Source organism: Pseudopipra pipra, chromosome 1 (genome assembly GCF_036250125.1).
Source record: "Pseudopipra pipra isolate bDixPip1 chromosome 1, bDixPip1.hap1, whole genome shotgun sequence".
Classification (NCBI taxonomy): Eukaryota; Metazoa; Chordata; class Aves; order Passeriformes; family Pipridae; genus Pseudopipra; species Pseudopipra pipra.
Window position 1 is genome coordinate 97,166,420 of NC_087549.1, and position 144,179 is coordinate 97,310,598.

Genomic DNA, 144,179 nt, shown 5'->3' on the forward strand with positions numbered 1-144,179 from the left:
TGGTATATCTTCCCATGCAAACACTGCCATTGTGCAACTAATTTCATATGGTGGAAAAGCAAGAGCTGACTCTCTTCTGCTCTTTTATCCTCTCCCATATCTTGAAACATGTAGCTAATTTCTTCAAGAATTTCCAGATCATATGGTGATTCCCACATGAAAAGAAATCTGAATGAATTTTTCTTGCTATGTAGGTCTGATACACTCTGGATAGGCCTAGAAGAAAAAAAATCTATTGTGGAGGAAGGTCTGGGTCTTTTGCTATTCACCTATACATTAGGTGAATATGTGAAGAAGCAAGCAAACCAAAGTGACTACATTTTTGGGAGTAATTAATTTTAAGAGTGCTAACCAATAGACCCTTTTCACTAGTTTTTACTAGGATTCCTAATACCTGTAGCTGTTAGCAGTAATACCAGTTTGCAGGAACAGAATACTGAGTTTGAATAGCCAATGGCCAACAGATCAGGTTACAACAGTTTGTAGTAACCTTTGTACAACAGGGTCAGAAAAGGAGAAAAAAAAAAGTCCGTGACTGAACAGCCAGAATTACTTGGTGCAGAATTTTCAGCTTAAATATCTGTCATGAGAGAATCCAGACTCTCGTCTACATTTTTGTCATACCTAATGAGAAAATAGTAGCAGACTCCAAGTATTCACTGACCCATCTCAGCTGTAAGTCCATTTCATATTACATTCACGTTCAAACATCCTTGAATAAGTAAATAGGTAGCAGTTACACATAAAGAAACTACAGACATCTAGATAATGTGAAGAAATGAATACTTAGGCTTTTCTGCAAATAATAGATCTAGTTCCACATCTTCATTAACAATGTATTTCCTTTCATTTTAATGGACCTTTTACTTCACAATGACTTGTAAAATTGGGCTCACTTTTAATCATGACAAATATGTATTGGCAATCCGGATGGCTATGCAGCCAGATCCCTCAAAAAGGGAATGTTGCACAAGAACAGAGTGTAGCATATATGTTAGCAATCCATGGATAGCATAGTTTCAGATAAACGCTTTGTGAGTAGCTTTATGAGTTTACGTTTCAGTCTGCCTGGCGAACACTTAGAATTTTACTACAGAAGACTACACAGAAAAAGGCAATTAGATCAGATCGCTAAATTAGATTAGATTAGATTAGATTAGATTAGATTAGATTAGATTAGATTAGATTAGATTAGATTAGATTAGATTAGATTAGATTAGAAGAGTTACTGGACCCGGCGCTCACGATGCAGACAAGCTGTTTAAAGTGGTTAAGCTTGGAGGCAGCCTGGGCTGTAGCCCGGGACCGGCCGAGCTGCCGCTGGATCGGAGAGGCGGGATTACCGCCCGAACAGGGCATGCGGACGGACTGGGCTGGGTTCTGCAGGGCAGGGTAGGTCAGGCATGTTCTGGAGCCTGAGCCTCGCCGGGATGCTCCGCACCCCGCGCTCCTCGCTCCAGGACCACTCAGCCGCTTCTCCGGTGCCGTGGGTGTGGGCGGTATCCTCGGGTCCGGCCTCCGGTCACCCAGCGCTGCCACCCGCTTGAGCATCCGCCGCTCTCAGACCTCGCACCGCCCGGCATGGTAAGTCCCGCTGCGTGCTGGGGGTGGTTCCTGACCCAGAGCTCCGCTTGGTCTCCTCCTGCCCGCCCGGCTGCACCTCTCTGGTTTCTGCGAGAAAGGCGCAGAAAGGGTTGGAACGAACAAGTTTTAGGAAAGAATTTTGTTCTAGCTGGCAGGATTTCAGACCTACAAACCTCTGTCAGAAAGAGTGATGGCAGGGCTCAAACTGCTCCCGTGTTCCAGTTTAGCAGTTTCCCTAGACAGTGCTCTCCAGGGGCTTTCCAAATATCATCAGCTGGTTTCAGCTGGGCTCCCCATTGTCCTGTTAGTTATGACAGTTGTGTTCATACCGAATTGTTATGCTTTCTCCTCTATTTCTTTCACTAGCATGAGTATAACCTCACTGATAGCTACAGTTTTACGTGAAATATTTAGGAAGCTGTTTGTACTATGGTACAAAGGCCTTTTATTTAGGAGGGAAAAAGGCATACTTTCCCCCCATGCTCCAAGTGCTTGATGGAGAAATGGACTCAGATTATAATACTCAAATACCACGACATACTATGATTATGATACCACATACACGCACAAACAATGTAACCTCCAATCTTTATGCGGCCAAGACTAGAAAACAAAGTTTTCTTCACGAGCCCCTGAAAGATATACTTTGGGGAATTAGCATCCTGTGTTAGCATCTGCAAAAACCATTGCTCACCAACTGTTAATTAATACCATTTACTTCTAGTCCTCTTAGAATGATAGAATCATTTAGAATGGAAAAGATCATGAGTCCAACCATAAACATAACACTGCCAACTCCCCCACTAAAACATGTCCTGAATCACCATACCAATGGGTCTTTGAAATACCTTCAGGGATAGCAACTCAGCCACTTATTTCCCTGGGCAGCCTGTTACAGTGCTTGACAAACAGTGAAGAAATTTTTCCTAAGATCTGATCTAAACCTCTCCTGGTGCAATTTGAGGCTGTTTCCTCTCACATGCTGTCATTTGTTCTTTGGAAAAAGAGGCCTACATCCACCTTGCTACAGCCTCCTTTCAGGCAGTTATCCGGAGTGACAAGATCTTCCCTGAGCCTCCTTTACTCCAGACTGAACAGCTCCCTTACCTGCTCCTCACCAGAGTTGTTCTCAGGACCTTTAACCAGCTTCATTGCTCTTCTTTGGACACTCTTCCTCAGATTTAACATAGATTCAAGGCTATTAGTTCTCACCTTTAAACTGTGAAAACAAAAAAATCAGAGCATGCCATATCTTGATTTTTCTATATTCCATAACTTGGCTATTTGCATTTTAATCTCTTTTCCCCTTTGGCAGATTACCCAGTCTTTCCATCTCATGCCCACAGGTTTGAGTAGATCAGAGCTACCTCTTTTGCAGCTGCAGACTACACACCTTGAACCAGTATAGATAGATATATTTTTAAGCAGCAGACCAGCATGTTAATAATTTACTAAACTCTCAGTAAAACACTCCTTTTGACACAGAAGACTTTTCTTCACTGCAAGACTCCCTTCTCTGCCTGAAGCTTTTGCATTCCACGGCTCATTCTAAACTCTCCTTGTCTTGATAGCAATGAAGTTTATTGATCATGGCGCTTCATTCTCTATTCTGAAGTGATGCAATCATGAGATAATCACTTTCCCCCTCCTCCTTTGCTCTCTTTCTCATTTGGACTTTTCAGTTTTTATAACCTCTTTCCAGGTAATAAGGGATCGTATGTATATGATTGCTTTCATTCAAATTACCCAGATTTTACAAACCTTTTATTTTTAGTGTCTTCTAATTGCTTGGAAAATGTCTACTTTTAAAAACAATCTAAAGTTTGAACTGTTAAATTGCAGCTGAACTATACCAAAGATTTAGTATATATAGATTAACTCAAAGAACTAATCAAGACATGCCAGAATTTATAGGTTTTTTTTTCAAAACTAGCTAGCACTACTTTCTGCATAGTTTATTGTACCACTGCATAAAAAATCCTCTTCTAAAAAGCCAAGAGAATTCTTACAGAAGTTGGAAAATTGATGAATTATGAGCAGAATCTGTCTTCCCTCAGGTTCTAAAACACAGTCCTAGCCAACCTAAAAGAAAAGAAGACACAAATAAACTCTTCTTCTTTCTATTCTGTAATTTCCTATCACTGACCACAATATCTTTGTTTTGTGGAGTATCTCTAACAGTTACATTTGAGGACAGTAAAAATTAAAGGGAAATTATTAATTTCACTTTGTGTACAGTCTACCCATTTCATTTCAAGGAGGTTAATTATATGGAATTAGAAGGCTTTAGATACTAGTATTCACTGAATCTTCTTAATTACTTCCTTCTTAAAATTAGCACAAGAAAAACAGAATCATGCACAATTGTCAGATTTGTTGTTTTGCTTTCACAGTAAATCTAGTAGATTTAGATTGCACCAACATTGCTATTATTATAAGAAACTTAGCAACAACAAAATTACTGTGATGGAGCTACTCGTTATTGTCTTTATCAGTGTCTATTACTAAAGAAATGTTACATTTATAAAGTGAAATGTCCTTCTTCCTGAGTGTGCTGCTTTGGTGTGCCCATGATGTCCAGTGACTAACAAACAAATGCGTTATGATATGAAAAACCTATATTTACCCTCCCCTTTCTCTATCACTTTACCTTTAACCTTCCCCAGATGGATGGACATCTTTTAGCTCCTGGCGAGGTAGTGAAACAGCTATTGCATGGTTATTGCTATCTCTCTCTTTTTTTTTTTTTTTGTTGTTGTTGTTGTTGTTGTTGTTGTTGTTGTTGTTGTTTGGTTTGGTTTGGTTTTTCGGTTTTGTTTTGGTTTTTTTTTTTTGTAACTGAGAAAGTTACATCAGCACACAACACGAGGTAGGAGAAGAGCATTTTGCAGCATTTGGAAGCAGTTACTCTAACCTGGGGGAGATGTGTGTGATTTGGCAGTGAGGAATGTTTCCTGGGAGCACTTAGTATTTATGAAATTGCATAAAGAAGAGTGGTGTAAGCTGAAGGAAATGTCAAGTGAAATTTAAAGTGACATGGATGTCAGTGCTTTGCATAGTCTTGCCCAAGTGTCATTTATGCAATCTTTTTTTGTATTAAAATTGGAACAGAGGAAGTCTCAACATGAATCACCAAGCCCAAGCTCCAAAGACAAGTGATGATAGCTGTCTAGGTATAAAGGTACATTGAATGCAAGTGCTTTCAGCAAATGTGTGTGGCCATAAAACTTGAGACAACAACAAGTATGTTTATAGATGTTGGTGATAATTTTCTGATTATGATAACTAATCAAGAGGTTCAGGTAGCATTTGGTAAATTCTGCATTTTGCATCTATGTTTTCTTTCTTCCAGGAGAGACAAACAAAACAAATATGATTAAACATTCACATTTTTCAAGAATAACTTGGTCCCTGTGTATAAGTTATGAGGGAAGGGGCAACACAGCATCCTTCCTTCTGCCTTTGGCCGTCAGCTTTAGAACAGAGCACATTCAACAGGCTGTTTCTCATTTTCAAAAAAAAAAGAAAGAGATCCTCACTCTTCAACTATAGCCATTGTTTTTTATTATTAATAGAACTTTGCATTAGGCTTAACAGGTATGACAATGAAGTAGGAAAACACGACTGTTAGCTGCATACAAGTTTTTGAAAAAGGCTTTGATTGGGAGTCATTTCAGTAGATAAAGATTGCTAATTAACATTTTATATGTATATCAAATTTGAAATAAAAGAGCAGGTGCATTTACTGTTATTGGTTGGAGAAAAGCACATGATTCCCCGCCCCAAAAGTTTGTGCATTAAGTGTGCAAGCAAAATAATGCCAGAAAAATGCTTGAAAGGAAAAGAAAGTGCTTCTAGTATCCAAAAACATTGCTATTAAAGAGGAAGTTTTAAAGAACAGACAAATTTGTTGATCTGTCAGGTTGCCTTGTTTTTTTTTTTTTTTTTTTAACTGAGAAAGTTACATCAGCACACTGATGTAACTCTATTGCTATATCCCCATAAATTACAAAATATTTTAAGTGTTCAGTGCTTATATTTTGCTGTCTGATTCAGTGTATATTTTAGCTATACAATACTTGCCATGAAGAAAATTCAAGCTCTTTTTTTATACATTAACTAAAATAGAAAGGATACCTGTAGCGTTTTCCTGTGCGGCTACAGGGAAGCTCAGCAGCTTTGACCTTTGTCTGGTACATAATGAGGAAGATAACATTTAGTAAGTTTAACAAATCTGTCATGCCTGTTGAGAAACATTCTAGGTATAGCAATACTTGGTTCAGTGGTTACACTCTTTGAACCCTCTGTTTAAAATCAGTTCAGCATGGGGGAGAAGTTAAAGTTCAGTAGATAGTTCAAAAGAGAATTGGAACATTTTGAACTTTTTTTTGAGTTCAGCAGTGTCTTGCTATGAAGACTGAACTTACCACCCTGTTTGTCTTTGAGCTTTAATCAGCAGGTGAACCAAGTTTACCTCCTACTACTTTGTCATCTACAGATTTCTTGGGGCAGTAAGTGAATCTTTAAATTGTGCTGTGCATTTGATAGTGTTTTTTCATGCTAGCAGGTAGAAGCAACTAGATATCCTTGTAGAAGGGACACTAAGGAGATCAGAAAAAGTCAGGCAATCAAAATCTAGTTTTCTCTCTCAAAAATTATTTCTATTTTGTGTATTTTCAGAGTTCAAAGTATGTGCTGAAATAGCTGAAAAAGAAGACTTAAAATTTAACTTTAGAAAACAGATCAAACTATTTCTTTTGCCTCAAGGGACCTTGCCTTTGGAAAATATTTTCTCAAGATCAAACCTGGTTTTAATGTTCAAGAATAACTTTGTTGCTACCAAATACACAGAATTGCAATTACCTCTGAGATAAATGCAGGCTCTAAGATGCAGCCGATGAGGAGATGGATCCAAAGGGTCTGAAGTATCTGAAGTACTGTACTTAGAGAAAGGCTAAGTCTATGTAGCAGCACTAACAAATGTTTCCCTGACTAGCATTTGGTGTATGTCTCTAAAGGTTTTTACTGCAATACGAGGCTGGCATAATCTTGTATCAGTAGAATTGTTGTGTGGAAATTTTTGGCATTCATGCCAATGAAAATAAGGGCAATGTGCCAAAAAGAATTGGGAGGTCTGTGACTGTCTCATTTTCTTCCTGCTTCCAGATGAGTGAGCTGGTGGGAAAGTGAGCTAAAACTGTACCTTTTCCTGTCTGCTCTGTGTGAGGCGGGCACCACTCTCAGGATCGGTGTTTGCTCCTCTTCAAGGAACAGAGATTCTGAAACTTAGCAAATGCTTAGAGGTGATTGCTTCTGGAACAGGTTCTCTTCAGGCTCTGGTTGGATATTAGGAAAAGATTCTTCACCGCAAGGGCAACAGGGTACTGAAACAGGTTCCACAGAAAAGTGGTTCCAGCACCAAGCCTGTCTGAGTTCAGGAAGTGTTTGGACAACACTCTCAGGCACATGGTATGATTCCTGGGGTTGTCCTGTGCAGGACTAGGAGCTGGACTTTGATGGTCCTAATAGGTCTCTTCCAACTCAGCATATTCTATGATTATATGATTCTATGAATTTTTGTGTGTGGACATTGAACACCATCGGCTTAAAATGCTGGATATCTTGAAATACCTTTTGTATCACCTATTGCATGTTTCGGAAGACTCCATGTTTTCCTTTTTGAATACTAATTTAAAAAAAAGAAGTTGTCTTCATAAAATGCTTATCTCTATGATATGTGCTTTAGAATGAATTGACAGCTTCAGAAACTGGTTTACATTTCTCCACATTCAGAATGTACTTCAAGATCCATCCTTTATTGGATGGCAGGGGGGAACATTGCTTCCAAGGATGAGGAAAAGGCTGAGGTACATAATGCCTTCTTTGACACAGTCTAACAGTGAGACCAGCTATTCTCAGGGCATATGGCTCCCTGAGCTGGTAGACAGGGACTGGGAGCAGAATAGACCCCTGCAATCCAGGAGGAAGTAGTTAATGACCTGCTGAGCCATTTAGACTCTCATAAGTCTATGGGACCAGGTGAGATTCATCCAAGGGTACTGTGGGAGCTGATGGAAGAGCTTGCCAAGCCATTCTTCATTATTTATCATCAGTCCTGGCTAACCAGAGAGGTTCCAGATTACTGGAGGTTGGCCAGTGTGATGCCCATCCACAAGAAGGGCTGGAAGGAGGATCCAGGGAACTATAGGCCTGTCAGCCTGACCTCAATACCCAGGAAGGTTATGGAACAAATCATCTTGAGTGTGATCACACGACACATACAGGACAACCAGTGGATCAGGCCCAGCCAGTACAGGTTTTGGAAAGGCAGGTCCTGCTTGACCAACCTTATCTCCTTCTATGACCAGGTGACCTGCCTAGTGGATGAGGGGAAGGCTGTGGATGTAGTCTACCTGGAATTCATCAAGGCCTTTGATACTGTCTCCCAGAGCATACTCCTGGAAAAACTGGCAGCCCACAGATTCAACAGGTGCACTCTTGGCTGGGTTAAGAACTGGCTGGATGGCTGGGGTCAGAGAGTGGTGGTGAATGCATCCAGCTGGTGGCTGGTTCCCCAAGGCTCAGGATTAGGCCAGTCCTGTTTAATATCTATATTGATGACCTGGATGAGGGGATTGAGTGTACCCTCAGTGAGTTCACAAACGACATCAAGTTGGGCAGGAGTTGATCTGTTGGAGGGTAGGAGGGCTCTGCAGAGGGGTCTGGACAGGCTAGATCAATGGGCTGAGGCCAACAGTATGAGGTTCAACAAGGCCAGGTACTTGGTCCTACACTTTGGTCACAACAACCCCATGCAGCTCTACAGGCTGGGGAAAGAGTGGCTGGAAAGCTGCCCAGTGGAAAAGGACCTGGGGATGCCTGCTGCTGAATATGAGCCAGCAGTATGCCCAGGTGGCCAAGAATGCCAATGGCATCCTGGCTTGTATCAGAAACAGTGTGACTAGCAGGACAGGGAAGTGATATTCCCTCTGTACTCAGCATTTCAAATCCTGTGAGGCCACACTTCAAATCCTGTGTCCCTTCTGGGCCCCTCAATTCAAGGACATTGAGGTGCCGGAGCATGTCCAAAGAAGGGCAATGGAGCTGGTGAAGGGTCTAGAGGGTAAGTCTGGTGAGGAGTGGCTGAGGGAACCGGGGTTGTTTAGCCTGGAGAAAAGCAGTTTCAGGGGTGACCTTATTGCTCTCTACAACTACCTGAAAAGAGACTGACTGTAGTCAGGTGGGGGATTGGCCTCTTCTCCCAGGCAATTAGTGACGCAGCAAGAGGAAATGGCCTCAGGCTGTACCAGGGGAGTCTCAGGTTGGATATCAGGAGGAAATTCTTCATGGAAAGGTTGTAAAACATTGGAATGGACTACCCGGGGAGGTGGTGGAGTCACCGTCCCTGGAGGTGTCCAAGAAATGACTAGATGTGGCACTTAGTGCTATGGTATTTTCCATCCTAAATAATAGTGTGAGTCTGTGATTCATCTCTCTTACTTCCATGCAAAGAGTGTTAGGACATGCCATAAACGCGTAACATTTCAAACAAACTTGTAAACTATCTTGATAAAGTATTATGTCATTTGAATTTACTTCAGATTAACTTCCCAGTATGATGAAGCAATGAAGTAATTGCAAATAGGTGTTAAAAATTATATGTATCTCAAATGAGAGGAAAAATAATGGATATGTTAATACATAAATGATATCAGGAAAGTTGTCTGCAACTATTCAAAGTGTGTATTGTTTATTATGCAAAACAAAGCCATACCTAGGTGTTTCCTTTAAAAGCAGAATCTGGTTGAAGTGACCTTTTTTAACTTGATATGTCACTGGACCTTTTCTTTTGCTGACAGTGTGAGTAGGAATGCAGCTTTTTTAGTAAGCTGGTGGCAAGAGCCATAAACATTCAAAAATAGCCTGAGCCTAGACCATGTGCACAAGACATAGATCATGGACTACTTTAAAACTTTAGGTTTTTTTCCCTTGCAAATGTTTTCAGTATTTGGTTTTGGACTTGCCATCAGCTCTGAACCTGGGAAACTTGTTAGTCTGCACAACCCATCTGCTCTTTCTCTCTTTGATCCTTGGAACATGAAATGAAACGAGTTTTTCTGGTCAAATTAGTTCAAGGTAGTCAGCCAGTGTATCAGATTATTCAGCGTCTGTCCCGCTGCCTGGATGAGAATACACAGAGGCAGCAAAACTTTGCAATCAGGAAAGAGCTGTAATTCTTGTTCTTTGCTTTACTTTATTCACATTTCCAAGAAAAACTCTTTTAGTCCTTCACTTGTCCTCTGCTGCTCAGTGTCACTGATTTAGTGTTCTTTTGTGTTTAATTCATATATGGTCTAAAAAGAAAATTCATATATGATCCAAAAAAAATCAGGATATGGGAGTGCACATTCTTCATGTAAGCTCAAAGCAGGAAAGACGACAGTAGTCAAGGTAATACATAATTGAGACTCTTGTCCTGAATTCTCTGAAGAGTTACGGACTGCTACGCTCAGTTTCCCTTTGTTGCAGAAGACTGAGCTCTGAAATGTATCAGGAAGATGAGAATAGGATTGTGGAGCACTGGTAACTATAGCTGCTTTGATGATTGGGACAGAAGAAGCACCACAGACCATCTAAGTGACTTGGAAATGGAGACTGGGGAGGTTACTAGCTATATCCACCAAGTGTGGAAAAGTTTGAAAACCACACCTACTCACATATTCTTGCGCCAGCTAAAATACACAGCTGTACCTCAGGAAAGAAGAGCTGTCAGTTCTCTTACTGTAAGGTAGCCATATCCTGTTGTGCAGCTAAGCCAAGACAATCAACTTAAATAAATGTTAAAGAGAAAGATTAGTTAAGTTAACAAATGCAGGGATATAACTGAAGTATGAGTGGTTATTGAAAAAAAAAGAAAAAGAAACAAATCTACTGCAAATATAGATTTTGGCTCTACTTAGTGCATATAAACCATCATTGGAATTAAAATGTTCAGAAATGTGACACATTTGCGAGACCTGACTACATATCTTATTTTTGCACACCTTCTAATTTTTTCAGAGCTGCTGGCTAAGCCTAACCAGCATAAGCAGTATGAGCAAGGCTTCACTAGGAGGTAAGGTCCTGTCCAGACATTCAGTTTTCATTATTTCCTTCTATGGATGGATACAGAATGAAGTAGCATTATTTATTCTCTGGTATTTCAGCTTAAGGCAAAAGTGGTTTTCTTGTATACTATTATCTTTGCCAAGATTTCCATGAAGGATGCAGACATTATCTTTGGCCTGGCTTTCTGCAGGTGCTGTTTTTATAATGTATTTTAGATAGTCTGTCTCTCAGCTAACACAGAATTGCAGAAACATGGCAGGATTCCTCAGCTCTGCTGGGTGTTGTATGTTGTCAGTCTGAATTATTTATTGCCTTACTGTGAGATACTGACTATAAAGCTGCAGACCCACAGGCAGATTTCAGTCTCTTCCTCCTTTGTGAAAACTGGGTTAATGTTGTCTCTCTGTGTTCAGAGATCAAAAAGAGCCTTCTCTTGATGATGGATGTAATTGCTTTTTACAGAACATTCTTCTCACCCTTATTCAATAGCTTATTTCGATTTACAAGTATCTTGGTGTCATCAAAGCCTCTTAGAGTGGCCAGCATTATCCACAATTATGCTACATGTAGCTGCCACCCTCTAGTGCTAGTATGTATTGCAACAGGACCATCAAGATTGATGCAGTATCTAGAAGTACTGAATTAACTTGGTGAGAAAGAAGGCTGCTGGTGCATTTTGAGAAAGATAGATTTTAAAGGGCACAAAGACTTCTGCATATTTCTTCTGGAAGGCTATCGTGGAAGTCAATGATGAGTGACATTGTGAAAATAACCAATAAGATGCCCAGTAGATGGTCAGGCTAAATTAAGAGGCAACACATGGAAAGAAAAAAAATATCAAGCTTCAGGTCAGTAGTATAGGTCTCTTGAACAGTAAACTCCCTGACTCCTGACTTTCTGCTAGTTAATCTGTGGCTGGATCAATGTCAGAGCAACTGAATCTTTCAGAGACTCTTCACTGATTTATACAACGAGTACGTGAGGAGATTTATTTAATCTTAGAATGCTTACAAAATCAGAAACATGTTTGAAATACACAAGTAATTCTTGACATAAATAGCATGAATTAATCAGAGGCCTATTATTATTACACAAAGTGAAGTTCTTGCATTTGCAACTTATTAAGTACTTATTAAGGTATCAGTAACAGTGGTGTTTACAGAAAACTAGTATTAAAAGTAGTATTGATAGTGATAAATAATATGAATCTTGAGAGACATCTGTAGTTCTTAACACAACATCTTTTCTTGATGTCAGTTGGTACTTAAATTCAGCTAAAGATTACATGAAAGCATTGTAATTATTCTTTTTTTTTGCTCAAGTAATAGCTAAAAGAAGCGTGTGATTCTCCTATTAATTATTTTCAGGTGATATGGTAATGTTCAAGTTCTATGTTTTGTCAATTTCTTGTTTATAATTAATTGAGTTGATTAATTCAGTTTGGTGGGATAAAAGTCCTGGTTAAAAAGAATGGATATTCATTACCTCAGTAAGACAATAACTAATATGAAAAATAACATAGAGGTTATCTAGGTGTTTTACTTAGCAGCAGGATGTCAGGCAGTTTGTGCCCCCCTCCTTCCAGGGGCATAAGTGGAAAGCATTCAAAAATTCTTCAATCTTTTTTTTCCTTGAAAGACTGAAACAATAATCAATGTTTGCACATGTGAATGATCTGTAAGGGTAAAGGGAATTACTAGATGAGGTTGTGGTAGATTACGTAAACTGTTAGATGAGCTAAGCAATTCTAAATTAAAGAAGATTGGCCATCTTTAAGAATCCTTGAGATCTGCAGTTAGTTGTCTAGTTTATTGGAACACAAACCTTCCTGCCTTTTTCTGACTTTTCCTTGTTGTTTTTGCAATGAAGGAAATTTTTATGTAGCAGCAGTTTGTTAAAAAGAATAATAAAATGCTAATGTTGTGAGCTAAAGCAACTTCCTTGTTGTGGCAGTAGTTATTAGCTGTGACTGTTGCATCCCCATCTTCCTGATGCTTTAAGCCTTTATTTATATTCCTTTGCGATTGAGAAGCTTCACTTTAGGTTTACCATTAAAACTCTTTTAATCTGGTTTTTGCTTTTATCTATGTTATCTGCCTGTTCTGTCAGCCCACTTCATTTAACTTCTATGGCTGAAAACAAAGCAGACTGAGACAGGTCTATTTTAAGTCTTCTGGACTGCTTTTATTATCTTGCTAGCTGTGGGAATATGGCAAAGTTTATCCACCTGATGCAATTCATTAAGTCCTCTGTCCTAGAGATTAGTTCTGAGAACAGCAATTTACCTGATAGCAGCGGCTGTTGGCAGGTGGAGAGACTGCTGTGAAAAGAGACCAGGAGCATCCCCCATGTCAGACAGAGCTACTTCCAGACAGCTCCAGGATGGACCCACTGCTGGCCAAACCTGAGTCCATCAGCAAAGCTGGTGGCACCTGTGTAATATATATTTAAGAAATGGTAAAATATGCTGCGCTGCAGCTGTGAGAGAGAGGAGTGAGAGTAAGTGAGAGGAAGAGCCCTGCAGATCCCAAGGTCAGGGAAGAAGGAGAAGGGGGAAGGTGCTTCAGGCGCTGGAGCGGAGATTCACCTGCACCCTGCGGAGGACCATGGTGAAGCAGGTATTTCTCTGCAGCCAATGCAGGCCCCACAGTGAAGGAGGCAGATGTACCCTGAAGGAAGCTGCAGCCCATGGAGAGCCCACTCTCCTGGAGCAGGATCCTGGCAGGAGCTGCAGCCTGGGGAGAGGAGACCATGAATACACAGATTTTTAGGCAGGAGCTAAGGTCCATGGGAGTCCCACACTGGAGCAGTTTGTTCCTGAGGGACTGCACCATGGGGAGAGGACACACGCTGGATCAGTTCTTGAAGAATTGCAGGCCATGGAATTGTGGTACGATCCCACACTGGAGCAGAAGAAAATTGTGAAGAGGAAGGAGCGGCAGAGACAAACTGTTATGGACTGACTGCAAACCCCAGTTCCCTGTCCCCCTGCGCTTTAGTTGGGGGAAAGGTAGAAGAGTTGTAATTGAAGGAATGATGCTGAGCCTAAGATATGGGATGGGGGAAGGTGTGCTTAGTTTTGTTATTGTTTCTCACCATCCTACTTGATTTTTAATTGGCAATAAATTAAATTCATTTTCCCCAAGCCAAGTGTGTTTTGCCTTTGGCAGTACTTGGTATGAAATCTCTCAGTACTTGGTACATAATCTCTCTGTCTTTTTGTCAATCCACAAAATTTTCCATCTTATTTTCTTCCCCTTGTCCTGTTGAGGAAGAGGAGTGAGAGAATAGCTTGGTGGGGGTCTAGTTTTTTAATGGTCAGGTATGAAAATGGAAGTAATATGGTGTATTAGCTGAAGCTGACAACACATCAGAGAAGATTAAACTGATGTTAAGATTGCCCTATAATGCAGGAAGGATCAGAGGAGAAGAAAACTTTGTTCATAGGACTCTGAAATTACAGCAGGTGTGATGAACTGGAAGTAAACTTGTTCTGAGGATATGAGTGGGGCAATGTAATTTTACTGTTATAGAAAAACATTTTCAGTTCACTGGTGAATGCATATCCTCAACAGACCTTTTGAGAATACAAAATAGGCAACACATGGACAAATCTTGATGCAAATTCACAAAACTGATCTTCACTGCAGCTGAGCCTACACTGGCTTCATCACGTCCTGTTGAGGCCATGTACTCAATAGCAATGGCCTTATGCCATGTCTTCACACAGAGCACAAGTCAGTCTCACACTTAGGAAGTACTCTATTGTATCCCATAGATTAGGCATATCCATTTGATAAGTCAGGAGCAGTTTCAACACTTAAACATCAAAACGACAGATTTTTAAATGTGCTCAAAATACATTCTCCTAACAGGAGACACTGTTCACCAAAAACCAGTACAAACTAAAATATAGGCTCAACTTCAGAAAAACATCATTTAATCTATAGAATGGTCCAAGATTTTAGTACCTTTAAAATTTTTTTAGTTTTTCAAAAAAGGGATCTTACAGAAATGATGACACATTTTGATGCTATAACAAGTCTTTTGGCTTAAAATTCCATTTTAAAAACATTTAGCAGCAATATAGCTCATAGGCTAGAATCCAACATATTTAAGCTCACAAAACATTTGAAAAATTCAGCATTAGCTTAGAAGGGACGATATTCTAAGGTACTCTGAACTTATCAATATTAATTTTGGTTTAGAATAAACAGATTTATGTAAAACTTAAATTAACTTCCACAAACTAACAGCAATTTTAGCATGAATTATTTTAGCATAATGGAATTTACCTGGAATTTATGGGTTGAGGTGGTGTATTAAAGAGACCAAGATGCTTCATGTGAACCAAGTTGCCTTCTTGATTGTATTCTGAGTAGAAGTTAAGACAGAGAAACTTCTTTCTGTAGTGTCATAAAAACCAGAAGAGAGTATGATATTCATAGTAATGAATTTACTCTAATTTCCCCTCATCATCCCTAACAGAATAAAATTACTCATTCCATTCACAGTGTGCTAATATTGACTGATAAGGAGGGTGCTTTTGGACCTGACTGGGACACAGCAATTCAGGTAAGTCAAAACTGCTCGGAGTTGTCAAAACTTTTATGTAATCTCTGGTTATATTAGACCTTCTCTACTCCAGCGTGATGCAATATTTTTAATCTTAAGAGATTTGTTGTAACGAGTGACTTCTAGTCTAACAGCTCCTCCTAGAACCTGGAACTTGAGAGAGGTCCATAGAGCTACCTGTGGTATTCAAATAGCATTTGTACGTACTAGAGACTATCTTGAACACCAGTACATTCACAGTTACAAAAGAGAGAAAACTGGAATACTGTCTGATGGGGTGTGCACCCAAAAGAGGTAGAGACTGAATATAATTTTGTTACAAAGTGATTCTTAGTTAATTAGGCACAACAAACACTGAAAGTTTAAGGTTAGGTAGAAGTACGGCTAATTATAACAATATATTGTAATGTTGATGCTAACTGGAGGTCAAAGGTTGCATGCTGCTAAACAACTGCTAGTCAGTCAGAGCATTTACCTCTTTAAGATTAATTCCCTTATATATAAGTTCTAAAGTAAGGTGCAGGTGTCTTTAACCTTTGGTAAAAATCCCTGTTGTCTCAAAGGACCACTGTCAGCAAGACTGCCATAGTGTTTGATCCCCTGATGTTTGCAAGATTTTGCAAGGATAAATATGGTATATGATGTAAGGACATTACATGACTTCTGGATCTTACAAGCCCATGAATTTACAATCAAAACTGACATCTGACATCTAACTGCAGTTGGATACAGTTGTGCATTACCAGCACTTCTGTGTACATGTATGGCTAGACAGGGAGAAACAATCCTGGTAAAATCAGTTTTGGAATTTTAGAATAGCTGAGTGCAATGCATTCACTGCATGCATGCATATATTTGTATGTATATGTGTATGTATATGTCACATATACATATATATGTATGTATATGTGACCAGCAGAGGTCTGCAAATTCATTCAAGGAAGTAGATGAAGCAGAAGGAAATATTAGTGTTAATAAAAGTAATAGTATTTTATAAAGGGATAGGAGGAGATATGAAGGCACAGTGCTTAACTATATTCTCTTTGTCAAATATGCAGATAGAATGACAATACTATTCCCAGCTAGTATTTTTTTTTTATTAGGAACATATGTGAATCTGTTTCACATATATGGCAGAAAAAGGACTAGGCTCTTCATTTTGGATTAGACCAAGTTTAAGTTACTGGCCAGCATGGATCCAAAAACAACGCACCTTGAAGCATTTCTCTACACAACCCATACCCAGAGATTGCTTTACTTTATCCTTTTTCGCCCAGTCATCAACATTAACCTGCATTTACCTTACTAGCCAGCCTGCTGGGAAACCAAGGTGGTGTTACAGTATTGTCTGTGTTAGCTCACAGCGATCTGGCAGGTGTGGAGTCGTGTCAGTGCCGAGCTGGGCTTCAACTTTTCTACATAATGATGTTAATGTGTTACTTTCAAATGCTTCTACTTTATGGCTGACATGTTGCTACATCTCTGCTTCTACTTTGTCAAAGCTGCTGTCTTTTGTGAAAATTTTCTCATTAAGAAAATTTCTGTTCTGAGGCATTACTTACAATCTGTGTGTGACACAAGTGCATCAGCACTGAGGTTAAGATGAAAGGTATGCTTAGAAAGGCTTTTTCTAACCACTCCATGAGCAAAGAAAATGTTATATTAATTCCTGTGCCAACCCCCCCCACTCTTGTGAGTTTTTTTAGTGCATTAATGTGCTTACGTCATTCCCACTAATAGTAAGGTTGGTTTTAAAAAGGTTTTCCTTTTCCATCAGAACAAAATCTCTCATGTATTAGATCTCTCAGCAGTAGTTTGACTGACAGATATAAACGAGTAACATTTTTCTCTTAAGTACTAGAACAATGAAAAGGAAAACTCAGCTTGTTGCCATATTTATTTTAAAATAGCCAATTATATTGGGATACGGGTGAATTTCCTAAATCTGTCTTGCATGCTTTAACAATATTAGAAAGCTTTTTGAGCTTGAATCACCTCTGTAGCACTTCTTGTAAGGGTAGTCTGGTGGAAAGCTTGTGTGTACCTCCTTCTTCCAAATTGTTTTCTTATTTCACTTGAATGTTCAGTATTTCTCAGACCACTCTCTCCCTTGCCAACTTCAGTTCCAGCCATGCCTGGGCCTTTTTGACCCTATCTCTACACAACCAGGCAGAATTCCTATTCCTGTATTCAAATAAAATACAACAATAGTGGAGTAGTTTGTCCTGGATCTTTTGGACCACCAGTACAAATATAGTAGGCAAGCAGATAATGAGGTCCAAATGTACTAGCTAAGCATATAAAAAGTTGTGTATATGCCTTAGTGACTAGCCCATTACATTTTTAAAGGCCATAAAACTATTCTTACAAAAGTTTCAAGCAATTTGCACATTTTTCTTGTCATATGGGGATCAGTTATATTGTTGCCATTTTTGGGATTTACAAAATCGCACAAAATATTGTAATACCTACATCATATCATCATCATTTGATATATATGAACTGGAGTCGAAAAACAGAGGAAAATACTTAATACCTTGACAAGATCTATCTATTTCATCTTACTTGTTTTTTGCAACTCATCTATTTGAAGGCAAAATTAAAATGATACAACCAAAAGTCTGCAAAAATAAAAAGCTTCTTCAGCATGACACAGTCTAATAAAGATGTCCCTTCCCTGGTAATTTAAAGCATATTTATGTTTTTTCTTTTCCTTTTGATAAAATATTCCATAATGAGTTTACTTAAAAAGAAAAAAACCGAATCTTTGAAGTGTGGCATGAATTTTTCACAGCAAAACAGGTGTGGAATTATCTGGAAAATCAGGGTCGGCACAGCTTGAAAAAAGGTCTCCATCCCTCTATTTGTCCAGCAAAAGACATGAGAAGATAGTGTAAGGGAGGTATCCCTCGTTGCTTCCCCTGGAAGGAAGTGCCAAGTTGAAAGAAAGAAACATGCTCTCTGCTTTTGCGATAGGTGGGTGACAGAGGTTTTTCTCCTGGCAAAGGGCAAAATGGAGGGACACTGTTGTAGCTCAGTGGCTGTAGTGCCTCAATCCTTCCTTATGGAGAAGCTCTGTGCTAACTCTGGGAAATCTTCCCCATTGAAATCAGCATGTGAATCCCCAGCATAACATCTTTTCTGTAAGAAAGTGGAATACAGATCATGTTATATTTTTAAGTGGAAGTCTGAGTGCTTTTCTCTCATGTATGTGTGCTGCCTTGATTTTACTGTTCCTGTGGTCTCTATTTAGTTGAGTGGTCTCTAAATAGTGGTCTCTATTTAGTTGAGTTAGCTTTGTTATAAACATGAGGGTTTAAGAGCTCTCTGACTAATGATCTCACAATTAGGTACTGCAGTGTCACGATACAGCTCCAAAATAGAAAGAAGAGGAACAGCATGTGACTGTCCACTCTGCCTTTCCAGCAAGGCTTCTGCTAGCAGCAAACAACAGCTGCAGACAAAAATAGAAGGTGATAAGCAACTAGAATCTTTAGTTAAATATAGAAGTCATTCTCCATGACAGTAAGGAGTCCAGAGCAACAATGAAGTCTCTCCGATTCCTTAGCGCCGAAGCATTCGTGTCAAATGAAGAGTTTGCCAGGAAGAGTCTCAGTGCTGTTGCCCATAATCTTTTTCCTCTTCTTTTTAAAGCCAGCTACTTACTGGAGCAAGGGGAAGTGATTCATGACTTGGTAGAGAACTGGCCACTTGTTGACTTTAACATGGGAAAACTTTTGGGAGCTACTGTGGACTACCAGGAAGACTTGAGCCATAGAACATGCTCAGTGTGCTTGGAAAGCTGTCTAACAGGGCTGAGAGACTATGTGCTGAATAATTTTTCTCCCTACAGGAAAAGGTTGAAAGTGGTTGACCTGACAGGTATAAAAGATGTTGAAGTTCAGTTTTGTGAGTGCAAGAAGACAATGGGCAGGTGGGCCAGGACGCAGCTGCTCTCCAAGCTTTGTTTAGAATTGGTGGTTTACCTGCAACAAGCACAGTGCAATCCAGGTACATTTGAAATCAGTATTGATGTGCTAATTGACTTGTTTGTTACAGAGAGGAACTATGAGCTGGTCGTGGAGGCCCTGTTGAAGAAATGCTGTTGTCCACTGAAGATCTGCTGTGTAGCATTCAGATCTGACAACCTGACCTTGCAGAAATTCTTCTACATCATAAAACTCACGGATCCCTCTTTGTTGCGCAAACTGGAAATAGTTCACAATGTTCGCTTGGAAATGGAACACTTGGAAATACTCTTCAACAGTATCCACTTCCCTCTATTGATGTCCTTGACCTTGCCAGCACGAACATTTAATGTGCAGAGGTTCACAGCTACAGATGAACAGATGCTTACTAATATTGGAGAAAAGTTGGGTGAAATGACACACCTCACTGAGCTGTGTATGTCATTTTCTATACTCACAGGAAGAATACAGAAACTGCTCAGGTAATTTAGTCATCCTGCTTTCAGTCAGACTGTAAAGAACAGCACTTTGTGCCACCAGCAAGCTGAGAATAAGGGAAGTGAGTGTATCTTGGAGGGTGCGTGGGAAGGGGCAGCAGGAAGCAGGAAAGGTTATTTGTTGGGGAGAATTGGCAGCCAATATATACCTAATGCACTTCGAAGAACAGACTGTTTTTATTAGTCTTCCAGAACCTATCTGGTGAGAATATGCTTTTGGCTACCACATAAAAGAGTGGTACTCAGACAATTTTTATATTAGCTTATGTATTAAGCAGCTTGTATTGGCTTTGGTGCAAGACCTGAGTCATATACCAAATATTTTTTAGAGTCTCTAGTGAATTTTTGTCCTCTAGAAAAGACGCAGTAAATATACTAGGATTCCACAGATATTGTATTTTTAGGTGGGCAGGGGAATAGTAGACTTTGATTTGAGACTTTGATTTCAGTTGTTTGTCGTGTCTCTTGATGTCAAGGCAAGAGAGATCTGATGCTTTTCTGTACTGCAAATTAAGCTGATACATAAATATTCATTATGAATTCCTGCGAAAAACTGGCAATTCTCAAAAAGATAACAAACTGCCAGTGAGCAGTGTTCATACTGGAACAGAAAATACAGTTAACTGCATGCTTTTCAGAGCATCTAAAAAAAAGGCAGACAAAAGTTTCATCCAGACAAATCACCTTAGTCTAAAATTTCTCCCATACAAGGAGTAATTTTATTTAAAATTTATGAGTGGCATACTGCTTATATCAATAGAAATAAATTGCAAGTTTCTAACTATGATCCAGCTGAGCTCTGTAACAGAAGTCTCACTAAGATTTAGTATGTATGAAAGGGATCTCTTGATTTTCATTTATCAAAACTATTTTATATTCAACTAAAATATCTGAGAATAGTCTCACTTATACTTCTTCCAACCTTCTTTATCAGAATATCTCTTTGCAAGTGCAGAATGCTACAAAGTGTAAACCTTTCAGGCATTTAAAAACAGCAAACCCTGCCCCCCCCCAGAAACAAACGCAGATGTTTTGTTACAATACTGACTGGCTTTCATCTTGGGATTAATCCTTCCTTCATGGAAATTATCTAAATCTCTGGAATTATGACAGTTTTCTACAAGAAGCAGCCACCAATCCCTTTATGGTAGTAACGATCTGCTATTAATTCAGCAAGTCATAGACACTTGACAACATAAAACTGGTTACAGAATAGATACATAGAAAGTTTAATCCCCATTAAAATAGCACAACAGAGTCACATAAAGAAGCAGCTAATTCATGGAACTGATTCCAGAAGGAAAATATATTTGTTATTTTTGGCACATGCTTCTGTTTCTCAAGAGAGGTAAGAAAAAATAATGAATGTGGTAGATGGCTACACTCATAATATGTATAGTTGCACGTAATTTTGTAAATGTAGCTTTTCAATGTTTTATGCAATAAAACTGTTTTCCCTTTAATTCTGCAGCCCACTAAAAACTCCACTGAAGATGCTGGATGTTTCTAACTGCTCACTGAACCATGCTGATATGGCCTATTTAGCCAATAGCTTCCATGCTAATCACTTAGAAGCCCTGGACCTGAGTGGTCATGATATACCTGAACTTTACCCATCAACATTCTTTAAGTTGCTCAGCCATTCCTCTTCAGTGCTCAGGAGTCTTACCCTGGAGGACTGTAACATCCAAGATACTCATGTCAACATGTTGATTTTAGGTTTAAGCCCTTGCCAGAAATTACATGAGTTTAAGTTTGTGGGAAACCCACTGTCATCCCAAGCACTTAAACACCTTTTCACATTTCTCTGTGAATTGCCAATGCTGAAAAATGTAGAGTTCCCAGTTCCAAGGGACTGCTACCCTATTGGCATCACCTACCCCATTGATGATGCCAGTGTTTGCAGATTTGATCACCAAAAATATGAAAGTATAGCAGAGGATCTTAACCTCATTTTACTCCAAGCAAATAGAGAGGATGTGAAGGCTTCAACACCACTCTTTGGAAGTTATGATGCAGCTGTTCAGGAGACAAACAACGAACTGGGAGCTTACTTGATCAAGTCCTTCAAAGAGACTTTAGAAAAGTTCACTACTTCTTTTAACAAAATGAGTTAAAGTTGTAACATAGTGGTGATGATAATGCTCTGTCAAATCAGAAGTTAATTTAATTTTTCCTGGAACTGCACCTTCAATCATCAGTCATGTATTTTCTTTAATTTTTCAGCTGAATTTATTATTGTTTGAATAGCCTCTGATCACCTGAGGTATTGTAACTTATGATATATTTATTGCATGCACCTCACAAAGCACTACATGCTCACAAGAGGGGAGGACACTTAATAGCTTATTATTTTATACAAAAGAGCTTTGTTTCTCAGTATAGCAATAAGTATTTAAGCTTGGCTGATTTCTTATGCAGGTTCCTCTGGATTTGGCAATGAGGCTTGCAGCCCTGCAAAAAAGACAGGAAAGTCCTTTCTCAAGTCCAGCAGGATGTCCCAAAGGTTGTGCACATATCCTTATCTGTGGCTCCTGAAATTAATTTTTTTTTGCCCTGGGCCTTCTGAATTCACCAATCTGTGTTTTATCCAGTACACTCCCAATAGTGGGGGACATGCAACAGCCTCCACGTCCCTGTGCCTCTCTTTCTTGTGCAGAGGCAGGAACAATAAACACAATTTGTCTAATATATTGTGCTGGTGAGGAGTAAAATTCCATACCAAGGAGGTAGCAAACCAAGCGGTTGGCTGACAGGAGAGGATCCCACTCCACCTACCCCAGAAATATAAAGCAGCCTCTGAGGAGTCTCCTGGTGCTCTTGCAATGTGTATTTTAGAATGGTAGACCAGGACAGCGCTGCACAGCCATGCTTGTCATGTTAGCTGGTAAGTGCCTCAAGCCACTCCCTTCATGGAATCAGCTTCTTGGGTGGTAGAATGTACCCCGCTGCTTTCAGGTGCTTTAAAGAAAGCCTAGGACAGCGGTAATGCTGAAAAAAGAAGAGTGTTGAAAACATACGTAAAAAAAAGAATCTAATGTCAGTTTAAAAAACGTGGAAAAGGGACAAGGCTGGTTGCTCAATAACTAGAAGTTCATCTGTGTACAACACTGCCTTCTTCTGTCAGGACTATGTGTTCTGCTACAGACTTGCAACCAGTGTCAGGAAGAATCACATTTATTTGTCAAGCTCCAGTGTGAGAAAAGTATTAGAGTGACAGAGTAAACAGAATCCCAGACTTCACATATGCTGTGTTGGAGCACAGGTGAAGGGGTTAACAGGATGTCAGGATACAGAAGTAGGGCCACAAAACACACATCTGAAGAGTACTATAATGGGGGATGAATGGTAAAGAACTGTCATAGTCTACTTAGCTTCTCACCTGTAAAACTAGAGACCTGGTTAGCTTCTAGGTAATCAACAAAAAAGAAAAAAAAAAAGAAGCTCAGGTTAATACCCACTACTCTGCCACTAAATGCAATTTACCAGTTCACGAAAACTTGATCAAACAGCACTGAAAGTGAATGTTGCAGCAGCAGTTGAGGTGTCATTGCAGTATTAAAGATCATTATTAAGATAACAAGGACAATTTATTTGAAATAATACTGGACTTCATCATCTGAGGGTAAGGAAAATTTCTTCATTTAGACAGTGCTGGTTTGTCAAGCTTTCTGCTTATCCACAATAAGAATATGCAAGCAACTGCTAACCTAATTTACAGAAAAAGAAACCCAAAACAAAACAAAAAATTAATGGGCTGAGTACCAAGCAAAGCTTGCAGGTTCCAGAGTGCATTTAAATGATTTTTTTGTTGTTTTCTTATGTTCATCCTTTTAACGTGTTTTATTGATTAAACATATGATGGTAAAATTGAAAGTGAATGGACATGACCTGTTTATGTTTACAGATCACTAAAAAAAAAAAAAATAGTAATCTAAGTTGTCAAGCATCTGTGATTCAGAAAATGCCAGAGTTGGGTTCCACATGGCCTTGCATATATTTGGACAGAATTCCACATGCTCCTTTGTTCTTGCCTCTACTCTACCTTTTCCTCCCTCTGACCTTGCCATTCTTTTCATCCTAGAGTTAACCCATGACTTCTCAGCCAGACCTAAGTAATTTGAATTTTGCTATGCAAATTATCTACTCCTTTGGGATGAGTAGCGGCACTTCCTCTTGCTGGGAGAGGACACTCTTTGTACTGTAGCTGCAAATGTGTAGTGATTCCTCCACCTCCATCCTAACAGGTTGTACCTGGAGGTGAAGGTTGGCCATTTTGGAACATACTGTGTTACAACAGCCAGTCCCTGCCTTTTTCAGTACACACAAAACAGACAGCTCTTATTTCAGAATATTTAGATACCTTACAACGTCTGCTGTCTATGCAGCTCTCTCTGCTTTCTCCTTGCTTAAGGCCAGTCATGGTCCACTCTTTTATTTCCTCCTTTTTCTGCACCCCACAAACTCTTGCCCATCTTCCATTTTCAGTCTCCCATCTATATGCAGGGTCCTGGGCCAGGAGAAGTATGTAGAGACCATAGCTTTTGTTTTAGTGCCAAGTTAGAGGATCACCACTATATCTATTTCAAATATTCCCTTTGAGCCTGCAGTATGGAGTGCATTGCATTACAGAAGTGGTGTCCATGCAGCACTTCATGCAGCGTAGCAGTGAATGACTAACAAACAGTTGGAGCACATGAATACACGTGCAGAAAGGTTTTGGATCCTCTTCCTGGGAAACCAGCTGTTCTGCAGAAACACGCACACATGTTTAAAGTTTTGTGATCTTCTAAAATGCATTTTGCTGGAATTGAAGCAGAAGTCTTATTGTCTACATTTGCATGTTAAAATTTTATTGCAAGAAATATAGTATATAGAATGCATAACCTATGTATCAGTACTTTGAATACTGTAGAATCCGAAAGGCCAAACTGCTAATACATGAGAACTATTTTGTTGACACCAAGCTCTATTTCCCTTAGAAATTCTCAAGATAAATGCCACATTTTGGGCAAGGAGGGATTTGTACACTTTTGGAATGGAATCAGATATTCTTTAAGTCAAACAGTTGCCAACTCTAGAGCCAACTTTAGTGCTTTAGCTCTTAGATATCCCATCTTTGTCTCTTTGGTTTCTTTCTTAATTATGGTTGTTACTGTTGGTTTTAAATGCAGGTCAAACTAGCATTTTGGTGTTGGCCTGACTTCCAGCAACAAGGATTTGTCCCATCTCTCAGAAGAGTTCCTGTATCTCTTTTGCCCCAGCAGTTCTGATTATGGTTTGGGCCTACTCTTTCTTCCTTTTTCCAATGTGTAGAACTGTGGGACTTGGAATTCTGCTATTAGAGAAAAAGGACTAATGCTACAATGACCTAAACATATAAAGTTACCTTCTACTTTGCAAATGCAGACAGATACTGACTGAATCCTGCCTTGTGTCCCCTGTCTTCCTGTACGTGACTACTATCAGCTTCACTGGGTTCAGAACTGAGTGGATTCAAGTCCATTTGTCCTGTCTATCCAGAAAACTGTCTAAAGCCTTAACAACATACCACCTTGGGGTAGAGACAGTCTTCTAGGCTCCAGTTAAGTCCGCCCAGCAGGACAGGAGTTGCCACAACACCAAAACCACACAGATGTCAATGGAGTGGAGATGTCTGTGTTGTGAACAAAGGTGTATTCAATACCCTGCTACAACATCTGGTCATGGTGTTCCTTTAAATGTCTGAAGATGAACACTTGAACTCCCTTGAGGTTTATTTGCAAAAGACTCAGAAGAGATGCATGTAGAAAAAATACATTGAAAAAAATCAGGATAAAACCAAGACCATTCTCACCATATTCAAGCAAATGTTCTAAACACAAAACACAATAGTGGGTATCATAAAGAAGCTAAAGGCTGACTTTTTGTTTGAATAAAAAGAAAAAACTGCTAAATTTGTATTTATTCACCATACTTAATTTGATCCACATTTTATTCACCAAATAGTTTTTTTTATTTATTAGCATGGTTTCATTTCCTTAATTGAGACATACATTATTCAGCAACAGTTGCTTCTAAATCTTTCTCTGTGGCAGGGTGAGAATTGCCAGAAGAGCTTTCTGCTGTTGCAATTGCTAAGCTCCCCTATTCAGTAACTGTGCATAGACCAACTTCAGTTAAATACTTAGTACATAGCGTATAATGATTCCACTTTGACAAACTTTATGAAATTGAAGAACAGGTAAGAAATCTCTATATACTGCACCAGTTATTTTTCTGATTTGGTCTACCAATTTGTGACCACAGAATTTGAAATTGAAGGACAGACCTTTGCTACTTCTGATCTCTTCATAACTCGTCATGTTATGTTTTGGCCACACAAAGAGCAGTTGAAAGAAGTAGCGGGAAAAAAAGACGACAGTCAGACTTTTACTGTGGAAGAAGCAGCACAGCAGCTATGTGCTTGGAGATTGCTACCTGAACAACATAGAAGCCTATTAATAGAAAAAGGCAAATAAACACAACTGTTGCAAGAAAGTTGTCATAAATGAAACTGAAACAAGCTTCTTGATATAATCCTACACCTTCAAATTAATATTCTTTTGATCAAAAGTTGAGAGCTACAAGTCAATTCTTCTGAAAAAGTATGAGCTTTGCTTACAAAACTCTTCTCTCTCTCTCCTTAAAACATGCATCAGTCAACAATGGAGCAGGACTGTACGAACTACTCTTGCAAAGAAACAAGGGAAGGAGCTGCTGCTTCTCTCCATACTGCTTTCTAGTAAAAATACACTGTGAAAATTGTTGTGTGTACGATAATAATTTATGATTGAAATTTAAATCCTCTTTCAATGAATGCGTGGCCAAATGTCCATATCTGCCTCTGTTTAATCCCAAAAGCTACAATTGTAAGCATTATTTTCTAATTCTTTTTTTTAAATAGTCTTATACCTAGACAAAGCAGCTTTAGTTTTGAAGAAAACAAACACTTCCTATTGAATTAGTCCAGAAAATTTTGCAAAGTGATTATATAGAGTTTTTAATGGATAAAGGTCTAGTTACAAAGGCCTTGGCAGTTGTAACTTTTGCCTTTCTGCAGTAAAGGAACATAATCAGAGTTACGGAAATATTTTCCACCCCTGGAGATGGACTTATTAACCTTGAGCAGCTTAACTTTGAACTAACAAAACTTCTGTCAATTTTTATGAGCTACACATGTGCTATGCCTGAGCTTAGTAGCTTACTTCTAATATATACTCAATTACACACAGGAAATGGGTCTGAACCTGTAGTATCTCCCTCGAGAAAGCTGTTAGTGGCTGCCACTTTTAATGTAAAATTATAAAGAAAAATAATATTGACTTTTTTTTCAAGTTTTTCAACAATTTCACAGCATTCATTTCAGAAAAAGCCAAGAAATTGTTGCACGAAATGAGCAATAAAAAGCTCAATGCAGGTGGATGCATCATTCCATGCAGATCCATGATGTTACTGACAAAACCACACCAAATGTTTTGACTCTTTATGGTAACAAAAACAACTTTCAAACATGCTCTAAATGTGAACTCAAGTATTTTTTTAATCTTTTGCTGGCTTCCTGTCAGCCATGGGAGTCCTGGTTTGCAGCTTGCAATGCAAACAACAAAAACTGGGTCAATTTGCTGCTGGAGAAGGTGAGGAGCAAGGGCTGGGGCAGGGGAAAAAGGGGAATAAGAGCTCAAAGGAAAGACATTAAGGAGTTCACAGCAGGAAAAAGCCAGCCCAACAACGTGTCTCACATCATTTTGTGTTTATCTGCAGCCAGCAACATACTGTGACTAAACTTGGGATTTTTATCCTGCACAGGGAACAGTAAACAGATCTTTCATGCCAAAAACCTCTGTGGGAAACAGGTAGCCCAGTTTTGCAAGAATTTGTCCAGCTGCAGCTGGACAGGGAGGAAAAAAGGCCCCCACAAGGGTTCTGCTCACACAGACACACCTGCAGGAACGTTGTGGCTTTGAGGATTTTGGAATATTTCAGCTATGAAACAGCAATACTGAAGATAAATCCATACTGTAACAGAGACCCAAACTGCATCCCAACTCCATGCTACATCCCAAACCCAACAAATTCTGAGTTGTGGTCTCTGCTTCTTTGCTAAAAACATAAAACTGGATAGATATGTAAATCCATGACAAGCTGGGTGTCATCAGCTACTGCTTGCATCATGGTTCTCTCTTCCCATAAAAAGCCTAAAAAGCTAAACCCATAAAAATGTTACATCTTCCTTGTAGGAATGGGGAATATGGAGTAAATTAGAGCCAAGGTGATTCTGAGCCCAATCAGACCTAACCTGTGTCTGGCAGATGATATCAAGAAAATACAATGAAATAACCTTCAATAATAATAATAATAATAATAATAATAATAATAATAATAATAATAATAATAATAATAATAATAATAAACAACATGATACAATGCAGACAGCCTGCAGATGCTTAGTGAACCAGGGCATTTACCTTGACACTGCAGGGGTGTCTTCAAAAAGGGGCTTTTGCATGTGACTCAGTCACTTTGGGCCACAAACAGAAGAAGGGAAAATTTGCTTTAGTTAGTTACCAAATGGGTAAAGATGTCATCTCACCTGCAGAAAACTGAGGAAAATGGTCCTTGGGCTCTATCAGAATGGAAGTGTTAATTCCCTGATTACTCAGGGAAATTAACTTTCTGCAAAAGCAAAGAGGAACAGGGGAGGAGCCATGTTTGAGGGCTGCTCATGCTGGGACAGGTGAGCAGCACTGGTCTGACAACTCTGGACAACACAGACCTCCAGTTTTTACCAGTCAGGTACAGAGTGGCCAAAACCATCAAAATTCTTCCCTGTTTGGCTTCTCTGACAGGCCAGGGCCAGGAGGATCATCTCAAGAGATGAACAACGGCTCAGTCTCCATAGCAATTACTCACTCTACCAACAGCACCACCAAGATCACCGATGTGCAGCAACAGGGATGGCTCCAGAGATTGTTGGGCATGTGACATTATTTTGCTCATGAATTTTGGCAGAAAATGTCAAAAACCTCCCCTCTCCTCAAAATCCAAACCCATTTCTAATCCTGCTGAGGATCAACATGGTGTTTCCTCTTCACTTTTGCTAAATTTAGCTTTTAATTAATCAACAAGTCATAATAAACTCAGTGAAGGCAACATAATTAGCTAGCCATAGTCTGGCAGCTCATTTCCCTGAAGTTCCTAATTCACCTTCTGCAGGTCCCAGGGAATTCAGAGACAAGTTTTAGTACCTCCATGATGGAAAATGCAAGTGAAATGGGACTGAGGTTAAACACTAAGCCACTCACAATATTTAAAGCTCTGTGTTTTGATATTAATATATCAATTTCTGATGGGAGAGTGGGAAAAGGAGGCTAAAAGGTAAAAAATAAAAAGCTGATGCTCAAAGTTCAGTGGTTTGTTGGGAAATATGGAGCTCCATACCAAGATAGCTATAAAAAGTTAAGAGTGTGGTAACACTCTTGCTTGTGCTGCCTATCTGCCCAGTTTTTGAAGTAAAACATTCCACTGTACTACTAGATGAAATTCCACTGTACTACTAGAAATAGCTACTTCTGGTAAAAAAATCCTCATCCGGAGGGTGTATTTTGAGTATTTCTCCTTCTTATAGAGAATTAATTTAGCTTTAAGCCTCTCACATTGTGAAAAACCAAGCATAAAGAAATGCTGAGTCACAAACTGTTTCCTCCAGGCTCTCACTCACACTACACTGGACTTGATTTCTAGCCTTCAGACTCTTACTCAAGAGATACACAGGTGTAAGTTCTAGCTTCCATGCTGTTACTCAGGACATACCACACAGTCTGTGCACTTGTGCACGGTCAGGAAGAGATCAGACAAGCACATTGCTTAAAATGTCACATATTAAGGCTCTGAAATAAGGAACACTTGACTTTGAGATGGGATAGGATAAGAATTTGTATCCAAATAAAATCAGGAGGCTGCTGTGTGTTAACACCAATTCACTGCTCTTCCTTCTCACTTCCCTCTAATGCTTTTATAAAAAAGGGAAAAAAAGCAATTACTTAGAGACACCAATTCCGTGCTCTTCCAGTAGCAATGTCGGTCTGTATTCTAATCAGAAGACTGCAGGAGCTCAAAGATGGATTGTGGTGGATGCTGGGATTTGGATGACAGTAAACTAAAAATCAACTGATTATTTACTTAATGTCTTAAAAATTACTTAAAAGTTGACTACTGTGAAATACTATCTGCCTGGGTATTGAGAAGCATCATTCACTTGTTATTCTGAAGTTAAGCAGCAAATGGTGTTGGATAACCATCAGGGTAGAAGTATCCTGTCACCTTATCTCTCACTCCAGGACTAATGAGCAGAATAGAAGGTGGAATAATAAACAGTAGTAGCAATAATAGATCAAAAAATCAGCACTATTAGTTTAAATGCAAAGAATTCACAGCTAAAAAGCGAAATAGATGTAAACAAAGAGTCACCACAGATGTCAGGGGATGAGGAAACAGCCCCAAAATTCCACGATTACAGCAGTCACCCTGAGCACAACAGAACTAGTGAGGTGCTCCTCAGCACGGCACGTGAGCATGGCACAGGCAGCTCCCATGTGTGCCACAGCAACCCTGTTTAAGAGCACGACTTCTGTCACACAGGATGAGTCCACATGGATATTGAGTCCTGTTGCACTGAACCGGGGTGGGGGGGTGGGGGGGTGGGAAGAATCAAACTCCAGAGGCTCCTGCACCTTAGTTTCCTTTTGGGTCAAATTAACCTTTAACCAGTTCAACTACTGCTCTTCAACAAAATAAAGTTTATGGCAACAAAAAGCACATTCAGACATTTAGATACTGAAATGACACCAAGGTAGATGGGATAAATAGGATTACCACAGCCAATGGAGGGAAAACCACGTCAAAAGGAGAGCTTGTTCACTGGGTTTGAATTACGAAATAACTCCAGAGTCCACAAATACCAAATCCACAGAAACCAAATCCAATGCCCTAAGTCATCAGTGCAAAAAGGCAAAGCCAAAACACGATGTAATTACTAAATACATGTGAAATTGAGCTGCGAGTGGCAAATGAAAACTAGAAAAGAACTGGAAGAGCAACAAGCTGTGGTTTATTCACCTGATGTATTTTTAATGGACCGAGGAAGCACTCGGTGCCGTCACACATCAAACGGTGGCCATTTGGTACCAAAACCCACCTCAGTTAATTTTACCAGCAGCCGATCCTTCCCCCCCCGCCCCCCCGCAAGGTTCTCAGCCCTCGACAAATGGGTGCCGACGGGGTGAACTCGCTGTAACAGGCCGGACCGCACGTTTGTGGTTTCACAGAAAGGCGAGCCGGGGAGGATAAGGTGCTGCCTGAATGGCTGGGCTGCGGGATGGCTCGCGACCAGGCAGCAAGGGCGGCCGGAATGCTGCCCAGGGGTGGCACCGGGACGGCCCTCACGGAATGCCACAACCCCGCCCCACTTCTTTACAGACACTACGGCCCCTCCGGGCCCCGGCACTGGGGCCGGCCCGCTCCTTTACAAAGCCCCCGCACCTCATTTACACACCTCCTCTCAAACCTGGCCTAAACCACCTGTTTCTGTCTCAAATAAAGAAAGATTTGAGGGTGAAGGGGGGAGGGGGAGGGGACTCTTGAGGCTGGCAGGGTGACATTGAACCCCTCCAGTCAGAGGTGTCCAACCAGGAAGGCACCTTGGTGTCTGGGGCGGGTCTCACCCTCTCATTAGAGCAATGCCGTATAGGGTTTTCTAGCAACTAGAAGCTGTGTCAAATAGGCAATTAAATGCAATTTTCAGTGATTTTATGTGGAACATCATGATCAAGGCTACAGAAATCCCAATTTCCACTTTTTAAGAGTGATTTTAAAAACAGGTTTTTAAATAAGAACTCTCAGTGCTTTCTGGTGGACAGGAAGGACCAGGCTGTATGAAACTCCGAATCCATGTGCTGAGCGATGACCTCCGATCCTTGGCAGTCTTCTGCAATGCTGTGAGCACTGTTTCCCTGAAACAGAGCCACATTACAAAAAAGCCCCAGGCAGCAATTTCCACCTCCAAAATTTCCCACATCTCCCAACACAGCCCTGGGGCAACCCTCAGATTATTACAGGGTGGGCGAAAACACTTCAACCCTGTTTCTTAGCTTGATTCTTTTGCCTAACAACAAGTCTCCATTCCACGTGCAGCCTACTTCCCCAAGACAGCCTCGTTCCCCTGTGCTGCCTCAGTCATGTCCATCTCTGAAGCTTCCTTCTGGGGAAAAGCCTTTGTCCATCTTTGGAGGTTCCTTCCTGTAAGCGACCGCCATTCCCTGTGGGAGCCTCCTTCGCCTTGCAAGCCTCCTTGTGCTGTGGTGCCTGAGTCCCTGTGTGAAGCGTCCGTCATCTGTGATGCCAGTGTTCCTCAGTGTTGGCAGGGTCGCTGTGTGGAGAATCCTTTGTCTGTGATGTGCGAGTCCATCTGTGAAGGTTTCTTCATGTGTTTTGGGTAAGTCTGAAGCCTCTCTGCAGTGATGAGCCTCTTTTCCTATAGAACCTATTTCTCCTGTGATACCAGAATCACTTGGCAGTGATTTTCTGGCAGAGGTTCACTCTTCCTGTGAAGCCTGCTTGTCTAGTGAAGCATTCTTCCCTTGTGGAAATTCATTCCCTTTTGAAGCCTCTTTCCTCAGTGACACTTGAGTTCTCTTAGTTGCAGAGTCCCTCTGTGAGGCCTCCTTCCCTTCTGAAATTATAATTACTCTTTAGTTGTTTGTTTACCCTTGGTTGATACCAGGGACTCACAACAGCCGATCTCTCACTACCCTCTGCAACTGGACAGAGGAAAGAAATAAAAAAAAATGCAGGATGCATGAGTCGAGATAAGAGCTGGGAGAGATCACTTAATGATCACCATCACGGGTAAAAGAAATTAAAAGTGGGGATATTAATTGAATTTATTACCAACAGGGGCAGGACTAAGGAGTGAGAAGTAAATAATCTGAAAAACTCCTTCCTCCAACCTCTCTTTCCTTCCACTTTCTCCCTGCTCCCCCCCAGCATTGCAGGGTGATGGGGAATGGAGATTATGGTCAGTTGTTCTTTCTGACGCTGCTCAGGGAGAGGAGTCCTTCCCTGCTCCTGTGGAGTCCCTCCCACAGGAGACAGTCCTTGACGCACCTGTCCGGCATGAGTCCACCTGTCTCAGTTTAATGAGACTGAAGTGTTTTGCTAAGGAAGATGAGTTATGAGGAAGACCAAATTCCTCCCGCTAAGCAATTGTAAATCAGAAATTAAGAGGCTCCAACTGAGGAAGTATGGAAAAAAGGAAAAAAATTACAGCCCTTTATTAAAGGATATATGTGTATTGGCTGAACAACAAAAGAACACAAAAACAACTAAACAATAATCCTGTACCCAAAAGTCCCCTTCAAAAAGGCAGTACTTTCTGCCTTTTGGTGCAATTCCAACCAGGGCCAGCAGGGGGCGCTGTTGGATCACTGGAGGAGCAGAGCCTGCAGTTGCTCGGTGCTGGCCGGCAGGGGGCGCTGTTGGGCTCTGGCAGTCGCTGTGTGGGGCCCTGGTGTGCGGGAGAAGCCAAAATGGAGATCTCCCCCCACACTGAGAAGGGGAAGGGGAAAAGGGGAAAGAAGGCGGGTTCTTCCCACAAAACTCACGCTGGCTGTGGCTGGGATTTCCTCCCCTTTGTCAATGAGCACAAACTGCTGCCAAACACGGGAGTGGGGCAGGGAAAAGGCTGACCTCCTCCCCAAAAAGTTCCTCTGCAGATGGGTCAAACCCCTCCAATGAAGTCCGAGTAGGTCTGGGCTGGGGGCAGAACAGGGCGCAGACAAGCTGGGGCCAGAAAACAGTCAGATGACCAGGCTGAAAACAAAACAACCTTAGAGCCTTCCAACACACACCTTGCCTGAATTAAGGCAGAAGTGGAGTGCCTTGCCGTTTTCCTGAGGAGATAGAAAAAAACTCCACAGGTCCCCCCCCAGTCTTCTGAGGGCTATCAACCTGGAATGTGGGCTGTCAGCCAGTTCTTTTGAATCACCCTAGGCAAACCATCCTCCCCCATTCAACATCTTTCTTTTACAGTGGGGCAGGGGAAAGAAAAATTCTTGCTTGGTTTTTTAGAACAAGTAAACCTATGACACCACCCCAACAACAGTTCTTCCCAAACTGCTGTCCCATGGGTCACTTCTCCATGGGATACAGTCCTTCACAAATGAGCTGCTTCACCATAGGTCCCCCACAGGGGCCAGAAGTCCTGCCTGGGAAAAATCTGCTCCACTGTGGGCTCTTCTCTCCACAGGCTTCAGGTCCTTGGCAGGACCCTGCTCCATCTTGGGCCTCCCACAGGGTCACAGCCTCCTTTGGATATCCACCTGCTCCAGCATGGGCTTCTCCATGGGCTGCAGGTGGGTCTCTGCACCCTGATGGTCCTCCATGGGCTGCAGGAGCACAGCTGCTCCACCATGGTCTGCACCAAGGGCTGCAGGGGCCACAGCTACGGTGCCTGGAGCACCTCCTGCCCCTCCCTCTGCACTGATCTTGGTGTCTGCCTTGCTGGTCTTATGTTCTCACTTTGCTCTTCCCTGGCTAGAATTCTCACTGCACAGTAGCTTTCTGTTCTTAAATATGTTATCCCAGAGGCATTACTATCACTCTTGATTGGCTTGTCCTTGGCCAGAGGCAGGAAGCCCATCCTGGAGCCAGCTGGCATTGGCTCCACCAGACAGGGGAAGCTTCTAACAGCTTCTAACAGAAGCACCGCCCCGCTACTAAAACCTAGCACAGAAACCCACTACATCTGTGGAGCCTACTTACCCTCTTGAACGTCTTCCTCCACATGTGAAGCCTTATTCCGCAGTCATCCCAGAGTACCCCTGAAAAGACTCTGTGATTCAGAGTCTCTTTGTGATGCTAGAGTCCATCTCTGAAGCCTCCTTCTGGGGAAAAGCCTTTGTCCACCTTTGGAGGTTCCTTCCTGTAAGCAGCCTCCATTCCCTGTGGGAGCCTCCTTCCCCTTTCAAGCCTCCTTGTGCTCTGGTGCCTGAGTCCCTGTTTGAAGCATCTGTGATTGTCTGTGATGCCAGAGTCCTTCTATGTTGGCAGAGTGCACATGTGAAGCCTCCTTCCCATGTTTTGGGTGGGAAAGCCTCCCTGTAAAGCCTCTCTCCTGCGATGAGCCTCCTCTCCTGTAGAACCTTGTTACCCTCTGATGCTAGAGTCACTTGTTGAAGCCTGCTTGTCCAGTGAAGGCTCCTTCCCTTGTGAAGATTCCTTCCCTTGTTTTTCCTTAGCCAGCATGACCTTCTCTGTCATTCTTCCAGGTTCTGAGGTTAAAGATAGTTCGCTGTGCTGATATTGATCAATTTTACCCAAGAAATTTTTACAAAGAAATCCTAAACATAATTTTAATCTTGAGGTAGAATGTGGAAACTTTATGGAATATCACAAGATTGTAAGTGGAACACCACTGTCTGTAGGAGGTGTGTCCAGGGTGCAGAGGATTGTGATATATAAATAATTGTGATTCGTGGAACAAATGGGTGATTACATCAAAATAAAACAAACGGATTGTAAAACTTAATTACACCCCCATAAAGAAATAAAACAGACCCTCACAAGGTCAAGAGGCCTAAAACCTCCTTACTATCCTAAGGATAAAATATAGTAGAACTTTAAATCTTTAGGCGCCTGTTCGTCCAAGAATGCATGAATTATGACTGGTTGTAGAGATAACCCTTTTAGCTTTAGCTGTAAGAAAACCCATATATTAAATACTTAGCAAAAACCTGTAGAATGTATATGTATATGATATAATTAATATGCATGAAGTAGCTAAGATAAATACTAAATGTACCCTGTAGTAGGGGTGTGCAGATTTGGGAAACTGGTCTCATTTCTGTCACCCAGCCGGCTGCTTGCTTTTACCATATAATAAACTATTATTCGAAACTTATAGAAACTCGAGACTTTGTTTATCACAGGATGCACCGAGGGCGGGGAAGCCCAAGGGACATGCGCCGAAGTAGATAACCCCATTGGTCACAAAGTCACATGGTTTTAGGGGATAAGAAGGAGCGCTGAGTTTGAATAAACCTCTTTGATTGCCATCTCATCAAGGAGCTGAGTCCATTTATTTATTATATAAAGACTCCACGCTACAACTGTCTGTCCAGAGCAAAGGTGGATTATTTTTCTCTCTGTGAAAGATAAGTAAATCTGCACCTTTTTCCCAACTTGAAAGTATTTTAATTTCCAGAACTGAGAATATTTTTTCGCACATCTAAAAACATATGTCAGCTCTTGGAATTAATAATGAAAGAAGATGGTAGTTTTCTTTTTTTCTTCCTTTTCAATCTTCCAGTCAGAAGTAGTTTTTTTTTCTCCTAATACTTCTGCTGTGAACTGTGGGAAATCATGCACTAAGCCTCTGTCTTTTCTGTTTCCACCCCCTTCTTCACTGGGCTAAAGGTTTCTCTTGAGCCTGATATCCACCATACAGCATTGGTTTTAATTCTTATAGCTTGTTCATTGTAGGAGTTTTTACAGACTGAAAGACAACCTTGGTTATGCTTCTCATTATTTTCATTTTTATTTTGAGTACTAGCTAACCTGCTCCTAATGAAGGAGAACTATAAGCTTCATTGATGCTTAATAAAAGTTCTATTTTTTTGTTTGTTTGTTTCTTTTTGTTTTCTGCAGTGGTTTGATATTTTGTAGCTCTCTCTTTGTCTGTCTTGCCCACTGCAAGCTTGGAATGGGAGTGAACTCTGCTTTTCCCTTGGCTCCATTTCCCCAGGGAGTCTTGCTTGTGCAAAAGAGCCTGTGCTTGGAAGGGCTCCAGACTTGCTGCACCATTCAGAGCTTCTGCTTCCCGGCTCTCCCTTAAGGCGACGCAAGCTCTGGGCAGGCACTTGAGCACTTTTGATGCCTCCTTGGCCCACATACACAGTGGTAGAGTATGTTTTGGAAGGAAAAAGGTGTGCTCGTTGTCAATATGTGTCCTGCTTTGGAAAACATCCCGTGATATCACACACCTCATTCTTCTTTTGTATGTGGTCACTATCGATCCTCACTCTTAAAGTTCTCACTTTCATTCATCAACCAACATAAAGTATTGTTTCCATTTGGAACATTTTGTGTCTTTGAAAGTGTTTTTAGAGCTGTTTTCTGCAATGGTTTGATATTTTGGTGTGATGTAAATAAAGGCAGCTATTCACCAGTGCAACGTATATTGAAGCACATTGATGTGGCCCCAACAGAGTGGGAATGCTGCATGAAGTTCTTTCAGTATTTATGTCCAGTGCGTCTGACTGAGTTTTAAAAGCAATATGCAGTGAGGCATGGCTACTTCCTCTACTGTGATGTTGTTCTCTAGGGTCATTCAAGATCATGTTCACAAGGCCTGATTCCTGGATATCAATACAGAACAAGCTCAAAACCTAGCTGCTAAACACAAAGGGAAATAAGAAATTAACTTTTAAGTATTTCCTTACATTATTTTTGTGCTAAATCTATTTACTCCTACTTTGTTTTAATTATCAAAACACTAATTTTTTTTTAACGTTTGCACAGTAGAGGGAGCTGGAAGTTTAAAATATGTATTCAGTGTTTAACTGTTGCCTGTAAAGATGAGAAATGTCAGTGGAATAACAAATGAGGTTTTAGCATTGCAGGAAGATGATGGACATTTATTCCAAGCCATTAAGTTCAATGAGTCAGAGGATTTTAAGTCAGTGGTGTTAATGGTCTTACCTGGGAGCACTACCATGAGACAGCAGAGGCTGCTCAGCCATATGCTTTGCAGCTGATTTTATTAAACTACAGCTGGCATTGGCTCCTTGATGCTGTTTGTGTTCAGAAATACTCTTTTAATGGAAAAATTTAAATATATATATTTCAGTTACCTTTTAACTAAATAATCTTTCCAGATTCTGTAAGTGTTGAGGTTTTTTTCTCCATCTTTGTATTTTAGTTGCTGTCAAACTCATTTCAGTTGAGCCTGAGATTCAGTCCATTGGAGCTGCCAGTATAAAGGCACATGTACTTGCCCTTGAGCCTATTTCTATGAACACAATCTTCTCCCATCTCCATTAGACTAAACTATTTACGGAAAACCCATTTTGATAAAACCAGGCAAGGGAGAGGGTGCATGTTTAGCTGGTCTGTTAGAGTTGAAAGAAAGTGTTATCTCTTGCCGTCCCAGAGCTCCAGGCACCATGCACATCCTAATGAAAAGTCCCTCAGTCAGTGTTTATTTCCAATGCACATGAGAATCATTAAGAAACCCTCTAAAAAAAAGCCCTGTTTTCCTCACTGTCCTTTGACTGCGTTAGAAAAATTACCTACCTGGCAGCAACTCTACCTGATCCTGCCATTTCAGAGGCATCTCTGACCACATGCAGAGAAATATAGAGCAGCACCTCTACTCTGGTGAGGGTAGAACTTCTTTTAAGCAATTCACCTGGGGCTCAGCTGCTTTCTTAACTGCAGAGAGGGTCCAGCTTCACTTGGTGCCATTTGGGGCACATCTGCTGCATGGCCTCTGCTGCAGCATGGCCTCTCTGCATGGGAGCAGCAGAGTATAGCAGAGGAGGTGAGGAGACCTCAACACACAGCTTGGGCACATCATTATACCACATCTGACCAAAGCTGCAATGACGTCTGGGGGTGTGAGTTCTTGTGGCTCTTACAGTTGGGGAAGAGTAATTTTTCCTTCATATCCCTTGTTTGGGAATTAGAGAGATCTAGTGGTAATGTAAGTGTACAAAGGTGTCTACAAAAGGCAGATGAGGAACAGCTTTGAAGGATCTTTTAAGTGAAGACAAGAAATTTGAAAAAACAAATTTAAAGCAGTAGGACTTTCTTATTGTGGTGAGCTGGTGGGAGTGCCTGACACTGATGGCAAAAGTGTTTATTGTGAATTGAGTTAATACAGGATGTGACAGAACGAGAGCTCTAGCTGCATGGACAGTCACATCTCAGGCAAGGGGAGAGAAAGGCACAGAAAAGATCAACAGTTTGATTTGTGAGCTTAAAGATGAGCTTAAATTTGTAAGTGGCACTTTGGAAACAGAATATGGCACTTTTATATCAGATCTGTGCTGTTGTTACCTGTATGATTCAAAGAGATGGCTTTATAAGCAATTATTTAATCACAATATATCATATACTCTGCTGTTTCTTTGCAGGTGACTGCAGGAATGACAGTTTAGGCTGTTACCACAGGGTGTCTCTCCTTGGTAGAGTCTGGCATTCTATCTGCTGTGACCCATATAGTTTTCCCCGCTGATAATTACTTTCTCTTATCTGGTCAAGAAAATTCCCTTCAAAGGATTTCTTTGATTGAGGAAATTCATTAATATGATCTTGAGATAATATTAATGCTTCTTTGCTTGAGTCTTCTCAGTTACTCTTTGAACAGCACATTTTTCCATAGTTTATTAAGGAAGATTAGCATCTTTTGAAGTTTACTTTAATGGAAGACCTTCTATCAATTAATTAATATTTTCTAGGTTCCAGAAAAAAAAAGTAGTTGAGAAAAGTAAATCTGTGTATTATTATTGCAGGAAACATCTGTGCCCACCTCTTAACACAGATTTATGTAAACCCTTGGAACTGTTCACCCAAGGAATGATCTCATGCTCAGGCTTCCTGAACCCATCTCACAAACTGTCATACTCATAATCAGCAAAACAGGCAAATGAAAGAAATGTTCAAGAAATTAAGGTTCTTTTGGCTCTACGAGGAGCAGTTAAAAGGTGTGATTGTTAATAGTTCCCACGAGATGGCTCCCGAGGTACAGAAGTGATGCAGTGCCCAGCATGGATTAGGTTCATGACCAGCAACTCTATCATGTCGTAAAACACTACTGCAGAGAACAACAAAACCATAACTTTAGCCCAGACTCCACCGAGGATAAACATTACCACAGGGAGCACATACACCGAGAGCGGTGTTATATAACATGCCTGTGAGCACGTATGCAAATGAAATAACATGGTGACCAGCAACTACTAAACCAATAAAATTGTTGCTTATAATTAATTTGTTTTAACATGCTCTGATCAGGTCTGTTTTTATCTCAATCCTCCGGGCCCTATGTTGGGCACCAAAAATGTCTGTCATTGTTTAACTGCAGCCCTAACTAAGCACCACACAGCTGCTACCTCACTACCCTTGCCCCAGTGGAGAGGAGAATTGGAAAGAATAGGTAAGCCTTATGTGTTAAGATAAGTACAGCTGAATAATCAAAACAAAATAAAATATACTATTACTACAACTAATGATAATGACAACTGTAATGGAAAAAAGAGACAGAGAGCAATAAACCCCAAAAGAAACAACTGATGCATAGTACCGTTGCTCACCGCCTGAAGCCCAGCCCTTCCCCCAGGAGCGATCAGCCCCTCCTAGCCAACTCCCCCCAGTTCATATACTGGGCATGATGCTCTATTGTATGGGATATCCCTTTGGCCAGCAGGTCAGCTGTCCTGGACATGCTCCCTCCCAGCTTCCTGTTCACCTGCTAACTGATGGAGCATGGGAAATTGAAAAGTCCTTGGTTCAGGGTAAGCCCTGCTGAGCAACAGTTAAACCATCAGTTTCTTACCAACATGAGTCTCACACTGAATCCAAAACACAGCACTGCACCAGCTATGAAGAAGAAAATTAACTCTATCCTAGCCAAAACCAGGCCGGATCTTTTTATTTATTTCTTCCAGAAAGGAAGAAATATTACAAGAAATCTGTTAAAGGAAATTTATTAATTTAAGAGATGGAATTTCTGTCTCAACAGATGAATGCAGTTTTTCTCACAAGCTCAGTCATACGCCTTTACTTTATTCAGAATTGGAATAGCAATGTTCTGAAGAGTAGAAAAAAAAATGAACAGAGTTGGTTCCAACAGAGGAAGAGCTAAGACATATGTGCAGAAGACAGAACAAGTTTAAACTATTTGGAGGTAATACAATCTTTTAAAAGTAGTTGCCTAATTTACGGTGTGAACAGGTTTCTGGTTTTTGATTAAATATTTATGGTTTTTTTTCTCCCAACATGTGCTTTAAGCACTTTTGGGTAATTATAATTATGTTTTTATTTTGAGCTGTTCTGTTTGGAGTTGTTTTTGAAACTCATATTTATTTGAAGCTTTAAGTCTTGGTTTTGCTTTTGGGCTGGAGGAGATTTCATATTTTCTGATAGCTCTCACTTCCTCCACTGTACTATGAAGCACTGTACTATGCTTGCTAGAATCAAGCAGTAAATTCCACCTGAAATCATTGAGCTGCAACTAATTAATCAGCCAGCTGATACAGTAGTTGGAAACACCAAGTATGCACGTGTGCCAGTGGTACACCACCTGCTCTGCCTGTCATCCACTTACTCACATCCTTCCTCTGATTTAGAAATCTCTGGAGGCAAAGGTAAAGATAGCTCACCTTTGGAATATTTTATGTCTGTATCTACCAACAAAATAATTGCCTATCTCAGTTAATCTAGATTATTTAAAGCAGTTTTGCTCATCTATATTAGTTGTTCACTTCCCTTCCATGGAAAAATTTAGTATCCGGTAAATTTGACTTGTTATGGTAACTATTGTTATCTCATTTTGTTGTTTCTGATCTTTTCTAAATTTAAAACAAAAGGAATTGATGGTAAGAAATCCTGAGTAGGATTTCACTGGTAATTCCATGAGATGCAGAAGACTTTACTATTAGAGTCAAAAACAGTGAGATATTTTTACAGCACTTTGGTTAAATATGAAGGGCTAGATATTCTGTTAAAGGTAAATTTATGAAGAATAAAACCTTTCATAAAAGTTAAACATTTTAAAAGATAATATTTCCTTCTATCTGTATTTTATACTTTCATTTGAGGGTAGGTATTATTCCGTGTTAACTAATGCATAAACACACAGTTTACTTTTCTTAGTAATAGCAAGAATTTCCTTAAAATTTAGGTTAATTCTCAGTGAATCACAAATTGAGCACACCCATCTCAGCTGCATACACTGCTGTTTGATATAGGGCAAAGAGAGTGAGTGCTACCAAGATAAATCTTCAACCCACTGTTCCCATCCATGTCCTGTTCTTATTTTTGTGCTGCTCCAGATGTTTGAGACACATCATTTTCTCAAATGAGAGTTGTGGTCACTTGGCACACTGAGATATTCTCTGTCATTTGAGGTTAGTAGAACCCAAGCAGATGCTGTCATTTCTGTAAGTGCAATAAACTCAATTAAACCTTCAATTGATCCACTCAAATGAAAATATTAGTTTAATTCCTATGTGGGGGAAATAACTGGTCTCCTTTACTGAAGTTATTTGGAAGGAATCCCAAGACTTATGAAAGTATTTGATCAAAGGGTGAAAAAACCCTTATGAACATTTGAGATCCCTGGACAGATCTATGACAGAGACGGAAAACACAAGCAAAGGTGTTTTCTGACACATCACCTTTCTTTCCTTCCTTCCCCTTTTTCAATGGCAGTGACAATCAGTGATGTGCTTTAAGCACACTGCCAATGAATTTTCTGCAATGTCTCATATTTACTGTGCATTTTGTTTCAGTCAGGGGAAAGGGAGGTAGTACTAGTAAAGTGAATGCATGACACTGGGGAGAGCTCTCTAGGTCTTCTCCTCGAGTAATGGAAGCTGGGGCTCTGTGCCATGGCACTCCAAGGGAAATTGGCCAAGTAAAACACTGCAAGGCAATATTTGTGCCTGCTTTCACAATTTACATGATTTGTAGCACATGCTGTGAAATGTGTCTGTGAAAGAGGTGTAAGTGGTCTGTGCATGAACTGGGGTTGCCTTGGGGCTGTAAAGATGACAAGATTAAAATAGAATGATTTATTATGGTAGAAATCTAACTGTGTGAATGCAACAGTGAGTTGAACTCAGCCTTAATTAAAATGTTGTGGGTTTGTTTTTTTTTATTTATTATTTTCTATTTTACTTTAGAAGGACAACTATACTAGAAATTAGGACTGGATAATTAGAAATGTTATGTATTGCACTCATTTTGTGCCACCAAATAACATTTTATTTACTATGGTAATATTTTCCATCTTATATAGTGCTGCATTTTTCCACGGAATGGAAATTTATGGGATTTCTCATTTAAGAAGTGTCCTAGGACCTGTCTTGCTCAGCCCTAAAGCCAGTCTTTCATGCATCTGGGAAGGACCATTATTCTGTTTTCATGGTAAGGAGATGCTGGTTCATAACTGAACTGATCAGAACCTACATGTGGATTCAGAAGTCCTGGGCTCAGACTGAATTCAAATAGGCTTTGCTGCTTTCTGTTGTAGGTGGGTTTATGTTGCTGTCTCACCAATCTCTGTGGAGTCAGCTGAATTCCAATGGTTATAAAATGATCCTTCAGGTGGCTGTAAGACTACTGGTAACACAATCCTATAATATCTCAGACTTAACTCTGTAAGATTTTGTATGAAAATAACTTAAACAGTGTTATTATTTCTACAAGGAAACAAATAAAGATGTGCGTTTCCATCTCTCTTTTTGTACCTTTCTCCCTGACTTTCAAAGCTGAGTTATTTCTTAGAGACACAACTATGTATGGGAGACAGTCTGTATATTCCTTGCTGGCATTTTCCAAACTGCTCAGCCAGCCTGTCATGAAAAACTAAATTCATTTTGGAATAAAAAGTCAAGGCCTCTAGAACATAACTGACGGTGAAGTGTTTAAAAACTCATAAATTAGTTTTGGCTTTATTTAGAAGGAATAGAGCATTGTGTGCATTTTGCTAATGTTTACATTTAAAATGAAGGCGTGATTTGTTTCCAATCCCTGGGCCAAATTACAAAGGTTCTCTGTTACACCAAAGCTTTGGCTGGTGTGGAAAAAGGATAGCTGTGCACAACAGGAAGAGAAGATTATGACGTGCATGACATATAGTCACCAATGGCCTTGGGATACTCTTTTGGTATGAGAACAACAGATAGGAATCAGCAAGACATCCCAGTTCCTACAGATTCTTGCTTGGGTCCTTTAATGAGAGCTTTTTGCACTGCTGGCTCTAAAACAAGGGGCAGGCACCTTGGTGGAGGACCCTTGACTGGGGTGCTTCCCTCAAGAGAGAGGGAAGATGGTGTTTGCCATCATCCCATAAAATCTGTCTGGTTTCCCTTGATGTGCTTCGTGACACTTGTGGAAAAATTTTTATTAGTTGTAGGTATTGGTGTTGATGGTGCAGGATATAGAACTACCTTGATTTTTTTTTTTTTTTAATGAAGACAATTTGCCGTACTAGAAACCAGTATGGAAACAAAGTAATTGAATATTCTGCTTGCTTCAAACAAAGCCCACATGCTGTGCTCCTGGGAAGGCTGTCATGTCATGGCTAGGTATGTAAAATAAAATGGTCTCAGAGGTGATAAATACTTACAGCTTGGCACCTCTGAAATAGAGTGCACTTTGGCACATGTGCACACTGCTTAGATGCTTTGCTTTGAACATGGAAACCCTGCTGAAATCACAGAGCACAATCACATATGGCTTAAAAAATTAAATTTTAGAAGGCTGGCAAGATATTCGTGAGCTTCCCTGTCTGCTCTTATGTAAAAAAGCCCAAGGTCTTTACATACAAAAATGTCCTTTTTTCTCTGCCTTCAATTCAGGTAATGCAGGCATAAAGGGTTTCAGCTCATCAAATTTGACTGATTTTACATCAATTTGGCTGTTATGTGCAGTCAATATACCACACTGTGGCTTTTGAATCACAGGAAGAAGCTATTTTTTAACTATGGTTTTGAGGTTTTTTAGCGTGTTTTTACACTTCTTATATTGAAGGTAAAAAGACAGGAATTATTTTAATAACCTGCAGATCTCCTCCCCCCCCCCACCCCCCCTTTTTTTTTTTCTGGAGCAGGAAAGACATACTCCTAGGAGCATTGAATGGGAAAGATGACCTACTTTAGCTTAAAACCGCAGATGAACTGAACCTACTTTTTCAAACCTAAGTCCAGCAAGCAATCCCATTAAAACATCGTCTTAAAACCTTAATGTACCTTTTCTACAAAATTGCTATACTAGGAAGAGATGAAGAAAACTTTCCATCCAACACTGGGCAGTCTCTCCATGCAGGCAAGCAGCTGCTCTCTTTGGGCCAACACTTGAGGTGACAAGGAAAGGCAATGTCATCTTTGTTTTTTCCTAATTTATTTTATTATTTTTTTATTTTTTAGTTTCTGTTGGATCAGTTAAACCTCTGGAGCAGGAAACTTAATCGTCTTATCTTGCACCACCCTGAACACCGTAACACTTGCACTAATACCTTTCCTGGATGGCTTGACTTCCATCTCTTCTCACCTCACACTCCTCATGAACCTTCCCATACTGAAACAACTACAAACATGTCTATTGCTATATTTTCTTTTAGTCAGTGGCTAATTAGCAGATTTAAGCATTTCAGAACAATTTCTGAAGCAATGTGATTGCAGCAGTGTCTTCAGGGTACCTGAAAAGGAGTTAGTGTGATCTCTGGAGGTCGTATGTCCAGAAATTACAGCAGACCATGGTTTTGAGGTCACTGTTAGCGTGTGTTGTTTAGGGATGGGATTCAGAGTTTTGTACAGCAAATGGCATTTACAACATCACTTATTTGAAAGTGAATTGGATTTCTACTTCTGGTGTAGCTCCATGATGTTACCAAGGCAGATTTGCAGAACAAAAAGGTTCATGATCGTTCTGAAGTGCATCTATTTGAATTACTTCAATGGTAGGGGTGAGTAGGGAGGAGTGGGCACCAACTCCTGTTGAGTTTTGAACCACGTTGCTGACAGTTCTAATGCTGTGAGAGTTTTGTTCAAATACACCTGTGAATCAGACTGCTCACTGTAGACCACTTTGCTGAAGATATCATCTAGCATAGTTGGCTTGTCATCCAATGCAACATGCTGAATTAGGCCACTTACCTATAAATTTATAGGTAAGTTTATAGATAAAATTTATGGTTAAGTGGACTAATTTAAAAAGCACCTTCAAACTACGTGCTGCAAGCACAAAATGGGAAGTGCTTGTGGAATCTTGAGCTGGAAAAAGTAACATTCCCTTTTAAAATTTGCCAGTTTCTCATTGAAACAGGTGAAGAAAATGAATATGAAAGATGTAGAAGAAAACTGTCAACATCATCTCCATGTGTGTTACAAAAAAATATTGCCTGTATGCTGCATAATATACCGTAAATATTTTAATGTATAATAATGTGTATAAAGCACAATACATGCTAACCCTCCTGAAGATCAGTCTAAATTATTGAAAATACTAATTGTAACTTTAGATTTGCCAGTAACAGAATTTATGACAGAAAGGAAAATCTTACTGTTAGGAAGGATGCTATAGATGGTATAACAAGACTATGGTGTATGTACCTTCATGCTTGTCACTTTCCTGGAGTTCCTTCTGGCAGGGGCAGCTTGCAAACACTCCTTACAAAGCAGAAATGGCAATCCCTTCGCTGAAGGATGATCTCCCTGAGCTATGGTTTATTTATGGTATTTTACAAGATTTGCTTCCAGCTAAGCGGAAAAAGTAGCACACAGATGATAGGAGGTTCTAACTAACACACTTGTAGTTTCCAAAGTTTTCCATTTCCTTCAGCCTAGATAACATCATAAATCAGACAAAGGTTGTGTATTGAAAAGTTTGTTTATGAAGGCACATGCAATGCATAATTCTGACCTGGGTGTTTGGAAACACTGTGCTATTCAAGCATACAAAGTCAATGGGAACAACCTGACTGATACATAAAAATACCCTCTGTTCTTGTGTATGGCTTGAAAATCTCTTTTGAAATTTGAAGTTTTATGGTACATTTGACCTTTAATAATGGCAGTGACTTAATGTTCTACTGAAAGGTAGTTACTGGTGGAGCGTCCATGTACCTAGAAAAACACTCTGGCTCTTTATTACTGAGCAGTACAATTATTTTTAGCTAAGAAAAGCCTTCTTTAGCAGCCTCTCAGTCTGGTGTTTCTTGATGGAGATGCTAATTGCCTATAGAGAGAGCTTCAGGAACACAGACTTTAAATATTGATGAAAATCAGGAGCTAAACCATTCTCTGAAAAGAGCCACGCAAAGATGAAATGGCAATAAAAAACCACATTAAGCATCTTCTTAGAGCTCCAAGCTGCTCTGAGTCTGTGTGGAGTCAGGCCATCTCGCTGCCCACGTTCAGCTGTAAATATTGAGCATGCTAACATGTCAGTGCCGTGCAAGCCAAACTGAAAGGGCTGCAGGTGGACTAACACAGGTGTCCTTTCAGCCCCTCATGCCTTCACCCCCACCGCCAGGCTGTTGTAACAGGAGGGGAGAGGCTGCTGTGGCTCCCACGGCAGGAAGTGAGGAGTCACTGAGCCCCTTGGACACTTAGGACCAGAACCTCTCCCGTGCGGGGTAGGTGCCTACCCCCCGAACACCCATCCCGACCGGTGGATTGGGAGCGGCATCCTTGCCGTGGCTTTTGGAGGAGCTGGAGGCACGGCCCTCCCAGTGTGCATGCATACGCAAACACAACACTCACACGTGCACACTCTCCAGCCTCCCGCGCCCCGCCCGGCCGCCAGGTCCGCCCCCCCGGCGCTGGGAGCACCCGGAGGCGGGGGAGCTGCTCCCCTCCGCCCCCGCTCCCGCCCGAGGCTGGACGCCGAGGCATGAAGAGGAGCCTCCTCGGTGAAGGAGCTGAGGTGGGCTTGGTCCCTGCGCGGCTGCGGACCGGCCGCCCCATGCGGGCTCTGTCCCTCGCGGCCCCTCGCCGGGATGGAGGCGCAGGGCAGCTGCCGGCGGCAGCTTCCCATCCTGCTGCTGTGGGGTGAGTGGCTGGGGCGACTGGACGAGGGGAGCTCGCCGCTACCGCGCCGGGACACCGGTGGCTGCCGCCCCGGGACCGGCCGAGCATCGTCGAGTGTGCGCGGCCCCGGCGGGCGGTGGTTTCTGCCGGGGCGCGGGGCTGAAGTTCGGGAGAGGTGTGAGCGCCCCCACTATTGCTAGAGCATCCCTTTGGGAGGGAGGTTTTCTCCGGGAGTCCCTTGCCCGTGGGTCAGGAGGCTGCGAGTACTGCTTTCCCTCCGGGTCTCTCCAACCATCCCGAGCAGAGCGGCGGCTTCGCGGCGGGAGCGTTTCGGCAGCGCCGGGCCGGCGGCGGGGCCGGTGAGCGGCGTCAGGGCCCCCGGTCCCCTCCAGCATCGCACTGACGGCAGCCTCCCATCGCCGAGAGGAGCCCCCAAACACGACACAGGGCGCTCAGGCCCCAAGAAAAATGGTCTCACAAACTTCTAGCGTTAGACGGGTTTTCAGATCCCACATGGGTTTTGGGGAGGTGCGTTTGGCCTTTGAGGAACGTTTTCTGCTGCAGACGGAGGGGCTGATTCCTGTTAGAGTAATTGAGTTACAAGCAGGCAGTTATTAAGCAGAGATCTTTCACTTAGGGTAGCTCTGCTGCTAGAAGAACTCTCTTATTGTTCCTTGACATAAAGCTTGTTTTGGGGTTCTCAGATTTAATGTGTTGCAGTCAGGTCAAAAGTTGCAGGGAGAAGTAAGTTCTGATCTTCTTCACTCAACAGAATACCCAGAGATGTAGTTAATTCTCTGTGAGTCACACTTAAGGGAGAAGAAAGTCAGGTTTCGTAGCTTTAGAAGGACTTTTTGACTTTGTTTGCTGCTTTATGCCACTTCCAAAGTACACAGGTGGTAAACACTGGACATCTTTCTATGAAAAGATGTCCAAATAAATGGATAATTGTATCAACAGTATTCAGTAGCATCATCTTTACCTGATCTGTCAAAAGGATCACATGTCAAATACATGATTCTCTGTGGCTTAAGGATTGCCTAAATCTTACCTTAGTTGCTCATAGTTTGTTATTTCCCAGCTGTAAAGGAATAAAAAGGTGGCCAACATCTGTCTTGACACGGGAAAGATTTATGTGATCTTGAATTTAGGGAACCAGGCAGTTTTTGTATGGGGACACATCTTGATGTTACTGTGACTTTTGGAAAACAAAATTGCTCACTGGAGGTTTATTTTCAGAGATTGAGTGGAATGAGGGGCAGTGTCCCTGTGTCTCAGGGCATTTTTCACCAGAGAGATAAAGGTAAATCAATTATGTTAGGCATTTTTGACTGTGCTAGTTCCTTTCACAAAAAAAAAAAAAAAAGATTTTAAGGATATCTGTTAACTGATAATGCATTGCTTTTGCCTGAAATTGGAAAGGGTAGATATAATCAAGAATTAATGAAATGAGACTGGTTTCCTAGTAGGAAAAGCCCTCTAAGTTCTATGATGTGAAATTGAGTTTTTTAATAAGGAAAGCCTTAAGTGGTAGAAGACTAAATTTCTCCCTTGAGTAATACAAACACACTTTTAATATCAGTTATTTTGGAAGAATTTTTACTTTAATTGAATGGCCATTCCTAATGGCTTCTTTTGACTAGCAAGAGACCCGTGACCTCTCTCATTAAGGTAAAAATCTTGCCAGGATTCCTCAGTGTTAGCTCACTGACTGCAGTGGGAAGTCCATCTGGGTGGGGACCAGGACTGTACTTCTGTAGCCTCAGACCACTGCTTTCTCTATCTTTCTGCCTAGGACTCTTGACACATTATCACTATGTAGAACCATCTGTTGTGTTGTCCTTCCTTAGCAAGGATGACAAAAAAGGCAATGTGTTCACTCGGTGATTGTAAGAGAAGTTGGATTTGCTGTGTGTGGTGAGTATCCGTGTGGAGGGTAAAGAATGCGTGAACTGAGGCACCTGGTACACAGGCATGTGGTCGGTTCTGTTTTCCATATGAAGTGCTGATAACATCCCGAATTGGGGCAAGGTGCAGAGCTGGTAAATGCCAGCTGTCAGGTGAAATCCTCTACTTTGCTTAGCAGATTTGTAGTTCGAAGACACTTACTAACTGTGGAATCTAAGCACCTCAGAAATAGTGATGTATTTACCATCATACCAGAGTCTCTTATTCTACTTCTGTGTATGGGAACTGAGGCAAGGAGCAACTTAAGGGCTTGACCAAGACTTAACAGATGAAGTGGCTTTTTTACACAAGTCATTGTTTTGGCATCTCTGTCTAAATGTTTACTCCTTCATTCTTTATGCAACACCTGCATTTCAGTAGTACTATTTGTATTTGAATTGAAAGATGCTACTAGAGTAAAACTGGGTGTTTTTTAAAATTCCAGATTAATCTTTCTCAGTATATGTATATAAACCCATGTGATTCTTATCTGGAGCAGTTTTCCAATGCAGATTTCAAAGACTGTCTGTAGATTTTTGCATTTTATAATCCTGTTTTCACAGTGTTAAACAGGTCAGGGGTGAGCAACTGGACAGTTGGAAACCTGGAAACAGAGCCTGGTCCCAGTTACGTTTTTGCTTTTTATTTTAAAGACTATACCTCACCTTGCAAACAGTAATGAAAAAGCTGTGTGTTAAAGTCCAGATTCTGAGCTGCCCTCATGTGCAACATAGCATCTGTAACTCCTGGAGAGTTTGGATTCCAACGAGGGAAAAAATCAAACAGGAAACAATTTTAGTGGGTTAAAGTTTGAAAACCAAATCAAGGGTTTTTTTTTTCATTATTTTCTTATGAATATATCATGCTGTTCTGCAGCTGCAAAGGGTGGAACAAAGAAAGGGAATACTGTCATAGGAGTTCTGAATTTAATAGACCCAGGCGAGTGTGCATGTAGAACAAATAAACCTTTGCAAAGAAGTACATCTGATTCTGAGACAGACCACAGAGTTCTAACAAAAACACTTCTCTAAAATATAATGCCTCATTTTCTAAAAACATGATTTTCAACACTAGGCAAGCAGGAAGACAGGCAGCAGACCACACCAGCATCCATCCTGAAAGCAAAGCATCTAGTGTAAATGCAACCTCTGTTACAACTTGCTGTTGGATCCAGACATTTTTCCCACCATCCTGCACCCTGTTTATGTCTCCTGATTCTTTTATTTGGCAAGGTGTTGCCATTTTCCTGAGGTCTGCACTTACAACAGGAGATAGGTTCATACCACCTGCTCTTGACAGGGTGAACAGCAGGATTTCCTGATTTCAGTTGTCTCTGTGATGGTAAGTGAACTACAAGTGGTAGCACAGAGGATCAAATGCCATCTCCAGATGTCTTGGTCTGAGCCCCCAGGAGGAATGACACTCCATGTTTGAAGGTAATTCCAGGTTGAAAGTGTGGAGGAAGAAGAGAGACTTTTTGAATCTGATTTACACCAACGAGATCTAATTCTTGCTCTTAACTTAGTAGAGATCTCCCTACTTACATAGTAGTTAAGGTTTTAAATAGCTTTGGTGTCAGGGCTTTGCTTTTAGGTTTATTTTGGTCAAATCGGTGATGCAAATCATCAGAGGCCGTTAAGATAGAAGTCTACAAGGTAGACAGGTACTGCTATAGGGGCACATACTACATGATTTTAAGGAAATAGTTTTGAGCATGATTTGGTTCCCTCAAGGAGAACTATGGCAGATTTTGTCAACTGAATTGTATTTAAACACTGCAGCACCAGCAGTTTTTGTATGGTTTGTGGTTCAATTTCCCCCACCTCTGTACTGATAACAGAGATGATTCATGGCTTGAATTGGAGACAAATAAGTCAAATTTCAGTTTTCCTTACCAAGGAAAAAAGTGCAGCGAGCGGTCTCTTACAAAACACTACTTGCTACCATCTGTTTTGGCTATTGAAATTAGTGCTTGAGAAACACATATGAAGAAATCAAACTGTGGTCTCCTAGGGCTCGCGGAGAGATTAATTTTCACAAACATAATGAAACGTGCTTTAATTCACACCTTTTTAGTTTAGTGAAAGCTGTTGCATGAACCATTCTATTTCAGAATAAAATTGTAGAAGTGTATTATTGTGTTTTATGAAAACAGCCTGTGCTTTTTTCTAAAATAAGAGTCTCTTCACAGCCAGTCTTGCATTGAGATAAACTGAAAACCATAAACAGAAAAAAAGACATTTTTTTAATGTGACTGTGTATTTAGAACAATCTAAAAGCTGCTTGAAGAACCCTTGAGTCATTTGTGGGAATGATACGTGGGTATGAGGAAAGAAAGGAGTAGCAAAGTGGAATAGGAGAAAGCTGCCTATTCAGAAGTTTTTAGGCTTAATTTCCCTTCATATGTTGGCTTTCCTGAAACCAGTCTGAAACGAGGAGACGGCTTTGTTCCTCGCTAAAAACCTTAAAAGAAAATGCAATTGCACTGTTAGATGGTTTGAAGGTTAGAGACAATCCCAGCCTTTGTCTTTGGAGCAGCTTGACATGATCTACCATACTGTCTTGAGCAAGCGGCATATCTGCATAACAGCTGGTGGCCTCAGTTTATCTCCAGGAATACAGAACTTTGCCTGTATGTAGCCAGATTGATGGCCTTCTATAGGTGGGGTGTTCCACCTATGCTCTGAGCCAGGGAGACTCTCATCTGAAGAGGACAATGTGATAGACATTGCTGGGGCCCTAGCCCAGCTCCAGGTTGCAAAAGCATGTCTTGATTGTGTTTAACTAGATTAAGCTGAGTAAGCAAAGGATTATGCAGAAGCATCAGGCCTGCAATAAAGCATGTGTCTTACTTTCACACCCTAATAAATGTGACTAATTTGCCCTTATTTTGTAGAGCATTATCTGGAAAAAAATTTTCTGTGTGCAGTGTGAGAATAAATACTATAATTCATGTTGGCCAGTAATGACTGTCACTTCTTGCAGGAATTTACTTTTGTTTCCAAATGTCACAAGTGACAGATTTCTTTTGCATCCCTTTGTGTGCAGAGAGATTGATCCTAGAGAGTCTAATCGTTATCAAATATTATTGCATTGATGTTGTCTCAAAATACACAGTTTAAGATTTGACAGGGTGTGAAGCCTTTGATCTGTGTGGCCTTCCTGCCTTTAGCAGAAGGGAAAAGAGGTTTCATACCCATAGGGTATTGGGAAGAGATGGGGGGATACTGGGACAGTAAATGGCACCTTATAGAAGTTCAAGTGCTCATCAAAAGGACACAAAGCTTCTGAGTCTTAAGCACTTGAACTTTAGCTTTGGTCTGTACTCTTCTCTTTTGCTCACCTTCTATGCGCTGGAGACTGTCGTCAGGGCTGTGAGGAAGATGTCCTCTTGATGTGGAGGTGTGAAGGCCACGCAGGTGTTTGCAGTTGGTCTCATCACCTGAAGAGACTTGGCTGTCTCTGTGATACCCAGACACATATTCTGTAGCTTTGGAGTGGAGGTGGCCCTTTGCTATGTCAGCCTTTGCATCAGGGCTTTACTGTCTGGTAGTCACATGGGGCTGTGGAACAGATTTCTTCTTCATGTTTGTTTTTGACAAGTGGCTACAAATGTAATGTGTCCTTTATCATCTCTTTGAGTTCTTGAGCTGTTCCAGTTTTACTCCTCAAGGGTCTCCCTGTACCAAGAACATGTACAATTTAATAGTAAAAGAGGTTTCTTTAAATTTACTTAGCAATGGGTGTTGTAATCTTTCAATGATAGAGCATTAAGCTTATGTGTCCAGGTGAAACGGGAAAAATAAATTTGTTCTGGCTTTCAATGAGATGCTCCAAGCATGTATTTCTGCAGAGTCATCAATTGTCATTCAGTATGTGGGGAATCTCCTCTATTTTAACAGATAAATATGTAGTTTTTTACAAGCTAAATACTTCAGGCTAACTCAAAATCAGAACTTACTGTATGATATTAAAAAATATTGTAAATCTCTTATTTTTGACCCATGGAGCTAGACTAGATTTGCATTCAAGGAAACTAACTTTGCCATTAGTAAATGTGGATGCTGAACATATTTCCAGAAGTATGTTCAGGGTTGAATTTCCTGCCATGGAACACTTAGTGATGCACAATGAAGTAATGTTAGTGTTGCTGGAATAACCATCGGTCCAGTTTCTGTTTAACTGGCTCCAGTGCAGACTAGAAGCAGCAAAAAAAGACAAATGCAAAGGAAAGGTCAAGGAAAATTAAGCTCCTCAAAATATTTGTGTTTTCTTTCTGCATTTTAAGGTTTTTGGAAAGAAATGTTAGTGCTCTTTTCTGGGATTTAATTATTTTAAAAAATGGGGAGGGGAATCTCTGTCTGTGTGGTAATGTGACATTTTATACCTGCTATTTACTGTGAGTTTTAGTTAAAGTAGTTTCTAACTCCTCTTTGTCTTATCTTTCTGGTGGAGCAGTACAGAACAGGTGGAATGTGCATTGCAACACCATAAGGATGCTTGATCCTATACTGCTCATGCTATTGCATGCTGATTATGCCTGAGCAGTATTTAGGTTTTTTCCTCCCAGCTACTTCATATTTTATCATGCAATTAACTATATATATAAAAAAACTTGTCAAAGAAATAAAAAGTGTTGGTAGGAACAATCTCACATAAACGCGCCCTATAGGAAATGGGGGATTCTTCATCCCTTGCATTCCCAAAATCTGCACTGGAAATGTTTATGAAGAATATCTGTCTTTTGAGTAGACATTATTGGCTTGGTACAGAAATTATTGAAAGACCTTTACCTTATGCTACAAAAGATCTGGATGATGTGAGGGATTCCTTCTGGCCTCAGAGTATACCACTCCACAGCTGTATAAATAAATTAAGCTGTTTATAAGTTCACGAGTAAAAGAATTGTTGACACATTTGCAAAAATACAGGGAGGGAAATACTCATTCTTATCTACTACTCCCCTTTCTACTTATTTCTTGCATGACTCCAGAATCCTGAGCAGGATTTTACTCAGGCTTTAGGAGAAAAAGTTCGCCCCAATATGAGAGCAAAGTCATGGAAAATTTCAGCCCAAGAATGTTTCTGAAACTGTGAAAGCAGAGAGATTTAGGTAAACTGTTTTGCAATTTCACTGATAGTGTTAGAGCTAAACAAACCCCAATGTTCTATAGATCAATAGAGAGTAACCAATATTGTTCAGTCGAACCCCACACTGACCAAGTCCAAGCCTGTCAGTGATGGTGGTAGCATCTCTGGGATTGCACAGTTAAAAAGGGGGAAAACTTGCTGCACAACAGCAGGTGTAAGAGAGGAGGAACATGTGAGAGAAACAACTCTGGTTAGTGAAGAAGGAGGGAAACGTGGTGCTTCAGGTGCTGGAGCTGAGATTCCTGTTCAGCCCATGGTGAAGACCATGGTGAGGCAGCTGTGACCCTGAAGCCCATAGAGGGTCCCACACCAAAACATATGGATGCCCAAAGGAGGTTGTGACCCCATGGGAAGTTCACACTGAAACAGGCTCCTGGCAGGACTTAAAACCTTGTGGAAAGACACACATTGGAGCAGTTTGTGAAGAACTGCAGCCCATGGGAAGGACTCACATTGGAGAAGTTTGTGGAGAACTCTCTCATGGGAGGGACTCCATGCTGGAGCTGGGGCAGAGTGTGAGAAGTCCTCCCTCTGAGGAGAAAGGAGTGACAGAGCCAATGTGATGAACTGACTGCAGCCCCCATTCCCCATCCTCCTGCACTGCTTGGGGAGGAGGGAGATAGAAAAATTGGGAGTGAAGCTGAGTGTGGGAAGAAGCGAGAGATAGGGGAAAGGTGTTCCAAGATTCGGTTTTATTCTTCATTACCATACTCTGATTTTAATGGGCAGTAAATTAAATTAATTTTGCCAAGTTGAGTCTGTTTTGCTCATGGTGGTAGTTATTAAGTGATTTCTCCCTGTCCTTATCATGCCCCATGAGCCTTTTGCCATATTCTCTCTCCCCCTGCCAGCTGAGGAGGGGAGTGATAGAGCTTCTTGATGGGCACCTTGATGGTCAGCCATCCCAGAGCTCAAAAATGTGCAGATCTGAAGATCTTAGGAGCCTACTCTTCAGGGTTGATCATCTTCACTGTTTCAGCCTGGTGGCACAAATAGTGATAAATGATTTCTTCACACCCTAGCAATTCCCTTAGCTTAGGAAGAAATAAAGAGTAGCATTTTTCTGTACAATGTTAGCCGTTTCTGGTTTTCCATACTCGTTAGCTGGCATATTCCTAGCGCATCTTAAGTTTTGCATGTATGTGTAAGCAGTACTCAACTGCTGTTGCTGAAATGTCTTTTGGTCTTGGACTGGTTAAAAAAACATCTTACTTTTAAAATTTTTCTTAGTATAATACTGAAATGAAAGAAAAACAGGATAGAAATTAGTAATGATTATAAAGAAACCTTGGAATTTAAAAGTTTTACTGCCTTGTTACAGTAACAATGATATACATAAAGTAAGTTTTTTATGGAGTCATTGCTACTAATACTTTGTTTCCATTACACAGGAGTAGTTGCAATCAACTTTCAGTACGGTGTTAACACATGAAGGTAGTAGATGGGGGAGAGAAGAAAGAAGTTTAAATCTTTCACTCTCATAACACCTCTCTCCTTTAGTGACACATGCCGTTTGAAAAACAAATCAAAAGAAATCTGTTAAAAAACATGAAATGAAAGTAAATACAAAAAGTGCAAACTGAGGAGCACTGGGTTCTGCATGAGCAGCCAGATGTGCCCTGCCTTGTTGGCTGGGCGGTGTGCCTTGGAGGCAGATACCTGGGAATTTGTGCTTCTCTGATGTTCAGTTCTGGTCCTCAGATCCACTGAGAGGAATGATTTACTGCAGTAGCTTGACCTAAGTAATTTCCTGTACCAGAATCTGCTGCTTTGTAGTTTCCTATGTGGATATACATCCAGAAGAAATTGTGGTGTGCAGGGATCGTGGTGCCATGCTGTGCTGGCAAGGATCTGTTTCAGTGTTTATTCATTGGAGGAAGGATGCTATTGTGAAGAGCCGCTCACATCTGCTCTGACCAGGCACATACATAGAAGTATAGGTAGACATGCAAAGCTCTGAAGTTTTGTCAGTGTTTTATTGCTCTTGTTCTTCATGGCAACATGTCATTTAAAATAATCTGTGATCATGTAGGTGAGTATCCAGAGCTCTGGAGCCCTGATAGTCATGCTGGGCTACTGAAGAAAAACAACCCAGATATGAATGGTCAAGACAACTTTTTACTTCATGGTAGGCATAGAATTCACAGAAAACATCACTTCACTGCAATTATGTTGATGTGATGCTTTTACATAATATTGTTACAGCATTAGGAGTCTGCGAGAGCACTACATGCATCAGCAAGAGAAGATGGATGTTCAGGGTGGGGATTTTTGTTGTCTGGTCAGAAAAAGAAAAAAAAAAATATTTTCCCAGGCCTTCTATAATGGTAATGTCTTGATTTAAATGTTCTGCTTGTCAAGGGAAGAAGGAACTTTTAATGTCTTCAAGTATCCCATGGTTTTAAAGACTTCCTCAGGAGGGAGTGTGCAGTGACCCTTGTCTGTGAAACATTTATGGGTCATTTCCCCTTCTCAAGGTTATTAAAAAAAAAGAATTGCTTGACTTCGTTTTCAGACTACTCCACAGAAGCAAACTGGAGTCCTTACTGACCTTGAGAGACTAGTGTTTTACACGCTTTCACAGGTGGTTAGGTATGGAGTAAAGTCAGTATTGTGCTGACCTTATGTTTCCTTATTATAGGAAAACCTTATGTCACATCACTTTTTTTTTTTTGTGTGTGTCTCTTCCTGCCTTTTCGACTAATGACAGGCAGTTGAGTTACAATAACGAGCAGCCATTAGATCAAATATGTGCTTCCAGGTGATCAGTGGTACAGTGTCAGACTGAGGTCCTGGATGCAGGTGGCCAGCTTCAAGGGCTGACACACTTCTGATGTGGTCTGGGGTGTGTGTGTCTCTCAACAGTAATTGCAAGCTATCTCACCTTTGGGGGGAATGAATCTGAACTATGCTGCCTCATTAGTTGATGTACCTTTCCCATAAATTGCACAGCTGACACAATTCCCAATTATCTTCTGGGCAGAGAGATCATGTTCTTCACTTGCTTTGGTAACGTTTTCTGAGAGAAAGAGGTAGTGGTGAAACAGAGGTCATGGCACCAGACTGCTGCTGGCTCACACTGTAGATAAGAGTGATACTGGTTCCTGCTTGTGACCTTAGACAGATTTCCTACTAGTTCTGTCATTGTTTCCGTAGTTCATGTAAAATGGAGACCTCAGTAGTGATACCTCACAAGGCTATAATAAATCTGAAGAGGTACAGATGTTTCAGGAGTGAAAAAAAGGAACTTTCAGTTGCTAGGTGTGTTTATCTGTAATCATAAGTTATGAAGAGCTGTGATCTGGTTGTTTTAGACATTATACGTTTATGTGGCAACTACAGTACACCAAGACTCAGAAGATCATGTCTTGCAGGCAGAAGTTAGATGAAAACAAGGAGTACAAAGCCTTTGGAAGGCCTGTACATTGTAAATAACAGTCTTTGCCTTATGTTCTGGGTAACAAACACACAAGTGAATTCAGTGAATTTGAGTTTGTTAGGAAAGCTGTTGTGCTTTGTTTCTGCTGACTGTAGGCATCTTCCAACGCATGTAGTCCTCTGGAACTCTCTTTCAGACACCTTAAATCATAGAATTGTAGACTATCCTGAGTTGGAAGGCATCCACAAGGATCTTCGAAGTCCAGCTCCTGACTCTGCACAGGACATCCCCAAGAATCACACCGTGTGGCTGAGGGTGTTGTCCAATTGCTTCTTGAATTCAGACAGACTTGGTGCAGTGACTGCTTCCCTGGGGAACCTGTTCCAGTGCCCAGCCACCCTGTAGGTAAAGAACCTTTTTCTAATATCGAACCTAAACCTCCCCTGACACAGCTTCATGCCATTCCCTCAGGTCCTGTCACTGGCCACCAGAGAATAGAGATTGGTTCCTGCCCCTACATTTCCCCACATGAAGAAGTTGTAGACCATAATGTGGTCTCCCCTCAGTCTTCTCCAGGCTGAACAAGCCAAGTGGTCTCAGCAGCTCATCATATGGCTCTCCCTCTACACCCTACACTGTCAGCAAAACCTTTGACACCATTTCCCATGGCATTCTCCTGGAAAAGCTGGCAGCCCACAGCTTGGATGGATGCACTCTTTGCTGGGTTAAGAACTTGCTGGATGGCTGGGCCCAGAGAGTGGTGATGAATGGTACTGCATCCAGTTGGTGTCTGGTCACTAGTGGTGTCCCCCAGGGATTAGTATTGGGTCCAGTCCTATTCAATATCTTTATTAACGATCTGGATGAGGGGATTGAGTCTGGACTCAGTAAATTTGCAGATGACACCAAGTTGGGTGCAAGTGTCAGTCTGGGGTAGGGCAAGAGGGCTCTGCAGAAGGACCTGGACAGACTGGTCTGGTGGGCCAAGTCCAATGGTTTGAGGTTCAACAAGGCCAAGTGATGGATCCTGCACTTTGGCCACAACAACCCCATGCAGCACTTCAGGCTTGGGACAGAGTGGTTGGAAAGTGGCCCAGCAGAGAAGGACCTGTGGGTGCTAGTTGACAGCTGCTGAAGATGATCCAGCAGTGTGCCCAGGTGGCCAAGAAGGCCAATGGCATTCTGGTTTGAATTAGAAATAGTGTGACCAGCAGGACCAGGGATACGATTCTCCCCCTGTACTCGGCACTGGTTAGGCTGCACCTCAAGTACTGTGTCCAGTTCTGGGCCCCTCACTTCAAGAAAGACATTGAGGTGCTGGAGCAGGTCCAGAGAAGGACAATGTTGCTGGTGAAGGGTTTAGAGAGTAAGGCATATGAGGAGTGGCTGAGGGAGCTGAGGCTGTTTAGCCTGGAGAAGAGGAGGCTCAGGGATGACCTTATCACTACTTGAAATAAGGTTGTAACCAGGTGAGGATCTGCCTCTTTTCTCTGGCAAGTAGGGACAGGATGAGTGGATATAGTCTTAAGCTGTGCCAGAGGAGGTTCAGGATGGACATTAGGAAGAGTTTCTTCACAGAAAGGGTGGTTAGACATTGAAATGAACTGCTCAGGGAGATGGTGGAGTCACCGTCCCTGGAGGTGTTTAAGGAAAGACTGGATGTGGCACTTAGTGTGGTGTTGTGTGTTTAGTAGACAAGGTGATGTTTGGTCGTAGGTTTGACTCGATGTTCTCAGAGGTCTTTTCTTCTAATCTAATTCATTCTGTGATTTTTGTAGCCCTCCTATGGATGCTCTCTAAGAGCTTTGTTTTTCTTATGTTGTGGCGCTCAAAACTGCACACAGTTGTGAGGTGAGGCCACACCAGCACAGAGCAGAGAAGGACAATCACCTTCTTCGACTGGCTGGTGATGCTGTGCTTGTGGCTGAATGTCATCTTTAAACAGTTTCTAATGCAGTGGCTTTCTTTCTAGTCTAGGCACAAAGGTACTCCTCTTACTCCTCTTCAGTTTTACTCCCTGGAAGGATGAATCTCTAGTCTAGGATCACATTTGTGTATACCACTTTTGTAAAAGTGTGAAGAGAGTTTACTTAAAGCTGTTAATTCTGCTGTTGTCTAAAAGTCAGTGGCTGTATTTTATATTTCAGCTACACAGTGCTTCATCAAAAACATAGCAGGACAGAAAAGAGTTGAAAACATTGTTACATTTCAGTCTGAGTCACACAACTTCTAGTACAATACAGATCTTAGTGTACAGCTAAGTAATCCCCTCCACAAGTCTGTTGTTGAACTGGTATAGTTAATTTTATTATTTATTTAATAAATTAATATCTCTTAATAGATAAATTAAAATATTTATCTATTAATAAATATTATTTAAAACACTTGTCATATGTTTATTTAAATAAGACATACTTGTTTCAAACAAAGTAGCAGAAAACCTATCCAACGCTTCTTGAAGTAGACGTAGACTGTTCAGAAATTGTGGAGCAATATTAATATGCTGCCAGCAGTTATTTAAGAACTTCAGAAAGCAATATAATGGACAGTAATTTGTATTACTGCTCTGAAAAATTCGCTGTTGAAGCATAAATTCAGAGTAATGGTCACATTTCTTTGCAGTCACTGGAAACCTGGGGAACTCTGAACTAACATGGGTCTGAACAGTTGATGCCCTCAGTAATTCCCTGTTGATTTGCACCAATGGAATGAAAAAGGTTAAGCTGCTTTCTTTCATGCTTTTCTTGCTCTGCAGGAAGAAGACTAGTGTCCAAAATGGTTAACTGTTTGAAATTACCTTAACAATTCAAAAGCAATAATGTCGTGCCTCAAACTGCAATAAAATACAGCATTGAACTGCACTTTTAGTTTTGGATGTTACATTTCTGTGGCTATATATGCATGTTCTGTGCAGTTGACACAAGGGGATTAAAAATAATATTAAAAAGGATTCAGCATCAAAGAAGGAGGTAATGCAAAGCCGAGTTCTGTGTTATGCTAGCTCTCTAGCTAACTTCTTGGATGTACGAACAGATCAATGCACCCTGCCAGCAGGATTACCTTGCTTCTGCCACTCCATGTGGTGAGGCATGTTTTTTCCTGGGTGAATTTTGAACACAAGTGTAACACTTCTCTCAAGTACTGTATTTATTGCAAGCTTCTGTTTATTCCCAGCATCCTTCCTTTGTGTTGAGTTCCTGTCATTGCCTGTCTCTGTGAACTTCGGTTGCCTCATTTCCTTGGCTGCTTTCACACTGTGATGATTTTCTTCCATTCTGTCCCTGTCCCACTCCTCTTATGAAGTGTCAAAAGGACAGGCAATAGCTGAGAACAAAAGGTGACCTTCTGAGCCATACTTATTGTAGAGAGAGTTATTTAAAGGCTGGCAGGTGGGACTTTAGTTTTTGTACCAATAGCATTATTTTTCCTTTCTGTACTTTTATAGTAGCCTCTAAACAGGGACCTTTCTGGCCTCAAGTTTCAGGATTTCTTAGCCTATTCAGAGTCTGTAGTGTCTGGCCACATACATTTGACTTGACCCCAACAGAGGACTTTTAGAGAAGGCTTTGAAAGGCAACCATGCAATGCTTGTGTTAGCTCATCTTTTCCTTCTGTATTCAGACAGACTCTACCGAAATGAGGCTCTTGACCTTATATATGCTCAGGAAACAGATAATAAAGAAACCCTACCACAATTGTAACCAGTGTTTTTTTGATGCAGTAGGATGCCTCTTGACACTGTGTGAGAGCATAGGAGAAGTGATTTCCGTGGGAATTCCTTGTGCATTAGATGCCCTGAAGTGTCTATGCATTCCTGCCAGAACACCTGTAATGGCATAACTTCAGGTTTACATAAAAGATTGATGAGTTTAACATGATCTTTAATAGCACCTCTGCAACAGGTAACTTTATTTAACATTTAAATATCTGGAGAAGCATTACGCTTCTGTAAAATTGACTTGCTCAGTATTTAAAATCAGGTATATAAAAAAAAAAAGCTATTGATCAGTATGAGAAAAATGATATCAATAGAGTATTAATCTCTCACCTATTTTTCCAACATATAGGTGCATGATGGCAGAGCAGCAGTTGCCTTTTCAAACTGTGGTTTTAGTTGCTTTCATGAACTGTATGTCATGACAGTTCTTGCATAGCTATGTGCTGCTATCATTGAAACTTCAGGTTCTGCAGACAGACAGCTGTTTGTTTAGTACATAACTTCCAATAGAGATCTGATGTCCTGATGTAGTTAAAGATTAGATGATGGTAACTGGCAGGATTGTCTTTAAAAAGAGGTATAGAAGTAGCTTCTTGACATGAGGTTTAACTTCAGGTCATTACATGTTCTTTTTTTCTTATGAAAATTATAATTGAAAGAAAAGAGGTTTTGAATCAGACTTCTCAAATTTCAAAAAATATACGTAAGATTAAACAGCTGTAATTGTTGTTGCAAAACTGTGTACAGGAGTTTTGTCTGGTAAAATGAGAATTATTCTGAGAAAGTATAAGAACCACTCAAAAATCTTACGATCCTGTCAGTAATAGCAGCATCTTGAAGAAACATTCAGGCAAGGGAAAATTATAACATTTCCCTCTTATATACTTACACAAGATTTTCAGAATTATTCTTAAAATGTGCTTAGAGAAATGTGCAGTAGGAAGAACACACAGCAATTCCTATGCTGCTCCAGATTTATAAAGTGGTTGTACGGCAGACATTCAGTGCTACTTTTAAGCCTCTGGGAAAAATACCCGTGAATAATAACAGTATAGGAGAAAAATAAACATTGAGAAATATTTTTCCATTTCACAAAAGTTTATATAGTTGAGAAAATTACAGGGCAGTTACCCTGTCATGTATCTCAATAGTGAATTAACATATTTCTGTGAATCTCATTCTTAACTCCCTTTTTAGTGTCAGAAGAAGGTCTTTTTGCAAAAGGAGAGTAAAGAGTAGATAATAGGAGGCTGTAGTGAAGGTCTAGGAACGGATTTTCTATTTTTTCATATACAAGATTTTGAAGCAGGTTGTTAATAGAAAACTGGTGGATTTTTTTCTGTTTTCTTATTTTCTATTACTCTCTCCTCTTTTGATTATCTTTTGTTTTTCTTTCCAAAAGCTCTTCAAACCTATTTTTTCTCGTCTTTTATTTGATGATAGTTTCCTTCATCTCTTGGTCTGGCTCCAACCTGGTTGGTCTCTTTGCCTCTGATTTGGCTAATACTAGGGGTGATCATACATGCCACTGTAGTGTATGGAGAAAAAAAAAATGTTAAAGGCCATTGCTGTGGTCCCTTATTGACATGATTTAGCCTGCAGGCAGCTTGTACAGTTAGACTGAACCTACTTTTCTTTCCCTAAATGTGGGTTCAAGTAGGAGTGCATGGCAACTGTTTATTTTGGGATCATGGCAACACCTTCCAATACTGTGACCCATTTTGCTTCCTCTGTGTATCTTCTAATGAGATGTGGTGGCATCAGTCTTTCAAGAAGTAAGAGCTGCTGCAAAGGTCATACTTTTTGTGTAAACTACCATGGCATGCTACGGTCTCCTGATTAAATCTTTGTTATGAGTTGAATATCTCAGAACAAAAAAAATAGAGGGGTGGCACATGGTGGTCTGAATTGTTTTTTTACCCTTCTCTGAAGGTATCTGGAGTCTTCTGATTGAGCATGGGTGCAAAACACTCTGTGTGACCTTTGTTATGGTCAAAAAATGCAAAAAGCACATCTACCTGTAAGCGGGAGGATTTGTGAGCGCTAACCTGTGAGCCTTTATTCAGTATTACATTTGTCACAGGTTCCCTTGCTGACACCTGGGGAAGTCTGGTTCTTTCTAGTTGTAAACCCTGTTTTAGTTGTCTTGCTGTGGTCTTGTGAAGATTACTGCAGCAATAATTATGAAAAATCTAGAGCACAGTGATAGGAATTGATACAATAAGAATTGGAGGTGCAGTCTGTGCTCTTTAAAGGGAGTAACTAGGGTAACTGTATACGCCTAGACGGTTTCCTGAGAATGAATGGGCTAGGCTTCATCACAGAGTGTGTGCTTTTAATTTGATCTTCAGTCTTCTGCAGTTAAGGCACATTTTCAAGGGAGGATTCAAGAAAAACCTACCCAGAGAATCAAGTATATTTATAAAAGCTAATAGCATGGGAAAAAAAAAGTACTCTATTTGTGAAGGAGATACTGCTGTCAGAGTGTATAATGGAGTTTCATCTCTACGTGTTTGGATGCATTGCAATTTTCCGATGTGTGGATTCCTGCTCTTCACAGTAATTTCTGGCTCATTAGTAACTAAGACAGAGATTAATGCTTCTCTGGATTAAAAATATGCTCCTTAGAAGGATCTAAATTCTTCTTCCATGCATGTACCCAATAATTTGCAGTTAACACAGCTGACAGCCTGGCACATCCCAGTGGGGTCCCTCACGATCTCAGTCAGTGTGATTGGTACTGATATTCTACTACATATATCCTGCTTCATTTTACTGGGGTGACATGTGTTGTATAAACAAGGAGCAGGAGGCACCCATCTATGTGAAATCAGTCATTTAATTTCTGATGCAAGGCTAACACTATAAAATTTGTCAGCAATTTTTTTTTTCAGTGAGACATCAAAAAGAATTGAAGCCACATCCCTCTTAGCTATATTTACAAAATCCTAAGTGTGGCTGGAGCTGTGCAAACACAGTTGGCTTCTGTTGATTTAATCCATCTGGATATACTGCAAATAGCTAATCAGAAGCCTTCTCCTATTGGCATAGTCTGTGTTTCCATTTGGATGCTCTTCTGACATACCTATGCTAGTGTGACATCTGCATGAGAAGCTTAGAGGTTTTGAATGTAATGTTTGTCAAAATGTGTGACTGTGCAAAAGGTGGAGACTGTGAAACAGAGCATTACATTTCTAAATGAAGAGATTTTTTTTTTCCTCTACACATTAGAATGTGTTTACCTATGTTTTGAGCAAGTGTGTTACCTTCTCCAACTTTTTCACCCTCAAGAAGCTTAAAGTGCAATTTCCCTATCATTAATGTTGGAAACTACGGGAAGGAGTGGTGTGGACAGACCCATCACAAGTCTGAGTGACTCAGCCATTTAAAGAATAGATTAAAAAGAATTTAAAAACATAATGTTCTCTAAATGTTCATTATTCTGTTCAGACACACTCTTTAATACAACTGAAACTAATGTTCGAATGACCATTTTGAATATTACTTTGAAATCTAAATTATGCTCAAGTTTGCTTGTATCTGCAATAATTCTTTTATATAATAGTATGGAGGTATCTAATTAATCTCTCTTTTTTTTCTTTTTTTTTTTCCCTCCTTAGTTAATGGTCTAATGACGCTTGGATTCGCAGGTGAGCTTTACTTTAAAAATTCAACTTCTGTTTCTGTTTTGTTAATGGCCACCACTGGAGAAGTGCTTCCATCCTATCTCATCTCAATTAGTCAACTGTCATGCATTTTTTGCAACTGGTCTTGCCCATTTGCTATATGAAGAGAGAGTGTTGTAGTGTTTTGTGAAGGTCATTCTCAATAGTGATGGTTAAACTGTAGATTAATTCATGGTTTTGAACCCTATTGGTCAGGGATTTAGACAGAAACTCTTATGACATCAGATTGCTGTCAAATGACTCAGAGTTTTTTTCTATAACCTTGCAAAATACTGAAGATTTATTAAAGAGAGACAACCTAAAATACCAAAGCCATGGCAAATGCATTTAAACACTCTGCTGGGAAGGGATTGGAGCAAATTGTCAGCACACATGACGTAGAGGAGAAGAAACTCGTATTCTGTTGGATTTATAGGGTTATAAATCAAATGATTTAGAATACTCTGGCTGTTTAGAATACTCTGCCAGAAAAGGCAGCTTTGCTTAACTTTTGTCAAAGCTCAGTGCAGGATTTAAGTTGCCAGCTGTGCAATTTTTGTATCTGGTTTCGAATTTTGCACAGCTTTAGTGCTCATCTGCAGATCTAACTGTGGAAAGTATAACTTGTAACTGGTGCAGCTGCCAGATGAATTGACGGGAATGCTTAAATAGGCAGGATCCATGCTATCATGTTAACTTCCTAAGGACAAAATTATGCAGCGTGTTTGGTAATTTTCACAATTTCTATCACTGGTGATTAATTATAGTTCTGACTTTTGCTGGCATGGGTCAAAACTTCACGTTAGCTTTAAAGAGCACTGACAATCAGACATGATGTCAGTGGAGGTAAGATTAGGTCTAGTGAGTTAGCCGTACACCTGGAGGGATTTGTGTAGACTAAGGGTCTCAGGTGCAGCACAGGCTGTCCTGTTGTGGGCCTGCTGCTCTTGGAAAGTATGTGAAAGCATCACAGAGACAGTGACTGCTCCAGGTAAGGAGTTAGCTGCGATAGCTGGACTTAAATTGCGTGGTGCTCCTGCCCAGACTCAAAAGGAGCAGTCTCCTTCATGGGTGAAACGATGTGCACTCAAGCCTATTTTACAATCACCTGCACCATTTTGAATGAAGATGTTCAAAGTTTCTGATTGATGTCTGGGTTATGATGTGAAACCTGAAACATCATCTTGCCTTGGATTTATTTTTTTTTCTAAATAGAAAGGAATGGTGCCATGAGGACTGCTCCTTCCTTCTCATCAAGCAAAAGTCTTGCACGGTTTTGATCACAGTTCATCTGGCAGCGTGTTTGGCTGTTACCACACAAAATTAGAACCACTAGCTCTTTTCAGCAATTATGGGATCCTGCTTTCAGAGTAACTAATACAAGGAAAAGAAATACTTCTTCTCCCTGGTGTAAATAGTTCTCAGTGAAAACATAGGTTCAGAAGAAAAAGGTGCAAGACCTGATTCCACCTAGACTTCTTTTTTCTTAGGATTAAGTGATCTGTTCTCCTTGGCTTTATTCTTGAAAAAAAGCCATTCCTCTGGAGTTCTCAGGAGGATTGCTGTATATACAGGTTTTGTTAGGGTTGCAGTTTTGTTCAGGTAAATCCATTTCTCAGATTTATGCTGCTGTGAAAAGAAGAAATTACACTGGTTTTTTTCATGGCTAATTTAATTTAGACATTTGTATTAAATATGTTTATATATATATTTAGTTAATTTTTAATGTTCTACAAAATATATGCGTTTTTTATACAGAACAGTCAAAGTAGTAACATCTGTAAAAATAAAGCAAGACATACTTAATGATTTAATCAAAACAAAATGTTTCAGCCTTATCAAAATCAAATACATTGATCTGAATAATTTTTTTTCGGAATTTCAATTTTATAAGAAATATAAAAATACTGTTTTTGTATTCCAATGCAGTCATGTGCTGGGTGAGAACAACCTTTGACCTTGACTCTAAATGTTGTGGAGTTGCCATTACTGGTTGAAAAAGTTACAGGCTTGCTCAAGTCAACGTTGACTCTTTCTTTGCAAGTAGCTGTATGCTGTAATTTCAACTGATAATTGTTGGTAATTCATAGAGTCACAGAATCTATGATCATTGAGTCCAACTGTTAACTTAACACTGCCAAATTCACCACTAAAGCATGTCCCTTAGTGCTGCATCTACATGTCTTTGAAATACTTCCAGGGATTGTGACTCAACCACCTCCCTGGGTAGCCTGTTCCTGTCCTTTTGGTGAAGAAATTTTTCCTAATATCCAGTCTAAACTCCACGTGACACTTGATGCTCTTTCCTCTTTTCTGCCACTTGTTACATGAGAGAAGAGATCAACACCCACTTGTCTACAACCTCATTTCAGGTAGTTGTAAAAGAGTGATGAGGTCTCCCCTGAGCCTCCTTTTCTCCGGGCTAAACAAGCCCAGCTCCCTCAACCGCTCATCATAAGACTTGATCTCTAGACAATTCTTTTAGTGATACACTAAAGAAAAAGTTGCAATTGTGAAAATTCAAGCCCTTTAGCTGGTAAGATACACAAAAGTTTCTGATGTTAGAATAATTTCACAGTAATATAGTTAGTTGAATGGGATGCATTTGCGTAAGCTTGAGAAGTGCTTTCTATACTGAAGTGTGTGATCAGGAGATCCAGTTACTTTTTAAGTGAAAATGCAAATGGGCAGTAGTAAATTAGTATGAGTAGAAGCTGAGTAAGATTAGAAAAGTGACTAGATAGGTTCCTCTATGCTAGGTCTAAAAAGCAATACTATATGTGGTAACCCTTCGTATTTTATACTAAGTCATATTTTCAGTAAGTTTATGTAAAGATATACTTTTTCTGTTTTCTAAAATTGCTCAGAATATTGAATACTAAGTTTATGACAATGTAAGTGGCAAGCAGAACTGTGTGAGGAGTTTGAGTGAAGTGTTCTTGCTTCTATTTCAGTGTTTTTGGTTTAAGGTGCTTCTGGTTTTACCTAGGTGCACGTCAATGGACTGATCTCTGCAATGAATCTCTCATGTTAGAGAAGTTGCCTGCCTGTGGAAAATCCTTTGAAGAGATGATGAAGAAAGTGGACTCTAAAAAGTGGTGCAACCTGACAGAATTTATCATGTAAGAGTTAGTTTTGATTTCAATAGTTCTCACCTTATAATGGTGTTTGTCCTTTAAAAAAAGAATAACTTCAAATACCAGAACACTGTAATACCAACATCCTAATATATCCATAATATGTGTAAAATGTTTGTGTTCCAGATAGATTGAAAACCTCCAGTATTTGGTTGCCAGTTGCACAGGGCTGAGCTGCAGCTCTTAAGTCCCTGCGCTGTGGCCTCATGCACGCAGAGACACCCAGCTCTTAACTCCGAGAGTGCACAAAATAGACCACTTTATTGGAAACTAACCAATGGAATAATCAATACTACCTGCTGTTGTTTTTACCTCAAACAGTTGTGTTTACATTTAATCTATATTTCTGTGCATTTTAGGCAATTGTTACCCAAGTAAATTTTTTTTTTCTGTGAAACCACTAAAGCAATAATGCTTTTAGAATCATGCTGTTCTCTTTTCTCTGGCAGCAATACAGTTCCTTCCTCTGATTTCCTTTTTTTCAGTAAGACAACATTGTTTCAGAAATCCACCTTGTGTGAAATTGCCCTATTCAAATGTAAAGTGATTTGTCTTATTGAACTTGCTGTAGTTTGTTTCCTTACCTGACAGATAGCATGGAGAGAGTGAGCATTACCTAGTCTGTTTGGATGTTTAAAATACTCCAAGACTGACAGTAGTGAGGGTGGCATTATTATTTTCTATCTCTATTCCTGTTATCTGTTATCTCTATTCCTGTAGTTGGCTGGAGGTATTTAAATATCTCTCTATAAAGCTGCACACTTCAAACTCTGCTCTGGAGGAAACTCAGAGGGTTTGTGTAATTGGTGGCATTTTTGGCTTTGTAGAGCATCTGCTTCTTAAGACCATGTTTGCTTATGCATAATGCTTGGTTTTTGGAAGCACTGAGTACTCTCTACACCAGCTGAAATCAGGGGAAATTGCAGGTGTTCAGCACTTCAGAAAATGAGACTCAAGTGAACTAGAGCTGCTGTGGCACAAGCCAGCCTGAAGCAGAGCATCTTCCTGGATGTGAAACTGTGCTAGTGGTGTTTTTGGAGGCTGCTCTGAGGTAGCTACAAGCCATCTGTCGCCACACCTTTTACATTTAACCCTAGGTATATTCTTGTCTTGTATGATCATTGGTCTTGTCTCCTATTTAGTATCACATCGTGTGATGCAAGATTTTAATTAGCTGATGACCAACAGACATGATAGATAATGGAATGTTGAACTGCAGTGCTATGTTGCAGCAGTTCCCCAGGACTCTCTTATCACTGACACCTGTGTTGAAATGGTCTCATCTGCCGATAATGTTTCATAATCTGACAGCATATTAACAATTTAGATGCTATTCTTTCTTAGCACATTTATTTGCACATTTATTTACAACCTTGAAATCTTTTAAAGGATACATTTTTAAAACTCACGGCACTGGAGTAAAAGATGCAGTCATGCAGCTCTCTCCAGTGAGGGGAAGGGCAGGAGGAGGCAAATCATCTTGCAGAAATTGCATTCAGATCTGGCAGAGAAATATACATATACAAAGAAAAAGAAATCCTTGCAGTGCTGGTACTGATAAATTTCTTTAATAAATAACTGTATGTTATGGAGCAATAATTTCAATTTTGCAACTCACCTAGGTACAAGATGTTTTATTTATTTTGATGGAAGCACTGTAATTTTGCTCCATTTTATGTTCTTTACAGTTGTATTATAGTCACAGAATGAGTTCTTTGCTGATATCTTGTTCATATTGATGTGTCCTTAACTAATGGGACTACTTGCGGCAGTGAAAAGTGCCTGTAGGAGTCAAAATATTAGATTGTGCCTTTGTTAATGCAGGTAAATAAACAGACAGCTTTTTTTCAAGACTTGTGCTAAAATTTCTTCAATAATTTGGTGCAATTTTGGTGCAAGAATTTTTCAAGGTTTGGAGGTGACTGAAGTTTGAGTTCTCCTGACTTTCAGCTAAAATTAAGAATCCAACTAGTTTTTATCCTTTCCAATTCCACTTGCCCTTTGGTGTTGTTTTTATTCCCTGTACAAGAAAATTCCTGCCTTCCTATGGAAATGGTTTTTCTGAAGTTGGTCAGTCTGAGGCTTTGAACATTTTTCCTCAAAAGCAACACCAGAAGAATTCAAGCCTCTTACAGAAGAAAAACCTTTTACATTTTTACATAGTATTCATTTTTTGAAAACTTTCTTTCTATCTCCTATATTTCAAGTTCTACTTTAGAAGACAGTAGCAGGAAGAATTTGTTTAGATTAATCAGGCATCACAAGTCTGATTACGATTTATAATAAGAGTTCATTGCACTGAAGAAACAGCAGATGTGCATCTACCTTTACGAATTTTACTCTTCTGAGAATAAACATTGTTATTTGATGTCATGTTTATATAAGAAGCATATAGAATCATAGAATGGCCTGGGTTGGAAGGGACCATAAAGATCATCTAGTTCCAATCCCCCCACCCTGGGCAGAGACGTATGTAGGCTAATTTATTCCAGATCATTGGAGGAGCCCTGACAGATGAGGCAGAAACAATTCTGTCTATGGAGTAATCTGCCAAATTAATGAAAAACTGGTTTATCTAGCCATGGGCACTTAAAAGTCACATCTTGAAACCTGGTGGTATTAGTTTACACTGATTTTACATATAGCCTCCAGCAGTAACAATTAATCAACCTGGATCAAATAGAGGGTTAAAACTGTGGGGTTTGTATAAAAAACCCTGTTTCTTCATACAGTTATTTCTGCATGGCACTTTTCATTTAGAAAGATTTTTCAAAATCTTTGTATCTTATATCAAAATGTAACAGTTAATGGAAATCTGCTTCTTTTCTAAATTCTTGTTTCACGGAGGAGTTTTAGCTCTTCAGTGTAAATGGCTGTCCTCGATTATGAGACTGTAAATAGCAATTATCTGCAGTGCTTCACTGTTTGGCCAAACATTTGTGAGAGATATTACAGTGACTTCAATTTGTCATAACTTAATTATACTGTAAGATTTTCTGACAGCTCTGACATTCATAAAAAACTTGTGTTCTTTAAAAAGCAGCATCTTGACTGATTTTAAACAGATGAGGCTCCTATGTGGCAGCTGGTACTGCAGACCAATATGAGTTTTAGCATCCACAGCTGATATTGATCTTGCTGGGAAAGTATAATGACTGCATATAAACAGTAAAGTCTGAGGTAAAGCTTTACAGAAGCACTGTCAAAAGAAAGTTTTCCTATTGTTTTTGCATTTTTCTATAGGATTCACAGAGAAGTTAGGATACAGGTACTCTAGGTCAGATGGTCCAAAGGTACTTGAAAGCTTAAATATGATGAGGGATCAAAGTAGGATTTTAAAATATTTTAAGTAATTTAGATGTGATGTATTTCAGTGGTTCTTGCTTGGACATTGGAATATGAAGGCCAACCACAAACACCTTACAAGAAAGGTAAAACACAGCTGGAGATATTCATTGACAGAGAAGAGGGGTTTGCCTAGTCACAGTTTTGGTGATGCCTTTGAGTTATTCATAGGGAGCTCTGAAGATGAAAATAGAACTCAGTTTAACAGACAGGAAATTATGGTACATGGCAAGTGAACTGAAGTGTGGGTGAAAGCTATATGGGGAATTAACAAAAGAAAATATACTTCTCATTTGCCAGAAGATTGGAAATTACAGAAAGGTTTTATTTTTAATGTTTAATATTTCTGAAATTTTATATCTATTTATAATAACATGCATGTTATAAGTTCTGCATTACATATAATAACAGAAGTATTATATTTCTGTATTACCATCTTAATATTTAGCAACTACATCTGAATATATAAAATCTGCTACCATCCACAAACCAAAGTCCATTATTAACCGTCAGATTTTTTTCACTGTGCTATGTTAAATCCTGGTGTGGTTACAATGGAACTACAGTTGAGAGGCCAGGTATGACTAATTACTGAAGCAAGTGGCCAGATGACGATGGGAGCACCCAGAGCTGTCTTACATGAACCTGAAAAAATGCTGCTTATTGTAATGGCTTAGATTACTTTCTATTCTTAGCTCATGAAAGGGTTTTCCAAATACTTCTAACTGGATCCTGGAAACAATTTAGCTAGAACAAGCAGTTTCTAAACAAAATTCTGTGTGTATCTTAGGCCTAACCCCTGTGGAAATGTGGGATCACAATGTGCTAATACTGATTATCAGTGGCTTGTTAAGCTTTTGGTCTGCTCCCAGGCACTAGTCTTCTCCTCTCTTCTACATCCCCATTTTCCGAATCTTTATGAGTGTAGTTACTAGCATTTCAGTAATTTTGAGGCCAGAAAGATGGCCATCTGGTCTGCACTGTTGAATAATACAGGCCTTGCAGTCTGCCCAGTAGTCACTATTTAAAACCTTGTAAGAATAAGTGTATATTATGGGAATGCATAAACTCTTTATTTAAAAGATTAGTATTGATTCATTACATCTCTATATATAGATTGTTCCAAAGGGTTTGCTGTTCACAGCCAGAGGAAGATGTGTCTTATTTCTCATCAGTTTGACTCCAGTTCCCAGCGTTTGCACCTTATTACATATTTCACAGATACAGTAAAATTCCTTCTTTTGTCAGAAATCCATTTTTCACAACTAAATACAAACAAGCCACTTTTAGGTCACCTTTCAATCACTTTTCTTTTATCAAATTAATATCAAAGTTTTACAGTGTGTCATAATAATGCAGATATTTCAGACTTCTTGAACTCTTGCAAGTTTTCACAAGTCTTCTTTTGGAATTTCAGTAGCTTCAGGTCTAGAACTGAATATTTTACCTAGCAGTAGTTTGTATAGTGTTAGGTACTTACTCCCTGTTTTTTCATCTAGTCCTGCTGTGTATTCAGCACTTTTCTTCTGCCAAAATATTTAGATATTGCATTAATCCTCCTAGCTACCTAATAATTCTAGGAGGACATGGTTTACAAGCTGTAAATGATTTAAAGTCCTTCTCAGAGTGACTTGCAAGTGTGACATACATTATTTCTGGATCTATAATCTTGCATTCACTAGTGTTAAAATGCATATTGCTTACATAAATCTGTATTTTTAAGTCATCCAAATCAGTCCTTGTAACTGCACCTACATTTTCTACTCCTTCACCATTTAACATGTTATTTGCATACTTAAACATGTTATTTGCATACTTAAACAAAAAGTATGTGTTTGCCTTACTAGGTTGATTAAGATATTGGGCCAAAACTTTTGCAGCTGCACTCTGTTAATGACAATTACTTTTTTATAGTTAGTTTTCAGGTTCCATATATTTTTAATTCAAAAGCTACCTTTGATTTTTAATGTTTTGGGGGATTTTCCCCATGTTTTAAACAAAGTTTGGTAAAAAGTGATTATAAGGAAGTATGTGGTATCTGCTCACAAAATTTCCAAAAGATTAATTTGAAAAATCTGTAAGATTGTGTTTTAGACTCTGTATATGTATTTCTAGTTGATTGACTGCTCTGAGAGCAAACACTACATAGGTAAGAAATACAGATCTTTATGGTATGTCAATGCAAAAAGCTTTAGTAACAATGTATAGCAAAAGAGAGACATACACTTTCATTAGAAAGTTTTACGTATTTAATCTAACAAGATAATTTATATTTTAATCTTCACTATTGGGTATTCTTTTGTTACATTCCCTAGAGACAGAGTTATACTAGTTTTTTTTTCACACAGTCGTCCAGTAATTCCATACAAAGATGTCACTTAAAGAAAGCGTGTCCAACTGCACTGTAGCACATGCCAGTCAGCATTCCTGATTTTATTGCATGTATATATGTACGTATATATATGTATATATGTAGAATTAAAGTATTTTCAGTGGTAGCAATAGAGCTAAAGGCATTGCTCTCTGATAGTCACATACTTTTTTGGTTGACATACTGCCAAACACCTCTTCTGTTTAGAAGCATGTGGACCTTGTTATCACTGATTTAGGCTTCCAGCTTTTCTGCAATAAAAATTATTAGGCTGTAAGAATACAGAGGAATAATTAAAGGGTCACTACTGGAATAGCAAAGATGACAATTACAGATATTTGGTCATAGACTTCCTCCTTTCTTCAACTGAAATGTTAAGAGTTGATGCTTGATTTACCTATCTGTCAGAAGGAACCTGTTTTGGCCAGATGCACATTGTGCATCTGGGGCCCTGGGCAGCAGACACCAATAATAAACATGAACCTATTGCCATGCCTCAGGAAAGCGTATCAAAAGGAAATCAAAATGAGGGCAGGATGCTGCATCATTCATTACAGAGAGAGAAATAGTAAGGACAGTATCTTTCTGGCTTAGAGTTGATTAGTCTCTCTCTGATGTTATTACGGATAGTGATGGCAAAGGAGGCCGGAAAGTGATCTTCCTTTCACTTTCCTTTCAGAGAAATGGATGCCTACATATTTTATACTTGTTTCTTGTTGCACACTTAACTCAGTTATAACGCTATGCATCTTGTCACTCCAACAGTCCTCTCTTAAACTGAGTCTCCACATAGGACTGCCAGCTTGGAGTTGTCTAAGTGTGTTACCAAACTAATTTCTCACAGATCCAAAGCAAACTGTGGAGTGCTTTTCTTTATCTGAATCAATAAATGAAGTAACAGTTGTTAACTTAATATCCATATGATAGTGCTTTTATGTAATTTTCAGTCTATCTAGTCCTCTAGACACTTCCTGAGGGGACACATCAGCCTCAGTAGCTGTTTGCTATTGGTCTGAAATGTAGGGTTGGATTGTTCTTGTTGATCTACATAAGTGTTGTCTATTAGACTGGAGACATTATGTTATTTCAAGCCAACACTGTTGTTGCAGCAGTCAGCTCAAGTGTGTAAGGTTGCATATCTGCTAACCCTGAGTGCTCACAGTCATTCATTCTGTGTTTTCTGGCCAAGGAGTAGCTGTGGATTTAGAGTCCAAGGGTTAAATAGCAATTTGTGTTTTGGAAGAGAGTTCTAGTAAAGTAGTGCATGTAACACATGTTAGATCTGGCTTTTCTGTTTCAGAAAGAGAATTGGTAGTAACAAACTTTTTCCTGCTGTCCCTACATTTCTTTTTACTTCATCAAGCCTGTTTTCTCAGATCTAAGAGTCCCTATTTTGTTGTGAGACAGTGGCTGTGTGGCATAGCTTTATGGCACATGTAAGATGTTAAAATTTTTTCCAAAGTTTTAAATTTCAGTTCTTAGCAGAATAGGGAATGGCAAAATTTTTCTTTAATTATATATCTGAAGCAGGTTCATTGAAAGTATCTGTGTGCCTGATAGAATTCCCTGCTTTGCTGTGATCATGGTCCAAGGTCTGTGCTAACAGAACTGCTAACTGAACAATTATTTTTTTTTCTATACAGCTCAGCGTAGTTTCCCCACAAAGCTTTACATGAAAGATGAATTCTGTAGAGACAATAGTTTTCAATCCCATTGAAGATGACAAAGGAGTCCACCCATGTTCTGTACAGATGTCAAAGATTTGAAAAAGGAATTAAGGAAAAAAATCTGTATGACTAAAGCCAAATTTCATGTAATGCTCTGGAAAAGTAATCCTAAAGCTGTTGCTCAATTTTAAAGTCAATGGGAGTTTTGCCTGTTACAATGTGGCCCAATGAAACTAATCATAAAAGTGCCTAGTTCTCAAAGAAACTTAGTAAAATGTTACATAAAAGAAAGCCAGATGCCATTAAGATCGATGGGAAAGCAAACTCTGGAAGAATCATATGCAGTCTAAGATGAAATTATATACCCCCACTTCTTAAAGCTTGGAACTAATAACCTCTGCTGGCTGAGTGTGTATGTAAGAACCCTCCAAACTGTCATTTTCTTGGGCAGTTATCTTAAGTTTTTTCATCTTCCCCATTGACTGCTGCAGGAAGCCTGATCTAGATGCTGATTGCATCCAACTGCTAATGTCAAAACTTCTACAGAAGAAGAATGTACTGGGAAAACCACAGAATCACAGGATGATTTGGGTTGGAAGGGACCTTAAAGATCATTTGTTTCCAAGCCGTAGGCAGGGACACCTTCCACTAGACCAGGTTGCTCAAAGCCTCATCCCACCTGGTCTTGAACACTTCCAGGTATGGGGCATCCACAGCTTCTCTGGGCAACCTATTCCAGATAGTAAAGAATTTATTTGTTATATCTGATCTAAACCTACCCTCTTTCAGTTTCAAGCCGTACCCTGTTGTCCTTTCACTAGGTGCCCTTGTAAATGATCCCTCTCCAGCCCTCTTGTAGGTGCCCTTTAGGTACTGGAAGGCTGCTATAGGGTCTTCCCAAAGCCTTCTCCTCTCTAGGCTGAACAACTCGCCACTGGTCTCCACTTGAGCATTGAACCACTGACTGCACCTCTTTGAGGGTGACCATCCACCAAGTGGTCCATCTGTCAAAACAATGTCTCTCCAGTTTAGAGATAAAGCTGTTGTGTGGGTCAGTGTCAAATGCTTTGCACAAGTGCAGGTACATGATGTCAGTTTTTCTCTTATCCACCAATGCTGTAACCTCTTTGTAGAGAAGGCCACCAAATTTTCCAGCTACAATTTGCCCTTAGTGAAGCCATGTTGGCTGTCACCAATCACCTTCTTTTTTCCATGTGACTTAGCATAGTTTCCAGGAGGATTAGGTCCATGATCTTGCTGGACACCAGGGTGAGACTGACTGGCCTGTAGTTCCTTGGGTCTTTGTTATTTCCTTTCTTAAAAATGGGGGCTATATTTCCTCTTTTTCAGACAGTGGGAACTTCACTAAACTGCTGTGGCTTCTCCAATGTGACATATAGTGGCCAGGCCGCTTCCTCTGCCAGTTCTTTCAGGACCTGTGGATGCATCTCATCAGGTCCTGTGGACCTTCAGGTGCCTTAAATGGTTTTGAACCTGATCTTCTACTATGGGTACTTCTTTGTTCTCCAAGTCCCTTTGCCTTCTGTGAGTTGAGCAGTGTGACTGGGGAATTTGCCAGTGAAGGCCAAGTAAAAAAAATAATTTAGTACCTCAGCCTTCTCATTTCCCAGGTAATCACCTCTTTTGTTTCCTTCCAGATAGGGTCCAGATATTCCTTAGTATTAAATCTCAGTAAAAATCACTGGTAAAAAATCTCAGACAAACCACTGGGCCTGTTTTGCGGCTAAGGTGAGACTCTGATTCGTGTGAGCTAATATGTTCCCACAGTAATGGTCTCATAATTAGAAAGCAGACACCTTTTATTCATTCTTTTCAACGTTATCAGAAAAGTATCAATTTTGGATTTTTGTGTGTGATTTTCTCCCATGAAAGACAACCTGGGGCTGCCTGAAACTGGACCTTTGAGTGACCACCGCATGTGATCTTAGGTCTAGAAGAATACTGATTAAAGGACGTCCCACTCTTCCTCAGTTCTGTCATGTAGGAGGGACATGTCTGTATTTGTGTTAGGGTTTGTATCCCTGTAGACAGACTAGTACATTGGTTATGCTTTACCTTGGACCAAGTCAGGATAAAAATGCTGCAAATCACAAATATGCTTGCATGACAGAAGGTCGTTGTATTGTTGCCTGATCTGCTGCTTATTTTCTGCAATGTTTTTGCCTAAGTTCTGTATGTGTCTGAAGAGTAATTCTTTTTTTTCCCCTGAAGATTTGCTGAGAATGGGAACCAAAATTCCTTATTTAGCTTGCTGTAAGCCTTTGCAGTTTTGTCAGTTCAGATTTTGTAGAAGAAAGTATTCTTTGTCAGCTTAGTGTCTCTGTGAAGGAAGGTTGAACAAACCTGCACTTTGTGTGGCCTCATGTCAGTGTAGCTTATTTACCATTAAGTGTTGTGGAATGTAGAAAAAGGACTGGTGTGGTAGATGCTAGCATTTGGTCTTCTTTGGTAGGATCGTCTTTCTTTGAGCTTCTTATAGATACAGTTGTTGCATTTTTTTAAGCTCTCAGCAAAATGCAGCTAATACTGATATTTAATCCTTTCTAACTGCCTTTCTTTCACCTTTCTACATATAAAAACATACAGTAATTTTGTATTAAAAAGCCTTCTAAAATCTCCTAGTGGTAATGGCAGCAGTGGCAAAATCAGGCTGGTTACCCCCGAGAACCTATTATTTTCCTTCTGTGACTCATGCTTTTCTTTTCAAAAGCAAAGTAAAGCATCTTATAAATCAGTTAAGTGTGAACAAGTAAAACAATGGAAAAGAATGCCGTATTTGAGCGGTTGTGTTGCCATCATTCTGGTAGCTGACAATAGCAATTTTTCATTGCAGAAATGGTAATGTGTACCATCTATTATTTGAAAAATTGGGAATGAAAGAACACTAAAGTTCATAAAGTCTCACCAAATTGCCTGGTACAGAGCTATGCTGAGAATGTGTACATTCACGTGCTGTTTGGGATCAGCTGTTCTAGACACAAGTTGCTGTGAAGTTAATGCAAAGTCACAGCTTGCCCTTGAATGGGGCTATAGTAGAATATCTTTAAGAGGAACTGTATTTCAGGTCAATCTCCATTACTTTCATATGAATATATGAGCTTTGGTTTACATTATGTAGATAAGAATATGTCCTGATGCATATGAATAAAGTGGTTGCTTTGAATTCAGACACCAGGGTTCAACATGAGGCAAGAATACTTCATTCCCCTATAACTGCTTTCCTCTTGATAGATGAAGAGGCTGAAATATGGTTTCTTAGTGCAGTTACAGTCTTTGCCTTTACTACTAGGAGAGGCAAATTTTATACAATCCATGGCTGTGAAAATAAAATGTATATTTGATAACTCCAGGTGAGGCACTGAATAAGTTTATGGCTTTGGATACTCATTTCTAGTACTTTTTCTCTCTGTAGTGCAGTTATAGCAATGCATTCCTAAGTCTGTGTCTGCTGTGGCCAGGTTACATGATGCAGAAGAGTGGTGAAAAAACATTCCTAGATGTTGAATTTTTAATGAATCATTCTGACTTCTGAATTTTAATGCTGTATTAAGAACACTGCCATTTATGAATTCTGTGCCGACTTGCAGACCACTTTGCTTACAAATGCAAAGTAATGACTTTGTTCTGCAGCATATTGTAGACATAGCTATGCTACAAACTAGCAAAGCCTTATCAACTTTTCAGCTGATGAGATTTCTTGGGTTTTCATTTTAGACACCGAAAAATCTTGCTTTTTTCAAATTAAACCTTGCTTTGAAGAACTCTCTTGAAACCAGTATATGGGTTTAATGTAGAGGATAAGGAGAAAACTGACAATCTTTGGGGAGGCTGCTGAATTAAATACACAAACTACCAAGAGCTCAGATTTGGTGAACTAAAGCTATGCATTTGTTATTTATACTACAATATGTGTTGTAATTGCAGTCTACAAAAGCCACAGTTCAGGAATACCAGCGCTGAGGAATGGGGAGAAGAGAAAACAATTGGCATTTGTTCTTCATCAAAGATAATTGTTTCTTTCTTGTTAAACAACAGGAGATATTGGGTCTTCCATTGAAAAAACAATGATGACCATATCATTCCAGAATAGTGTGCTTTTTCAGCCCATTCTCCATCTCTTCAAGGTTTTTAAGAACTCAAACCTTTCTGTTCTTAAGTTTACAAAGTATTTTGCAAATCTTTATGAAGTTTTATCAGTGTGAAAAAAGAGGAGGATCTTCTGAGCCTGCTGCTATGTAGGAAAAAACTACCTTTTCATTACCAATAGCTGAAAACTTTTTAGTTTTTAATATCAGATTTCAGTTGTTCAAGTGCTTTTTTCAGCAAGTTTTAACGTGTTATATTTATTTCTCATGAGTCTTTGTTTCAAAAAGAGAGTGAAATCTGGCATTTGCCAGGAGGTCACTGATGTAAACATCAATATTTTCTTCTTGAAGTTCTAAAAGAGTTTTCAACATTGATGAAGTTAAGGCCCCCAAAAGACACCAGTTACAATATTTTAGCAAGGGTGCTGTAAACCAAATTGATGTGTACTGCAGTAGATCCTCAGACTAATGGCTGATAGCTTGCACTCACAAGGTGGCATCAGTATGTCAGTGCTTACATTACTGAGTCAATTAACAAATAGTTAGAGATATGAGAATATAATAATCCTAATGAGTAAAGTCTCTTGCAAAAAATAATGTAAGCAATTTAGAGGTGATGTTAGAAAGCACTCTGCTGTTAAATCTCAGGACTGTCAGCTAATATGGTCTTTCAACACCTTTCCTAACCTTTTTGAAATTTACTATGATAAGATCAGTAATAGAAAACAGTCTTCATGGAGCTTATTATTAAAGGCTTTATTTCAAAATAAGCAGTGCATAAGATTTCTGTCTAAAGTTGCTTAGTGGTAAAATAATATGGCATAACTTGATAGGCTGGTATGAATTATGCAATGCATATATAACGGACAGTATATTTTTAGATGCAATGAAAACAGAAAGATAAATGTGTTATGAAAATGAAAACTTAATACAAACTTTTCTGTTTCTTCTGTTCTGGTTTGCAAAACAGTTTCTACATTCTTGTTTTCTAAATGGATCAACCATGAACATAAAGTAACAGATTAGCTCAACAGAGAGAAAAAATAGATTTTCTTGCTCCAGACTACCTGTGGTATTAGTCATGTGGTTGACTGTTGGACCCAATAAGAAGTTGAATAAACTCAGCAGATTCAGGAGCTGAGAACCAGCTACCTCTCCCAGGTGACAGTCTCAAGATGCTGGGCCCCTCTTCTCCTGATCTGCAGACAGTCTTACTGAACATCATCCAAAATCTCCTGACATAATATTTTTTGCACTTACTTAGAAGGCTCCTGACTTGCCCTTAAGCAACTCCAAGGAGTATTGCAATGCTCAAATATTTAATAAACAGTTGTGGATAAGGAGTAGGGCCCTTTGGGTCCACCATTGGCTTCTGTTGTGTGTGTGACACGTTGGAACAGTCTCAGGAAGCCACAAAGCACAAGACGAAGTTAGTAAGGAGAGGGCATATGTCTTTAGTATCACAAGTAAGAGGGGAAGACATAAGAAAGGAAAAAAATTCAATGGTGTACGTGCTGTTCTGTCAAGGTCATGTTAAAACATAATCATGTACTTCAATAGTAGTTAAGCAGAACTTTTCTATATTAGGCTCTTCCTCTGTGCTATACCATAAATTAATTTTTAATGTTGTTACTTTTCCTCTGATTCTATGGTTAATTTTTCATCGGTTTTGGTCTTGTTTGTGAACTGTCCATGCATAGATTGCAATTTTAAAGAATACGTTTACTAGGCAAAACTACAAAAATAATTTATTCTTTAACTGAAGCTTAAGATCTGTAACTAATGGCCTGATTTTTGTTTCCCATTATTTGTGCTCCACTTGGAAAAGAACACTCTCCTCCCAGAGCAAGTGGCTTTTGTAATTGCAGGAATTTTATTAGTGTATATAAACCCATTTTCCATAAGTAATCAGAAAAAATGAACATTCTTTACATGATCATAAAAATTATGTAATCATAAACCAGGGATATGGAAATTATGATGAAAAGTTCAACTTTAGAAGTAAATTAATTGTTTGGGTTTGTGGTTTTTTTTTCTCCTTTTCAATCTGTGGAGATGCTGCAGTGGGTGTTTCTAAAGTGTAGACATAATTGAGCCTTGATTTCTATTTCACAGCTGGATATCACCAGATAATTCTCTCTTCTCTTTCCACTTTAAGTTCTGTGGTGTTATAAAAGGCTTGTGCTACTTTGGACTAAGTGAAATCTAATAACAGCTTCCACTCAGTAGATGACACTTGCATATCCTCTTAGAAATAGAAAAAAGCAGTTATTTGTAGATGTAAGCTGCAATGAGGGAGAAGGGATCTTCTGTTATTTCTTTTCCTGTGAGTTTTTGTCTGTTGGTCAGAAAAATTACTGTCTTCACAGGTGTTTGTTTTGAATGGCTCTCCGGAGGCACAGCTGTGTAGCACTGATCTGGATTAGAGCCACATTTTCCCTGTTTACCTGTCAGCTTGGTTCATCTAGATGGAAAGGAAAGCTGCATTTTAGGGTTTTCAGTTAGATTTATTCAATGATTTTTCATTTTCCAGACAGTTGTTGAAGCTAAGGGTGGAGATCTGTAATTATTTCAAAGGGCACCAGAATGTATTTATTATTTTCAACCCAAGCGAGTAAGTTTGTCATGATGTCCATTATTTAGTGGCATAAGAGTAAACTATACTTTATAATGTTGTCATTAAACTATTTTTTTGCCTTTCCCCCATACACACATTAATTTTTTTCCTTATGTTTTGTAGTGCATTATTTTCTTCAGGCTGAACTCTATATTGGAGCTGCACAAAAGTAGATCTGATCTGATTAGGGAAGTAAAAATATGTCTGTGAGAATACTCATCTTGGCAGAAGATATGTGATTAAAGCAATGGTGAGATACAGCCACAAATCTGTTTGGAGAGATGTTGAATGCGAAAAACTCGTAAATATTCCACTATATTTGTAGGCTCTCATAGCTGATTATAAAACTAAAGCTTTCCTTTTAATATGATGATGAAACCTCAGAAGATAATTATCTTATGGTTTGGATCCTTATTTGAACTTCATCCACACTGTTACACCCTGAAATTCTATACGATCTTGATGTGTCTCATGCAAGAGTAGGCTTCTTATTTTTCTGAGGTTGTTTGGTACTTCCTGCCTCCACAAATGCTGTAAGAAACACCTTCCTCATCATATGATATTTGTTTTTATTATTGCAGCATTTCTTATTCCAGACTGGGCAGAGGTTATGAAGATGATAATTCAATTTAATATATGACTATGTATAAAGAAATTTTTGGTTGAACCATCTGGGGGAAAACAAATAGTTTTGAAACATCTTTAACATCTTTATTAAAATACACCACATGACTTGTAGTGTACTGGAAGAGTGCCTCTAGATTTCTGTCCAGGATGTAGAGTAACAGCAGTGAGTGTCCCTGATGTATCTATTATCTGATTTGCATCAAGACTCATTTATGCTAGAGAGAATTTTCCCTGTATTCTCTGAATACTTAGTGGACTCTAAATAACAAAAATTACTCATAATGCATTATATATCCTGCAATACCCTTCCATATTTATATCATTAATACTGAAGTTGATTTATGTAAAGTGGAAAAGTGGAAGTGTGGTAGTTGTTTTGCTTTTAAATTCTTGACCTACATCATTAAGCAATGACAAAACATCCCTGGCTGTGTGTGTGCTGAGAGTCTCTGGGGTGGTCTGTCCACAAGTGCTGGAGAGGTGGAAAAAGTCTTCTGTTGGAACTGACAGTGAGTCTACTGGCTGCAGCCAGAAAATGCCTTCAAAGGTCTGTCTTAAGTAGCATATATATGGTATTCGGCTTTTTGATAATTGTTTGGGGATTTTTGCAAAAACAATTTTGCTTTGGAAAATGCTTATTTGTTGAAACTTAATTAAGCAATCTATTTGTTTTCTTGGTCTCATGAAAATTTGGAGGAGGGAGTTTTATTTTTTGTGTTTTTGGAAACCGATCATCTCTGCAATTTTCCTGCACAGGTATGTTGAGGAAGAAGGAGCAAGAATTTACCACATTCCTCCCTGGTGATGTGGGAAACTACAGATGAGATTCAAGCCCCCACTTAGACTGAGAAGTGCCCTAGGTGGTAGGCTTATGTACCCTGAGACAGATAAGATATAATACATCCAGCTGTCTATTTAAATAGTTTGAGTGGACACTCTGTGAAAGGCTGTCCAATTAAGACAAATGTGTGCACTAGCATTCCTCATAATAACTGCCTCTTGCCCGGGTTCCTGGCTATAGGTAAACATATAAAACTGTGCTTTCTCATGGGTAAAATACTCACAAAATAAAATTTTCCACAGTTTTTATGAAAAAACCTAACCACACAGTTGTTATTATCTGTTTTACTGGAAACATAAAGTACAGCAGAAAAGTGTTTGTGCTCTGAAAATGAAGTATTTTTCTAGAATATTGAAAATTGTCTTTCATGACAAATGTCTTACACATCTGAGATTGCTCCAAAAGGAATTATATTTCATGTTCTCTGAAAGTGGATATTTTCAGTAATGTGCAGAGTTGGTTCTCCAATAAGAACTACAGTTGTCCTGAGCGTATCAGGGGAAAGCACATCTTTATATGAATTTTGCTGCTCAGAATATGCTTAGTTTCTTTTTTCTGGTTTTGAACTACTTAGCTCAGTTGAAACATAATAATTTTTCAGCCTATTCACCACAAAGCTTGTGACCTGGTTCACAGTGTAATACCTTTTCTGAGTACTAACTAGAGTCCTTGTAGCTAGCCTGAAAGAGAGGAAAATGTGACTCAGCACAAAGAATAACAACCTTCCCACATCACCTTATAATCTGAGAGGCGAAGGAGCTTGAGCTCCAGTGTGCTCTCCAACTACTGGTTCTGGGAATAAGTAAAAACTGTAATTTCTTGTTCTTTCCTTTCACAAATTGTGTAACTTAGGGGTTTCTGTTGAAATAATTCAAAAGCCAGGGTGTTTTTTGTGATAGCCTTTTTTATTATACAGAATGAAAAGGTTTGCAACTTCAACCTTTACCATTCAAATAAAGAGAATTACATAAGGCATAAAAGAATTAAGCATAGGAGAATCAAATTGGAATTAAATATCCATTAATCCCCACCTCCCTCTTAAAAAAGCCCATTAACTTGCAAACCAGTTGATCAGCTACAAAACACCCATGTTGGAGTGATGAGGATGCAGTTGCTCCCTTTTGAGGCAGCTCTTCCACAGTACCATGCAGTACCACAGTACCATATATATTTTTTACATGAAGTATCTCTTGCAGTGCATAAACTCTAAGTTATTAAATTACATAAATATTTAAGTGAATTCAGCTTTACTGGCAGACATGCAGTTCTCAAATATATGACATTTTCTTTTATCTACATTCTCACAATTGTGTGAACAAGCAGTTACAGAGCAGGTAGCTTTTTTTTTGCCCCCATATTTTTTTTTTTTAACAGATGGGAATTTAAGGCAAAATGGTAAGGAATTCAAACTACAAGATAACATTTTTATTCTACTTTGGCTCTTGGGGATTAAGTCTTTCAAATACAATATATTCCCCAAGTTATTTTTTATCTGCCTTTTTCAACATTTAACCAGGTTTTTCTAGCTATGTTGTACTTGAAATGAAAAATCAGTGGGAAATATTTTTGTTTACACCATCTAACATTTATGAAAAAACTCTACAGAATTCTTGAAGAATAGTGAATTTTCTGTAGGATTTTACACACAGAGGAAAAATAGTAACAAAAGAAAAAATTTATATCATTGAATCTTTCAGTTTAGAGTACTTTTGTGCTCAGATCACCAGGATTTATTGTTGTTTTTTTATTGAGGTGGCTGTGGCAGTGGCGAACTGAAGCAGCCACTGTCGTCTTAAGTATGCCCTTGAGATCATGGCCCAGAGCAGGGCTGGACAGAGTTCAGCACTCCCTGGATCCTGCGCTAGACGGAACACTGACCTGTCTGGGCAACTGGATGCTCCTTCATCTCTGCATTGTAGTCTGTTGAACCTTGTAACCTTGCCTTTAGATGTATTATTCTTCAGGTCCTCTGGGACTGTCTCTCCCACATTCCACTAGACATCTTCAGTTTCTAATTTAGTCCAAGGACATAAGGAATGGATGCTACCAGGTCACATAGAGGAATGACACTATTAAAATAGCAAACAGCTAATATTTGTATTTTATTTTTAGCTTATTTCCTGATGTTTTCCAGTGGCTGCTGATGTCACAAAAGCTTCCTTTCTAGTTGTTTTTCTTAAAATATACATACATCATACATATGTGCATCTTTAAGCCAGAGTCTGGGCTCGTTAGATCATCCAGTGTATTTGCTTATGAATGAAGTGGCATGAGCTCAAACTCCCTGAGAATGACAACTGCAAGGAGCTTGCAGAAGGGCCTTTCTGTGAGGCTTTTTCTTCTTCTGTGAACACAGCCCTGAGAATTTAGATGCTTGACAGCCTGTATTCTCAACCTATGTGTTTGTAGCACAGGCAGGCAGACATTTCACCTGACATACAGGCAGTAGGCAGTAGACAGTAGACTTCAGTCTTACCCAGACACTGAATGTCTCCCCTCCACTACTTTACAGCAAAGGATTGAGTCAACATTAATCCCCTGTAGGACTTAATGTCAGAATGAGTCATTCGTCAGGGGTTACCATACTTATATGTACTGTAAGGGAGGGTAGGGTCTTTAGATAATAGTACAGGATGCTGTCCCTTGAGATGTCATGTGGTTTCTTGCCCTCTCTATTTTTAATTTCCCTTTGAAGTGAGTTTATGGAATCACGCAGGACTGAAAGAAATGCAACAGACAATAATTCAGCTTCCTTATTTCTTTCCCTATTCATGTGCTGACCAGACAGTCTTAGTTTTCTTTGTTTTCTGATCCCCTCCCCCATATCCATTCACTTCTTGAATTTCTTTTACTTATAATAACACCACAAAACCCATGTGATTACTCATTTAGGCTTATTGTTTCCTATTTTTTTCCTGATGGGTAGCCAATTCTCATAAATATGTTATTACAGGACAGGTAAATTTCAGCACATGCTGTGTTGAAATCAAGTGTTAGGTCACAGTCTTTCATTAGCAGTACAAACATATAATTAGAAATTATTTATTTATTTTTTTTCCCTGCTGGACATTTGCCGCAGTTGGGAATAAGAGAAAGTTTGTGAAAAGCTAACTTTCTGTGTGTTTATTTTCCCATTATCTTCTTACTGCCTCAGGGTGAAACAGAACCAAAATTTTTACACAAAGTGAATGTTGTAGCTTGGTCCTAGTGTCACATCACAACTTTCAGCACAGTATCATGTCCAAGAGCAGTTGAGGCTTGAATTATGCATAGTTTGTTCAAAATGTCCTGTTCTTGGCACATTTGTGTGTATATTTTTTAAAGAATCTGTAGATGTCTCTAGTGAAGGAGTTCTGCTTCTACCTAAGTGGCATCAGGAGGCCCTGGCTGTAGTAACAGCACAGAGAAGAAAAGGTTTTGACCGTTGTCCATCGAGGATCTCAGAATTTCACGTTTTATTAGCACATGTGAGTCAGTTCTTCTGTCTCACTGTATAGTATTTGGTACCTACAGCTTCCACTGAAGGTCTTTCAGTAGAGTATCTACATGACAGACGCGTTCTTAGAGATTTTGTATGGCACACTTTCTCTAAGTGTAATATACATATACATGCTATTTAAACTTTTCTTAATTTTCTTCTTCTTCCAGGTATTATGACAACTTTACCCAGTGCACAGAACGTGAAGCCAACAATGCAAGTTGCTTTTGGCCAAACCCCCTTGCAGAAGGCTTTATCACTGGGATTCATAAACAATTCTTTTCAAACTGTACATCAGAAAAGGTTCACTGGGAAGATCCACCAGATGAAATTCTCATAACTCTGATCTTGATCCCAGTCATGTTGACATGTGCCATGATAACGCTGGTAGTATGGTGCAGCAAGAGAAGTGATATCCTGGTATAAGTTCTTCTTCTGGGCTTTCTTTTTCCCCATTTACTTCTTCCAAATACACTAAGAAAGGAGGAAAAAGAAAGACACTCAAAGATTTCAGATCTGCTAAATTTGAACCTGTGAGATACTGAGTCAGAGATGATGGTCCTGTGAACAAAGAACTGCCTGCTGCTGCTGAAGTTCACTGCTTCTAGCTTGGCCATGGGTGTTGCTGGTGCAAAATTCTACTTCCATTGGGCCTCATCATCATGGAATTCACAGGCAGCTCCCAGAAACAGAAGAGTCCCCAGGCAAATAGACTCCTTATCTGCAAAAAGGGTAATTTCCTATGGGTAAAGCTGTCTGGTAAACTAATTTTTGCAAAACTGTAATTGTATGTACTCACAGTGTAATATTGATTGCGGAGGAGATGATATCTCTCGAGGTTTTGTGCAGAACACTCAAGATTTTCATCTATGAACCCTGTGACTTGGATAGATCATTGGCAAAGGAACTGAACGTGGATGTAACCAAGTGGTAGCTTTTCCTGAAAGCTGGTCAAAATCATCCTTATCAAGAACTAGAAGTGTTGTCCTGGCAAAGAAACAACTTTTGTGTCCAGTGACCATCTACACAGGGAAATTATCATGCCACAGTATAAAATAGTTTATAAAATTCCTTTAAACATGGCTACTTGGAATTGTATGTCTTACAAACAAACTCTGGGAAGATAAACAGGTCTTGTTTTACAGAGCTGAAAAATGTGAGAGGAAATTGGTTTATTATAAATATACTAAGAAATAATGAAGAAACTTTCATATGCCAGACTCTATTTTTCCTCTTTTATAATTATTATTCTTGATGACTTGTGTTCACTGTATACTCCCCGCTCTCACTTCAATTTGTGCAAGTGATATCCTACAAATATGTATAAAGGTGTCATGTCGAGGTGCCTTTCAGCGTATTGTACATAAATATTTCTATGTCCTGTGTAGAGTGTGGGAACTAAAGTATGAACATCAAAGCTTGGAACAGACATAGGAGGAAAGAAAAAATTCAACTCAGAAATCTTTTTCTATGAAGTTATTCCTATGTAACAGTTTAAATAAAGATCATATGCTCAAAAATAAAACAACTTCTATGTTTGTATTGCAAACCTTTCTCTTCTGTCCATTCTGTCCCTTCACAAAATGCGATTCAGTTGAATGCTGTTTTAAGTGGGCAGTATCTGTTACAAGTGACTCTACATTTTTCTATACCTTATGCACACAACTCAATGCCAGAGTAGGAAAGAATTTTGAAGCCTGGAAAGGAATATTAGGCAAGCATAGTGTTGGAAACTGCAACGATAATGGTCGACTTCTGCTAGAATTCTGTGCGGAGCAACAGCTCACCATCACTAATACTATCTTTCAGCAGAAAAATAGTCTGAAGACAACCTGGATGCACCCCAGATCTAAGCATTGGCACCTCATTGATTATGTCTTGGTGCGACGGAGAGATGTCCGCGATGTCCATCATACCCGCGTGATGCCCAGCTCAGAATGCCAAACAGACCATTGGCTTGTACGCTGCAAACTCAACTTCAATCTCAAATTCAAACCTAAAAGGGGCAGTATCCCAAGGAGAAGACTCCAAATTAACAATCTCCAATCAGCCACAGTAAGAGATAGATTCCAGGCAAACCTTCAAACTAGGCTCAAAAACCATTCCACAGATTCTGCATATTCCTCTCCTGAAACAATCTGGCACCATATTAAAAACAGCATCCTGCAATCCTCTGAAGAATCCTTAGAGTTCTCCCTCAAGAAGAACAAGGACTGGTTTGATGAAAACAATCAAGAGATCCAGGAATTGTTGAGGAAGAAGAGAACCGCTCACCAAGCACACCTTGCACTGCCATCCTGTCACGCAAGAAAAACGGCCTTTGGTCTTGCATGCAACAAGCTCCAACAGAAACTCTGTGACATCCAGAACAAGTGGTGGATCGATCTAGCTGAAAAAACTCAATTATGTGCAGATACAGGTGATCACAAAGGATTCTATGAGGCCCTGAAAACAGCATACGGGCCTACATACCAGGTCCAAAGCCCTCTACTCGGCGCTGATGATCAAACGCTTCTAACAGATAAAACCTCCATTCTGAATCGATGGTCTGAACACTTTCAGACTCTTTTGAGTACCAACCATGGAGTCCAAGACTCAGCAATTCAGTACATTACACAACAACCGGTGAAGTATGAATTGGATACTGCCCCCACTTTAGGAGAAACCCTCAAGGCCATACAGCAGGTGAAAATTGGCAAGGCAGCTGGGGTTGATGGAATTCCTCTTGAAGTCTGGAAACACGGGGGCCTTGCACTCCATGCTAAATTTGATGAGTTTGTGGTGCGCTGTTGGGAACTAGGCGAACTACCATCAGACCTTTGTGATGCAGTCATCATCACCTTGTATAAGAAGAAAGGAATTAAATCAGACTTCTCAAATTACCATGGTATTACTCTGCTCTCCATTGCTGATAAAATCCTGGCAAGAGTACTCTTGAACAGAACCCGCTATAGCAGAAGGAATTCTACCTGAAGGTCAGTGTGGTTTCAGAGCCAACAGGAGCACACAGACATGGTATTTGTTCTCAGACAACTGCAAGAGAAGTGTAGGGAACAGAACAAAGGTCTCTATGTAACCTTTGTCGACCTCACCAAGGCTTTTGATACTGTGAGCAGAAAAGGTCTATGGCAGATTTTGGAACGTTTAGGTTGTCCCCCCAAGTTCCTTAAAATGATCATCTCACTCCATGAGGATCAGCACGGCCAAATCAGATATGGCAATGCACTTTCTGAGCCCTTTCGAATAACTAATGGTGTGAAACAAGTCTCCGTTCTCTCACCAACCCTATTCACAATCTTTTTCAGCATGATGCTCCAAAGGGCCACGGCAGACCTCGATGATCAGGACGGTATCTATATTCGATACCGTACTGATGGAAGCCTTTTCAACCTAAGGCAACTGAAGGCCCACACTAAGACCTTAAATCATCTTGTCTGGGAGCTGCTTTATGCTGATGACGCTGCCCTTGTCGCCCACACAGAAGCAGCTCTGCAGCATTTAACATCCTGCTTTGCAGATGCTGCTGAGCTCTTTGGGCTGGAAGTCAGCTTAAAGAAGACAGAAGTTCTCCATCAACCAGCACCTCAGGAAGTCTTCCATCATCCCTGTATCTCCATTGGTGAATCAGAGCTCAAATCAGTTCATCAGTTTAATTACCTAGGTGGCCTCATCCTCGGATGGTAAGATTGACGGAGACATAGACAACAGGTTAGCAAAGGCATATAGTGCTTTCAGAAAGCTTCATAGAAGAGTTTGGCGAAATAAACACCTGAAGAAAAGAACAAAGATCAGTGTTTACAGAGCCATAGTGCTGTCTACTCTCTTATATGGATCTAAATCATGGGTCATCTACCGCCACCACCTGCGTCTCCTAGAATGCTTCCATCAACGCTGTCTCTGCACAATCCTAAACATCCACTGATCAGATTATGTGACCAATACATCTGTTCTAGAACAAGCAGCAGTCACAAGTATTGAGGCCATGTTGCTGAGAACACAGCTGCATTGGGCAGGACACGTCTCCAGGATGAAGGACCACTGCCTCCCTAAGGTCTTGCTTTATGGTGAACTTGCCACCGGCTGCCACAAGAGAGGAGCCCCAAAGAGAAGATACAAGGACTCCCTGAAACAACAGCTCAGCCTTGACCATATTGACCAACATAACTGGTCTACTCTGGCCTCCAACTGGGAGGCCTGGAGACACACCATCTATAACGCTGCTGATGCTTTTGAGAAAGCACACAGGATCACTCTTGAGGAGAAAAGACAACACAGAAAGAGTCGTGCCTTGCAGAATATACCACCTAAAGAGTCTTTCTGCTGTGCCTTTTGCAATTGGACATGCCTGTCTCGTATTGGCCTTTTTAGCCACCAACGCGCTTGCAGCAAATGTGGGTAGAGCCCTTCCCAAATCTTCGTTCGCAAAGCCTAGCCATGATGATGATGCACACAAATAAAGTACTGTTGATTGGCCAAGTAACAGTGTTCCATATCTCTTCTAGTTAGATTTTCTCCTTTAAGATTCTGATTTAGTGTTTGAGACTTAGGCCTGTGTGTATGAAAAGCATTTCCAGGCTTGAATTGAATTTGAGGTGCTCCCTTTACTAGAATTGTTTGTATGTAGATAGGTAAGTAAACTGGTTTGTTTTCACATCCTTTCAAAAGGTTTCAAAAAGGTTGAGTAATTTTTCAAAGACTCTCATTGTCTAGATGGTAGCAGAAATTGTTCTTTGTAAAAAAGAAAAGTGACATAACTTACTTTAGTTTTTCTGCATTAAAATGCTTTGACCACCAAAATGAGTGTCCAAGTAAAAATCCCAACCCATTCATTTTACGTAAAAGATTGTTTGGTTAAGCATTTTGTGGGGCCAAACCTAAATAATTTTATATTCTGCATGGAGTTTCATTTTAATCCTCATTTTACTTTAAATTTCAACAAGCTTCAAAGCAAGTTTCAAAACTTTAGTTTGGAAACCACATAGCAAAAATGTTGACTTTTTAAAAGACATGTTCATTTTAATCTAATTGCCATGTTTGATGGAAATTCTTGACCAGTTCTGGCTCATTTGAAACTGTGTTCACCTGATCAACAGGTCACCTGAGAGACACCAGTCATCTTAATTCAATTTAAAACAGATATGCCTGGGTACTAAGTGAAGAAGAAACCTTGTTGACTTCATACAACTAAATGTGTATTGTGGTCTTTAAAAGAATTCCAGGTTTAAATGGTTGAAAAGAATGACTGTTTAATTTGAAAATAAAATCTAGCATCAACTTTTCAAAGAGTCTTAAAAAATGTAAGATCCAAAGAAGAAAAAATAGTAGATTTTACTTCCAGTGCCATGGAGTAGGAGGAAAGATTCTGTCACTGCTCTGTACTTTGGAGGTGAAAATTTAAACTTTTCTGTTTGTCTTCCCTATACAAGGTGTCATCTTCCATTATTTTTTATATACTTGAAGAAGGGCAGAGAAATTGAAACAGTGCATGGAAAATCACACTAGTTATTTAATGTAGTCTCCCTGGTTAAATCTGAGAAATATTTATAGTGTTTTAAGGGAAAAAGCAACCAGAGACTTCAGATTTTAAAATTTGTGTACATTAATAGGGACCCAGAATGGTAACTGTTGGATCTTTTGACATAGCTTGTACTATGTATTAGTGAGAGTTAATGGTTATTTTCTGCCTCATGGACCTTGCTACTTCTCCCCCAAAATCTGTTTCCATTGCCAAGGAAATCACATCTGGTACCAGGAAGCTGGCTCATTTTGTAATTGCAAATTAATTCTATGTTACAACAGTGTCTCAGGAAAATAGAGGCATTCAAACAGAAAGAAAATAACTGGCTCAAAATCCTTCCTAGAAATGAAACAGTGATTGATCCCAACCAGTGTGTAGGCCAGAAGAAAACTGACAGCTAGATGACATTTCTAATTGCTGTGAGTTGTGGGATTTTTTTGCATTCAGGAACAACTGGGGAAATATGTATTTCCATGGGGTGTAAGAGCTTCTGGAGCAGAGTTGACTGAAGAAGATGATGACTAGCAGAATAAGACAAAGGTAGAAAGGGTGCCATCTCTTTCAAGAAAGGTTTCAGGGGTGGAGGCCAAAGGAGGAAAAGAGCTCCTGAAGGGCAAGGAAGAAGATGGTCAAGAACACAAAAGAATTCAGGACTTCTGTCCAAGTGGATGATCTCACTATAAGCAGGTTAAAATGTCCCTTGGTGCATTGGTTGGGAATGCTGAGGAAATTCTGCACACTCTCTGCCTCTGTCCTAAGTTCGTGCTGGGGGAATCAAACTCCCCTTTCATTTCTGGCACCTCTGCAAGTAGATGAATGTATATGGTGTAAACACCCTTCCACACAATCTGGGCATCCAGATGAATTTACAGGAATGCCTAGCAGATGTGCCCCTATTTTGGCTGGTGTAGGTGGTGTCTTCCTGTCTAAATGTCATGTGTGAATACTGGCATCAGGTGTCTGCCTACTCCAGTACATTGTTTGGATCTTTTGGAACCTGATGCAAAGTATGAATTTTGTGAGGCAACAAGATAATGTAAGTGTAGGTAATGCTGCAATTCTGGACATTATTTTGCTTAAGCTTCAATCATCAAAGGCCTGAGGGTACTTCATTCCTAGAAATGAAAATGAAAGGCCTTTACCTGTACTTGCAAAGTCAAACTTTCAAAGAAAAAAAGCAAAACATTGCTTTTTTACCTCATGGGTGTCTTGGGAGGATAAGGACAATTAGTGACTGTTGTTGTCTCTGAATACAAGAAGAATCAAGCCTTGTATGTGGTTTGACAGAAATACCTAAAAGCACGCAGTGGTATCTTAATACTGAGAAGTACTTCAGGGTGTAGCAGATGCTATTTAATTTCATTTAAAGAATCTATGTTTCTGCTACTCTAACAGAACTTAGAAATAATGAGCTGAGACCCCCAATTTTGAATTCGATAAGAAAAGTAATTTTTCTGCTTTGAGGCTACTACTTATCTTTAGCTAAGCTCTCAGCAGAACATTTCAAAAGGAGACAGATATTAACGGTGCATGATGGGCATAATCCGTCAACATCAACTTGCCAAGACTGTCAGGGAATGGAGGCAGAACCAGATGGTCACAGGCATTATATAGGCACCAATCTGCTTAGAGCTCGCTGTGAAAGCTGCCTCTGCTCATAAGTGTCTGGAGACACATTAATGTGGTACTGTACTTGGCTTTGAGAGTTGTGCCTTATGCTGAGAACATCACTGATGCAATGGCCTGACTGCTGGGCTGGAGACAGCTTGAAACATGGGGTCATAAAATATGTGCCTTTCTAGAGGTTCTTGAGAGTATGCATATACAGACAAGACTACCAGGCACATTACTGGCTTTTTCTTTGGAACCTGAGGGGCTGGCAGCAGCATAGCTGAAATTAGTCCTTAAGATTTATCATTCAGAGATACTTGAATTCTGTCTAAATCCTTCAGGGTGGGATTTTTTTTCTTTGTAAGTTTTTATATCTAGGGTGTTGGTCTCTACATGAGAATAGGCTCTTATCTCAGTTTCATCACATTCTAAGGGAGACACTTGATTTTGGTCAGATTAATGGTCAGAAATGCTCTCTAGGAACCATCAAATAGATCCTAGTGACAGTTTCACTGTAGCCTCAGCTACAAAGTAGACATCTAAATTATATAGTATGGCAATCATACTATATAGCACCTTAGTCTTCTATTCTTCAGTGCCCTATCTGAATAGGGAATAATCTCAGAGGGGTGCTATGAGGATAAGAAGGTGAATGATCACAAGTAACTTAAAGAATATTTAGTTGTAGAACATATTTACAACAATCTAATGATTCAAAACAACAGAAATTAAAAAATCAATGGGAATTCTATGCAGGGAGAATTTTCATGATTCAGTCCATTTGGCTAATTGTTTTTCTTTGCTATTATTTTTTTTTATTTGCAGTTATTCTTTTTCAAAAATTAATGCACTAGAAGGGAGAAATAAAGGGCCTATTCCTGTTAAAGTGCAGCCCTCTATATTTGAAAAATGCCATTGTATTAACATAATTAACATTAGCATGGGTCTTTTTTCATCTTCATTCTCCTGCTGCTCAGAATATCAGGAGAATGCAATTTTCACCTGACAGTTTCAGTACCATTAAAGATGCAGAATGACAACAGTGGAAGCTTTTAGCGCACAACTGCTTGAAAGTGAAATATGTTGAGTGACTTGGAAACCAATTGAACTATTCCATGAGAGTGCACCAAGGAACAGCATATGTGTATATACAGATAGTGACTGGAAACACACAGATAATTCCACTGGCACAGCTTCACTGTAAGTCCTAGGAGGTTGTGATACATTTAATTGCTCACCTCAGAAAAACAACCTCAGCTAATAATTACTAATTAAAAAACAACTGAAGAAAACCTAACTGTCTCCATCTTGTATTTAAGAGACTACCTTATTTCTCCCTTCTCTTTAATAGGACTGTAACATAAGTGCAAGGGGATGTCCTGCTATTTTCCAGGTGGACTAACAGTGTGCATATGATTCTGTGTGAATGGTGTATTTGCTCAACATTTGATGCATAAATACATTCTGTAAAAAAAAAAAAAAAAAGAGGAAATTCCTCTAGTTTATCTGCATGACAAGCCACTGGAGGCATGTGTGCCATTTGCTGGTTAGTCTTTTGGGACATATCTCAATGAAAATATTGGAGACAGTTGTGTCAGGGTCACAGTCTGATCCAGAAGAACTGATGAAACACCTGGGTCATATTTTAAAGGAAACCTTATTAGTCCTAGTGGGGCATTTGTAGTAGGAGTACTGACTGGGCTGCCTGGAGTCAGTCTGGAGACTTAAAAGCCATAATTGGTGTAGTGGGTTAACCTTGGCCAGATGCCAGGTACCCACTAAAGCCGCTCTCTTACTCTCCCTCTGCAACTGGACAGAGGAGAGAGAAAATAAAACAGCTAAGGATTCAGCTAACAGCTGGGAGAGGTCAGTGACCTTCCTGGGCAAAACAGACTCAAAGCGAGGATAGTATTTAAATTTATTACTAACAGGATAAGAGCCAAAGAGTGAGAAATAAAACAATCTTAAAAACACCTTCCCCCTGCCTCCTTCCATTTTCTTCCCCCTCCCCCCCAGCAGTGCAAGGGAATGGGGAATGGGGGTTACGGTCAGTTGTTTCTGCTGCTGCTCAGGGAGAGGAGTCCTTCCCCTGCTCCTGTGGGGTCCCTCCCACAGGAGACAGTCTTTGATGGACCTCTCCGGCGTAAGTCCATCCCTTGGGTAGCAGCTCTTCCCAAAGTGCTGTCCTGTGGGTCGCTCCTCCATGGGGTGCAGTCCTTCGAATGAGCTGTACCGACATGGGTCCCCCACAGGGGCCACAAGTCCTACCTGGGAAAAACGTGGGCTTCCCTCTCCACAGGCTGCAGGTCTCTGGCAGGACCCTGCTCTATCTTGGGCCTCCCACGGGGTCATAGCCTCCTTCATGCATCCACCTGCTCCAGCATGGGCTCCTCCACGGGCTGCAGGTGGGTCTCTGCACCCCGATGGTCCTCCATGGGCTGCAGGGGCACAGCTGCTCCACCATGGTCTGCACCATGAGCTGCAGGGGCCTCCGCTCCAGCATCTGGAGCACCTCCTCCCCCTCCTTTTGCACTGACCTTGGTGTCTATGTTGTTGTTCCCATGTTCTCACTCTGCTCTTCCCTGGCTGGAATTCTTCTGTGCAACAACCTTCTGTTCTTAAATATGTTATCATAGAAGCATTACTATTGCTCCTAATTGGCTTGGCCTTGGCCAGCCAGGCAGAAAGTCTGTCCTGGAGCCAGCTGGCCTTGGCTTCATGGGAAGGGGAAGCTTCTAGCAGCTTCTAACAGAAGCCACCCCTGTAGCACACACGCCTCCCATCCCCCTGCTGCTACCAAAACCCAGCCACAGAAACCCACTGCAATTGGGTAGACTTGAGCTTGCTGCATTTTGACAAAGAGAATCACTTTTAAGGATACCTACTAATAATTGAGGTTGCAATTTATAGAAATTTTATAGGATCAGCATCTTAGAGACCTATGTACTGGGATCACTATGCTGGGATTTTGAATAAGTGCATTCCCAAGAGCTTGAGTCTCTAAGGAGAGATATTTGCTCAGAGTATAACATTTATGAGGTGGTTGCAATGAAATTTCCTGTCAGCAGTGAGTGAATCCCAGCTCTTTTGGACGGCCTAATTTGCCTCAGTTTATTTTAAAGTGAAGAGCTCTGCGAGCAAATTTTACCCTTTTTCGGAATTAATCTGGGCATTAAAACTACTTCTTAAAATGTTTGGAGAAACACCAGTATTTGACAATCATGTTGTCAGAATATCTGCAGACTCAATTTTTTCCTGTCTTTTAACAATTTGATTTTGGTAGCAAAAATAAGATATTTTAGGAGGACTTTCTTGAGCAGAGGAGCAGAACTGGTAGTCCTTTCTAATAACTAAAGCTTTAATACTTTACTCAAAATACTCTGATAAATCTTCCACATACACTTTCCTTTCCTGAAAAGAGTATAAGAAAGTCAAACCAATAAGCATAATTTCAGTACTTCAACTGTGGTGATTGATCACTGGATCCTCTCCATCCGCATGCCGTTAAATTAAAGTTCCTGTTAAATTTTCCCCAATGAATGTGATGGAGCTGAGACAGCCACAAATTTTCAAAAATGGAAGATCTTTTGTAGTAGTAAACCATATATTAGGCCAGCAGCAGTAACTGAGGCATGCTGCAAGCCACACATTTCCTGATACTGATGATCAAGACCAAAAGTTAATGACTGCTACCAATGTTACCAATGCATGTTGTTCATCAGGGGCCCACCAGAGACTGTTCATATCAGAGCAGTCATTTCAGTCTCTCCCAGGGTCATATGATCAGCTCCCTCAGTCTTATTTCAACTTTCCTGGGTGAAAAAAGTTCCTGAGAAAAGAAGAAAATAGAAATATTTATAGCTTTGTGTTATGTGTTTCTCTCTTAAGAAACTAGCAGGGTTCCTGGCTGCTGCAGTGGATCAGAAGGATGCAGTAACTGCTCTCTATTTATAGTCCTCCTTTGAGACTAGGATTAGATTGTCAAAGAGTCACTTGAGCAGTTGACAAGGACAATGCAATTCATAAGAAACCTACTTGATGGTGTAGCAGTCACAAGTATTGAGGCTATGTTGCTGAGAACACAGCTGCGCTGGGCAGGACACGTCTCCAGGATGCAGGACCACCGCCTCCCTAAGATCTTGCTTTATGGTGAACTTACCACCGGCTGCCGCAAGAGAGGAGCCCCAAAGAAAAGATAAAAGGACTCCCTGAAACAACATCTCAGCCTCGGCCACATTGATCATCATAACCGGTCTACTCTGGCCTCAAATCGGGAGGCCTGGAGACACACCATCTACAACACTGCCATTTCCTTTGAGAACACACACAGGATCACTCTCAAGGAGAAAAGACAACGCAGAAAGAATCGTATCCTGCTGAATACACTACCTAAGGAGTCCTTCTGCTGTGCCTTTTGCAATTGGATATGTCTATCTCGTATTTGCCTCACAAGTCAGCAGCGTGCCTGTAACAAACGTGGATAGAGCCTTCCTAAATCTTTGTTCGCAAAGCCTAGCCATGATGATACTTGATGGTGTAGGGTCACTTTTACTGCAGCTGGCTTATAATGTAGTTCATAAGAAAGTTAGGTCACTTTTATTCCAACTGGCTTGTGTTTTCGGAGGATCCAAAGAAGCAGAAGAATTCCAGGAGAGTTCACTCTGACCATACCATACATAAATCACTCCATTGATGCTTAATGTGCATATGTTCAGTCTGTACCCTGGTTTGGGTTCTGCATTGAAGTGCACGCCAGGCATTCCGCACGTTTCCTAGGCACCAGTTTGTCCATATGTCTGGAACGGAGGGTTGGCCTCGTGGATATGTTTGCCCTTTTAATCACTGTGGTGCCTGAAAAATACTTTGCTTTAAGATGTGTAATATAATTATTGAGATAAAGGCTGTGAGTGGATCCTCTCTCAAAAAGGTGCCATGTTTTGTATGTCTGCCAAAACAGTCACTATTGAGGGCAGTAAGTGTGACACCCATGGCAAATAATCTGAATAGAGGAGCCTACCACTTTTTATTGACTTTACAGGTCTGGAGAGTGAGAGTCATTCATCTGTGCACATGTTATTAGAAGCATACAAATTCTCTTAGATGCTCTGTGAAGAAAACTGTTTATATCCCTGGCTATATACATTTCCAAAATTATTCCAAAAAAAAGTGGCCACAGAACATTGATCATGCTTGCCTGCTTTCACATCATTCATGTAAACTGGTATGGCTACTGGTGTGCTGTATGTGTGTGTGTGTGTGTGCGCACAACAAACTCACAGTTATGAATACTGGAGAATTTTGAGGTGTTTTTGAACCAAGATGTGGAGATAGGTACAATTTCAGAACACTTTGTGATGGAAAGCTAGAACTCAATTTCACTTAGGAAGACTGTAAAATGCCTTCTCAAATGGGATTGATGCTTTTTTCCCTTCCTTCTGCATTTCAAAGAAAGTTGCAGGAAAAAACTGTGAGCAAGATATCTCTCTCCCTGGTATGCACAGAGATAACACGTTTGCAGATATGTACAAGGCCTCCTTGGGCCAGAGAAGGTGGGGGAGGAGAGAGAAAAGATACAAAAAACCTGGGAGAAGGCGAGGCATTGCCTTTTTTCTCTGGGAGCCTGGTACGTGCAGCGTTATTAAAAAGTGGTCCTTGCATTCTGAAAAAAACCTTTTTTTAATCCTTCCACTGCCTTGGCATTCTTGAGAAGAATACTTGTGTATGTTTTACCTTATAAAGATAATGCATTAATGAAACACAACTATAAGGGGATGGAAACTTGCACGAAGAAAAGTAAAATAAGCAATTAATTATTTGTGTGCTTATTATTATTAAAGTAAAAGTCTGCAGAAGCAAGGTAAGACTTTTGCCACTTACCAAGTACAGAAGATACAGTACCAGAGTTGCACAGTACAACAGCACTGAAAAAAATTTCATTTTTCTGGGGAATGTTTATTAATGATTGAAAGATGAGAATTGTGCATGACAGTCTTTGGGTATTGGTCTTTATGAGTTATGAGGTTGTCATAAATCAGTAATCTTCGCTGAATGGAAACAGAGTAGATTTGGCAGGAATTAGTCATAATTTGCTTTATTTTGTTCAAAACAAAGTTCTTTTCAATTACAGGGAAGCGTATTCACATTGTTTCTAGGATGATTTCCATCCGTATTTCTGCTCAAGTTTTTTTTAATCACTGATGAAAGAGTGGTGCCAAAGAATACATCATGGATTTTGTATGAAATGCAGTAGATGCCTTGGGTTTTCCAATTAGATTTTTTATTAACTACATTTTTCCTGGTGGATCTGGAAATATTAGGTAGATTTAATAGGTACAAAATTCTAATCTAGTGAACTTCTTCACATAAAATATGGTTAAATTGTGGAACTTACTGCCCCAAAAATATGTTGAGATCATAGCAAAGCAAAAAAAAAAACAACTTTCTGTATAGACATTAATGTTACCAAAGCACGTAGGAGTCATTGTTAGTATTGGAGACCATACAGGTTTCTGCCTCGAAATCTAAATTAAAAATTGTATATTGCAGAGAGTGGCTTTGGAGGAGCAGCAGATAATTGTGTGAATGCTTCCTGTACTTTATGTATAACTTTCAACTTTCGTTTGGTTTCTTTAATCCACATATTGACTGCTTGAGGTTGAGAAGGCATTTTAGAAGGAAAAATACTAGCTTTCCTGAGTATGATCTTGGAGAAGAAAACAATAAGCTGTCATTTATCCCAAAGACAATTTGACCTGAAACTGAAGTGAAATTTTCCCTAAAGGAGCTGCTTTGGCTCATTGGCCACAGTTGATTTCTGTGGAAGGAAGGATTAGAGAAGGGGAAAAGTTCTGTTCTTAGTAAGTACAGCCTCCATCATTGGAAGTTTTCGATGTCTAGTTGGACAAGGTTTTGAGCAACTGGATCTAGTGTGGGATATCCCTTCACACAGCAGGGGAAAGGGACTAGATTGTCTTTCATCACCCAAATCATTCTGTGATTCTATGTTTCTATGACTCTTCTGGCTTAGTTTTTTTCAATTAAAAATACATGTTTATGAGGATCAAAGGTTTTGATGATTTCATATTTACATTCCTGGACTGTGTTGGTTTAAAGAGACTCCCAGATTCCCCAAGATATTTATGCTGATATTCTGTTTTGTGAAATAATGTTTAGAAAATTAAAATACTTAAGACTTCACAGAAATGCAAACCCTGCATGACTGTGGATCAGATATTGGCGTTCCTTTTAAGCTTTTTTTCCACCATTTTCCAAACTCTTCAATAAGACAACTGTTTTGGGGATTTTTTGGTCATGAATTGTGAGAATCAGTTCTTATTGCCTAGTCACAGGCTTACTTACATAACCTAATCTACATAATTCTCATTTCCCATTAGATTTATACCTGCCTAAATTTTCTTGTGATTTTTCTTCTTAATCATGGTGTAAATTGTAGGGAAACCAAGATCAAAAAATTGATCGCTACAGTGATTTTGTAAGCAGCTGCCATTTCACTGGCCACAAATAACCTGAAATTTTCAGAGACTGCGAGTTCAATTCATCTTCACATTACTCCAATTTTATTCTACTGTAATTCTACTGATTTGACTGAGCAACCCTGAAGTAAAGATTAGTGGTGATGAATTGCTATTTTTATTTCTTCCTGAATATAAAAGTTATATAGTAAATAATGTTGGAGGGGAAGCATGCTTTTCCTGAATATAAAAGATGCAAACTTGGCAGCAGTTAAAAGAAAAATAGTAGAGTGTAGAGGGCTGGATTGGATAGCTCAGTGAATTATTTGCTTTGCAGTACTGCTGTTAACGTTCTTGCTTCTCTCAGGACCCCTTTGGAAATAAGTAAATATATCTCTTGGGAAAGAGGCACAGAAAAGAGTGCTAGAAGGGATTATAGTTTACTAAATTCAGAAGTGTATCTTGGGTATATTTTGTTCCCATAAGCAAAGAGGGAACTTCCAGAATCAACTGATGTGATTTGTGATTTCCTATTACCTTAAATTGGCCAGCTTCTCAGTTTGGATACTCAGTGCTCCCTAAAGCCAGGGTCTTTTAAGGCTAATGGTAGAATCAAGCCCTCTGAGCTTAGCTCTGATGCCCTATTCCCAGGACCATTTTCCCCTGGGTATTCATTGTATATTCCAATTAATTTTTCAACTTTGCAAATTTTTACCATATTCTACTACTTCCAATGTCTTTATTCCCTCTTGAATACAGACATGTTCTTTATGTTCTAATTCAGCTTTCTCTTGTTAATTAGTTTTTAATTCTTCAAATAAACTTCAGACAATTGTCTCTTGCTGACTTTATGTTTCTAATAACTGACATACCCATTTGGCTTCTGCTCTGCTTACCCAAAGAGCACACTGTGATTTTATAGGCCTGTCTACTGAGGTGGTCCACCAAGTGAGGACAGTTTATCTTACTACTTAGCTGTATGGATTCACTTACACAAGGAACATAAAAATTCCATTGGACTGTTCACAAACAGGGCTACATTACTAAAAAAAAAAATAAAATATTTAAATGAGACTGAATGACAGATAGTTTTAATGAAACATTCTCTTCTTTGCAATGTGTGAGAAAGAACCCTATGATATGTCTTACTTCACCAATGTAATCTTTTGGGAGTCAGTAAAGGTATGACAACTCAAGTCAACCTAATAGTGCCAGATAATGAATGATAAGTGTTATGTACGGATAACAACAGTTACAATGACTTGGATGAACATTTTAATGGATATTTTTCATTGCTATAGACGGAACTCCTAATATGCACTGTTGCAAACTGTATAGTGGAAAAATAGTAGTCACTTGTGTCAAAAATAAAAATAGAAATCTTACAGGGCATACATCTCATTTTTCTATTAGGCTTTAGGCTAACATATGCCCCCTTCTGTTGCATGCTGAAGATTTTTATATGTTCGTTCATGTGCCAGTTCTTTATAGCATGTTGAGAAATGTATCTTCGGCATTTTATACCTGTGTGTGGTCACGAATCCTGATATTCGCAGTTCGCAATCTGTGGCTGAACTGAATTATATCTTTTCCCTGGGAGGAAGGGTTTTGAATTGCAGGCCTTTTCTTGGCAAGTACAAAAAGACTGTGTTAGCTTCTACATCATGATAGACAAATAATCTAAAACGTATTTGAACACTGGAAAAATCTATTTTGGTTGATGCAAACTGTGGCTTTTTCCTGCATCAGACAAATCTCAGGTAGGGGGCTGTGAATATAGTATGTTGTTTACAGATGGTTTTCTCCATGTTATAGTCTTCCATGGGCTCATTTCATCTTGCATCAAAGCAAGGCAATAATTTTTCTGTAATAAGGATGTGTCAGCTCTAACATAGCTTATGAGGTGAATTCTTGATCTATATCTGCCTTATCTACTTTTTTTTTCTTTGGAAAGGTCATGAATGTGTCTTTATTTCATACATAGAATGGTGCCTGATTTATAACCTTGACCACCTTCATTGAAAAACATGTACTTGCTCTATGCCCCCCAAAGTAAACATGCAATCGATACTCTCCTGTGCATATTTAGTCTAAGAAATTGCTGTAATAGTCAAAAGAAGAAATGACAGGGCAGTAATATATAAATCTGTTGAAATGTTGATTTAACAGGGAAATCCAGAACAATCCATACCTCATCTGAAGAAAAATTGTAAGTAACCTTGGATTAGCCACTTAAGTTTGTTAGATCTAACTTGCTACATATCACAATAGCCTTATGGCTTGAATCCATTATCGTTACTCAGAAGAAAAAAAAAGAATGAAGAAGCATACAAATTTATAGAAAGCAGTTTCATCAAAGCTTGTTTAAATACTCTGTTCTGGTGCAAAACCTCGCAGTGTCACCAAGACAGTGATTGCTGGAATCTAGGAGGACCTTATAGTAGAACTATGTACTACACTTACCTTGTTTCTTTTGCTTTCTTTGGGACTTTGTGGGTTCTGTGAGGGATCAGGAGATGGACCTGTGGCCTAATCAACAGTATTTGTCTTATGTAATCCTCATGTTTAGTTACTAACTTCAGGAGAAACATCCCATCCCCTAAAGGGATGGGTTTTCCTATGCTTATGGTAGGGAGATCAATATATGGCATTGGTGGCCTTTGTAATGGGTTGATATTCAACTGTTTTGAAATGCTGTATGTGATAGGAGAGTGGAGACAGTAGATGTGGACATAGGATTGGATGTAATACAACAATTGACTATTAAAGCTGAGCTTCCGGTTTGAGAAATTAGAAAGTTGAAGAATGTAGTTGAGGAAAGTGAATCTGTTGATGCCATTCTCACCATTGGTGATACCAAACTGAAGTAAGTTTGGGTATTAATGAACAAAAGCATTTAAAAGACTCTGAGTAAAGTAGATCTTTGCAGGGATCTGAGGTCTTTCACTTACAACAATCTTGAGGTATTTTTGATGCAAGTGTTTGACAACTTCTTGATTGAAATTCTAGCACATGACTTGGCTGACTACTGTGACTGGGTGTGCACAGTTACTTCTACGACAAAAGATGATTTCTCTGAATCTGTGAAGGCAGCAGTAGAGTACGTCTTCGAATGTGTGTGAGGGAGAAACACAGGAATGAATGAAAAAATCAATAAAATATTTGTTATTTTTTTTACTTGCTCTTTTCATAAAAAACTCTCTCTGGATCACTTAGATACATCTCATTGAGACATTTACTTTCCATCTGCAAACTATAATTTCCTATGGGATTTGTAATGGAAAAGCTGGATCCAAATGTTATTTAGCTATATTTCACTGTTCTCAAGGAATTTATCGTAACTTTGCTTTGAAACCCATTCTCTTTTGGAAAATGGTACAGAACAGCTCTCTTATTTTTTCAGTTCATAGTTGGGCAGAAGTAGCTGTAAAACTAAACTTTAAATTCTGTACTGAGACTGCTGTGTGGGGATAGCAAAACTGCAGTATAGAACAACTTTAATTTTGTCACACAGTCTGCAAGGAACAACATGTCTTTAAGTATTATGTTCTGGAAAGCTTTTCAGTGACTTGCAAGTATATGAATCCAAGCACAATGTATGCCTTTGCATTCTGTTAATTTTATGTGAAACTGAGGAGACCGAGTATACTCATAGTTAGAAATCACATGGGGAATGGAAACATTGCATTTTTTGTTTATGAATCACATTCTGAGTTTCCAGAAACAGGAAAAAAATTTTTTTGATTCACAGTCAAAGGCTGAATACAAGAATCATAGTATAAGTTTAGGGTAAGATTTATCTTAAAAATCTGTTCTCTAACTGATGAGTCATCTCAGTTTCACCTGGGTTTAGGTGAACATTTTATTACCTAACATCTGTTAAAACACACTCAGCATTTTACAGTGTGAAGCTTGGAAAAAGATCTAAAGCATTCAAGCAATTGCAGGATTAAAATGTATCTAACTGTATCAGTCAATAGAAATCATAGGGGTTTTTTTTGGTTTAGTGATACTCATGTGTTACAGAATAATGTCTTTTTGTTCTGTTTTTCTCCCTGTATTACTATACCACTATCTAATCTACAGGTCAGTCTACAGAATTGATTACCTCTGTGGTTCCCTGAGAATATGAGAGGGATAAATATTAAGTCAGAATAAGTGAAGAGGCCACAGACATATGTATCCTTATCATAAATTGCTGTCTCTCTTCTTCAGAATAAAGTTTGCTGGGGAAAGGATTCAGCAAGCTAAAAGGAATGGGAATGTTTGATTGAATTGCAAGTGTAGAGGTATAAGCGATGTCATTATTATAGTAAATACGCATAAGAAGAACATTGTCAGATTAGAAGAGCAATGGGAAGAGTCCAAGTTAAAAACAGTTAAAAACACCTGTAGAAATTAAAATCAAACCCGTTAGATTATAGAAATAATGAAGAATGTGGTACATACCATCTCATTATGGAGTATAAGACCATATGGCAGCAATGTAAAAGCAATGGAGAAATATATTAAAGATGAAAGGGGAAATATTACAATTTATAGAAGCTTACAACGTAAATGAAGTTACAGATTGGCTCAGTATGTTGCACAAAGCCTATACAAAAGTCTCGCAATAAATGTATGATCCCGAATGCAATAGTTTCTGCTTTAGATTTCCCTTGTGACAAAAGTATTTAAAAAATACTGAAGAACTTGACTGTAAGAAAATACTTTATGTTTATTGCAAGGTAAAGATGTTGTTCTGGTTATGCAGATAAAAAGTGGTTATGTCTGATCCCTCCGAACTTGAGTCTACTTGAGTTGTTTAGTTTTGTTCCAAAAAGGAGACATGTTCATATACATGTCCACTGTCAACCTTCCAGACTTTCTGAATGCACTTAATTCCAGCACATGCACAGACAGTATCCCATAGTTATTTAGCCACTTTAAGGAATGTCGGGGTTGTACAACAAATGTTTATAGCTGACCTAATAATCTCAGAGGTTCAGAACAAAAACATTGCCTCAATAAAATTTCCAGTGGGTTTCATTAAAATGGAAAGGACAGCTTTGTGGTTGCAAGGAAACATGTCAAAAAGAAAAGAAAATCAATAGTCCAGGGGATAATCACAAACTTAGGTGTTTCCTTTCAGCACAAATTTAGAAAATAAATAAGGCCTGTATCTCAGTATGAAAACTAACTCTAAAAGGATTAAAACTCCAGAAAAATTTAATTGTTCCAGTGACTTAACTTTAGTTTTCCTACAGATAAGGAGAGCAACATCCCATTTGATTTAATCTCTGTTTGAAATACTCAGTTCTTCTGTGTGTGTGATAGTGTGGTCTCCTCAAAAAGCCAGACTTGCAGCTGGCACTGGAGCCTATGCTAGTTTACTGCTAGGGGGAAGTTTATGTCTTAATTGAGTTAGCAGGGAAGTAAGAAAACAAAAGAACCATTATTTCAATATATTATCTCCATCAGACTTAAACAACTACTTTCTTTTTTATTTTTATTGCTCTCTGCAGTATAACCAAGTTAGATAGATAGTGCATTAGCTCCAAGACCATTGTTCTCTTAAACAAATGCTGCAAAGATAAACATTTGCCATGCTGTTGTTCTGTTTCAACAAACATGTGAACAAGAACAAAGTCTTCTGAACTAAATCCATGTCTAAGTCATAGACTGGGTGAAATAATTCTTAATCAGGCATCACTGTATATGGAATAATGAAACATTCCTGTGGAATGTGTGACAGTGAATTAAAATTATTGTTTTTATTGCTGGAAGAAAAGCAATGCAATACAAATATGTCTTCTGTGTCTCTCTTTTTCTTTAAATACAAACCAAATCTCCTTGCAAAACAGAAGGTGAAATGTGATGGGAGAACTAGTGAAAGAAAAGACTAACTGAAGGCAAAAAGCTGTTCCCTTTGTATCGAGTTTATTTTAAAGGAGATGATAGCAAAGAAGACTGCAAAAAACCCAATTGCTTTCTGATAATTTGGCCCAGACCCTCAGAACAAGCTGACTTATTCCAGGTTAGGTGAAGAGAAGATTATATAAGAAAATGTTCAATTCACTGTCTTACCATACAAAAATGTATACTTCCAGCTACATCTCTGAAGGTTTCCATTCTGTTTCTTCCTAAGTAGCATGATTTTATATGACTGTACTTGCAGTCCTTTTTCACTTTTCCTTCATCCAGTAGAACTGTGACTGCTGTAGGTGAGGACTGACTTTACTGTAAATGTGGATTTTCCAGGATATTGTTAGCGTCTGTAGTGGCTCCAACCTGATATAGCTTTTGTGCTGTGGTAAAATTTGATTAACCTCCTTTGAGCAGTATATGAAGTCAGCTGTCTGTATCAAAAGATATAACACATTCCAAGCAAGACTATTTTGAGGCCCTCTTCTTTAGAATCTACATAAGTTGTTCACTAAATAGAATGGAAGATTGTCTGTATATCCTCATCTTAGATGATCATTATTACTTAAGATTAATAAATTGGAATAGAAGGAATCCTCTTTTTCTGAGTAGCAAGTGTATGTCCTGTCTTAATTACACAGCTTCTCCTATTCAAAGATTTTTCCAGATTTGCTGCACGTATTGTTTATTGCTCCACATTTCCAGTCTTTAAAATTGGAAGCACTGTCTTCCTGCTCTTCCAAAGCTGTATTAAACAGCTGCTGTAACTAATCCTTTCTCTTTCAATAGTGTGTGGAGAGTACTTATAGGCAGCTCTGTTCACAATTACAGAACTCCTGTTATTGCCATAGCATGGGTATACATGCTACAAAATACATGCTACAAAATATAACACAGTCTCTCTTTTTTTATATAGAAAATGTGTTTGAATGTGATCTCATTAAATAACAGCAACACCTTATGGATTAATAAATTCATTTAACCTTTGGATTCTGTGGTGAGAATTACTTGGTAGTTTAACTATCCGCAAATATATAGTTGCAAGTATAGAAATATGACTATGAAAATAAATACAAATTATCTCCTGCTCGCAGCTTGAAACTTGCCTCATGAGCCACAAAATCGTGGCCACATTAGAAGCTGATTTTAGTATGGAAACCTAACTTTAAAAAAACAAGGAATCTTGACTAGTTACTTTTTTCTTTCCAATTAGTAGTTCTCAATCATTCATCAGATGTATTCGGTTTAAGAATTGTAGCGACTATTAAAAGTAAAGCAAATTCCTATTTTCGGTATCCATGTTTTCATTTCAGAATTTTACTTTTTAGAAAAGCTCATGCTTTTCGGCTGTAAATTCTGGTCTGTTGTCAACCATAACTTTCAAGTAAGTTAAATTGTTATCTAACAATCTGTTTAGGTACTCAGTCCTCAGTAACCTGCTGTAACTGATCTATTTTTGGAACCAAACAGTATCCAGAGGTACCCTTCCAGCCATGGTAATTCCGTGATTCTACTCATTTCAGCTGTAAACTTTCACTTAAATTCACAGATATATGCAAATAGTATAGGTACCACAAAATTAGATTTTTTTAAAGAAAACTCTTGGATGAAATTAATTGGTTGATTTTATTTACCTTTTTGCTGGCTTGGTTTATGGAGCTATAAAAAAGAGAAATCTTCAACAATGTAGGAAGGAAGGGTTGTTTAGAAAAAGAAAACAAATTTAAGAAATTTGTATTGACATTCTATACCAAATGAAACTATTTCAGATGTAGTTTGAACACATTATTCCTTTATCTACCTCTGAATTAACTATGTTGCATGTCTCAGAATTTTCTTAGTTGCTTGACTCTTTTTCTTTTTTTTTTCTAAAAACTATCTCCTTTTTTCTGGCACGAGGACTTTTCATTTAATACCTGCCTTCTGGGCCACATCTATGTGTGTTACTCAAGGCACAATTCAATAAAATTCAGAATTTCTATCCTTTTCTGTGAGCAGAAATGACTGGATTAGTCTAGAAAGTATTAGAAATAGCTTGTACATAATTCAGAGCTCCATGAATTGAGTAAATGGATACATAAAAAATTACACTAAGCTAATAAATTGTGTCACATTACAGTATCAGTGCTGAGCTGTTAATAAATTAATAACCTAGTGTATGTGTGCTGCCTATTTGTTACATATATGGGAACCCTCCTTTTTTCTCGGTAATGTAGCCTCAGGGAGGTTACTTTCTTCTCAGTAATGTAAGGAAGCAATGTTTACAAGGAGTAATTCTGCCAGTGATTAGCTCTCAGCGGGTCTCTAGTGTTGGAGACACTTGGACCACTCAAGTGTTATACTTTTCCTTTTTCATCTGTTTTCAATTTGTTGGCTGCTTGGGATATGAAGGGTTCACTTTGTTCAGCTGGCTGTTGTTTACATCATACTGAATCAAAGTTATGCACATAGTAAACTGACTTTGAAATACAAAAAGAGGGAAATTAGCTGTCTTTCTGTCCCTTTTCCACTAAACAGAATTTGAAAAAATAGATCATTCACATAAGTGGTCCTTTAAAATGTGCCAAAACTCCTATAAGCAAAATGCATTGTGCTTGTTGCAGTTTTATGACCATTTTCTCAAAGAGTAATCTTCTGTTCTTTTGGGCCTTCCTGGAGTTTCAGTTTAGTCAAGCATGTACAGCAACTGGCAAGAACTGTATATGTACCTTGTGTCCTTTCTTTGTTACCATCAATCTTCTCTCATCTATTTACACATACAACCATTTGTTGGTGATATACTGGTCTGGACAATTTGTGTTTTGGAACTTCAATATTCCATATAATTCTCCTACTTCTTTAACTCTTTACTGCCTTCAGATATGCAGCTTTTCTATCTGGTTTCCTTTTTTACTGTAGGGGGAGAATTGGCATTTGACAAGACAAAGTCTTTAATACATTCACTTTTGTATTTAATTTATTATTTTTTTTTCCTTAATGTAAATAGGCAAAGACTTCTGCAACTTGGGCTAGCTGGTAACCATGGTTAGGTATTATTTGCTAATTGAAGTTCAGCGTGGGATTAGCTTATCTTAAAATTCAGTAGTTTACAAAAGCTGATAACTACTTTTTTTTCATTAACTGCTAATGGTAAAATTATTACAGGATTAATGAATAAATTAAGACTTAAAAAATCCTGAAAAATTACAGTTGTACCACATGCTAGCTGATGATTACAGAAGAGTTTGCATGTGTTTTTTTGCAGGCAAGAGTAGAGGATGACCTTACTGCTGATGTATTTCTCAGTGCCAAGATATAATGGATTTTTTTTGTATGGTTGAGCAGTTTTATATCAGTTATTCTGTTCCACAATTTTTCCTTCATAGAAAATCTGAGATTTATGATGGTATAGTTCATTGTTTTCTTTATCTCCTACTTACTTCCTACACTAATGGATTCTGTGCAGCCCTCCATACAAATTTCAGCAAGGACATTGAAGATGTTACACATTCTCCTTCATATTTTTCTTCTGAATGTCTTTTAAAATCGCAGAGGATTACAGTGGAAGTATCAGTGGTTCAGTATGGAACTGATGTTGTCTTAGTTGACATGAGAGGTCTAGTTTTTGGTATATGGAAAATTTTAAATAGAGCTCCATGTTCACCAGGTACATTCATTAACCATGGTGTTTTCCCTATTTAGGATATCAGATACCTAGTTTACTGAATTACTTGCTCTCAAATGACAAATACTGACTGTCAATTTGCTAACTTTTGGTTTTTTAGTCCGTATTCTCAACTGAAAATAAGTTAGTGATATGGTCTTGATGTTACATCCACAGACCTTGCCTGAATTTGAAGTGTGAATGTTGAAAATTAGCGCCCATCCCCCAATAAGTAAACATGTAACATTCAAAAAGAACCACATTATCATGAAAAGGCATATTCAAAGCTGACATGGGAACAAATTGAAATCACAAGATTAACACTGCAGCAATTAACACCTAGCATTTTCAAAAATAGGTAGTATCACCGAGTACTGCATTTGTTTGGTGGATCCTGTTTAAGGCCTTTTAAAAATATTTCATATTCTGTGGCTCAGTGCCAGGCAATTTTGAAGAAACTTACAATTGGAAATCTCAGCTTTACAAGTTACCTAAGTGGCACAACTAATCATATAATTTGCTACATAAAATATCTTTATTATTTTGCATCTATATTCTTTATATATATAAACATATATTTATATGTCTCAGAATGACAGAAACAAAAAGGTCTGCCAAATTCTTTTTTGCTCCTCTAGTAATAGGTTGGTCAAAACTACCTAAAATATAAGAAAAAGGAGTCCAATTCCTACTTCTGGCATGAAGATTCAAACACTGTAAAATCTATCACATCTCCTGGATAAAAGCACATCATGGATGCAAGGTATGACACATCTTACAAGAGGAACTTTTGAAATATCAAAGACTGGTAATTAGTTGCTTTGGGAAGCTTGGAACAAGCTGTGCTAAAAACAGGTGCAAACCTGTGTTCAGCTCTTTGAAACTACTTAAATACAGGACAGCTAGAAAAATACTATAATTTTGTTTCTGATTGAGCAAAGACAGAGACTTAGAACTAGGAAACAAATCCAAAGTTAATGCTAGATAAGTTTCAGGTATGAACAATTTCATTGGGGTTAGTTAAAACTTAGCATATCTCCCCAAATAACCACAGAAAGCCATATGAAACTGGGCTGTAAAACAAGACTTCCTAAATATCACTAAGATTTGTCTGTGATTGTATAGTCAATTACTAAAATTTACTTGAAAATGGATTGGAATGAAAACTGAATGCACCTTTGAATAAATATTTTTTTAAGCAGTTTATCCAGTTTGGATCCCAGGAACTTGAAAATGCCTTCCTGTGTATAGAGATCAGAAGTGAGTGATGTTAACACAGTCAGACATCAGCTGAAGGGAAGCATGCAGTGTTGGAAACAATCAGCACAGAGGAAGTTAGCTTAATTTCTGACTTTGAAGATAAAGGTTTATTGTCTTTTTAATAAAGCTAAATACAAATGCTGACATCATCTACCTGACTAAAACTTACCTGAATGTTCATCTCTTTTTATAGCCCTTCCCCAAATCTAGATATGCTGATATCTCAAGGCAATAAATTTCATAATTCACATAATTAACATGCAGAGTGCAATATATTTTTCCTACATGTTGCCTTCTACTCTATGTGTCTTGGCTCTGAACTGTGTAAGGCAGCATGGTTCTCAGTGAATAATTTACCGTTCCAATACCAGCTGTTATATCTGCTATGTCTGTTCGTATTTATCTCATCCTAAATCTCAATCTCTGTGCCTTCAGTCTCTCCTCATATGAAGTCATTCTAGCCCTCTAACCATTTTCCTTATACATATCTGACTTCTCTCTACTGTAAAATTAAGTATAATTGCAAGGCTTTTACAACCAGATACCAACTTACAGAATTCATCTACATGTGAAATCTAGTGTTTATTTATAAGATTAGCTATTCTCTTCATCTAGCTATGTTGTACCAGATACAAACTCCAGTCTTCATAGTTTAATGAGAACTAGAGAGTGCTAGGAAACAATAGGAACCTGGGACTATAATCTGACATGTATGTTCTCCCTCCAGTGGCTAAGACATAGGAGCAACATCACAGTGTGTCCTCTGTGCTGGGTTTTGTGTGTCTTCTCATCTCCTCTGTTTCTGTAAATAGATCCATGTGAAGACAAGAAAACCAGTGGCCTAGCAGCTCCCTGCCAGCCTTTCTGAGGACTTAGTCCTGAGATTAGCTTTAACTGCAGACTGTAAAATCGAGATAGAATTACTCTATCCAGAGAGTCTTTATAGGCTCTGATCATGTAAGATGTGGTCTTAGTGCAGAATGATGCACTAAGAATTGCATGCTATTACCTCAGCTGAGGTAGCTTGATTTGTTTTCAGTAAATTGAACACCAGTTTGTGTTGGCCAGACCTCTGCCGTTAACTTTTTTATCAGTATATTTTGAAGATCTCGTACGTGCAAAAGTGTCTAACCCTTTAAGTGCCAGGAAAGAAATCCTAGCACCACCAATACTAATGGGAGCCTTCCCAAAGACAAAAGCTGGGACTGGTAATTCAAGGAGATGTTCAAGAGCTATTACCTTAAGTTTGTGAAGGTAGTACCACCATTTCTGCCTAGGAGTTGCATTAGCCAGCCCTCACGTTCTTTAGTTTGTTGCTTCTTATTCTGCATCTATGAAGCTAAGAAATACTGCCTAGCTGTAGTATTTCTCAGGAAAATTAATGCTCACATTAAGAGATGCACTGCATACAATTTTGTAGCTGTTCTGATCTAGGAAGAAGCCAGTATAAATTATTAGTAAAAAAGTGATATTGCCTATAGCACAAGGGAATCTCATACGGTAATAGAGAGAAGGAAGGTTAAATTATAAACTTTAGGCATTTTTTCAAAATCAGCCCTCAAATTCATTTAATGGATTGGGAGCAGGGACTTGCAAAGGTCATGCACTCCAAAGGAGTCCAGCTGATATAAAGTAACAAGGCTTTTCACAACTGTGAAAATGCTTCCTAATAAAATATTTCCTAATAAAAGAGACAAACATATAAATTGATTGACAATCAGTATGCCTTGTTCTTCACATGTCCCTGCTCATCTTATAGCTAGAGAAATCTCATGGAGGCTGCATTCCCTTGTTGCTGTCATCAGTATGGGTGTTTTCCTTGGTTTCAATACGTGTAGCAGTACAGTCCATCACATTTTCCACAGTTCCTGCTTTTGTTACTCGATTTCCTTTCCTACACTTAAGCACTTGCCTTGCTTAGAGCTGAATAGTTTACTTTAGACAAAAAAAAAAAGTCTAGTTATACTTCATTTTAGTTGATAAAAATTGTTCTAAATTACTTTTTATAAACACAACCTTATTTTAAAATAAAATTGGAAATGAGAAAGAAAATAAAAAGCAAAACTCAAAGAACAATCTTGTTCCAAAGATGAGAATTATAACTTTCTTTGTTATTGACTTCTACAAGCTTCTAAGAGAGCATGAGAGCTTTTTGGTCTTTTTTTTCTCTTGGTACTTTTTTTAATTCTTCACTAGAAGCGTGGAAGAAAATATTCTTGGTCTGTTGCAGGCTGGGAAAGCCTTCTTATTGTTCCTCACCTAAAAGCATTGAAATGGTTAATTCAGGTAACGTACTTTGAATCACTCCTTTGACACTAGTATGGCTTTAATGAAAATAATTGAATAAAACTAGAGCTCCTCGTGTAAAGCTGATACTCCAGTGTTGCCATGTAAAGGTATTAGTTAAAGTACCTCCTTATTTTTGAGTTGTTACTTCCCTACCCTTCCAGTTAGGATATGTTGCGCATACCAGATTGTTACTGAAACGAAATATTTAAAGTAGTTGCTTTTCATACATTTTTTAGCATATAATGAAATTATTTGATCACATGGTTTGTAGTCCGCACTCTGAATATTTGAATTTGTAATGAAGACTCTGCCATGTCCAAAAGTTTGTTGCAAAGCAGTTTGTGTTTTAAAAACACAATAGTTTCTATTTTGCAGAAACCGCCTTTTTTTCCGAAGCTGACACGCATAGATGTTACCAAGGCTATTGCACTGCAGTCAAATAATAGTCTGTTTTTCAGGTGAGAAGTAAAAAGCAGTTATGTGACACTCCATCTGAGAGAGAGAATTCCAACATAGTGCCAGGAAAATCACATTTCATCCTGACTGGTGTACCTGGAAGTTTACTTGTGAGCAGAGGGTCTACATAAAGTGTAAGGCACTGCATGAGAGCTTTCTAGGGGAGAGAAGCATCTCATTGTCCTAGATGAGTAAATTGTTCATAATTCCTATACCTGTTTCAATGATGCCCTGAGTGCACTAAGCATATGGACAGAAAGTGGAGTTCCTCATCAAGGACTTAAATTTTACCTTATCCACAGAAGTCTTGATGTGTTGGGGAATTTTCAGAGAACTAGAATTAAGGTCATCTCAGCATCTACACAGAACTGCCCAGAAATAAAAGACAAGTAAAGATGTTGTGTTTGACTAGATGTGGTAATGCTGATAGAAAATATCCAGCATTCTCTAAAGGCAGGTGGCCCAGCAGTAGCAAGCATAACTAAACAGCTACTATTTGAGATGATGATGTCAGTCTGACACTCAGGTAGTGAGGTACTCAGTTGCCTCACATGTAACTAAGACTGTACCTATATGAAGAAAAAGTTGCAGGAGCGGGGTGAGGAAAGGGAGAAATCCACACCCATTTTTATAAGGGAGCTGCGGTCTGAGGGCTTTGAATTGCACTAGTTTTATGTTGCTACCCCTCTGCTGGCTTGAATAGAGCTATTTCAAAACATATAAAAATCGTCTCAGTGTATGTGCTTATTGGGAACAGTAAACTTGCTGAGTTTTTACATAGAAAATATTTGGCTAATCATGTGAGTGATCCAGTTTAGAAAATCATCATTCTCGGGCTGAGAAATAGTTTTCTAAAACATTAAATGATTAGTTCAATTACCTGAAAATTAAAAATTTAGCATGAACGTTAATAATGAGATTTTTTTTCTCTCTTTCTAAATGTTGAAGAATTTGGGGAAGGGAACTAATATAAGTGGTCTATTGCTATTGCCAATTAGTGATATAATTTGACTGTTTTTTCTACAGATTTATGACCTTCTCAGGTCCTTAATAATGAAACTCAATCTAAAAGTGAGGCCAAGTCACTTACAAACTTTATGATATGCAAGTGAGCAAAGTGTAGTTCAGTTTCTGCCAAGTGACCACTGCATGAACCCCTTAAAATTGCATGCAGGTTTCATCACTAAACAAACACCGTCTGAGTCATCAAGCCTAAAGCAAAGACTACAAACAATAAGCCAGCTCTTTAAGCCTCTCCTAGGATTTGAAAACTCAAGTTGAATGTTGCCACCATGTGTGAACTGGCCACAATGGGAAACAAATTCACTGCAAAATTTGTTGTTTCAATGTCAGCCTTATAAGTTACATGTTTGGTTTCTGTGGATGCAGGAATAAAAAGACCAAGGCTACAAGTTTAAGAACACTGATTTACCTTTTGAGGTAGTAAAAGACTGTGTCTTATCAGCCACTCATCATAGGGGAGGTTACTTAACAGTGACAGAAGAGGCTTCACCATTCTTCCTGCAACACTAAAGGGAAAGATGCTAAAAAATTAGGAAATATCCTTTCCAGCAGTTACCATAGTATAGGCAGGCTTGTGAAAGAAGTGAGAAAAAAAGCTGAGATTTCTGCTGCTATTCCAGGTTCTCCTGCTACAGGAGAATTCACTCCCTTGGGATTTACACTCCAGCAAGAATAATAACACACAACAATGGCAATGTCATGCCCTCACTGTGTTTTGGGAACTAGAAGCTGTGGGGGTTCCCATGAAATTAGGGAAACAAAGCCTCTTTTTCCTCCAATAGTTTTTGCTTTTTTATGGGGGAGGTGTGTGTTTGTGTCACAAACTGAACTATGTAAAATAAAACACTGGGACATATTGACCTGAACAAAGAGATCTAAAACTGGTGTAAGGCTGTTATAAACTGATTTATGGTTCCTGAATTCTGTAGGAAACTTAGTTCCCTGACTAATAGTAGGGCAAGTTTTGTCAATAAGCCACAAAGCCTCAATAATAATGCAGTTTGAATGGAAGCAGCAATAGCCTACTATATATGAGTGACCTCTCAGATGAGATGTATGCACCTTTACACCTGAGTGGGAATGGCTGAACAGCACTATGTAGCGGGACAGATGGTAGAACTGTCTGGCCTTTTTTCCTCTAAAAAGGTAGAAAGGTGAACATATCCAAATGGAAAACTAATTGCTTAACTCTCCATCTCAGCCTATTTTAGAAGTATTCTGAAATAAAAGCAAAAAGAGATGTAAGCAAGTGCCGGGTCCTGCACTTTGGCCACAACAACCCCCTGCAGCGCTACAGGCTGGGGACAGAGTGGCTGGAGAGCAGCCAGGCAGAAAGGGACTTGGGGGTCCTGATCGACAGGAGGCTGAACATGAGCCAGCAGTGTGCCCAGGTGGCCAAGAAGGCCAATGGATCCTGGCCTGCATCAGGAACAGTGTGGCCAACAGGACCAGGGAAGTGATCCTTCCCCTGTACTCAGCATTGGTGAGGCCACACCTGGAGTATTGTGTTCAGCTCTGGGCCCCTCAGTTCAGGAAGGATATTGAGGTGCTGGAGCGGGTCCAGAGAAGAGCAACGAGGCTGGTGAAGGGACTTGAGCACAAGTCCTATGAGGAGAGGCTGAGGGAGCTGGGGTTGTTTAGTCTGGAGAAGAGAAGGCTTAGAGGCGACCTCATCACTCTTTTCAACTACCCGAAGGGAGGTTATAGTCAGGCGGGGGTTGGTCTGTTCTCCCAGGCAACCAACAATAGGACAAGGGGACATGGGCTCAAGCTCTGCCAGGGGAGGTTTAGGTTAGATGTTAGGAAGAAATTCTTTACAGAGAGGGTTATCAGGCATTGGAACGGCCTACCCAGAGAGGTGGTGGATTCACCATCCCTGGAGGTTTTTAAAAAGAGATGGGACGTGGCCCTTAGTGCCATGATATAGTAATTGGAGTTGGATCAGGGGTTGGACTTGATGATCTTGGAGGTCTTTTCCAACCCAATCCATTCTATGATTCTATGATTCTATTGAAATTTATCCATGAAAAAGACATTTTCTAACTAGCTCTATCAGGAATGTCAATATGTGCTTCACCTAACAAGCACATTTATATTTAAGGGTTTACTTTGTCAAAGGATATTGGTCACTGTCTGGAAAAAATACTTTCTTCTTTGAAGAAGTTAAAGGGAATTTAGGGGAAGTTGATAGAAGAACAGAACTAACACTGAGTAAGACAAAATTGAAAGTTTGCTTGTTAAGTGGGGTAACTATTCCAGGCAAATAGCAATTTCTGTGCTGTAACACTCGGTTGCAGAAATCAAACCTCAGCCCCTCTGATCCAGTTCAGACTGGCAGCTTTGATTTTGGGGGACAGAAAACTTCATATAACCATTTCATGTGACAAAGTTCTGGCTGGCAGGTTGGCCCCTGTACATAGCAATTCCACTTTAGACTCAGCCTTTCACGTGATGTCAGGTCTGTGTACATGTGTTTCTCCCCTTCTTCCTACCTCTCCCCACGGAGTTACTGTCTCCATTATTTATTACTTTGTATACTGTACTGTTGACACAAACTGCAAATTGCCTCACTAGCTACACAGTTCCAGGACAATATATTTGATTTTCTCCCTATACAAGGCCAATCAGAAGCGTCACTTGAGGTTTCTATCACTGTCTGGTCTCCCACTTCAAATGTATCAGGAAATTGTTATGTAGGTATTGCTGACTTTGCAAGTTCATGTATTTCTTCTGTTTTCTAGCTGCTACTAGATTCTTCTAGTTACAACTGGGCAGGTGCAATCAGTCTCTTTTACCTAAGAGGTTCTTTAATGCTGGCTTCAACCCAGGACAAAAATAAATTAAAGAAATATTTCCCTATCACACCTAACCTCTGGTATGTGTAGCCAAAAGCTTTCCTAATTAGACATCTCTTTTACATACACCTCTAAACAACTCACCCAAACAACTGCTATCTTAGTGCCCTGCAGTGCTGGCTGGATACCCTTGGCAGACCTGTCTGTAGGCATGAAGGAGTTGCTGTCTCCTTTGAACATTTCTATTTCTCATCCAGATGCAGTGTGCTATACCACATTTTTCACCAGCAAAGTCTGAATATATTAAAAAGTTCGATGTTATAGTAATAAAATATGTGATCTTGTTGCCAGATGAGATGATTTGTAAAAATAATTTTGTTTTGTCACAACAGTGCAGGTGATAGAGGGAAAAACCAGTGGGGGCCCATTAGTAATGATGTTTTTCTGGCAGATCTAAATATTGTTTCCAATATTCAAACACATATAGGCTGTTGTGGGTAGTTGTACATAGAGAAGCCTGTTTAAGGTTTCAGCTGAAATTTATTATGCCCTCTGGATCCACAACAAAAACTCACTGCAGGAATAATAGTGCTCAAAACTAGAGTTTGAGGCCAGGAAACTTACCATAGTGAAAGCAACTAAGGATTTTTATTTTTGTAAAATTTTAGACAAAAGCCACACTAAGCAGCTGAGTAGGTATTCAGCAAACTGGAAAATCAGATCAGGTAAGTCCCCTGATTTTATCAAGAAAAGATTTTAAATTACATTAATACCTGTGTAGAGGGAATAGTGTCCTGTGTATGGATGAAGTACATACAGGTGAGATGATAGATGACATGCATAGATGAAGTGACCAAATACTTGATGGTTTTGGAAAAAGTATGGGTTCAAATCAGGCATTGCTTCTGAATCATTCCAAACCTATACCTATTTTGCATTTCTTGGTTTTGTTCTCAAATGAAAAACTCTCATGGGAAAACCATCATTACCAGGCCATTTCTGGGGGCGGAGGTTTGCAATCTGATTTTGGGCTTTCAACAAAGTGTGGAACCTCTCAGCCTCTCACACTTCTGAAACTCACTTGAGGTCTAATTGAATTTAGGCTGAACTTTTTAAAAGAATGTCAAGTCAAGAATAGGATTTGAGCTGACAAATCCCTTGGGTTTACAGAAAATCCTAAACTCAGGCTATATTGTCTTCTAAACAATTAAATAAATAATTAGATCAATTTGAATTATTGCCTTGAAAATCTGCATTTCCATGTCAAATTAAGAAGGCACAATACATATCTGAAAGTTCAGAGTGTAATTCACTAAGATCTTTTGCAGTGCATGTGAACATTTTTTTGTAAATAATAAATATTTGAACATTTTTTTCATTGAATAATTTTTTTTCCTGTAGGCTTTCATCCTTATTATACTGCCACGTTGTGCTAGTTTAAAAGTAAACCGGGGAGAGAAGCGAACCCAACTCAAGTGAGATTACAAGTCAGAGTTACAATTAACTAAAAAGATTACAATAAATACAATGATACAGAGAACACTGGTTTTAGCTCCCAAAACCAGATGTATAATCCAGCACCCTGAGACAAGAACAGAATAATGTTTGTTAGCCCCTGTGGTGAGCACCACGTGGTCCCCCTGGGGGCAAAGTAAATGGAAAGGAAAATCTGTTGGTCTGGATGATGGTCACAGTTGAAGTGATGATCATAGTCTTGTCTAAAGTGGCAGTCACAGTCCTGTTGAAGTTCTGGTCCTCTCTGGATCCAATGAGAGGTACCAGAAGTCCCAAAACCCCCAGATTATATATGCTCAGGTTCAGGTGGGAATGCCCAGTACCTCCCCCAGTGCAGAGAGTTTCACAAGGGGTGATTTAAGTCTGTGAGTCATGAGATATTTTTTGAATCTTTGATGGTTTAGGTCATTGCAGCTGCCTGTTATACCAGTCCAGTATGGCCCATTAGCAGAGATGACCCCTCAGGCTGGGTGTGAAGGTGCTAATGCCTCCTTGGAGGGGAGTTATCACAGCTGAGTCATTTGTGTGAAGACAAAAAAACAATCTCCTGCCCAGCTTGTAGCCTGAAATGTCAGGTGTCACCTGGGTAGCTGCTGCAAATGATCTTTTATTAACAGTTCATCAGAAACAACACAAAAGACGCAGAACACACAGTTTTGGTTATACCCACATAGTAATAAACTGGTCCCAGTAATTAGGACACATGTTATGGGCACTTTTATGGTATTCAATTATTTTGCTTCCTGTTTTTTTAAACTGAGAAAGTACCTCAGTTCTGTGCAGTTTCTCTACGGAGAAGTGTAGTGCTTTTCTGCTCATTGCCAGTTTTTAATTGTTACTGAAAGTATGCGTAGTTCTATGCTGTGTTCCAAAAGAGCCAGACAATACAGTACCCAACTCATCATTCCCACAGACTTTGACAAGGGGTGAGCTTGTTTGGTGGTGCTCTTCAGCAATCGAAATATTTCTGATGGACTGTTTTTCTGCTCAGAATTATTCTACTGTTCCTCTGAAATGTTTTCCATATCAACATGACAACATTATATTTAGGAAAAAAAACATCTTTCAGCTGTATCAAAAGAAGTTGTGTTTTTTTTTTACTTAACTAATTTTCATATCACTCTTTTATAACAAATTACAACTTCATGCAAAATAAGAAAAAATGAGAATGGATTGATCTGAGTATTTCAAGCCATATGAAGAATATTTTTCTGCAAACTTTTCTTGACATATTTCCTTTGCTCCAGAATGAAAATGAACTCATAACCAGAATTTTTTGTATGAAATTAGCTCATGTGTTTGATGATATAATGGATTATTATGTCATGCTAGAATTTCAAAAAGGTATACAACACTTAAGGACATTCAGGACAATATAGTAGTATTTTAGGACTTACCCTTTCTAGAAGTTCATTTTAGCACATTTAAGGTACCATTTTTTTATAACTGTGTAGAAAGAGTTGTCTGAAAACAACAGGTTCTGATGTTCCTTCGTGAAATGAAGGGCAGACAAGGAGAAAGGAGTGGAAAGGTATTGGGAATCAGCTTGAAAAGAAACATGTAAATTTTAAGAAGGCTCTAAGATTGCCTTGATGAGAACTAGAGGAAAAATGAAGCCTATAACACTGCAGTCTTGAAGGTGGGAGGGGATTCCTTGTGCGTGGAAGCTGACTAAAATATCTAAAATAATGTTTTCCCCGGTATGATGAAAGCCACCTCTTGGTTTATTGCGTTCCTCACATGAAAGAAGAGAGAGGAAAAACATGCACATAACAGGAAAGGGTAGAGTTCCTAGTTTTTGTTATTTTTTGAATACCTAAATTAGAGATCTACTGACCTTATATGAATGTATGAGAACCTAATAGTACCTAGAAATTAGGCATTATTGTTGCTGTTGTTCCAAAGAAAAAAAACTTCTCTGGTCTTACTCTAGCCTATGAACACAGACTCAGGCAAATGAGAGTGAGACTACAGAATGACAGGTTAACTTTATTTTTAAATCACATCCTCTAAGGCTTGCATGTGGTAGGTTAAAACTTGAGGTCTGCAGTACTGCAAATGCTTTCATAAAGCGCAGAATGGTCTGTTGTCACACACAAATCTTTCTTTAAAAAAAAGGCTCTTTTTAAGGCTGGTGAAACCCTTTTGGGTGAGATGCTTTCAAGAGAAAGCCTTTTTAATACAGAAGTGAGAAGGTACATCGTATTTTAGTGGATGAACAAGCAGGCAGTCAGATTTTGAATACAATGCACATGTTTTATGGAGGTGACAGAAGGTTCAGTGGAAAAGGAGACAGAGTAACTCTTGCAAGATTTAAGGAACACATTTAATTTAACACATTTAATGTTGAGACTTGTCTGTCTTATTTCTGTGTTATGAAGACCTTAAACCTGGACATGAGCGCCCAAGGTCCCAAAGCCACTGGCTCCCTCCCAGTAGCATCAATATGCTGGGAACAGCCTCACTGAGGTTTACATAGAAGTAAGATCTGACTGACATTTATGTCTGTAAGTGTCTTGCTTTTCAACTAGCAGGTAAAAAAAGGCAACACTGGCAGCAGAAACACATCCAGGAGTTAAAGGTCTTAAGGTATTTTTTTGTGTTAATTTGATAAGAAAAATTCTCTGAAGGAAGGAAGAAAGGACCTGGAAAAATAGAAACAGAGAGTTATGAAATGCCAAGAACGTTAAGAAATCTCAAGTGACCTGTGGGAATGACTTGGGAGAGCCAAGGCAGAAAAGCAGCTTGTCACTGTATAAGGCTCTGTCATATTTCTGCCCCAGCTAGGAACTAAGTACTATTCAGCAGCTTGCTCACTCCCCTGCTGTAGTGTGAAGGAAAATTGAAAGGAAAAAGAGTAAACCTCATGGGTTGAGATAAGAACAGTTTAACAATTGAAACAAAATAAAATATAATAATACCACTAATAATACTGATGGTAATAGCAACAGTAATGGAAAGGAGAGACAAAGAAGGATAAAACCCAAGCAAAACAAGTGATGCATGATACAGCTGCTCACTACCCACTGACTGTCCCCCAGCAGTGATAAGCCCCACTTAGCCAAGTTTATATACTGGGCATGATGGCCAGTTCAGGTCAGCTGTCCCAGCCACGCTCCCTTCTGGCTTCTTGTGCACCCGCTTAATCACAGAGCATGGGAAACTGATAATCTCTTGGCTCAGAGCGAGCACTACTGAGCAACAACTAAATCATCAGTGTGTTACCAACATTAGTCTCACACTGAATCCAAAACACAGCACTGCACTAGTTACTAAGAACAAAATGAACTCTATCCAAGCCAAATAAAAAGACAGACTCATGTAGGGTTACTCTTGCCTGCAGTCTGCTCCAGAAGGTGTGAAACCACCAAAACCCAAGTCATTACACAGTCATGCAGTTCTACAGCATCACTGGGAAATCTGAAGGGATGAGTGTTTGTGGGAAGCAAATGAAATGGAGAGAAGTGAGGTGAGCAATGAAAAAGATGGCTAGAATGAAAAGATACATGGGAAGCACTGGGGATCAAACTGCAAGGAGTGGATAGAAAGGAAGGGAACAAGAAGGCTATGCTAAGCAAAACTGTGTGGTTTAAAAAGGCAAGTCATGAGAGAGGGCAGGAGCATTGCTGTTGAGCTTACTTTTCTCTTCTCTTCTCTTCTTACCCAGGATGTCAGATCACTTTCTCTATGCCCCTCCCTAAACAAATTCTGGTACCTCACTTTGTGTTCCTCCCACAGCTTCTAAGGTTATTCTTCCTTTTGTCTTGGCAGGCTTCTTTGGTATCTGTCTCCTAGTCGTAAAAAGCAGTGAGTTTCCCCACTTTCTTCTATATTCTGGGAATATGTCCATTACCATCTTTACTGAACATGTTTCCATACATGGGACCTGATACTCTTTCCACACAGAGAGGTATGCTCTTTAGAAAGGCGTGTTACCCCTGGGCAAGGAAGAGGACTAAGTCCCAACACAGTCATTGTTCTGAAAAGGCAGCAAAATACCCTTGACTGTGTGAAGACAGCTGACATTATGAATTTACTTTGTACAGAAGAGTGTAAAATCCCTGTGTCACATGCCATTGACAACTAAAATTTTATTTCTTTCCTCAAGAAGTGAGGATGAGCCATTAAAAATAGCCACAGGCTTTGGAAGGGAGTGGCTCTGTATCAAACTCTAGAGGATTTAAATACTGGATGTTGTTTCTAACTGTCAAAATCATGCGATTAAACTGATGTTTTTACAATATTTTATAGAATACCAGATTGGAAGAGGACCTCAAGGATCACTTTGTCCAACCTTTCTTGGCAAAAACATGCTCTAGACAAGATGGCCTAGCACCCTGTCCAATGAAAGGTACTGTAAAAGTGATTTGCAGCAGGTTGTTTGATTCCAGGCATCTCGGCGGTGCTCGCTGAGACAAGGGTGTGATACAGTATAGTTCTGCGTTATCTTTCCGAAAGAGAGGCTGAAAGCTACTTCTGTGGGTAATTGAGTAGGAAAGCATTAACTTTTTTAAAGATTAGAATACAGGTCAAAAATGTTATTAATGTTGTATAAAGAGTGTGATTCATAGGTATGTAGAGCAATAGGCAAAACAAAGTGAACTGGAAATCCCATTGTTTTTGTTTATTTCTCCTTGGCATGTGTCTGACAAAGGAAGAGTTACACAGCAAACAAAAGGCTCTGTTGTGCACTTCCCTTTTCATATGCCTGGCTCCCTAGAAATTCTGGGATTTAAAGCACTGCACTTGTTGCCCCCTTCTTTAAATCAAAGTAAGGAAAGGCCAAAGACAGGGTGAACTCTGCTGGTTTCAGTTTGATAACATTTCCTGAGCAGACTGGCCTGCTTTCTTAGTTACCTACTTCCACTAGGATCAAGTGAACCTAGTCACATTACTAGAGTTGTCTTGAGCAGAGAAAACCTTTGTTTCCCATAAGGGATCCTTTAAAAGGGCATGATATTTTTTCTTGCTCTTTGCATACATATCCACAGAGGCTAACTTATTAGGTGGGTTAGAAATAAAATAATAATCTACATGAATTATCTGTCTGTCAGTTTCCCTGCAGACCAGTGAGCATGTAATCAGACCTACTACATGTCTGAAAAGAATAACTCTGCATAGTACATAATAATTTCACAAAACCTACAGGCTTAAGAGTGGATCAGTTTTCATCAGGAGAGTACAACACGGCCAGAGCAATCATAAAGCAGAAAAAAATGAAATAAATGAGAGACTGTAAAGAAAAAGCATTTGACAGTATAAATAGGATCTTTATTTAAATTCTGCTTGCAGGTGACAAACTTTCCTTACAGTTGTTATGTAAAAATACCAGATGATAGTGATATGGTTTGAAGCTGGCTCCCTGCCAAGTCTCCAAACCTTACCACAAGAAGTCGTGTTGTCCCCCCCCAAACCTCAGGGAGAAGAGGAAAAAAACAACCAAGAAAATCGAAATGAGAGAGAGACAGCTAAAGCAATATATATAAATATATTTAGACTTATATTACAGTTATATACAATTGAAATATATATACAATTTCACAAGGGAAAGGGAAGGGGAAGGGAAAAGGAACAAAATAAAATAAAAAAAATATATATCTGAATCAGTAGCCCAAGATCTAGCAACTAAAAGAAATTAGCAAAAGACTATCTTACTACTCTCCTTGGGACAACAGAATGTCATGCTGGAACGATTGCTGGCAACCTCCATCTCCCAAGGTCGACAAGGCCTTACCAGGCCCAACACGACAGACTCAACAGCAGGGAACCTGCACCTCCAAGCCGCCGGAAGGAAAGCGAGCGAAGGTCTTTCCTCCTTTCTTCTTATAGGCCGGCTTATGTAAAAATTGTAGGGAATACTGGGTAAATCTGGGCCCTTCCTTGGTTACAAACTGGTCACCAAGGAAGGCCTAGACCAAACTACCACAGATAGGCTTGTTGGTATTGTATATATTTATGCAATTGTATGAAAAAATGTTGGAGAACACAGTTTGTCTGAGATCTGCTTCCTTTCTAGACACTGTCTAAAAAAATATTCCTGGAGGGGCTGAGAGTGGAAAAATTTACAGCTGCTTGTGATGCTTGTGAAGCATGGATACTGTTATTTTCTATTGCTCTTGCAGTTGTGAGAAACTGTTCTTTTTCTTGTAAGTGAGAAGAAGCATTTTAGCTAATACTAGGTGTATTTGGATGCCACTTCCATCATCCAGAAAGGCCCAGCTGTATTCTGTCATGGACTTTCCCTCTGAGTAGGCATCAAAACAAAAGCTTGATGACTGGAAAACTGATCTGAGTAGGAATAGGGGAATATGCAATTATGGCAGAGAAGGAAAATTTCAGTAGCTGTGACACTAACCTAGAATCTTAGAAACATGTCTCCTGCACCTGGACAATTTGAAATGAACCTTTTAGGTCTCAGTTGCTATAAAGAGTGTAAGTGTGTATTCAATACGTTACAAAACTATTGTTTTGCTGGGGGCATTTGAATGGCAAGACACTCCAACTCTGGTGACATCAGCAATATAATGTTGATAGACAAATACTTACATCCCAGAGACTTCTTTTCTGGAAGGGCAAGCCAATGTACACACCGGTGGTGCCTTCTAATTAATCCTCTGCAAAACTTAATTTTGCTGCCTATTTGAGTATATCTGATCACATTCAGAAAAGTACACATCTCCCCCTGGTTCTTGAAAAGCTTCACTTCAAAATAGAAGCATAAGATCTAGGAGCTCTTGCAACACATACAACTGCAGCAATGTATGTGTTGCATTCACTGGTTTTACTCATAACTAAATCTGGAGTTCTTCAAAGAAGTTTTTTTCTAGCTGAGGTAATGTAGAAACAGAGGAAATACATAAGATTATTTAGGAAAGCTGTGACATTGCTAATTAATGTTTTTATGTAGAATTACAGATATTCTTTCATTGCATTAATGGTAGAGGTTATTCAATTGCTTAGCAAATAAATGTGGTTTCTTTACAGGGAAAATGAAAAAAAAATTGCACACTTTACATGTCTACTTTCCTGTTGCTTCTGTGGGGTCTAGTTTTTTTCCCCCACGGAATTCCTGTCTGTGCTGTGTAGACTTTTTTGATTGCATTGTCTTGGTTTGCTTTTTCACTTGCTTGAAGAGATAGCTTTCAGCCTTCTGTAATGACAATTATGATACGAGCTATGGGGACACTTACACAAGCTACCAGAGAGAGTTCAGGGAAGGCCATGAAGATGATTCAGGGACTGGAGCACCTCTTTTATGGGAAAAGGCTGAGAGAACTGGGACTGTTCAGTCTGGAGAAGAGAAGGGTCAGAGGGATCTCATCAATGAGTATAGATACCTTAAGGAAGGGTGCAAAGAGGATGGATCCAGGCTCTTTCCAGTGGTGCCCAGAGACAGGACCAGAGGCAATGGACACATACCTCCAGGGAGCATGGGAGGTTCCGTTTGAACATGAGAAAATACTTTTTCACTTCAAGGGTAACCAAATACTGTCACAAGAGAGGTGGTGGAATCTCCCTTCCTAGAGATATTAAAAAGCCATCTCATCATGGTCCTATGCAACTGGGTCTCAGTGACCCTTCTTGATCAGGGGTATTGGACTAGGTGGTCTCTGAGGTCCCTTCTAACCTGAGTCATTCTGTGGTTCTGTGAACTCAACTTTTATGCATTAGTAGAGTACTTCATGTTAAAAGTGAGAACATACAATCAGTTTTCTTCATCTGAGGGGAAAAAAAAGAGAGTACAATTCCCTTCGACATGATCAAAGGCGGTGTTCTGCTGTATGCAAACACAAAAACATGAAATGGTGTTTCTGTAGAATTCTAGCTCTCAGTATTTGTACTGCAGACTGCTGCTGTTGTTTAAATGGGTAAAACAAAATGGGAAAATATTACTAACAGGAATAAAATCCATTAATGCCTCTACAGTCCAATTAATATTCTGAGTGCTTATTTGGTTGCTTTTGAGGTAGATGAGTTGATATTTAAAAAAAACTGAGAAAGCTGAGCAATCAGAAAAAAATGCACAAACACTTCAGAATTAATTACAGCTAGCCCTCAAGATGAAATGAAGCTAGAATGAATCTCTCTGACAAGTTATTGTAAATCAGAAGAGGAAAATGAGATTGAGTGATGAATCAGAAAGGATAATTCCATAGAAATTATTCAGTTTTCAGTACAGCTGAGAGAATGAGGGAAAAGTTTTAAAACGAAAACAGCAAGACAACTCAGGAGCATGTTCTTCATATTTCTCTCTTCACTAAACTCTTGGCGTATGCTGTCCATGGTTCTGCCCATGGTTCTATCTACATTTGTTGAGTGATCCTATAATCCAGCAGGAAAATGTTACAACAACAAGTACTTTGGTGTCAATGAAGGATGCAAAAGACAGGTGTTAGGCATATGGGCTTGGAAATCTACCTACACATAGATCAAGTTGGAGGTTTAGGATGCCGTAGGATTAATTTGTGTTCAGTAAGGTGGGTGGCAGTACAGAGCCTTCCTGACATGAGATCAACTCTTCTTCATTAACCTCAACCTTGGTTTTGCTCTGAGAATTTTTTTGGAGTCACAGAATATTCTGAGTTAGAAGTGACCCACAAGGATCATTGAGTCCAGCTCTCAAGTGAATGCCCCTAAGGTGATCAAACTCATGAGCTTGGTGTTATTAGCACCATGCTCTGACCAACTGAGCATTTGGGGTCATTTGGAACAAAGCCTAGTTAAGAAACAGAGATATGTTGTGTGAAGGAGAATAAGATCCTTGTTTTAGTCCCTCTGGACACAGTGGATACATTTTCTATAGATGTATCCAGGAGACACTGATAAAAAGGTCACACTTATGGCAGAAAAACATTCTCATTGTAAAAGAACTGGATACTTTGTATTGGGTGGCTTGATGAAAATGATTGAACCCAGTTTTTGAATGGGAAATAAAATACTTTGGTCCTTGTCATGGAAGATTTTGTATGATATGGTGGTGAAAGTTCCTTTTAACTCTTGAATGCATTAACCTAAGATATTTATAGAAACATGTTCTTAAAAGTCAATTATTTTCAAGCAGAAAATACCACTTGAGCTCAGTTGCTATGTAACTCTGTTTAAACCAGTTGACAGCTTTACCTGCAAAAAGCTTGTGGTCTTTGAAGAGTCACCAAATGCAGAGCGAGACTGTCAGTGGAAATTTTGAGGCTCCAACACTCTAACATATCCCTCTGTGTATCAGCTTGGGTGTTTTACTCAGTATCATGCTGTCGAAGTTCTGGAAAAAAAATTGGTCAGGTTGTGGCAAAAATCACAACTTCTAGACTTTCATTTTTAGTTCTTGGTAATTTATATTGTAATTTGTGATGCTGGTTGAGGTGCTTCACTTCCAGAATATGTTCAGCAATTGGAAAAAAAAGACCTTCCTGAGCATACTGGGGGCTTACTTCAAAGGATATTGTTCCTGATTTTCTGTTGAGAAATTTTGACCTTGAAATAGTCAGGTTATTTAGAGCCCATATTTTCCTTTTGCTTTTGGTTTGTGGGTGTGGTGTTGTTTAGTTGGATTTTTTTGTTTGTTTGTTTTGATTTCTTGTTTTGTTTTTTTTTCCCCCCCAGATCTGCCCTTTGTTATTGGACTTACAGTGTTAACTCCTCTTTTAGCTATGGCATACATTTTAGAAAAAAAGAATCCCAGAATTAATTAAAAAAATGTTCAGTGATGGATAAGATAGAACAGATCATGGTAGATCGCTCTCGTCCATTAAACTCCTGGAAAAAAATGAAATAAAAATCCTACTCTTAAGTAAAAATTTCCTTTATTATTCCTATACATGTATTATATATAGAAAAAAAAAATCTTTTTGCTTGCCTGCATCCAGTTTCCCAACTGACTGTCCACTGGTTGTACAACTGTCTCATGTACTCCTTCTGTTAATGCAATCAATCTTCTTCAATCTTTGTCTCCTACAATCTGTATATCATTAGCAAACAACTTACATTATGATTTTCTATATTCTTCTCAGTTATTAATTGTAATGTTAAGTTGTGGAAGGTCAATATTCACTATACAGAATCCACTAGGTCATGTCACTTTAATGGGATTGTCCACTCACTTAACTAGATCAACTTTTCTGGTTTTTTACCTTCTTTATATATCAGCATATTATTTTCTGACAAGCCTCTTGAGCTTCTCTGATGATCATGACATCCTGAAAATCAACGATAGTAACTCAGAGAATATGTCAGTACTATTAAGCTCTTAGATGCAAGGTACTACTTGGACTTCTTAAGAGAAGAAGACCTCCTTTAAGTTATCATGTAAGTTTAGGAACTGTTGGAATGTAAGTAATTCAATGTTATTATATGCTATGACTGGATCATAGAAGACTCATTTCATGTACAGCTCCACCCTGCCTTTAATGTGATTGTCAATTCTGACACTTCTATCTAGTAATTCACCAAGAATTCCTCAATTTTTCTGAATATATTCAGACAAAACTAAGTTTCTTAAGTAGCATGATCTATTTCTCATTTGCAGGATATTTGTGTAGTTAGAGAAATTATTTTAAATAGTTCTCTATGATTATTTGCATTTTAATTTTTGAAGTCTTTCTGCTGATTCTCCCAGCTGTTTCCTGCTTTCTGTGACTAGCCCATTAAAAGCCTGAAACATGCTTAAATACACATTCACATATACAGTTCACATTTACCAATTTGGACTTTATTCTGTTTGCAACAATAAATCAGAGCAAGTTGTTAAAATATGAGATTTTATGATTTGTGGAGCCAGATTAAACTGGTGTGTCATATTATTTAATGCCATGAATTTGATGGTTTTTCAAAGAAAACTCACCACTGACTACCTCCTCCATGAATCACTTATGCATGAACTCATCTGGGTACTGACACAGCTTTAAAATTTCAAGCAAGTGGAGCTAATCGCACAACTGGCATTTTAAAATGCACTTTAAACATCTCACCGAACAAGGGCTCAGGCCAGCTGTGCAGTGGCATTCAAGGAAGCATGCTTCCTGACCATCACTGAAACAAGAGCTTCCCAAAACTGAAAAAAAGAGCCAGGGAAGATGGGAACACCTTGTGTCTGGCAGGAGTAAGAGGGGTTACAGAATAAAGGGATGATCACAGGATCAAATTTACTAGTAACATATAGAGCTTCATTGGATAAAGATGGTGTATGTTGGTCTATCAGCACCATGAGGTGATATCAAGAATTATGTTTTTAATATCTTTCACCAAAAGGAATCATTCTACAGGAAGGTGAAGAGAGAAAATAACAGACTTACACTCTGTCTTGTTTGGCAAAACTTCTTGTTGCATTTCCAGGATGCACAGGGAGATGAGTTTTCTCCTGAGCTTTAAATATATTTCAGCAGCTTGATTTGACTACTATGATTACTTTCTACAGCCTTCATATTCAGAGTGATCATGATTTTTGAGGTTTAATTTTGACAGCTGTTTAACTAGAAGTTGTGCTGAAAGTCTTTGAGAGGAAATTTCCATTGTTTATATTGTGATGAATCTTATTTCAGTTAATTATGAATGCATTCCGCTTATCTGTCGAAATTATGTGCTCAGACCTCAAAGTCACTGTTGGAACCCCACTGACACTGTTTCTTGATATCATTTCATATCTGAGTCTTTAAATCAGCATACCTCCAAGAAAGAAGGTTTCATTTAGAGCGCAAATGTTGACCTGAGACAGGCCTGGACAAAGTGGTTTTTTTCACTTGGAACTGCTGAGCTGCTGAACTTAATTTCCTGTAGGAAAAAGCTAATTTCAACAACTGTTTGTTTAATGGTCAAATACAGGAAAAGACCATGCAGATACTTTTCAACTGAAGTTTTGGTTTAAACAGCCAAATTTATTTTTACTGTTTATTTTTTTGCAAAATAGAAACACAGCAAAATAATTAAGAGATATTTTACCATTAGTATTTGTGTTGAGATTTTTTATTCCCATTCCAAATTAGAACTAGAAGTTTTTCACATTCCTGTAGGACAGAAAAACAGTTTTTCTCTCCCCTTTTAGTCTTGTGCAATCACTGAAGACTGGCAAAATTATTTGATAAAGCATATTGAAAGGGATGAATTTATACTGTTGACTTAGTAATGATTAAGTGGAGATATAAAAAACTATTTGTAAGAAGGATAAAACCACAAATAAGTGACTGAGGGGACTAGGAGGACTTGTCATTAATAACAATGGGATGTCATCAGTAAACTAAAAAATTAGTTTGATCATCAATTTAACGTTTCTTATGGTGAGATATATTAACTCACCATTTATTAATTTGGTACTTTTTTAACAGTTTCACATATAATCTCTTGCCTGTCAGAGACTGTAAAGAGTCAAAGAGAATGATTTAACAGAACCTTCACATTTCCAAATCTCTTGACTGCATTTTCCTAACTCATTCAGCTGCTTTCATCTTTCAGAGCACTCTTGAAATGCAGCTGCCCTTTCATGGCTGTTAGGGCATTCTTTTCAAATTTAACATGTTTCATTTAATTCTGCTGGATTGGTGTATTATGCATTGCCTTGCTGACACTGCTACAGCCCAATGTACTTGGCAAGTTTTTCCAGAGAGTTTATAAATTGCTGATTCTGTTATATCTGTTGAACAGTTAAGAAATTCTAGAAGTTAAATGAACAGAGATGATAGATAGTTGGCATTCCAGCTAAAAGTGCTTTCTTTTGGAAAACTCACTTGATTAATCTCTTCCCATGGGCCCAGGAGCCTCATTTCGGCTCACACATGGGCCCTTGTGGAAAAGATGAAAGTACTTTCTATTTTAATTGATGATTATGTCATCTATCCCAACCTACCCCCAAACAGAGTAGTCCATTTTCTGGAAAGAATCTCTTAGAGGATTATAATGTGGGACAGCAGGCAGTTTGAACTGTGTTCTGTCATAATAACTGAGATCTGTTCAACAGATCTGTTAGCATCTTTGGTACATGTCTATTTTCAGACTTAAGCATCCATTAGACCTAAACAGTAAGACAGGATCTATATAGCATCAAGGAAAAGGTGTTGTGGAACATTACATAAAAATGTTATGCCATTTCCTAAAGTCTTCCTTTGTTTCCCGTATGACTGGGAAATAAGACAAAGAAGTACTTACTTATTTTCCCTCTCTTGTCCTGCTTTAATTTTCTCAGGTGGGCCAAGTGCCCAAAAGCAGCTTCTGTGCAAGGGAATTTACTGTTCTTCCTATCCCAGCTCATAGGGAAACTCAAAGCTACTTGGATGAAAAGGCATGTAACCAGCTCTGACCAAATGTTATGTGATACATGGAGGTAGTAGAAACTTCTCTAGGAAACCATTTAGGAAGCCCTCAGTACTTCTGCTGTTGTCCCTACACAGCTCAGTCTTCAGAGAGAAATTATCACCATTAAATATAATTTATAAAATAGTTACATGGACTTTCCTTAAGAGAGACTTCTGCCTCCCCAAAGGAGCTCTGAGTCTCATCTGAGCCTTTACAAGCCACTCATAAGTTAGCTGTTGCATTACAGAAAACAATGGAAAAGAGATGAATAGGCTTTCAATTAACTTTGCACCATTTGATGGCAAGAGATTGCACTGGGAGCTTCATATCAATCAGAAGGAGTAGTGCCTTCAGCATGCAGCTGAGGATAGCAGTGCCAGTGGCTGGTAAGGGCTTGCTAACCAGTGCTGCTTACGATCTGAATCCCATGGGGGGCTTGCCATCTTCCTACCTCTCTGACCTTCCTAATGCAGTTCCTTCCATGTGATCTGTCCTTGCTGAGCTTTGCTATGTTGAAGGAAAACAGAAACAGGAGTCCCATCCCCCTCCTGTCACCTTTTCTTTTATATCACTTAAATTCCTTATTTCTGGCCAGTACAGTAAAAAAACCCAAACAATAAAACAAAACAAAAATCCAGAAACAACCATAACATGAGCCTGCATGGCACAGTGAAGTGTTCATCATGGCTAATGCACTAGATAGAACACTTCATAGATTCTTCTTGGTCCATTTAAAAAGTTTCAGGCAGATCTTCTGCAAATGCTTTCTTCTGCCTGCTGCATAGAAATACAGCCCTTTATTTACTGAATCAAAATAGCAATTGTTTCGCATAGTGCCTCCCATCCAACTGTGCCAACAACCACAGTGCTTCAGCAGTTGGCAGAAATAGGCTGCCTTGCTCAGGGGTAGGTTTCTGCCAAATTGCAGGCAGAGCTGTTTTTGTATATTTTTAAAAAATATCCTTGAGGGTTGAGTTCTAAACGGGTGTTGGGTGCATGATCCATTTAATACATTTCAAAATCTGATTAGATGCCTGCTGGGCATCCCTGAACATTTAAAAGGCTTTTGAAAATATGACCATACGTAGTATAGAAACTTGCAAGAGCTTTGAAAATAGAAGTAATGCAGTAGTCTAAGCATGTGGTGAAATTTAGTCAGATTTTCAAAGGCCTATGTATGCCTGAATAGGCTCTGAAAATGTAAATCTAGGTTGCTAAATTACAGAAACACTTAACTTAAAAAGCTTTACAGCAACTTTCTCTATGAGAATATTTCCTTCACAGAATGGCTGATAGACTAGTAATAGTAACTAGTGAATTAATTACTGAATAAAGCTAGGTGCAATGCCATGAACCAAGTATGGCAACTGGATAAATACAAACATAAATAAAGATAAAAACATTTTGGTACATGAAGCTCTGATCAAATTGATCATAAGATCAAATTAACCTTATCTTGACATGAACAGATGCCATTATACTTGCAATTGTTACTGGAGGCATGGAGGATTATATCCCATTTTCTATATTTGTTTTATTTTCCTGTTTTCAATTTTGAGACCAGTGGGATGTTTACATTACTTGGTCATGTTTATAGTATGTATTTTGAAATCTGTGGTTACAAAATAAATAAGTACAAACAAGCCATTATTGTATCTGGAAAGCGATGAGGCTCTGCATACATAGGAAAAGTCCAATCAGGACAGCTGTGCTAGTGCAAGTTCTTGGCTTTGAATGCCTCATGGATCCCTCATTTCTTCCAAGATATCTCCCTAGAACCTGCCAGTAGTACTTTTACTGCACACAGTCAAAAAATAACCATTAATTATTTTTTCTGCCTAGTTAATAATTTATTGGTAACGGGGCACTGATGTCAGTTTCCAGATGTTTTCTCCAAGTGAATATTTCAAATTAGGTATAGATTTTGATTTTTGCATAAAGCTTTGAATGTTCCCAGCTTCCCTTTGTTCTCTACCATACACTGGGCCCTAAATCTGAACTGGTTCCATGTCTTTGTCTTCCCAGAGAATTGTGCAAATCCCCTGCAGAATGACACTAATTGACTACCCTGTCTCCTGGAGGTCTGGATGGGTCCGACTAGGTCTGAAAGCAGTCAGTGCTCAGTGCTGATGAATCCTGCAGGGCACACTGCAGCCCTGCTGCCATCTCATCCGTCTGGGCACTGATGTTTTGGCTTTGTTTCTCGAGTTTCAGTCCTTGGCTGTGAGGGGTCTACAAGAAAAGTTTTGTCATATTGTACTGTCCTATATCTCAGATGCTGGGTTGGATATGGAGCTCAGCCCTCAGGCAGGCTATGGCATGCTGACCCTGAAGGTAGTTCTGCTCTCCATTGCTCCTCTTGCTTCTTCTGTTGTGTTTTCCACCTCAGCCTGGCCCTGCACCACCACATAGACAGGACAGGGGGTGGATTGACAGGAACTTCTGGAAATTCAGCAGTGACAGGTGGCAAGTCCTACCCCTGGCGTGCATGAATGCCTCTCAAGCTGGAGACAATGTGGAAGCAGAGCAACTCTATGGAAAAGGCCCTTGTCTCCAGGTTGGAAGAGGTAGAGGAATTTCCCTGTGAGGTGAGGCTGAGGGACTAGGGCTTGTACAGCCTGGGGAAGCCAAGGCTTCACGGAGTATGACAGCAGCCCCCCAGGGTAATGGGGATGTCATGGAGTAGATGGGGCCATGCTGATCACAGTGCTGCAGGGTAGGAATGTGAGACAACAGGCATAATTTGAAAGAAGAGAGCTTCACAGTGGATATAAGGATATAAGGAAATTCTATTCCCCACAAGGAGAAAAAGGCAGTGGAGCAGGTTGTTTAAAGATGCTGCACAGTCTCTGTGCTTGGAGGTTTTCCATATGTGTGTGGACAGAGCCTGGAGCAACCCAACCTGATCTCAGAGGTAAGTCTTCTGTGAACAAAAGGATGGACGGGAGACCTTTCAAACCCTGTGATCAGATGATTGCCTATTGCCATTTCATTTGTGTCAGCAGTACCCTGCAATCGGTGATGGTGAGAAAAAGAGAGCATTGCCATGTCTCTAAATGTTAAAAATTTGGGAATTATGGTAACTTCAGAAAGGAGAAAGGAAAGACTAAATATTGGGGTGTTAAAAGAGGATGATAGGGTTGGGGAATGAACAAACAATAAGGATAAGGACACATGGACAAGAAGAAAATAAATGGAGATGGTAAGAGTTGGGATAAGGAAATGAGTGATGGGAAGTGAGGTGAGAAGCAAGTTGGTTCAGGGAAACACTAATGGAAACAGAAATATGATAGACATGTTGAAACACTTCATGCTTCAGAGATGAGTGCTTCATTATCGGTTTGTCTTGGAGCTTTTCTTTTCCTAAACATGTATAGCAAAAGTGCCCTATTGTTGTCACATGCAAGATTCAGAGTCTGTCTTAATTACTAATTTTGTCTATCCTTACGAAAAAAATATCACCAATGCTTTCACATTTTTCTTTCAGGGCCATGGATAGCACCACCCCAACTGTTAGTGATGGGTGGCAATACCTCTGGCTCAGAAAGCTTGGATTAGTTCCCAGCTTTGTTGTTATCACAGGGCTGTATTGTTTGGCAAAAGGATAAGACTTGTGTACAGTATGTTATCTCTGAAAGCACAGAGTCTGGGAATGCGAAAAAGCAGATGCTGGTTTTGTTTCATTTTAAACAATAGAAAAAGGAAAAAAAAGTGCTATATATTTTCAATATCCCTGTTTATATTAAAATATTTATGTTAAAACAATGTTACTGGATATTGTTTTATGAGAGCATCTGATATTAACTTTGGGTTATTTCTGTGCCTGGATAAGTAACCCTGTCAGAAAAACTTCATGGGAATCTGTTCAGGGACCAGGTTGGATTTTGGTCATTCCTTCCTGATGATGCTTATCCACATAAACAATGAGATTTAGTGGTGGTTTAAAGTATAACTTAGTTTTGAGTAATTGTGAAAAAAATCTGTCCTATCCCCAAATTGCATTAACTTCTACTTTAGATAGCAATCCCAATTCAAAGGTCTAAAATATGTACAGACCCCAGGCTTCTGTGGGATGTCTCATGGCTTCTCAGTCATGTAATGCTCACAAACACTACCTTTGGTCCCTGGCACCTCCCTCACCCTCTCACCTACCAGACTCCAGCTCCAGGCAGGTTCTACTCCATGTTCCCTCCTACACAGCCCTGCTGAGCAAACTTTTCTCCCACCTCCACCAGACTCTGGCTGCATCAATTATGTTCTTCCTGGCTGTTCTGGCCATCCTGTCTGGGCTGAAGCACCATCATGAGATTGATGTGGCCATGACCCAGCAGATGCAGCAGTGCAAGGAGTAACCGCCTCAGGAGATGAGGCAGCTTGTACAGGACACTGAGCAGAGCAGGCCCAAGGAAGAAGCTACATTCCTCTCCGTGTTGCAGCAGTAGTCATTTTGGACCACTACAGCAGCCCTGCTTGCTGAGGTCTGCTGGCTGACCAAACAAATGAAACTTGCCTTTAAGATCTGCCATGAGCAGGACAGCTCCAGCCATGAGAAGGAGGATGACAAGGAGGAAGAAGATATCAATGGAGCACACAGTAGTGTCAGGTTGTTGACTGTGCCCAAACTATTGCCAATGCAGGGACTACCTGACATGTGCAAGGATCTGAAGAAGCTGATGCATGACCTCCTTGGTATCTGATGAGTGCTTTGCAAAAGCACTTTCACACTGGAGATGCACTCAGCCACTGGGATGGATGCAACCTGTGATTACTGTAGTGTTCGCGAGAACTGAATCTTCTACCAGCTACTCGTGTTCCTGGAGCCATCCCCGGGGCATATATTCAGGCTAGAGGTTTACACCATGGCAGAGCTGCCAGAGAAGTGCTCTGGCATCTGTGTGGTGCTGGAATGCACGAGCTCAAGGAAGAACTGATGGAGGATACCTTGTTTTTTCTCCATGCCTGTCAGCAACAAGCTGCAGAGGGACCTGCTCCTGTGCAAGGAGGAAATTGCCAGTTGGGTGCAACATTTGCTGAGATCTACCTGTCTCCATCAGCCTCAGCAGCACCACTCTTGTCGAAGGGTGCTGCTCTCCTCCCAGTCTGTCCTCTGCGATGCTGCTCTGCACTGAGCTGGTTTCTGCAGTGCCGCAAGGCAGCCCAGGCATCTACCTGATCCTTCAGTAGGCAATGGCCAGATTTCCCAGTGGGCTAGTTTGGTCTCCAGTAGTTGATTTTCTTCACTTTGACTAGTATGAGTATTCTGTAATTTAGGGATCAATATGTTAGCTTTGAAGTTGTTGAAGCTCAGAAGTACTTTAGATGGGTTTGATAATTTGAGCATTCAAATTTGCATGTTGGGTCTGTTGTGCCACACAATCTAAATGTGGGTAAGCAAATAGCAAAAGGTTGATCAAGCTGAACAAAGCTGAACAAATTAACATCCATGGAAGAGTTTTGACCAGATCAATATGCACCTAATTAGGCACCTGCTGAGGTTGCCACACTGGGGGGAAGGGGTGTCATCCAGAGGGACCTTGACAGGCCTGAGAGGTAGGTCCGTGCAAACCTCATGAAGTTCAACAAAGCAAAGTACAAGGTCTTGCAGCTGGGTTGGGGCAATCCCAAGCACAAATACAGGCTGGACAGATAATGGATTGAAAGCAGTCCTCAGGAGAACAACTTGGAGGTGTTTGTGGATGAAAAACTCAACATGAGCTGGCAGTGTGCACTCACAGCCCAGAAAGCCAACCAAATACCAGGCTATATCAAAAGCAGTGTGGCCAGAAGGTCAAGGAAGGTGATTCTCCCTCTACTCTGCTCTGGTGAGACCCCACCTGAAGTACTACATCCGACTCTGGATCCCCCAGCACAAGAAAGATGTTGACTTGTTGGAAAGAGTCCAGAGGAGGGCCATGAAGTTGGCTGGAACACCTTTCTAAGATTCTATGATAAAAATGAAGTCCAATAACGTCCTATACAATTTTCTTGTGAATGTTTCTGTTATAATTCTGGCCAAAGTAAAAATGAAATTGAAAGATCTGTAAAATGACAGAGTTAACTTCTAGTCAGAATTCTGTCATTAGCTCAGGAACTCATAAAGAAAGCTTAAAAGTTTTTTGATGGAAATCAGTATTTGGACAGCAAAGTAAGCAACTCACAATGCTCACCAATTCTTCCAAAAATTACGATATGAATTCAGGAGCTAAGAAACCTAAGTCGTCTAAGTTGAAAAAAGCTTGCAAGAAGACAAAACATTAATTCTTCTAAATGGCATTTTTATTATGAGATTTAAACTATTAATAAGTTCTAACTAATTTTGATTGATGTGCAATTTTAAGTGTTATTGATAACTTAGAGAAATGTCTTTGTTTTGGTATTTTTTTATGATATTGATTACAGACAATGGCATATGTGGAAGAAGAAAATTTCATATGTCTTATGTCTATACATATAAGCCAACAAACAAAGAATTACTGATTTCTCAGAACCCTTTTCCTTTAGTTAAACAATGTTATATTGAACACAAAGTTGAAATAATCTTCTCCAGGATAACCATAAGCAATTTTGTCCTAGCACATAATTGTTGTTTCCAGAATTTCTGTTACATAAACAACTAAATGCAGACTATGTGGGAACATTTCAAATTGTAACATATGACTTTTGCCAGGATCTGGTGAAGTCTACGTTTCTTTAGCCATTCATTTGATGGTGTCTCTACATTATGAAGGAGCTCTGTGCCTTCCTCATGGTGTAGGCTTATCTTGAACACTAAAGTTAGGATTTAAAACAATTTCAGTCATCAGTCGTGTAATTGCCCCTTAAATCTTCAGCCTTTGTGTGAGTTACTGCCTTCAGGGCTTGTTCAAAAATGTTCAAAAATAGTGAACATGTTTGAGGATACGGAGAGGAGCCAGGACTTCTGTCCTGAGCATGAAAATCTCTTAGTTGTGCTTGATTTATGTAGGTCAGTCAGAAAAATAGCTGCTGACATTTTTTTTTATAGGCACTGACTTAAACTGCTTGCAAATGGCCCCTCCTCTCCCTTAGTCTGCCTTCCTGTCCACCAAGTCCAGGCACTCCTGGGCACAGAATTCACACAAACAGTAAATGCCTATAAGTAACATTCCTTCTTCACGCACTGTGTGCTACTGTCCACTTTTCTTTATACCCCTTTGCAGGTGTGGAAGTGCTTGCAAAAAAAGCACCATTTACATCCTCATTTTGCAACAGCACTCGGAGATCTACAATTTATGCCACAGATTGGATATATTTAAATATTTACATAAAGCCTAAATGCTAGAGCCATTATCTTCTCTGTTGCTGAGTTGTATAAGTTGTGTGCATGGTCTCTAAGACTCTATTTGCAGAGCTTTTCCAATGCCACTGTTTTGTTTAATAATCATCCAGATCCTACCAGGTGTGTTCCGTCAAGCCAAGTAAGGTCTGATGGTTTCTTTACAAGTTGTAACTACAGGACTGCTTGATGCCTAAGAGCTATATCTGAACACATCAGATGTTACTCCAGTGCGTTGAAACTCATCTGGTACCAATAAGTTCAACTGACAAGAAAATTCTTTTTATTATTTTTTTTTTTAATTTTTATTTTGACAATTAAGTTTATAAGAAACATTTTTTCAAGAAGTAATGGCAGAATTTCCTGTGGTGTAAATTTCCATTTGTCTAGAAATTATCTTTGGGAAACATAATGAATTATTCATAGTAGGTAATGCAAACTATAGTTTGCTGTACTTTTGAGTGTGCCATATTTGACACACTTCTCACAACTGTTGTTCCTTCAAAAAAAGTATTAAGATAATCAGATAATCTGTATCATTGAACTGTGGTTAGACATTTGGTGATCATCCTGTCTAAGTTTGCACTCCTGTCTCTTTCTGGGTTCTTTACTCACACTTCACCTGTCCCCTTCAGTAAGCTGGACAAGTACTTGTATGGTCATATAGGAAACATAAGTAAAATGGAGCAGGAGCAAAAACTGAAAATTTATTCTTCAGTTACATCAGGAACCTGTGCAACCCTAACAGCTCAGCCAGAATGATGAAGGGACTTGGAAAGGGCAAATACACTCTGATAGGGGAGGTGTAGTTTATGCAGGAACTCCTGTAAAAGAAATGCTCACCTGTCTTATGCTTCAAACAGCAGGGCCCTCCTGACCCCACTTAAGACATCTGGCATATGCAAGAAACTGTAAATGTGTTCAGAATTATAGTGGAACAAGCACTCTTGTTTTTAAGGAGATCCGATGAAAAGAGTTGTTTGAATTACAATAGTACTTTCAAAGCTGTGATTACCACCTCAGCTTTTGGCTTTGCTGAACTATTTAATTCATTCCTGTTAACACAACAGTCAATATTCACTTAACCGTAACAAATTCTTAAAAAAACCCACGTATTTGATTTGCCCTTTGAACATGCAGTTGCAGCTCTGTTATATAATGTGTCGTTTCATTTGTTTATCAACATCTAAGGATTAAAGATATGCTTTGTTTTGACTTTTGCATGACTTTGGTTTTGACATTGTGCATGAATGATGATCAGAAAAACTGTGAGCTGAGTGATGATGCCTCAAGCCTTCAGTAGAAAAGTTTATGGGAATCTATTATGATGAAACTAGGGAAAATCTTCATATTTAGAATTTTTTTAAAAATAAAATACATATATATATATACAAATATCTGCATTTAGGAAGAACATTCAGGTTGCAAATCTGCAAAATATACCTACTGAGATGTTCATTTCACAGGAAGTATGCAGCTTGCTTTTATAAAGCAGAGACAGTGAGATTTTTGTGAAGCAAAAAGTAATATCAACAAATCTAGCTAACAAGAACATACATTTTCTTAAAAAATCTACCCCCTAAAATTGATAAGTAGAAACAATAAATCCATGTTTTGATGAACAAAAGCAAATCATATCCAGAGACCACCCTGTCTGTATGATTGCAGGAATTCGTTATGTTGCTAGGTTTTTCCTTTTTGTCTTGCAGAAACTAATTGAGGGCATTTCTTGCTCTTCTCAAGGTATGAGAATCTACCCTGGCACTTGAATTCAGAAAAATTAGCTGAAGAATTAACTGAAGAAATATGTGAAGAATTACAGAAATTGGGAAAGGGAGTGTAGAAAGGGAGGTAGAAAATGAGTATGTTTTTAAAGAATGATTTAAAGGTGTGACTTTCTGACAGTTGCTAGACAAGAAGGGAAAGGTGATGTTGTACTGCAAAGAAATGATGGCTAAGAAGAAAGATAAAAAAATAAGAGCAATAAGGAAACACAGCAAATAAGTCTTTATGGTTTGCAGTTGCTCCAAGGCACTGTTTTAACTCTCTGACCTCTACAAAACCTAGATAATAAGTTTTAAATAGATAGCAATTAGCCCACAATGGAAGGTCTGCCCTTGTTTCTTCTGTTTTAAGCATAACAGATTGGATTTTGAGTGCAATCACTATGTCTGCATATTATTGTGGCAGTGGCTTCTTAACATTTATTCGGTTTTAATGCCTATAAAGTATTAGTTGCCCTTTTGCTTAGGATGTGTCCCCTTTATACCTCAAGTTTTGTTAATTTTTAGGAATGGAAACCTGTGCTAACATTTTATAATAATTAAACTCAAATGAGTTCTAGCCACTATGTGACATCTGATTAGCAAATATTTGAAGTTCTGACCTACTCATTGACTAAGACATCGAAAAAACACTCTAGTGCTCCCTCCAGAATTTCACTTGTCCATGCAGTTCAATAGGCTCTGCAGTGAGACTCGATGATCAGGGAATATGGAGTGATGTGA

At 39.3% G+C, this 144,179-nt stretch overlaps 2 protein-coding genes and 2 long non-coding RNA genes across 7 annotated transcripts; 3 read left to right on the forward strand and 1 right to left on the reverse strand.

The window, feature by feature from the left end:
• Positions 1–828: 828 nt before the first annotated feature.
• Positions 829–3,149, reverse strand: LOC135419869 (uncharacterized). The gene is made up of 3 exons (XR_010433194.1): positions 2,905–3,149; positions 2,692–2,803; positions 829–1,671 (listed from the first exon to the last, which is right to left on the reverse strand). It is a non-coding gene; the product is annotated as an uncharacterized LOC135419869 (long non-coding RNA).
• A 15,614-nt stretch (positions 3,150–18,763) lies between these two features.
• Positions 18,764–23,678, forward strand: LRRC14B (leucine rich repeat containing 14B). Of its 2 annotated transcripts, XM_064666804.1 has the most exons (3): positions 18,764–19,149; positions 19,327–19,717; positions 21,204–23,678. In XM_064666804.1, the coding sequence occupies exons 1-3, from the start codon at positions 18,813–18,815 to the stop codon at positions 21,847–21,849; spliced, it is 1,374 nt and encodes a 457-aa protein (XP_064522874.1). In that variant the 5' UTR covers positions 18,764–18,812; the 3' UTR covers positions 21,850–23,678. The 2 variants fall into 2 exon arrangements, with proteins under 2 accessions (XP_064522874.1, XP_064522868.1); XM_064666798.1 differs by having other exon boundaries at positions 18,764–19,717.
• A 13,039-nt stretch (positions 23,679–36,717) lies between these two features.
• LOC135419887 (uncharacterized) lies at positions 36,718–43,235 on the forward strand. Of its 2 annotated transcripts, XR_010433198.1 has the most exons (5): positions 36,718–39,965; positions 40,602–40,715; positions 41,863–41,937; positions 42,831–42,958; positions 43,065–43,235. It is a non-coding gene; the product is annotated as an uncharacterized LOC135419887 (long non-coding RNA). The 2 variants fall into 2 exon arrangements; XR_010433197.1 differs by having other exon boundaries at positions 36,718–40,715.
• A 4,112-nt stretch (positions 43,236–47,347) lies between these two features.
• On the forward strand, positions 47,348–89,163 carry LOC135419893 (receptor activity-modifying protein 3-like). 2 transcript variants are annotated; one of them, XM_064666838.1, is made up of 5 exons: positions 47,350–47,586; positions 49,361–49,482; positions 65,381–65,410; positions 68,415–68,547; positions 87,785–89,163. In XM_064666838.1, exons 3-5 carry the CDS (start codon positions 65,392–65,394, stop codon positions 88,038–88,040), a joined length of 408 nt encoding a protein of 135 aa, XP_064522908.1. In that variant the 5' UTR covers positions 47,350–47,586; positions 49,361–49,482; positions 65,381–65,391; the 3' UTR covers positions 88,041–89,163. The 2 variants fall into 2 exon arrangements, with proteins under 2 accessions (XP_064522898.1, XP_064522908.1); XM_064666828.1 differs by lacking the exon at positions 49,361–49,482 and having other exon boundaries at positions 47,348–47,586.
• The last annotated feature ends 55,016 nt before the right edge of the window (positions 89,164–144,179 follow it).

Coding starts and splice junctions, on each gene's coding strand:
- LRRC14B (XM_064666798.1), top strand. CDS start 18,813: ATGAAGTCTCTCCGATTCCTTAGCGCCGAAGCATTCGTGTCAAATGAA. Junction 19,718..21,203: donor AGAATACAGAAACTGCTCAG/GTAATTTAGTCA, acceptor TTAATTCTGCAG/CCCACTAAAAACTCCACTGA.
- LOC135419893 (XM_064666828.1), top strand. CDS start 47,535: ATGGAGGCGCAGGGCAGCTGCCGGCGGCAGCTTCCCATCCTGCTGCTG. Junction 65,411..68,414: donor AATGACGCTTGGATTCGCAG/GTGAGCTTTACT, acceptor GGTTTTACCTAG/GTGCACGTCAATGGACTGAT. Junction 68,548..87,784: donor AACCTGACAGAATTTATCAT/GTAAGAGTTAGT, acceptor TTCTTCTTCCAG/GTATTATGACAACTTTACCC.